Raw genomic sequence first — 144179 nt, 5'->3', positions numbered from 1 at the left:
AGAGAAGTATGTTTAATGATGATCATATAGTGGTGATATGTACACATATTTGAAGTATGTTATGTAGCAGGAAAATGACCCTGGAAAGCAGAGTCTTTTTTCTTTCTTTCTTTTTTTTTTTTTTTTTTTTTTAATTTATAAAGGAGGTTTTTTTTTAAATGTTTGTATTTATTTTTGAGACAGAGACAGAGCATGAGCAGGGGAGGGGCAGAGAGAGAGGGAGACACAGAATCTGAAGCAGGCTCCGGGCTCTGAGCTGTCAGCACAGAGCCCGACGTGGGGCTCGAACTCACAGACTGTGAGATCATGACCTGAGCTGAAGTTGGACACCCAACCAACTGAGCCACCCAGGAGACCCATGGAAAGCAGAGTCTTGATGCTATTCTGGGAATTGACACTAACAGATCATGGACACATCACTTCTATTATCTCTGCCAGATTTCTTTCATGAACATGATAATGTTGGTATAGATGTGTTGCCCAAATAGTGCTTTTTGAAATATTCCTCTAGAAATTTTAACAGATAGGTCATTGAAAAGGGTTGATTGATCACATATGTTTGGGAAATAGTGTTTTTTATATCCTGTCTTGAAAATTCACAGTGCATATTTGAAAATGAAAGACTCTAAATAAATTAAGGTTGTGATTTACTTTTTTGGAGGGAACAATTGTTTAACAAGGTTAATTGAATTTGGATCACATTTTTATGTTACCTTTATACACATTTAGAAGCTAGATACCTTCTAAAGTCTTTCCATTTTTTAAAAACCATAATTATATCTCAGAAATCATTGAAGTAACATGCCAGATAAAAAGAAATAAGTCTTTATCAATCTCATCTAAGCTAGTGAGCAATGGCAGAAATAAAGATTTTGATGCATTTTGTCTTTACCAGACATTCATGGTTACAGAAGTATGGACTCTCTATTTCACTGGTAAAATGTATTTTTCTGAGCACAGCATTACAATGCCTTCATTCCTTTACTCCACATTCATTGAGATCAAGGGTCAGTGATAAGGATTTTCTGGGTGAGAGGAGGAAGGCAATTTGAAGTATAACATTAGATTAATATCTACTGATGAAATCTTTCCTTAGGAACAGGTCAGCAGGCTTGTAAGTTGGCTAAATGGTCATATCTTAGCTATGCCTATTTGAAATGCTGGGCTCTGTTTCAGGAGAACACCTGAGGCTTTCCCTTACCAAAGGGTATCGACAATATCTTTAAGTCTATTTACTACACAGTCTGTTTCCCTCTCATTTGGAAAGAAAATGTCTGAGAGTTTGGGCTTGATAAAAGTTTGCAGAAATTACAACCATTTACATGTAAAAAAAATTAAATACACATTATGGAAAATGTACCTTTTCTCTTTGAGTCTTTAGAAATCACATACGTTTCTCCATCTTAAGATAGTGAAATGACTACTCTCTAAACCAACTGGCCTTCCCTCCCTGCTGTTCCCATGGAAATTATTAACAAGATATACAAATAGGAGAAAGCTACATCAGTGCAGAAAACTAATAAAATCTATCACTGAAGACCACTAGAAAACGAGTCTTTGTTATATCTAGACAGATGGGATAAGTTTAAAGGATAGCATGGAAAAAACTCTTGGGATTATCCCTTATATTATTGTACTTGGAGATAAATGGCACAAAAGGGCAGTAATATCGCTGAGACAAAATGGAAACTGTGAAGAGGAAGTTAAAGTTCATGGGATCATCAGTCCAAAAAGGAGATACTTGGGGGCTATCCTGTGAATTGTGTGGCCAAACCAGGCAGAGTGCAGATCCCTACAACACGCATTTATGCTACAGGAGAGCTTCATAGGAGCAAATCTGCATGGTGTATACAGTAGTCAGTGACCATTAGATTGGAGGGTAAATAAAATTAGTTGAATAAAAGGGCAATAAAACACAGAGTAGATATACAGTTGCCCCATGAACAACATGGATTTGAATTGTATGGGTCCCCTTATATGTGTTTTTTTACAGTAGAGTACTGTAAATATATTTTGTCTTCCTTATGATTTCCTTAATAACATTTTCTTTTGTCTACTTTGTTGTAAGAATATATTATATAATACAAAATATATAATTAATTGACTATTATTGGTAAGGCTTCTAGTCAGTGGTAGGCCATTAGTTGTTAAGTTTGGGAGGAGTCAGAAGTTATACATGGATTTTCAACTGTACAAGAGATTGGTATCCCTAACCCCTGTTTTGTTTAAGTGTCAACTATATTTTATAAGGGTGCCTGGTAGATGAGGGAGCAGGAGGTGAATCCAGCCCACATACTTAGTGCCAAGATGTAGGTCTTACCAAGTGGGTGCTGCATCTACCTAGAGGAAGGGTAACATTTTTACCTCACAAAACTGCTATCTGTCCAGAAGATACAAAAGTCAGGGTAGGCTAATATCAGACCTCAAGAAAAGCATATTTCAAGTGAAGTTTTCATAGACAATATTGGTGCTTCCCATGCAGTGGGCCACAGCACACGCAGATGTTCAAAAACTCAACTGCATATCCTTTCAGCATCCCTTAAGACCTAGGGTAGGCTGGAACCCTAGGGGTCATTCCTTTCCAGCTCAAGAAACCATATCTGTTTATCCCTGCTTGCCATACATTTCCTAAGCCTGCTGTGCCATGAAAAAGGTGTGAAAGCACTGGCCATGAACAATTTACATATTCAATCAACTACTAATTATCATTTTCCCATGATGTGCTTTGTTCTGGAGAATAGCTGGACAAAAGAGCCAAGAGCCCTCCATGCATTCTTTATTCCCCTACATGACAATATCTTTTGCAACGTGTTCCTAATGTTACTCTTCATCCTACTAACATGTAGCTCTTCTTCATAACCCCTAGCATCTTAATCCATAGGATCACAAAGTTCCAGATGTCATCATCATTAACCTGAAGAGTGATAATTAATTCGTTAACTGTGCAGTGTGAGTGCATGTGTGTGAGTGAATATGCATTATGAATATGTGTGTTGGGTAAGATAAGGATTAATACTAAAAAAAATAATGCATCTCAAAAGTGTAGCTCAGGTCAGTACAATTTGAGTGTTGAGTATCTCTAGAAAGTTTCCAGACAGAAACCAGTAGAGGAGGAGCAGAGACAGAGGGAGACACAGAGGCCGAAGCAGGCTCCAGGCTCTGAGCTGTCAGCACAGAGCCTGGCTTGGGGCTCGAACTCTTGAACCATGAGATTGTGACCTGAGCTGAAGTTGGCCGCTTAACCGACTGAACCACCCAAGCACCGCCCCCCACTTAAATTTTCATACGTGAATGTAGAGCTCCACTTAGCCCTATTTTGGGATTTTTTTAAAATAGAAGTTATGTTCAGATGTTTTTAGCAAATTCTGAATATAAACTCATTATTTCATTACTGTTCTTTCCCTACTAGTCTGCTGTCTTTGTTCTGCTCCTTTTTGTGGACTACTATTCAGTTTTCCTGTTTATCGTAATGTACCCAGCACAGTGCTTGACACATCATGGATGTTGAATTAATGTAATTCTCACTTTTCTTACAGTTTCTATTTGAGTTCATCTTTTCTTAAGTTTTCTCTCTCCTATATAGTCTACCAAAAATTTTTTTTCTCCACACAACATTCTGTATATAAACTGAGCTGACATTTTTCACAATTCTAGGCTTCATCATATTTGCAAATTAAAGACTATGTCAACTTCAATTGTACTTTCAATATACTAAAGGCCTAGTGACTGTCACTCAAAACAAATATATTAGGCCAATTTTTTTGGAAAAACTATCAAATCCATAATACTTCTTTCTGAGTGTGGTTCTGTTCTAATATTTACTCCTGAAGTGAGAAGCCGCAATTAATTGGACCTGGGTCTTTTCCTCTCACACATCTCTTTACTTACCACTTGTCCAAATTCTATATTAGGAAGGGAGACAGGGAGCAGAGGTAAAGGCCTCTTTCCAAGTTTTCAAACCTTCCCCCTGCGTGCCCTTGAGAACTAAGGCTCAAAATTATGTAGATGCTGTTCCCTTTGAGATAAAAGGAGATACTGTTACCCCACGTGGTGAATAAATCATAATAAATCTAAGACACAGAACAAGATGAGCATTAGCAAGAGACCAGTGAGCAAGTTTGAAAAATGAGGATTAGCCAATTGCTCCCTAATGTCAAACCAGGATCCAGTAGAAATAATCATTCCGGCATCTGACAGAGGAAGGTCAAAGGTCAGGATTTGATGTCACCATAGTCTGATTTCCCAACTTCATTGAGCAGGTGCTTAATAAAGCATGATTATTTGTTATGTTTAAAGAGTGCAGAACAAAGCATGATGTAGAATGATTCCAGCTCTGTTATTCTGGTGAGAACACTGTAACCTTTCTGTGAATGACAGTTACCTAGGGTCATTACTTTGTCAGAGTTGATCTCTTTGCCTCAAAGTATGGAACGCAAAACTATTATATTACATGAAACTACTAATGTCACTGATGCATCTTCAGTGATTATAAAGAAGAAAGAATTTAAGGTCAGCAGAAAGAGCCCAGAATGACTGGGTGATTAGATAAAAACGTGTTTTACTGAGACATGTAAGTGCAAAGGTTGTGTACAACTGGCAGAATTTTTCACACAGTTTATTCATAGAAAGAAAGAGAATGAGAGCAAGAAGGAGATTGAGAGCAAGAAAGAGAAAGAGAGAGAAAGAGAGAAAGGATCTTTTCACAACACAATCAATGCTGACTGTTCTAAGAAGTTTCAGTTAGTGAAGACATCATTAAACATAACAAACCTAATATCACGAGTTTAAAACATTGCTTACTAGGCCCATTTCCTTATCCTTCTTTCTCCTTCTCTTTTTGTTCTTAGAAGTCATTTAAGTTAACAAATTTAATACTTAAACAATTAGAAAGGTCAGAAGCTCAGGAATCAGAACTGTCTACATTTGAATCCCATGTTCCCCACTTAATGCACCAATCTTTTTAAGCATGTTTGTTAACCTCTTTGTATCTCTGTTACTTTGAAAAAAATTTTTTTGATGTTTATTTATTTTTGAGAGAGACAGAGACAGAGCGTAAACCGGGGAGGGGCAGAGAGAGGGAGACAGAGAGTCCGAAACAAGCTCCAGGCTCTGAGCTGTCAGCACAGAGCCTGATGCAGGGCTCGAACCCACGAACCGTGAGATCATGAACTGAGCCTAAGTCAGATGCTTAACCGACTGAGCCACCTAGGCATCCCTGTATCTCTGTTACTTTGAAATAACAATACACAATTATGAGAATTAACAAGTGACAATCTTTGTAAAATAAATACTTGTTGAAAACTTAACCGACACTCAAGCACACTGGTCTCTATGCCTCCTGGTATTTATGCCCTTGTGTATTTCCCTTGCACCTTGAATCTGTGCTGGCTCTGAGACTCACTTTAAACAACAGCATGCAGCAGACATAACACTGTACAAGTCTCAGATCTAAGCCTTGCAAAGGCCTGGAAGTTTCTACCTTTGAGTCTTTGGGGGACCTGAAATATCATGCACTAAATGTGACCACTGTGCTGGAGAGACCATCTGGAGAGACCACATAGAGAGGAAATGTGGAGGGAGAGCCCTGAGGCCATACAAAAGGAGAGAGAGGCCTGGCTGGCCATCCCAGTATCCCAGCTCAGCTCTGCCTTTCAGCTCTTCCAGCCTGGGAGCCAGACCTGTGATGGGGCCACGTTTTACGTTCCAGCCTCAGTGGTTCTCTAACACTGTCAGCATGAGAGACATAAAGAAAGACCAGGAAATGACTACAAGGGCAACTCAAAGAATTATGAGATAAAGTAAACTGTTGTTATGTTGAGGCACTGATTTGGGAGAAGAAAGTTTCTTATATATAGATAGCAGAAAGAGGCAATAAGGAAAAGGTGGGTGTTCTGTTCAGTGTGGTAGCATACTACCAAAAAATATTATAATATATGTTATCAATTGTATATCAATTACTTATTGAAATGATAATATTTTGTTTATATTGGGCTACATGAAATAAAATGTACTATTAATATCAATCTCACCTATTTCTTTGTACTGTGTGAAATTTGTCTTCTAGAAAAATTAAAATTACACAAGTGTTTGGCATTGTATTTCTATTTGACAGAATAGTTATAAAGAGTTAAACCAAGAACTGGTTTTAGAATAGACTTTGCTTTTGAGAAGAGGTTTAGATCCCATATACCCTGCACCCAGTTTCTACTATGAACATTTTATATTAGTGTGGCTCATTTATTACAATGAATAGATTAATACTAATATATTATCATTAACTAAGTTCCATTCTTTATTCAGATTTCCTTAGTTGTCATATAATGGCCTTCATCTATTCTAGGATCTTATCCAGGATACGATATTACATTTAGTCATTTTGTCTTCTTAGACTCTTCTTGGCTGTCACAGTTTCTCAAACATTCTTTGTTTTTAATGACTCAGGTGGATTGATTAATGGCCCTTGGGATATAGTCCCATGTCCCAATCCCTAATGCCTGAGAATGTGACTTTATTTGGAAATAGGTTGTTTTTGTTTTTATATGTAATTAATATATAAGTAAGCTGAGGATCCTTCAGATGAGATTGTCCTGGGTTATGGGGGTGGACTCTCAATCCAATGATGAGTGTTCTTACAAGAGACGAATAAAGTGGAGATAAACAGACAGAAGAGGAAGAAGCAATGCAAACACAGAGGTGGGAGTGATGCATCCACAAGCACAGGAATGCCAACAACTACCAGAAGCTGGAAGAGTCAAGGGACAGAATTTCTCCCAGAACCTCTGAAGGGAACACAGCCCTCCCAACACATTTGGAAAACAATGACTTTGACAGTTGTGATAGTACTGGTCAGGTATTTTCTCCCATGCCCCTTATAAAATTCATCTGGTGTTTTTCTCATAGTTAGCATTCTTGGAAGGAAGATTGGAGAGATGAAGTGCCATTTTCTCATATTGCATCAAATGTACATGCTGTCAACATGATTTGTTGATATCACTGTTGGTTTTGACCTTGAACCTCTAGGTCAGAAAATGTTTCTCTTTCATGAAGATACTATTTCCCCCCAACCTCCTTCTCCATATTGTAACCTTTGGGAGGAATTTTGACAAGCCTGTTTAAAACTGATAATCAACTGGGGTGCCTGGGTGTCTCAGTCAGTTGAGAGTCCTGTTTTGGCTCAGGTCATGATCTTACGGTTTGTGAGTTTGAGCCCTGCATCGGGCTCCCTGCTGTCAGTGCAGAGCCTACTTTGGATTCTCTGTTCCCCTCGCTCTCTGCTCCTCCCCCATTAGCATTCTCTCTCTCAAAAATAGATAAAACATTTATAAAAAAAAAAAAAAACGACAACAACTTATAATCAATTGGAGGGAAGAAATAGCCATGAAAGCTCCTGAGAGGGAGCATAGATACTGGTGACTACTGGTCAAGGACAAAAACAGAACAATAGCAACCACAGTGCAAAATTGGTAAAGCCACATTCAAAAATTAGGAGACCTTTATTCTTCTGAAATAAGAAGAAATAAATAAAGGAGAGGTAAGGAGATAGAAATATTGACTAGGTAATGCAAAGGAAAGTTAAAGACCTCATAGATAAAGGCCCCTTCTCAAGAAAGTACAATTCAATTCAATGCAAAAAACATTGAGACATATTATATACCAGACACTGAACTTGTACCCTGAAGAATCCAAATTTAGCGAGATTGAAATTTAGCAAGATTGAATTTCTGTCTTAAGATATTTATCATTTGAAAATGAAGGATATCATATGAATAAGGTATAAAAATAAACACAGCAATGTAGGATATTTTTAAAAGGCAATAGCATTCACATCCATCTAAAACTCAGGAAAGTTTCCAAAGATCAGCTGGTATTTGAGAGAAAACCCACTAAACCACAAAACCTGACATGGTAGCATGACCTAAAAATAATTGTCAAAATAGTTCTCAACTTTGCAGGTTCTGACATGCTGTTTGTCACTGACCCAGAATTGATTAGACTTGGGAATGGAACTTAAGCCAAGAAAAATCATAAAAATATAAACCAGGATGAAAAGTATTAATTATTATGGGAGCTAAAACTATCAGACAGGTTGAATGTGGAAAAAATTGTATGAAAAATTTAAGTGATAAAAGATTGCTTGATGAGCCTTGAACGGGAGGATAGAGTATTCGTTATTTACATGGGTTCAGATATAAAGGCATTAACCTGGCAAGCTTCAGTTCCACGGTCTATAAAAAAATGAGACTAGAAATAGCTCCTGTATCAAAGGATCAAATGAAGTAAGTCATGCTTAGCACAGGGTCTGGAACATAATCAACTCCCAGGAATTATTACCATTCCTATGACCATTATTATTTGCTTAGCCATTGTGTTCCTTCCCCATCCTGGTTTCCTTCAATATGGCAGCAGCTCATACCCATTCATGTTCCTCTAGTAGCTCGCAAAGTGTTTGGCACCAAGAAAACATTAAATATGTGAGCTTAGTCTACTTAATTATGGAAAAGTTGGTTGTATCAAGGAACAAGAAGTAGAAGTGATTTAGAGGGCTGATAGAAACAATGTGTTTCAAACCAATCTGATCTTTTAAAAAAAAAGTTAAAAATGAAGACATTATCCATTACAAATGTCTTGTGAAAGGCCATTTTAATGTTCATGAATATGTACATTTAAAAAATATACACGTGACAAAGCTACAGTTCCCTTTGCAGCAGCACTGGGTCCTGCTCTTGATCACATGAAAAGAATTAAAGACAAGCATGAGGGAGTGGGGGGTGGGGTGGTTTGTGGTTTGGAGACTTGGTTGTTATTTATAAGTAGAAAATGGAAGAAAAGGTGTCATAAACTGAAACTAGGGAGGTCTAATACTAACTAAGTCACAGGGTTGTCTCTGTGGACTGAGTTAAGCCCCTTAACAACTTCTCTGTTTTATTTTCTCCATCTGTTTTACCAGGCTATTGGGAGGATTATTTAGTTAATGTTGAAGACTATATTTATCAATTCCACAAAATGTCTGTTATTTAATGATGAGAGAACACTAAGCGACGCTGTGGGAGTATCACAGGGGCGAGCAACAGTGCTATTGTCAGCTGAGTCCTTCAGAGACCCACAGGACAAAATATGATATGCAGTTCTCAAGCATTTGGAATTGTGTTTCAATAATTATTTCTCCTTCTTGCTCCCCCAAGTCAATTGGGTTTTCCACTTTGTGGGCTTGACAAGCAATTTGTTTTTTATGGTGGTAGAATTTTTGAGTGGTCTCAACATTATCCCCAAAGTGATTTCTCGAAACAGAAATTACAGTGACACAATGCACTACAAAGTGATAACCTTTTTTTTTCCCCTGCATATTCTGAATGTGAATGCTTCACTGTAACTTTGAATCTCATCAAAGAGTTTTGTTCTTCCTTTAGTGACAGAAACAGTCTCATTTTTAGTAATCCAATCCTAAACTACAGACTGGGAAGTCCTCAATGTATCACATTTAAATATAATTTTTCTATAGGATATACAATATGGAGAAATTCTGAATGAGAAATAATCATATATGCTGACTGCTTCAAGGAGAAAAGAATTTCCTTTGTGAATCAGCGTTTGCAAACAGTCTGCATTTTAACAATTCCATAATAGATCTCATTCTGAGTCAGCTTCAGCATACTTTGATTTCTAGTTGTGGAATACTATCTCAGTACCTCGTAATGTGCAACTATACACAAATCTTCTTACTTGAGAAGAGGACCATAGGGAAGAAAAATATGCCAAGGCACTCTTAATCAGCATACAATATGTCAGTCTTACAATAAGGCCTAGTAAATAAAATCCCCTCTAAAATGAAACCTCCGTATGAGGTAAATCAGTTCTTTCAGGTCAGTAGGGTAACATTTGGTAAATTACCTCTGTTCCTTCCTACCACAAGAGATTGATATTACTTCACATATGTGGGCTAGTAATGTTCACCACGCATCAAACTCTTCTGAATTGCTCTAAGGATCATGCCCGGTTTGAATAAGACTGAAAATATTATTAATGGATAATTTAGACTTTAGGCCTCAGGCTGGATTCATGCTGTTACTCGGTCAGGATGCTGGCACTCTCCCTCCTTTAATTTATGTTTGCACAACAGTGACATGAGCTAAGCTCAAATATCCTTCCAGAAATCTGGCCTGCATCCCTCTTTGTGTGGGTTTAATTTGCACCCTTCTTAGTATTTTTGTGTGTTATAGTTGCTTTCATACCAGGTTGAATGGAATTTCAGACACGAGTGAAAGGAGTTCCATTTTCATAACTCAAAATTAATCATGCCCCAGCATCATGAATGTAGCTCTCTGGGCGGTAATCCTGGAGTTAATGTTCTCCCTTGAAAATGAAAACACTCATTTAGGATCTTTATTGAAGGTTATCATGTCTACAGAGCGCGTGTTTGGCGTGACTTTAGAATGTGGCTCCAGTAATTTCTACTGTGCTGCATGTTAATCATGTTAATTCAGGGGCTCAATTTCATATCAGAATCATAAACAGAGCTGGAGTCCCGGATGTATTTTAACATGGAGGAAGGTGGTGGTAAATGAGATGTCCAGGAAGGGTCAGCAGATGCTCAAAGCAAGTATTATAGAAGGTGGAAGCTAAGAGACAGATTCGGTGAGCCGACTGCTTAAAATCTCTTGCCTTTTTTGCCCCTCTGTACTACCAAAGGGGCTTGTAGTCGATAAACATTTGTTTGAATTGACAATCACTCCTGGAAAAATTAGGAAAACTCCGCCTATGCACTCCAACATAAATTTCACATTTCGGCGGCCTCCATTCCTGCTGCCTTCTCCAATCAACCAATTCTCCTTCCTACCTAAACCCTCAAAGTCCCACCAGGTGGATCCTGCCTCCTGTCCAGCCACCCAAAGCAGCCATGGATCGTAGCACAAAAGTCAGCTCTGCCTCATCGCTCGTGTCAGTGATTATTTGAATGAGTTGGAAGTTGACTAAAAAGCTTAACAATCATTTGAATATTTGTGTGTGAGGGGGTGGTTTTCTAGGTAACATTCACATTTTAATACTGTCTTTTAATTATGTGAACTAAAAGTAGCAGTAGGTGAGTAAGGAGGTGGCTGTCTGCCTCACCTCCACCTCTAAGAAAACCAGCTTCATCTGTGACTTTGCATATGATAAGCTCCTTCCCCCGCCCCTCCCTTTGCTTTGCTTGATGGACACCTAACCTGTGGCAGATCAAATTAACTCTTTAGGGAATTAAAACTTGAGAATCAAAGAGGGAATTAATTAGCTTGTGGAGCAACACTGAAGAAACAACAACAACAAAAAAGCCAAGTGGAACCATGTATTACAGGCAACATTTCTCGATGTCCTTTTGCGAGTGAATGAATAAAGGGAAGTCAGTCTGTAAAAAGCAAAAGAAAATAAAGCAAGTTGGTTGAAGAAGTTAAAGATGAGTTTCTTTTGTGAATATAGGAAGTAGAATGAGCTCTTAATTACTTTTCTATTCTTCTGAGGCCTGACTTTCATCTTGTGTGTGGGTTTTACAAGATACTCACAAAGTTTCCATTCTCTTCCTGCCACAGAGCAAGTTCTTTTCCCAGCGCTCTTCTGTATTTTCTTGTTCTCTCCCTCCCTCCATCTGTTTCTCATCCTCTCCGCCTTTCTCTTTTTCTGTCTCTCAAGCTTGTTACCCCTCACACTCACTCATTCTTCAGCAATCTCTCTCTCTCTCTCTCTCTAGTTTTCCCTCGGTCTCTGTTTCTTCCTCTCCGTCTCTCTTTAAACTTGCATTACTCTAGATTTATCTCCCTTGCAATTTGATAGGATGATGAAGTGTTGAATCACCTTCGTATGACCAGGGGGCAATCCAAGTTTATTTATAAGTGAATATTGTGTTTTGGGGGATTTCCTCTGTGCCCCTTAAATCACACCCACTTTTACCTGAGTGCTTATGAGAATAGCATTGGTGGTAATGCTCTCTAAAATGCTGGCTATTAAAGGCTCTGCTGGCCTAATTTGAAAAATAGCATGAACTGTTAGCACAGCTATGATCTATTTTCAGACGTGAGAATGGAAATTGTGAGGTCTGGGGCCTGGAGGTATTACTGTTATCTCATTGGTATACTATTTAATGACACACTGATGGGGGTGCTAGTCCATTAACTAATACTCTCTTGATATTTCCAACTCTTCAAGCCTTCTCCCAACTGCCGCTTCTGAAATCATGGAGTAGAAGAAAGATGTAAATGTAGAAATTTGAAATTAAATCTTATGGGAGTTCATTGAACATAAAGGCCTGGGGGCTCTTCCAACTATTTTGAAGTCTAAGAATGATATAGGAGAAAGGGATCCTCACCTTCTGTATGGAGCTACCGTTTCACATGTGGTCATTTTAATGAGACGCACTTATCACCTGACTAAAAAAGTCATTGTCCTAAATGACCTAAGGTTATTCCCTTATCTTTTCCCAAATTAAGTACTCTGTTAAATTATTCCCCTTGGATTATACATTATCTCAAAAATACACATTACTTTGAAAGAGTTTGTAATGTTACATTCACATGTTAAACTATAATCAAAACAACCTCATGTACCCACCAACTAGTTTAAGAAATAGAACACTCAGATATAATGTAAGCCCCTTCTGTACCTTTGATATAAATTTTACTCTTTCCTTTCAATGCATTTTCTTCTTCTCCTTCATCCAAACTCCACCCATATTTCCTTCCTAGGACGCCAGAACAAGGAAGAATATAAGAGAGTATTTATCCCTGCCTTGTTCTTATCTTATTCTTTTCAGTATTTCACCATTAAATACGTTTATTCTAAGTTTTTTGTTGTCTTTTCTATGCCCTTTTCTATGTCTTTTCTATGTCTTTAAGCAGAATGGGAAAGTTTACTTACAGTCCTGGTTTACTGAAAGCTTTTTTTCAGGAATAGAGATTGAATTTTGACCAGTTTTTTTCCTACATCTATTGAATGAACATATTATTTTTTCTTTATTCTGTATCAGATACTGACTATAAATTCTACCTTCTGACCCATAATTCTCATGGGGGATAATCCAATCGGTCCAGTGTCAGGTGTGAATGTGGGTCCAGCTAAGTACAACTCAGGGGAGGAGACAGGTTAAGTAAGTCCATGTAGATAGATCATTGCCCATTGAGTAAAACTGTGGTTAAAGATCCAGTGATCAAGGATATGGCATGTCCAAATCATATGTGATCAGAGGACAATTGTTACTTCTAATATACCTTCTTTGTTGGTATTTTAACTTGATTTATTTAATAGTTCCTCCTCCAACTAAAGGCAGTTGTTCACTTAATAAAAGATAAATGCAAAATGTCATTAGCCTTCATTAAATGCTTATATCAAAAAACAAAAGAAAACAACTTCAAAAATAGAATCAATAAGCCATCAGAAAGCCATTCTTTTTAAAGTATTTTTTATTTATTTCTGTATATTTTATTATTGAAAGAACATATAAGATTCTTCAAGTTAGATTAAGGCTACATTTTTTTTTTAATGTCTATTTGTTTTTGAGAAACAGGGAGACAGACATGAGTGGGGGAGGGTAGAGAGAAAGAGACACACAGAATCTGAGGCAGGCTCCAGGCTCTGAGCTGTCAGCACAGAGCCTGAGGCAGGGCTTGAACTCATGAACACGTGATCATGACTGAAGCTGAAGTTGAACACTTAACCAAATGAGCCACCCAGGTGCCCCAAAGCCAAACTTTTAAACTAATTTATATTTAATACATTTGGCATACTTAGGAGATGATTCTCATAAATTGTTAATACTTTATTTTTATTTTTTACATATTTTGGCATGTTGCTAGATTTGACGTTAATTGACAGTTATTCTATTAAGTAAATCAGTATTTTAAAAAAAATATTCAGTGACAATGTAACAAACCTGAATGGCTCTGTGTCAGGATGATAAATACATTATTGATGTAATATATAGCAAATGAGGGGGCATCATGCAGGTTTTGGCAAGGTGATTAACAAGGAATAGTGAAAAGAAGTGTGTGAAATATGAAAGTCAATGATTTGACCTTCTTTATCTGCTTAAGGGATTGGGGAGATTTTCTGTCAATCAAACATTTCCAAAATAAAGCCGTCTATCAATTACCAATCCAAAATGCTAAAGATTTTTAATTTAATGAAGTAACTTACTGGGAACTTAGCCTTAACTGTCAATATTGGAATTTTTATTAGCTTCATTTACTTTAGTTTAGAAAGCAACTTTCTAATAAGATTGCATTAGGGAAAGGTGGAAAGTGGGAATTCATGCAATCTTGTATTGCACAATTCACTTGCCTCCTGTTATAAGATATGGAGGAAAGTAATATTTTGGCCAAATTGTTACTAAACAGACACCGACTAGTGAATGTCAAATGTGCTCCTCAAACCAATCACACAGGATGCCCTACTTCTAGTTAACCTCCCTCTAGCTTCCCCATGCCAACAACCTTCAATTAAAGTTTATATGAATCCTTCCCTCTTTTTTTCTTTTCCCACAGTAAAGCTTCCTGCTCTCACGACTGCCTTTGAGTCTGCCAAACCCAAGAGGTGGCGGCCAACTCCCTTGTTATAGCAAGCTCTGAATAAATAGCCTCTGTTTGTTCTCATTTGGTGGTCTTATTTGGTGGTCTTCACTTATTCCACAACATATTTTTCTATATCAAGGTACATTAAGTATTCAGTTTAAAACTTAATAACAGAACAGTTCATTCTAATTTTTAAAATATGTAAAATATTCCATGATCTTTGAAAAGACGTCTAAGTGTAGTTGTATACTGATTGCATGCATTATCTATTTTCAATGACACTCATTCAAATAAACCTCTATCAGTGAAGAGAATGGCAACTGAGTATTAGTGAAGAGGATATCTCAGCATATTTCTAAAAGACAGGCAAGTCACCTGATGTTCAATGTGGAAGAGGCCACAGCCTGGTATATAGCACAAAAGAAGCCTATTTCCTCTGAAGAATCACAAAGAGGTTTAGTGAGGAGTTTTAGAATCAGATACTTTTTTTTCCCTACAGAAATTAAATGAATTTTGCTAAAAGAAATATAGGATCTAATGCCCTCCAAATAGAGATCCTAGAGATGCCTTTATTTTGGGTTTCCAGATTTTCAGTAGCACATAACCAGCTCTCTGCCCTCCTACTGTAAAATGTCACCAGTCAAGGAGCTCCATCTAAACACAGTTTCTAACTGTTATAGCCAAATGGGGAATTCTGCTTCTTAGTAAGATGTAACAGTTTTAGGTAAGACCAGAGTTTCCATTACCACAAATAGCAAAAGGTGGTTAAATCACAAAGTTCTTATTTGTATGGCATCAGAGAGCTATGGAGGGATAGAAGTCCTACCTGACTAAAATTCCACAAATAGGGTCATCATTTAGACATGAGCTAACAACAGGCAGCTCACTTCCTTTGGGAGTTTTGTGATTCTGAGGATGGACCTAAGACCCAGGTTTGACCCAAGCAAAGGGCCTCTACAAGGGGAAAGAGAAACCCAGCAAAGATTTGATCAGCTGCACAGAGAGAAAGTAACAAAACTGGCTATTTGAAGGGCTGCAACAGAAGGCTGAGTTTGTCAAGAATTTGCAAAAGTCTAATGTGGCCAAAGAGACCAAAAGGCACAGTGTGATAGGCAGAGTGAAATCTCCTTTAGTCTCACTGTATTCAGAAAGCAACCTCCTGGAGAGGGTCTCAAGAGAAGTAAAAACTGAAAAGCCTTCGAGGGAATGGTGTATTGACATTGTGTGTCTGTAATCACTTTTCTTCTTGAGATACTTTCTGAATTCAGACAATGTCTAGTGGCTGAGGAGGCTGAGGGTTTAGGCTTGGCATTTGGCAGAATGCTGCTTTTCAAGACAGAGATTTGGACAGTCACATTACTAACTACATAGGAGGTATGAAGAGCCCCAGGTCCAGTAGGTTACAGAAGTAAGGTAAAAATATGACTCAGTAGGAGGTGCTATAAACGTTTTAAAACATTGTAACCTTTTGTCAATATATACGGTCAGAAACTAAAGGGACATGTATAGGTTAGGGTGGAAGGAATATAATGTTGGAGGAACCTAAGTGTTTTGATTTCAGTGCATTAAGCAGAGATTCTGAATTCAGTGTGTTAATTCAAACCATGGGAATAGCTTTAACAGTTTGCTTGGTTGGTCTATACCAGATTAAACTGAAATTGCAGAACTTCCTTAGTGTACTATAAAGGAAAGTATGCAAAAGCTCATGAAGATTGGAATCCTAGAATAGATTTCTCGTTTAAGACCTACTCAACCATCCCCATAACCTGTCCCTGGGAGATAGATTCTAGAGGATACTATCATTACAAAGCCTTTCAGAAATGCCTTGTTGAGGAGAGTCCTGGAGTCCTTGAAGATGTCTGGAGGCTGTACTCCAGAGGCTAAAAATACAATCAGAGTGCCATTGAATTGGACTCTGAATGCATTGAAGATGATGTGCACCTGAGATGGCAGGAACCAACTAGTTGCACTTAATCACCAGAGAAAAGTGAGTGTGGTTACTGCACTGGGCATCGCAGTCAATGCCGTAATTAAAATTGTTTGACCCACAGAGATTTTTGCCATTGGCTAATTGATCAGGATCCCCCTTGATCTAAAATTGATGGCAGTATACAAAAATCTTATTTGATTTATGTATTTAAAAGAGTTCTAAATCTGGTTAATGTTAATAGAAGTCTGACTTGAATTACCAAAATAGAGAATTATAATCCCTTCACCAATTCCCATACTTGATTCAGTTCACAGACTCAGAACTCCTGGAGTGTATGGGAGGCCAGGGCCCTTTGAGGAAGGACTCTGCTACTCTGCCAAAAACACACTATAAATCTTCCTTCCTCAAAGAACTTGTGGCCATTTTTCAGAGTGACTATGAATTTGGGAAGGGGAATAAAGAAATTTTTCATGGATTACTGGGTACTAGCTCTAATTCCTAAGCACACCAAACACTACTCTGGCCTGTATATTGAGTATGGGCTTATGGAAGTTAGGTGACCAATGGAGGTTTGGCTCCAGTCCATGTCAGAGGGGGTCAAGTGGGTCCATAAACTCTCCCTATTTTTTCCAAATCCAGATCTGCAATTCTTAGTTAGCATAGCAACTGACAGGATCCTCACATGGGTACCTTGATCCATGGGATAGGTGGATGTTGTCATATTTCAGCAAACAACAAACACAACGGGTGAAGGATGGGTGTACTGGCCAGTAAGTGGGACCTGGGAGAGATATCAAGAGCATCCACTCCTGCCGATATCACTGTGAGGCTGGGGAGGGGAATGGACTTTGACATTTTAAATTTTTACTTAAATTTCATTTTCATTTGATTCCTTTTAAATTTTCATATTGTCCCTTTCCATGTCTGAGTTACATTTCCATGTGATTTGTTATTTTACAATAATTTTAAGCAATTCAAATAAAAGAAACTAAATTCTCCTTTGATTTTGCTGTTAAAAAGTTAACACAGTAATGGTTTAAGAGCATCTAACAATTCCTTTAGTAAAAATTGGGGACGCCAACCTTTCAACTGCAAACAGAAGCCTCACTCTTTAGAAAATGTGGGAGGAAGGGATAGTTGTTGGTTTTAAAGTTCCCTAGACTTATGCAAATTCTCATCATTTCTCCATGTTTCTGTTGACATTTGCATTGTGGAATGATAGCGAAAAGTCCGGTGTAGACATAAAATAGGTACATCATATTAGTGCTGAGGAACATAGAAACTGTTTAACTCATCTGCGTTACTTTAGAGATAATGTTGTGGACACATAGAGGAGGAAGATGACTGGCTTAGGTGGCAGACATTTAGAAGAATCAAGATTCACAGTCACTATGTTCCAGGGCCCTATCAACATGCTTCCCAAATATTTTATGAAGTCCTAATTCTCAGATTGAAATGTTTATTTACTTTTCTTTTTCTGAAAACCTGCAAAATCATTACGTGTCAGGGAAGAGAGAAATAAAACTAGAACAGGCTCATTTTGTTGTGAATGAATATTCACTGTTAAGTATAAAAAATGATAGAATGGTTTAATTTCTAAATTTGTCCTTAGATTAGGTTTTTATTCCAGAGAAGGGAAAAGAAGAGTGTGGGAAATTTTAAGACAGGAATAAAAATTCCCATTGTTGAAATGAAAGCAAGCATCATCTCTTGGGACCTCAAGATAAAAAGCTTCTGCACAGTGAAGGAAAAAATCAACAAAACTAAAAGACAGCCTATGGATGGGAGAAGATATTTGCAAATGACATATCCAATAAAGGGTTAGTATCCAGAATCTATAGTGTACTTGTCAACCTCAACACCCAAAAAACAAACAACCCAGTTAAGAAGTGGGCAGAAGACATGAATAGACATTTTTCCAAAGAAGACATCCAGATGGCTAACAGACACATGAAAAGATGCTCAACCTCGCTCATCATCAGGGAAATACTAGTCAGAACCACAATGAGATACCACCTCACACCTGTCAGAATGGCTAAAATTAGCAACACAAGAAACAATAGGTGTTAGCAAGGATGCAGAGAAAAGGGAACCCTCTTGCACTCCCGGTGGAAGTGCAAACTGGTGCAGCCCCTCTGGAGAACCATATGAAGTTTCCTCAAAAACTGAAAAATAGAACTACCCTATAATCTAGGGATGTTACTATTAGGTATGTATGCAAAGGATACAAAAATACAGAATCAAAGGGGTACATGCACCCCAATGTTTACAGCAGCATTATCAGCAACAGCCAAACTGTAGAGAAAGCCCAAATGTCTATTGACTGATGAATGGATAAAGAAGTGGATAATATAACGGAATATTACTCAGCCAGCAAAAAGAATAAAATCTTGACATTTGCAATGATGTGGATGGAACTAGTATGTATTATGCTAAGTGAAATAAGTCAGTCAGAGAAAGACAAATATATGATTTCACTCATATGTGGAATTTGAGAAGCAAAACGGATGAACATATGAGAAGGGGAGGGAAGAGAAGAAAGGGAAACAAAACACAAGAGACTCTTAACAATAGGGAAAAACTTAGGTTTGATGGAGGGAGGGGGTAGGTGGGATGTGGGCTAGATGGGTTCTGGGTAGTAAGAAGGGCACTTGTGATGATCACTGGATGTTGACATAAGTGATGAATCACTGAATTCTACTTCTGAAACCAATATTGCACTGTATATTAGCTGACTAAAATTTAAATTACAAAAAAAATTCCCATCGTTGGATGTCAAAAGGGAGGGTAAGATAGATGCTTCATTTGACTCAGAGACAGCAAGTAAGCACTGACTATTATGTAAACCAGTGGTCAGTTCCAAGAACATCAAATTTAGAGAGAACTTAACCAGTAACAACAGTCTAATAGTAACCAAGTATAGAAATGTGTTAAGCATACTATGTGGCACCATGTATAAAAGTGAATAACATTTAATAATTTGCATACATGCAAAATATTTCTGGAAAGCTACACAGGAATTGATCATGAATAACCTCTTGGCAGGGAACCAATTGGTTAGGAATAGGGTAAGAATGAAGAATTTTCAATATCTATTTTTTTGTTAGTCTTCAATTTTGGCTAATAAAGCTACCCACAGCTGTAAACCTAGAATCACTCCACCCACGGTGTTTTTTCTGTCTGCCACTGCAAATAATCTTGAAAGCAGAGGACTGGATTGTGGTTTGCTTAATGCCATGTGGAAAGCATTTTCCTCACTGCCTATCAGATTGAGTGTGAGCTTAAGTTCACCTTTTCCAAAATCTTTATATCATTTAGTAGATTGTCCACCATCACACTTTGCACACAGAGATGCCCATGCAAATTGTACACACAATTCTAACATTTTATGTTGGTAAGAGAAGCAAACCAAGAAACTATGTGAGATCAAACCAGACTCTAACTACTGTTATATTTCTAGAATCCTGGTTTATATTTTGTTGAGTATTTGAAAGAAGAGCAACAAATAACTGCTTTTCAAAAGTTGTAAATAACTTCCAAAATATCAAAATGTATACTATCTTCACATAGGTCATGTATTTATGACTCTGAGTGCTTCATATTTAGTAAATTTTCCTCAATTATTCCACACAGCCCTGAAAAGAAGCTCCCACATATAAGAGTGTTATTTTTATCATTTTAATTTCCTGATTCTCAGCCTATAATTTCAGAATAGATCTCCTTACTCTAGGCTAATTACTAATTATTTTAGTAAAAATATGAGACTTCTTGAAATGACTCTTTTTGCATATTCAGATCATTCATTTGCTTCAATAACAGTGTTTATCCTACTTTAAAAGAATTTCAGAGCCAGGACTCACCAAATAAGTGCTGTGTACTGCCGTAAGTGCCTTCTTTTGCATTTTTAACTCAATAAATTGAATTGCATAAATTGTTTTTAGTGACTTATCAGTATAAATCTAGAGCGATTCAAATTCAGGATTATGCATTTCACATGTCAACTATAGCATTCTAATACTGGGTTTTAATTTCCTGTAAATATTTTTATTTTAAAAGGAAACTATAATTTTCAGGAGTAATATCAAATGCCTTTGGCACTGAACTTCATTTGAAACACTATATTTTGTGGAATGATGATATAACATATTTAACAAATTCTCTTACTAGATTTATTTATTTTTAATTTTTTCTAGCAAAAGAACAAATAGCTTGCAAATTCCACTCTGATGCTTCTCAATGCACTAAAACCCCACCACCTGAAAATAATCCAGCACAAGGTCACACCTTACAATGGAAACATTTAAGTGTCTCTTTGGCAGGAAAGAAATGCTATCTTTAATGTACTTCTCTATATACTGTGTCAACCTCATAGTTAAATTATACTGTGGACTCAAACCAAGCTCTACTCATGGTTGCACCTCTTATCCCTTTATTAACCTTTAGGTTTTTATGATCTGTTAGGCATAGATAAACATCTGTTGAACAGACCAAAATCATACCTAGCCACCTGTCTAACTATTTCAAAGGCTACCAATAAAAATACCGGGAGTGTATAAACAGTGACTGGCTTCACGTTGAGATGAACATATTTTCTATGCACCACAATTCTCATGACCCTGTTTTCAGCAACTCACATGGTAGACACCTGTGGCTAGTTGGTCCTAGATTTGGGTGAAGCATAACATCTTGAGCTCAAAGTATGTTGCATCCTTTAATAGGAGGAGGGTGCAAATTAACCTTGGGAATATAACCAAACATGTAAAAATACACTTGTGCCCACGTGGAAATTTAATTTGGATTAACTTTTCTGGATCAAGATGATATTAGAATAGAAGAATATCAAAATTGTTAAAAGCAGGGGCGCCTTCGTGGCTTGGTCGGTTGGGCATCTGACTTCGGCTCAGGGCATGATCTCATGGTTTATCGGTTCGAGCCCCACGTCCAGCTACGTGCTGACAGCTCAGAGCCTGGAGCCTCCTTCGGATTCCGTGTCTCCCTCTCTCTCTGGCCCTCCTCACTTACACTCTGTGTCTCAAAAACAACTAACCATTAACAATTTTTTTTTAATTGTTAAAAGCGATTTATTTATTTTAATTATTTTTTACCTTTTTATTAATTTTTGAGAGACAGAGGGAGACAGAGTATGAGCGGGGCAGGGGCAGAGAGAGAAGACGACACAGAATCTGAAGTAGGCTCCAGGCTCCGAGCTGTCAGCACAGAGCCCGTCGGGGGGTGCTTGAACTGATGAACCTAGATATCATGACCTGAGTTGATGTTGTATGCCACCAAGGTGCCCCTAAAAGCAACTTAAAGTATTTAAAAATACCTTTAATTTGTTCCATTTATTTCAAAGTCTTGTGTAAAAGGAATTTATTAGTAGAAGCTGGACATGTTATCATTTAAGTATTTTTTCATTAAAATTTTCTATTTTTTTCTTAAAGACTGTACCTCAACAATTTAAGTTATGTTAACAATAAGCAATTCACTCAATAATCTGGGATGAATTGAAGACAACAGAGGTAACAGAAGTTCACCCTTAACTAGAAAGAATCGGAATGTCTATCAAATAGTTCATTGAAATAAGAAATAAAGCTATAGCTTAGAGTCATTTTTTTTTTCACTAAGGCAAGCTACTAGATTTAGAAACAGTTATAAGCAAGAATATAAACTCATCATATAATTGATGAGTCACATTATTATAAAATAGAGACAAACAGTATTTAAATCACACCAGGAAACTGAATTGAGTTATACTTAAAGAAAATATGAACTGAGAGCTAGAAGGTAAGCTTGGGATTGTATTGTAGTTGGGAAAGATGTAGTCTGAATAGCCTCTGTTAATCTTTTGGCAACCTTATAAGGGGGGCAAAAAAAAAAAAGACATTAGGGAATCATTTTGAATAGGGGCAAGGGAAATAGAAATAGAAGTGCCACTGCCCATTGTTACTATAAATGTTCTTTTATTCAGGTCTTAATAGATCATTCTTCAGGCAGTATTCTTTGTAGGCTATGAAGTTTAGAAATCAGAAAAAAATAAAAATTTCATGACATGCCATTTCCTCTAGTTTTATGCTATGTTAATAATCAGTGATAGAAATTTAATTTGAAAATGCACTTTGTTATTGATAGAGAAATACCTCTTTCCATTTCTTCCTTTTTTAAATTTTTTTTTCACTTGGAGAAAGAATGCCAATGGAAATTCTACTAAAGTAGATTTGTTATTAGTTTTCAATGATATATGATATATGCTTAGTTTTCAAGTGTCTGAAGAATCTGAGTAGATTTTGAGTATGGCTGCAGTAACCAGGAAAGTATTTGTTCAATGAGCACACTACAAACCATTTTTCGTATTTTTAATTTACAGGGCTTTTTTGTGTTCTGTTTTTTCCATGATTCAAGAGAAATCAAGAAGTTGTTTCACAGGACCTATTTGATGCTTATGAAAACTGGCCATGAGCAATTTAACACTCATCACATTGTGTATATTTACAGTAAAATTAACATCAGATTTGTAGCTAAAGATAACCTACTTATTGCCCAAAGGTATCTAAAGAATATACGATTTCTCTTACATTGAATGTCATATGTCTTTGGCAGATTAAATTTTATTTCATTATTTTTAAGATGATACTAAAGAGAACAGTAACTTAGTAAACGGTTTTAAAATAAGATGGAAGCAAAAAATATATAAGCTGCCGTACATCCTTTTTGGCTCTTACATCTTTCTCTAAAAAACATGATATATATAATATATACATTAATATATATTATATAATATATAATATATTATAATATATAAATATAATATATAAATATAATATATAAATATATAATTATAATATATAAATATATATATAAATATATATTTAACCTATATTCCATTATAGGTAAAAGACATATGGACACATATGGACACAGATTTCTTCACGATTCTTTTCGGCTTACCTGGGTGTTCTCTAGCACTATGATTAAAATATCAGCAAGGAAGACAATTATGTTGTCAAGGAATCAGCAGTGAACATGAGATTTGTTACTGCTTCATTACTTCCATAATTCTTGGTGGCCAGTCGTTTAATACAGGTGTTTGTGGTTATCAATCACTGAGAGAATCTCTAGCTTTTCTCCTCTTTCAAACAACTTTCACTGACTTGTTGAGGCAAGGAGTGAGTTTGCCTCCAGCAATTGGTTTAACAGCACTTGTAATTCAGAGAGGAACATTTCATGTTGTTGTCGTTAAAATATCACAATTATAACTTTCTGCCAAATTTATGGATGGAGAGAGGAACCAACTTACGGGCTCCTGGTTGAAATTACTGGTGTCAGGAGCAAATGGAGCAGGTAATTTTGCAGTTATCAGCACTCTCAGGAAGGTTCATTTCCATTCTTGTTTACCCCTACATTTGAAATTTGAAGCTACTGTGCTACTGATGACAACTATTATACAAGCTGGAATGTGAACAGCTTGTGTAACTAGCATTTCCTCAGACCACACTAAGCGGAGGATTCAATAGTATCACAATAATAATGAAAAAAAAAAAAGTTCAACTCCAAGTGTAGAACTGTGAGAATTACAGGTTCCTTCAGATCCCTCCCAGCTATTTTAAGCATTTCCTGTTAGGAAGGGGTTTCAGAATACTCCTGAGAATAACTCCTTGGGATTTCGTAAGAGATATAGTTGCACTTTAAGTGTGTTTCTCCCCTGCCGAAACTAGATACAAGCCCATGTTTCCTACATTGGGAAAAAAATTGTTTTTAATTTTTTAATTTTTTTTTGAGAGAGAGAGAGAAAGAGAGAGAGAGTGGGGGAGGGGCAAAGAGAGAGAGAGAGGGAGACACAGAATCTGAAGTGGGTTCCAGGCTCTGAGCTGTCAGCACAGAGCCTAATGTGGGGCTCGCACCCACAAACCGTGAGATCATGACCTGAGCCCAAGTCAGACGCTTAACCGACTCAGCCACCCAGGTGCCCTATTTTGAAATTTTTAATTGTGTTAAATATATCATAAAATCTACCATTTCAACCATGTTTAGGTGTGCAGTTCAGTGACATTAAATACATTCATAGTGTTGCACAAACATTACCACCATCCATTTCTGAAACTTTTCAACATTCCAAGCTGATACTCTGTCCCCATTAAACAATAACTCCATGTTCCTTCTGCCCCTCAACCCCTGAAAAGCACCCTTCTACTTTCTGTCTCTATGAATTTGACTATTTTAGAAACCTCATATAAACAGATTCATGCTATGTTTATCTTGTTGGATCTGGCTATTTCACTTAGCATAATGTCTTCGAAGTTCATCTATATTGTTACATATATCAGAATTTCATCCCTTTTTAATGCTGTATCATATTTCCTTGTATGTATAACCACATTTTGTTGATCCATTCATCTGTCAGTGGACATTTGGGTTGTTTCCACCACTTGGCTATTTTGTGAATAATGCTGTTCTGAACACTGGTATACAAATATCTGTTTAAGTCCCTGCTTTCAATTCTTCTGGGTAGCTACCCAGACGTGAAGGTGCTGGATCAGGCTGTAATGTTATATTTAACTCTTTGAGGAAATAGCATAGTGTTTTCTAGAGTGGTTGTACCATGTTACCTTCCTACCAGCCATGGACAAGGCTTCTCGTTTCTCCACATCCTCATCAATACTTGGTACTTTCTGATTTTTAATTATAGTTATACTGATAGTATGAAGTGGTATACCATTGTGGTTTTGATTTGTGTTTTCCTAATGATTAGTGAGGCATTTTTTTCACATGCTTTTCAGTTTTCTGATATTTTAAGTTCATGTTATCACATCTAAATTTAGAATAGTTCTATGCTAGTGCATAATAATGTATGCTATGTAGAAAAAGCAGTAGATTTATCCTTTGAACTGAGGACCGAGATGAAAGTTCCTGGTTCTTAAGTTAAAATTCATTTGTAACAAGTTCCAGGAATCTTTTTAGGCATGTAGTCCTACCCTAATGTAACAGAAATTGGTACCTCGAAGAAGGTGTAACCATAAAAAATCTAATGTCTGGTGCAAAGTCTTAGTGGTCCAGTGACACAGGGCACACAAAACTAAAAACTGTCCTAGATTGGAAAACTGGAGATTCATCATATGCAAAGGCAAAGTTTTATAAGATTGTTTCCCGGGGCACCTGGGCGGCTCAGTCGGTTATGTGTCAGACTTCAGCTTAGGTCATGATCTCATGGTTGTGAGTTCTAGCCCCGCATCAGAGGCTCTCTGCTATCAGCATGAAGCCTGCTTTGGATCCTCTCTCCCCTCTCTCTCTGCCCCTCTCCCTCTCCGGTGCATGTGCGCTCGCTCACTCTCTCTCTCTCTCTCTCTCTCTCAAAAAATAAACATTTAAAAAAAATGATTGGTTCCTGTAATAGTGGGAATAGAACTAGCATATTTTGAGCCTATTGAGAATAAGTCTATGTGAATTGGCAAACACCTTGATCTTGGACTTCCCAGCCTCCAAAATTGTGAGAAATAAATTTCTGTTGTTTAAGCCACCCAGTCTATGTTACTTTGTTAGGGTAGCTTGAGCCAACACAAACCTCCCTCTATGAGCAGATTTTCATGCATAAAAAATATCTAATGGAATATTTAACTATTAATCTTCAAAATATGTCAGCCTTATACTATAGGAAGATGATTTATGACTTTCCAGTACCTGTCTTGAATGCTAGCATTCCTCCTCAATCCTAAATATAACATTGAGGGAATATTCTCACTTCTCTCTAGTGTTATGGAAGGGCAGCTATATTTTTTGCCTTTTAGCAGTACCTTCACCATTTTATAGCCTAATGAAATAACTATAAACTAAATTAGAATACTTTACCTAAGTACAGATTTTTAAATGTAAGCATATTAACTATTAGTAGTACGTATTATTGCCATACAGAAATAAAATATTTCGGGCCATTCAATCTGCTTTCACACCCTCAACAACTTGAAAAGTAGATTCCATAACTCAGTGTGCTTAATTCTAAATTTATAGACAAATTCAGTATAGAAGCTTAAGTGATATTTTAAATTCTTAATAATATATTATTTCTCTTTCTACATAGACATACAGGGAGAGGATGGGAATTATATTCAAATCAGGAAGAAAATAAAAATAACTTCCTTAAAAGGAGAGAGGGTATTTTCCCACCTATTTTCTATTTTGAAACTCAAACCAGTGGAAGATTCGTAATTATAGACTATAAACATTGTTAGCAAATCCAACTGACAAATGTGAGACCACACAGCTAGAGAAGATAGTTTGTTTCAAGGGTTATCACAGTTGTCATTGGTTGTTTCATTGCCATGTACACAGTGTCAATTTGGTGAAGGCTGTATTGAATACCACTGGATAAAAATGACATCAATAGCTGGGTAAGCACGAACATTTGCAAACTGAGAATAAAATATCCTTCCAATCATTTTTAAGGAAAATCTTGCACATGGTGTGTTTTAAATTCCAGGACCAATAGAACAGTTTAACAGGGAATATACATCTCTAGACATATTCCAATGAGAAAAAAAATATATATATGGATTTGATGACATGTTACAGATAACAGATTTATCTCTCAATATATTTCAGTGAACTATTTTAGAATATCTCAAAGCATATGACTTTTCAGAAAATAAAAAAATACATTAAATAATAAGAAACTATAATACTATAAACATTTTGTCTTTTGTTGATATGTTTCTTCTCTAGTTACAGATTTCCAAGTCTTCTTACCGTAACATGGGTTTTTAGCACAAAATTTCAGTGACCTTTATGATAGCTTACTTACCTGAGAGTTCAATATATCCCAGGGGAGAACAAGAAAGTAATATATAAGTAGCTTCTCAGTAATAGAAAATATTCTCTCTCTCTCTTTCTTTTTTTTTTCCATTACTGACATGTGTGCTCTACTTAGTGAAATCAGACCCAAATGTAGTGTCCTTCTTTGGAGCAAAAAGTACCTTGTACTTAGCACTCTATTACCAGTGTAGAAATTCACATCCACTTTGCCTGATGAAAGCATTTGAGGAAGGAATCTTTAAGTTATCCAAATAAGTGCCTTTTCTTTTCTTTTCCTTTCTTTTTTTTTTTTTTTTAAAATAGCAACCATCCACTCATATGAGTTGTGCTTGGCCTGGGGTGGGGGGAGGGGGAGGACACAGAATAGAATATTTGTTTGTTTGTTTATATTTTTAAAAATTTCCATCCTCCCTTTCTTTTCTGGAGGTGCCAAGCATTGGGCCTCCTCAGTCAACCCAGGCTACCCACCCCAGAAGCTGAAAATAGGACATTTAGGTACCACCCCCCCCCCAAAAAAGTAAAAACAAATGAGAGTTAAAACAAGATTTCATGGACTTTAATTCCCACAGTATTTAGCAAGCTTTGAATTTAATCAAAATTATAAAATAGTCTATGTAAATGTCTTGGTCACTGAGAAAGGAGAGATAAGATTTAATTTAAGGTATAGAGAATCAATTTAGTTGAATACAGTTTGAGAAAGACTGGACTTCATTCAAATCAATTTTCTCTGGGCTAAAATAAAAACACCCTTTCTCTTATGGTCTATTATGCAAAATTCTTTGACTTTTATATCTATTGTGAGACTATTTTTGAGATAAGTAGGTGCAAAAACAATATCATTTGAATCTATTTAGTGTAACAAAAACAACTATAGAAATTCTAGAAGAAAAAAGCTATTGAGATACAAATTAGTTTGTAAGAAAACATCAAAAGAAGGACATTCAATTCATTCTGTTGAATACATTTTAAGTCTCTATAATAATTAATAAATTAACCAACTGCTTTTTAAAAAGAATTATAAATGAAATCTATTAACTTTTTATTCTGAAGTCACATATAAATATTTGAGACAGTCCATCTTGCCAGCAAACCCAAGTTAATTCTTAAAGTAGTATATGTAATATTCTTGTGCATTTATGACAGTGTCAGAATCTCTCTACAATATAATATCTTTAGTTACCAGAAAATCATTAGATATTGAATTCTTTTATCTCCCTTAGTAATAAGAGTTTACTTAGACTTTCCACTTATCCACTTAGTAAATAACATTTTTTTTCTTTTTATGCTTAGATTGGACTGAAAGTTATAGTTATGTGGGAGATGATGTTAAACATAGAGAGTTCCAGGGTTGCCTGAGTGACTCAGTCAGTTAAGCATCTGACTCTTGATTTCAGTTCAGGTCATGACCTTACGCTAGTCAGATCTAGTAAGATCAGGACCTGAGGGCCTCGCCCTGGGCATGGAGACTGCTTGGGATTTCCTCTCTCCCTCTCCCTATGCCCCTTTCTCCCACTCTCTCTCAAAAAAAAAAGAAAAAATATATATATATATATAAATAAGTAAATAAATAAGTAAAAAAATAGAGTTCCACATAAATAAAATTTTTTTTTGTAATATCTGAAAGTAACCTCTACCTTTCTATTTACATGACAATGTAAAGGGAAAAGATAATATGTATATACATACATATATTTTATATAAACATATACATATATTTCATATATAATATGTGATATAGAAATAAAATAAATTTATATAATATGTAATATATATTTTAGTATGTAAATAAAATATATATTATATATGCATAATCTTTATGCAATCATTTACTGGTCACTTTCAGATAAAACAAAGATTTTAATTGAAATCCTTGGACACTTGCCTAAATAGTTGTTTATTCACCCATTTCTTCATAAAATGTTTGAGATCTTACTTCATGCTAAGCCATGTGATAGTAACTATAGAAATTCACAGCCACCTTCCACTTTTTCTTTTGGTATATATGTATGAATGTATGTATTTAGATTCTTTATATAGGGAAGAAATTGCCTCTTTATGATGTGTCACAAGTAAATTTTTCCTTAGTTTATCATGTGCATTTGCTTAGGTATGTTTTTGATTTACATATAGTTAGTTGAATTATCAAGTATTTGATTTATATTTAATTGAATTTGTCAATTATAATTTATCAAATATGGATTCTATTTTAGCTGTAAGAGAGATATATTTTTGAAAATTTGAATAAAGGGTACATCTAAAAAAGTTAATGTAAGATCTTAGATACATCATTTTATGAGTCTCTAAGGAAGATGACCATTTATGCCATAGAAGACACATAAAACAAACAAAAACAGAAACAAACCTAGCCTTTTGAATTTGTGACCCATAGAAGTGAAGAAGAAAAAAAAACTAGGACAAGGAAACATGGACTTGTAAAATGATTCGTTATTTTTATACCAGAAGCATCAGTCTTCTATAGAAACCTAAGGCCAGAAATATGTTTCTCAGTTTCTAAGCATAGGCATTTTAAAAAGGGATAAGACTAATCTTTAACTGCCAATTGTAAAAAGACTAGGTTTTTATGAATAAGGAGAGTATGGTGTCTAGTCACTCACTTTCGTGGAACACATAGAAAGCCTGTTCTTGAATATGATTTGCCACAGTAAAGCAGTTTTGAACCTGAAATCTGTAACAGGAATCACAGCTTTGCCTGACTCTGCCTCCAGCTTCATCAGAGGTCCAGGTGCTGAGCATTCTTCCCAGTATACACTGGTTGACAAGAGGAAGATAACCAGAACTTTTGTGGAAGTCAAAAATATGGTTTCTAGCCAAGAAAATAGAGCAACGTCCATGTGAGTGACAACCCAAGACACCAGGGTTGGATAGTCAAAATGAGCAATCACCATTGGAGTGTTCTACAGTGACAGATAATGTTTGCTTTTTATTAGTGGTGTGTGTGTGTGTGTGTGTGTGTGTACGCACACTTGTGCATAGGGGGTAGAGATGCTCATGTGTTTCAGTAAGGAGGAATACATCATTTTTATCTGAAGGTTTGCTAAAAATAGGACACTGGTATAAGCACATTTTTGTTCCTGACAGTAGCTCGCTTTGCTCTATTCAGTGCACATTCCTACTATTCATTAGGAAGCCATAAATAGATCAGTTTATATAAAGAATAACGCAAAGTTATTTTACTTCAAACATCTTTAAAAAATATTTACTTTAAGTGTCTCACTAGGCTTGTTGTAGTGTTGAAGGTGTTTGAAGATCCAGTGTTAATATAGAAAAGATTCTGTGCCAGTTACGCCATTAAGATATTCAAGACCCTGTGTTATAATATAGTTGGCAAGTGGAGAGCCTGGGGAATTTGGGAAAATCATTTTGGTAACCAAACATTTACGATTTTAAATGGAGAAGCTACAGATTGTTTAATGTCAAGAACTGCAAGACAGAACATCTGAGCAAGATCAGGCATATTATTATTGAATTCCACCCTTAATTCATATTATTAAACTCTTCAGATCACTTTAATCTTATAAATCATTAAATCACTTCCAGTCCATCCCTGAATGCCCTCTCCAAACATTTCTAAACACACTTATTGCTCCCTAGCTATCATTTGCATGCTTTTGAGAAATGTAATGTCGGTTCTTCTTGGATCCAATATGTCCATATTGTTGATATTTAGAGAAAAAGATGAAAAGTAAGAAGAAAAATATCTGTGTAATAAATCCTTTGATATTCTGACAATTTCCCATGTATGAAAAAAGTCACATGCTGAAGTTATCACACATTTAAGAGCTAAAGTACAGTATTATGGGTGGATTTGAAATTCAGATATAGAACTTCATCTTAATTTGATTGAACATCTTATTAAAATAGAATAAACACATTTTATATACAAAGCAGTACATATATTATTGGCCTCCAAGATTTAGATATGAGGTCTGCTGCACAGCCCTTGACTTTATTATTAAAGCATACCATTGGACTATTACTGAAAAAATAATGTCTATGCACATTGTGAACATTTTAATCAATCATTTTGTACCAAAACAGTAGGGGTCACAGTTAAGAAAATACATTATTGGTATCTTTTTTTTTTTTTTTTTTTTTTTTACTAGTACCGGTAACCACTTTAAAATGAAACAATTAGAGTAAAATAATTTGGGGTTAATGTTATTTGACCACAATTCAGCAAGCCAAAAGATTACTTATGTTACATTCTCTTTTCCTCACACATTTGTGATGATCCGTTAGAAAGATAATGTAAGTCAAAGTGTGGTTTACATATTTATACATCTTATTGGATATTTTGAGTTCATAATGGCTAAAAAATTCATTATAGATAGTTTATTTTATTTTTAACGTTTATTTATTTTTGAGACAGAGAGGGACAGAGCATGAACAGGAGAGGGTCAGAGAGAGGGAGACACAGAATCTGAAACAGGCTCCAGGCTCTGAGTTGTCAGCACAGAGCCCGACGCGGGGCTCGAACTCACGGACTGCGATCATGACCTGAGCCAAAGTTGGCCGCTTAACCAACTGAGCCACCCAGGTGCCCCTCATTATAGATAGTTTAAACATATTTCCCATAGAAACTAAAGAGGATATGTGTGCTCTGTTTCTAGGAAAGAGAAGAGATCATTGAGGTAGACTCGGGAGTATCCTTTTAAATATGACTGTATGACTGTCACTGGATGACTATGTAGTGACTTGATAAAATGGGCTAAGGGCAAGTCTTTGAGGTAATATCTCTAATTGTGGGGTCAATGCCCTGTAATTGAAGTGAGTCTATTTTTTCTTCTAGTAATAATCTGTTCACTCTTGGGGTAGTATAAAAAAATAACTATTAGAAATTATTGTAACTATATTCAGTTCAGTAATCTCTTTGTCAAAGACATCACAGCTCAAAAAGACATTTGTGGCTGTTCTGTCGAATGAATGGTGAGACTAAATGATGAAATATAAAGCTTTCATTTATCTGAAGCACTCGAATTATCGCTGTGATTCTTATTTTTATTTTTTTATTAAAACATGTTTTTTTTAATGTTTATTTAGTTTTGAGAGAGAGAGAGAGAGACAGTGTGAGCCGGGGAGGGGCAGAGAGAGAGGGAGACAGAATCCGAAGCAGGCTCCAGGCTCTGAGATGTCAGTACAGAGCCCAATGTGGGGCTCCAACCCACAAACTGTGAGATCATGACCTGAGCTGGAGTTGGACGCCTAACTGACAGAGCCACCCAGGCACCCCGAGTGATTCTTATTAAAAAAAAAAAAAAAGAGTTTGCTTAAAACCCACTGTATGTCAAATTTAAAAGATACAGTGTTGTTATATGAGAATATTACTTCTGCCTAAAAGGACAACTACACATAGTTTTTGAAAGATCAAGTTGTACCTGTGGGCAATGCTCTGGAGGCAGGAAGTCAATAGTGTCTTTCCTCCATTTTGGCCACAAAATGGCATTTTCCCAGCATCAGCAAATTATTTAACCATAAGTCTTATTATAGGGGAAAATGCGGTTAAAACTCATGTTTTAAGGGGCTATGGTTGTTAGGGACAAACATAAACCCCAGAAATTACTGCATATTAGTATCTCAAATTCTTATTCTAGAGTAGCTATTGCTATAGGAGAAATTTGAGGGCGCTTGGTCAACAAACCCACTAGTGCTCTGAATGGACTTGTACTTCTTCATTCTTAAACTGGATATTTAAATTCATAGTGTTCTGCCAGAATCTGTTGTGCTAGCAACATACAGAGACTGGGATGACTAAATATTTGTGCTGGCTGTTACGGGACTATAAAACAAGTGGATAGAATCTTGGTATTGACAGAATTTCCATTTTAATAGAGGAGAATGTTGTGTTCTGAGTAAATATAACAAAGTTCTATCAAACCGTAGAGTCAGGAGTAATTTATTTTAATTAGGATTGCAGAGAACTTCACAGAGAAAGTGACATTTGAGCTGACCTTGGAGAATCAATAGAATTTGATAGATGGTGGTGGGTGGCAAATGGGGGAAAGCATTCTGAGAAGAAGAAAAAGTACAAGAAAAATCCATGAGATACAGCAGAATGAGCCAGCTATCTGCATGAATTTGAAATTGTGGCAACACTTTGTTATATTTTTTTGAGTGATATATACCATAATTTATCTTTATGGATTAAAAACTAAAATTTGATAGTTTGTCACTTAATAAAGTAATACTCTAGTATGATAATTAAGATAGTTTTGGTTTAAAATTAATTTCACATATTATCTATTATTGAACAGCCTGGTGTCATTCTTCATTTTATAAAAAGATATTGGAGAAGCTTGAATGCTCAAAATTAGCTTTTTCTCCTAGTATATTTGACCTTTATTAGAAGTCTTTCACAATTTTATTTAATATTAAATTTCTACTTCTCTGCAATGTTTTTCTTTTTATATTATCAGGAGAAGCAAATTGGCTAATATGGAGTAACAGAAAAAAGAATATAATTAGCTTCTAAAATACACATAGTTTGATTCCTGTATGCTAAAACGAGTGGTAATGATCAAAGTCTGATTTTGAAAATACAACGGTAGCAAATAGTTTATATATGAAGAGAAAAAGCAGTTCGGCCTGTTTGATGTCACGTTTACTCTTTGGTTGATGAGCTCATTGAAGGTGGATGAAAATCTACTGATGAAAGCTGGATAGGGCCATGTGTAAAATGCTGATGCCTATTCTTGTTAGTGTCAACAAATTGTGAGGAATGTGTCCAAGAGCCATGGGAATGACTGAGAGGCTGACCATTCAATTCATGACAATATCACAAGAGAATATGGAGAGATTGAGTAAACAACATTAACTGCCTATATGAATATTAAGAACACAGTACTGGTAAAGAAGTGAAATTATTTGGCCAGCTCAAAAGTAAATTCTTAGAAATGGTAAACTAAACATGATCTAAGGAAGCACTTTTGTCTTGCTTTTTATATAACGTGTTAAACTGAAATTAATAGCACATTTGCTATGTCTACTGACATGTGATAGAGTTGGAAATGACAAATACTTGGTCATGCTAAACCCTTAGTACCGTGTCCAAAAATTTGAGAATCGCGCTAATATTTCTGGATACTTAATGTTTCTGGAGCTTCAAAAATGAGCCATAATCAATTAGAAAGAAGCAATTTGGTTGGTTTAAAATTTAGTTCATGTGCATGGGTTATTTTGCTCAGTGTTTCAAATATGTAAATGTTGTTCTTAATATAATACCTTTTCTTGTGGACATAACCTTATTAGAATACTAATCTGGATTAATATAATTTAATTTCCTGTAATTAATGTTTATTTCAACTGGGAGTTTTCTTAAGGGCAAGGTAATGTGTAAACTTAATATTCACAATCATTGTCACTTTGTGGTACCTGATTTTGTGAAACTATCTATGTTTTGGACACCCTTGCTTTTCTCTATCTTATAACAAATAATTATTGTAGAGTAATAAAAAATAATTGTCTTCAAGGCATTACAATGTTATAGTCATTAAAAAGAGTTACTTAAGAAAACAACGTGATATTTGAACATTCTTCTTTCCTTTGTTAAGTTCTGTCACAAAGTAAATGAGAGGGTGGGAAATACAATTACAATCTAGACACTTTTCAACACTTTTGTGATTAAGAACTTTACTGACAGTTTATTGACTTGCACTTGATGAGTTGTTTTCTCATGTGAATGATATAAAGTCATGTGTCTGATATGCATGGGAGATGTGGAATGAGAATAGATTGACTTAGGTAGTAGTTGGAAGAGATAACATAAAAAATGAGAAATGAATAAAGATACGAGTACAGGTAAAACAGAGTGAGTAAAAGTGAAGGGAAGAGGTATAATGCAGCTATTTTTTTCTCCATCCATTTTTTAAAGTGTATTTATTTTTTAGAGAGAGAGAGAGAGCACATGTGTATACATGAGCAGGGGAGGGGCAGAGAGAGAAGGGGACAAAGGATCTGACAAAGCAGTCTCTGTGATGACAGTAGACAGCCCCATGCGGGGCTCAAACTCACAAACCATGAACTCATCACCTGAGCTGAAGTTGGATGCTTAATGAACTGAGCAACCCAGGTGCCCCTCTCCATATTATTCATATGGTAGCTTGATCTTCTAGACTATAATTTTAGCATTATAACATTTTTATACCTTTAAGGCAACTTCTAATCCATCTTTTCAACTTTAGGCACTACAAAAATACAATATGAATTTTATCAAAGCTCCCAAACTTCCTGGTTTTAAAATGGGAAGGGTAAATATTTTTTTAAATTTTTTTCATGTTTATTCATTTTTGAGAGAAAGACAGAGTGTGAGCAGGGGAGCGGCACAGAGAGAGAGACACACACACAGACTCCGAAGCAGGCTCCAGGCTCTGAGCAGTTAGCACAGAGCCCGACACGGGGCTTGAACTCGTGAACCATGAGATCATGACCTGAGTCGACCTGAGTTGGATGCTTAATTGACTAAGCCACCCAGGCGCCCCAGGAAGGGTAAATATTCTTAATCAGGGATCCCTGATCTTTGCGAGGGTAATTTATATAGAGTAGGTTATTACTTTCATATATGAAGCTGTTTAACTCAAATTGTTTTGAGTAGAGCAGGGGAGGTATGGTGGGGACAAGGTCTAGAGCCTAGCAGGAGCCCCCCAAATGATGGGATTCAGGTACAATGCAATTGGTAAGACATCACTGAGTACAAGTTTACCTAACAGTGCCTCAAAGCCTCTTCCAACTCTTAAGATTTTGTGACAATTTGGGAATTTCTAAATGAGCTATTTGGTTTGGAATGGGCAGAAAACAAATAAAAATAAACAGAAAACATTTACTTGGACTCAAAATAAATATGCATCAAATAGAGCATTTTATAACAAATATAACTATATTCAAGATGTTGCTACTCTTCCTAATTCAATCTCGGGTCAGAGGAAAGGGATATCACAAGTTACTAAGTTTGATTTAGATAATTATTAAAGATAAACTTAATTTTTGTTTTGCATTTTATAGAATTTACTGTCTTTTTCCACTTCAAGAAACAGTTCAGAGGTTTTCATCATGAAGTTCATAACCCCAAATACTCAATAAATATTTAAAGAGAACTAGCTAATGCTAAATAATAAAGTTCTTCTGGTTATAAAACTAGCAGTTTGGCTTCCAAACTGAACTATCAAATGTATTTTAGGTATTTACAATCTATCAAATTGTTTATGAGTATCTGCAAAATAAGCATGACTGAAAAAAAAAAAAAGAAAGTATCTTTGAAAGAGTCTGGAAAGAACCTTTAAGACTAGGAAAATAAAATCTTATAATGTACTCCAGAGAAATTTTTAATCTGTGTTAGGATATACTGGGCTCTGAGATTGGTTTCATTTGAGAAATAAATTTACTGTATAAAAATTTATAAAACACTCTATATATTTTGCACTTAAAATTTCACATGTAGCCAGCTAACATGACTTTTATTCTGTTAACACTTAAGTTCTATACAGACTTTTTTTAGTTTTCTAATATATGTACTGGCAGTTTTGCCTTTATTTTTTTCTCTGGTTTTTAAGGTGAATTTTAGAACTAGATGAAAATAAACAGGCTAAAATTCTCAACTCAAGTTCCGAAGACTTTTCAACTTAAGATGAAATTAAAGTAGATTGTATATAGAGAAAAGGGAGTTGAAATTTATGTGGCAAAATTAGAAATTTTGGTGTTCTGGGGCACCTGCGTGGCTCAGTCAATTAAGCATCCAACTTTGGCTCAGGTCATGATCTCACTATTCGTGAGTTCAAGCCCTGCATAGGGCTGGCTACTGTCAGCACAGAGCCCACTTTGTATCCTCTGTCCTCTTCTCTCTCTCTTCCACCCCCCAACCCCGATCGCCCTTTCTCTCTCAAAAATAAATTTCAAAAAATTTCAAAAAAATTTTTTTTGATGTTCCAACTTTAGAGATCATATGGCTGATACTCTTTTGGATTAGCTCATTTGATATGAGTAGCTATGATTTTTGGAATTATGTAAATTACTTAAAGGTATGAAAAGTTACTTTGTAGAGAATCAAAAACAGGGAAAACACAGTCAAGTTAAACATTACTGCACCATATCAGTCAACCTGGAAAAGCCTATTTAATGCCTTCAAGAGATAGGAGTCAGGCAGACACTATGTATTGAAGTTTGGTTTCTGAGGATGACAGGCTCAGCTGGGTGATTCCCACTTTGGATCTGTCATACCATTAAGTAGTAGTTAGATGGAGACTGAGGCTAGTAATCTCACCTCTGTGGAACCTGAGCTGGCATGGCTGCAATTCCTGGGGTCTCTCTCTAGAGGAAGTAACATGTATTTTGTGATGGCTCTGTGACTTTTTTTTTTGTTTTGTTTAAATTTAATGTTTATTTTTGAGAGACACAAAGTGTGAGTTGGGGGGCAGGCGGGTAGAGAGAGAGGGGGACACAGAATCCGAAGCAGGCTCCAGGCTCTGAGCTGTCAGCACAGAGCCTGATGCAGGACATGAACTCACAGATCGTGAGATCATGACCTGAGCTGAAGTTGGCTGCTTAACTGACGGAGCCACCCAGCCGCCCCTGGCTCTGTGACTTTTAATCAAACAGGCAATGTCTTTTCCAATATCATTCCATTAAATCTTTGAGCTTCCTATAAATAGTATTGGAGTTTACTACATGAAACAAAAGTCACAACCAGTGTCTTCAGAAAGGTTACTCTATCTTGGGCCTTATGTTAGGATCTGGTGAAGTATTTCCCTTAAAATCATTAGAACCCCTATTATTTAACAACAACAAAAAAAATCAGTAAGATATGTCCTTAAGACCTTCAAGGTCTTATGAACAGCAGAATATTTCTATGAGGCCACACCTTTGATCTTTTTCTAAAAAAAATATTATTCTTGTTTTTGAGAGGAAGAGAGAAAGCACATGAGTGGGGAAGGGGTGGAGAGAGAGAAAAGGGGACAGAGGATCCGAAGCAGGCTCTGTGCTGACAGCAGAGAGCCCAATGTGGGGCTCAAACTCATGACTGTGAGGTCATGACCTGAGCTGGAGCCAGACGCTTAAACCAACTGAGCCACTGAGGAACCCCCACACCGTTAATCTTAAAGAAGAACTTAAGTGCCTCATTTAGGATTTTTTATCTTTGCTGATCTCTTACTTTGAGAATATTTTGCCGGGGATAAGAAAGATTTTTTCTGAACCTAGCAACCCTTGGTGTGTGTGTGTGTGTGTGTGTGTGTGTGTGTGTGTGTATGTGTATGCTCTAATTGATGTTTAAAATGGGACTACCTTTTCTTGAATGCATCTTTCTCTTTCGTATTATGAATGCCTAGAAAAAACAAGGTAGAACTTTCAATATTAAGTGCTGCAGTCTCCTTAATTATCCACAAGATCATTAAAACCCCTTTCTGTTTTTCACATTCCCACAGATAAGTTTCTGCAACACTTCTGTCGGGATATAATAGGTGTCTTTTCTTCACGGTCCCTCAAATCCTCATCAACCATCTCCTTGAGTCCCTTTCAGTTTATAATAACCATTCCTTCAATGTCCTTCCAGATTTTGCCCATGGCCTGGTATGAAAGCTAATGTCACATATTTTATTTTTTTCATGCAACTACTCCACATCTAGAAACCAAATTCTGTTCAAGTATTTATTGCTGCATCATAAATTGCTCCAACATTTAATAGCACACAATGACAACCATTAAATTTTGATAAAAATTCTGTGGGTTAGGAATTCAGGCAGGCCACAGCAGGGATGGCTCATCTGTGGGGCCTTAACTAGAGTAGGTCAATGGCTGGAGATGGCTAGGACAGTATAAATAGGGTGGTAAGTTTACAGCTCCCCCCACCTGCTCTGCTTTGAGATCTGTTGGGGTTGGACTATCCAAGATGATTCCTCTACTCACATGTCTGGCAGCTGGGCTGGGATGGCTATTTTCCAAATGGCCTCCTTACCTGGTCAGCCTGAGTATTCTCATAGCATGGTGGTCTCAGTTTGTTAGATTTTTCTACATGGCTATTGTGATAAGTGAGCATTGCAAGAGTCTAGTATAAAAGTTTTGGGGCTTAAAAGCTAGCCTAGAATTCATGCATCATTGTTGCCATAATCTTTTGGTTCCATAGGGTCAGAGCAGATTAATTGTTGGAGGACACGATACAAGGATGCAAATATGAGGAGGCATGGTTCATTAGGGGGCTATGTAGAAACTTAATTATCATATGCCTATTTCCCAAGTAAAATAAGTGGCCATAGGCCAAGGAGACCACAGAAATTATAAGAGCATTTCTTGTAAGTTGGAATTTCAAATTAGAGTAGAATCTATAAATCTTAATTTATTTCCACCATTGTGTAACGTTCATATTCTCTCCTCCAGATGACAACATACCAATATTCATTCTATTTGGATTTTTGTGAAAGTTTAATAAAGATCTATGGCAATTTTATATATATTTTGCAGATATCAAGTTAAAAAATGTTAGATTTTTTTCCCACTGAGGCTGTCTTACAATTTTTTTCTTATTGTTGTTCCAAAAAATAATGATTTGTAACATGAAAAGAATTTTCATTCAATCCCAGGACTTAATTATGATAACTTCTTCCTTCCCACAATTTTTTATACCATGTTATTCCATGGATGACATATATGATTAAAACTGAATTGGTTTGAAATGTATTTGAATATTTTAGCCTGTTTAAATTTTTTTTTTATTGTTAACCTCAAGCTTTAAAAAAAATTGACTTTTCTCTTTGTTGACTCTGAAAAACTGTCATTGACCAATGGGAATTCTAAAGAGATAAATGTTTTCTGTATGCTAAGACTTACGCTTTGGAAAGAGTGGAATCACAAGGGACAAATTGTGTGGGATACTGATACTCTGTTAGTAAAATAGAGACTCAAAATGCTCTTTCAGTATGTCATTATCAGCTGAGACATTCTGGGCACAGCATGGAACACATACTGTGACTAATGATCCCAAGGATAAGAAGTGTGGAACAGTGCATAAAATGGTATTTGAATACACAAACCTTATGTCACCCATCAAATCTGAGCACGAATATTGTGTCTAGGAACATGAAACAGACCACCCGTTCATAGGGTCAGGGAACCGGAAAAAAGAAGATAAGATAATGAATTAAGAGGGGAAAAAAGGAGGCAAAACACAAAGCACAGATGGCAAATGAAGTATGAGATAAGGGGAAAGAGGGTGGCAGTGATGCTCCAGTTACATGGGTTTGTTTTTCACATTTTTAAGTGAGTAAACTAGGATAGAGTATTTTAATAGCCTGGTCATGGTTTGTTTTCCTTTCCTTTTTTCCCTCTGTGTACATCAGTTCAAATTATTTCCATATTGGAATAAATGGCACTGATATAGATACAGGTGGGGGAAATGGTCCTCAGCTAGTGTTTCTATAATTCAAAACAGAAACAATCCTTCTCCATCCACCTTCTCCTTTTCTTCTTTGGGTTCTTTAATATCTTCTTCCAGGTTTCTCCAGATTGTTGCAGCTACAGCTGCAAAACACACTGAATAGGGCATATCCATAGGGAGAAAGAGAGAGAAGTGGACAATTATCATGTGTTGGACTGTGAATCCTTTTATTTTAATATGGGCAAAGCCCTTCCTTCCTTCCTTCCTTCCTTCCTTCCTTCCTTCCTTCCTTCCCTTCCTTCCATCTTTTTATTGGTCAGTTAATTTTTTATTCTTGGTTACCAACAGGGCACATTTCTGGGAGGTATGGGAAATCACCCATAAATGTTTTCTCAGGGAAAGTTCTATTTAGACCGAGGTTACATTTAACAAATGAAAATAATCCTAATAATTCTGTTCTGTAAATTTTATTTCCATTAGGATTGAAGCTTAAAATCACATCCTGTAATCTCTCTATTCTTAGAGCAGAAGGCATGATTAAAGAGAATTTCCTTTTGATCCTTGATGTTTGACAGATAGTGACTGGTCAGGACCACACAAGATTAGCTGGAGTTGTCGGAAGTAAACTTTTAGAAGGGAAATGATTAAACTATGCTCCTGCAAATATGAATTTTTGGAACTATTTCCTCCAAAAGTTCTACACACCTCTACAGTAGTCTTCTCATAAGACCACACCTGGAAATCTGCGTGTTTTGCCCAAGGCTTTTTGCTAGGAAGGTATTTGAAAGGTATCAGGGAGATAAATGAAACCACCTGGAGCCTGTCGCTCCAGTGGCAATCACTGGCCTTCCCGGGGATGGAGTTATGTTCGCTCCACTGCAGCTGTCAGCCAGCTACTTTGTTCTTTACAGCTCCTCTCAAAACAATATCCATCAAAAGGTGTCAATTAGGTTTTATAGGTGGCAGCAGCTCTGCTTTTATGAAGGGTTGTTATTAAATATATGTGAATAATACTGATAATACCTATTTAAATATTTATGAGAGCAAACTATATGACCCAAGTCCTGGAGGAAGATAAAACTGCTGACAAAATCGGGAGGCCGTGGGCAGAACAAAAGTACCTCAAAGGTGTTACAATTTATTTCCTTACTGCAAAATATTAAAGTCTAAGAGAAAACCTAGGAGAATAATCAATCTGAAGAATAGAATCAAAAAAAAAGAAGCTTGAGGAGCTCCGTTGAAATTGATGTCATTATGCAGATTCCATAAAATGTGCATAATGTTTTGAGTCTACTTTTTTTTTTTAATTTTTATTTATTTTTGAGAGAGAGACAGAGCACGAGTTGGGGAGGGGTAGAGACAGAGAGGGAGACACAAAATCCGAAACAGGCTCCAGGCTCTGAGCTGTCAGCACAGAGCCCAATGCAGGGCTCGAACCCACAGGCTGTGAGATCATGACCTGAGCCAAAGTCAGACTCCCAACCGACTGAGCCACCCAGGTGCCCCTTGAATCTACTTTTATCGCTGCTTAAGATTTCGAAAACTTATAATAACATATTCAAGTACAGTATGTGAAACAGAATTTGGACAATCACATGTGAAAGATGCTCATCTATATCTTGAGGTGGCTGACCAAGAGAGATAGCAGTATGTTTAAAAGAGGTGTTTTTCACGCTTCAGAACCAATCATTTTTCAAAGATTAAAAAGAGCCTTTTATTACTGTAACATTTGTGCATATTTATTGCAGAAAGATAGAAAATAAGCAAAAGTAGAAAAGTAAACTCTGTATGATGACCACACAGATATTTTCACTTGCAAAACCTTATGTATAGACTCAATGAATTTTATCTATATTTAATTTACATATGTATATGCATAAATGTATATGCATAAAATGAGATCAGACTGCCTGTTACTTTCCAACTGTTACTTTTTGTTAACAGTCACTACTTTTGCATTTTCATAGGTATTCACCTTCTGAGGAGATTTAGATTTCTCAGTTCAAAGCCTGGTTTTCCTGATGAATGATCTGTCTTTATGATTTGTCTGTTTGTTTCCTTGAAGTACCTTATGACTTATTTCTCTACCCCCTATACTGCAAATGCGAATGTGAATCTGAAAGCTAGATAGATGGATTCAAGGTTTTTTCCTCCATTCTAGATGATATTGTGGACTTCATATTTCATCACCAGGAGGCTCAGAATATATACCTGAAACACCATAATGGATGCTGAGTCTGACCACTAAATTATAGTGGTGATTGATGCCCCCTAGCACTGTTTGGTGCTTTCTTGTATAACTTGAAAGTAACACATGCGATTATACTTGGGTACTACATAAATGTTCAATTCCTCATCTACTGTCTACCTAATGGTTTTAGCATTGCCTTTGGTCTTTTGACCTTGCTGATACTATTTTCCAATCTAGATCTTTTTGGCTTTGATACAATCAAACTTACCCATCTTTCTTACAGTTTTTGGATTTCAATTATTTACAGAGGCCACCTCTACTACAACATTAATAATAACTTTATAGTTTAAAACACTTTTAAAGTATTTAGATCTTTGTTCCTTTTGTATTAATGCAGGTCAGACAGAAGTCTAACCTGATCTTTTTTTAAGTTGTACCCATTTGGCCCAAAACAATTTACTAAAAAGTCTCTTTTTAGCTTAGTGATTTGAAAGGCTGCCTTTAATGTATATTAAAGTTTCAAATGTGCGTGGTTATATTTCTGGCTTTTTTGTTTCATTTCTGTCCTTTCATATGTCAATACTATTAATTTTTGAGACTTTATGATAATAGTATGTTATCTGGTAAGGTTAGTCCTAACTCTTATTTTTCAGACTTTCTGCTACTCTTATTTATGTGTGTTTTTTCTATATGAACATCAGAATCTATTTGTCTACTTCCATAAAATACCTCTTTGTATTTTGTAATTCATTTTGAATTCATGTTATTAAAGATCATCGATAAGATTTTGTTTTCTTCTATCAAACAGTATGACAAATCTTTATATCCAAGTCTACTTTTGTGCCCTTCAAGAGTGTGTTAGAGTTTTCTTCATGTAAGAATCATTCCTTTCAAAAGGACTAATGTCTTTTTTATGTTTTATTACTCCCAAACCTGTAATTTGGAAAGCGTGTACATATATATAACCTGACATTAATACTTCCTCCTCTTTCCAATGGGCTAGCATACCTTTATAAAATGTCTTGATTTCTTCATTTCCTGCTGTCTTCTTTCTTTTTCATGCTTGCTTTGTCCTAACATATCATTGCCATTTGCTTTTAATTTATTGTATGTTTGAAGCAAGACCTTCCATCATTACCTATGTTAACTCCCCTCTGTGTTCCTTCTTCTTTTTTGAAAGACATCTTTATTTTATTTTTTTATTAATTTTTTAAAGACAGCTTTATTTTAAAATGAGGCTAAGCCATGTTTTAAGTCATATAAACTCCATTTTGGTGTTCTTAAGATACATACTCAACAGGTTAACTTGAAAAATTAGTATCTTAAAAAACATATAAATTGATTTTGTCCTCAAACAAAAATGTCTACATATTTTTCAGCCTACAAATAATACTTTTAAAAGTTAGGAAATGTGCAGTGGAAAATAAATTATGCTCACCTATTTTGTCTGTTTTTATTAGAGAATTTGGTTCTATTACTAAAAACTAGCAAATGTATTATAAAGTAAAAATATGGGATATAAGTAAAATTAAATTCTATTACATGGTTTTTTTTTTTTGAAAACAAATAGTACAAATCGTGAAATTAACTTGTATGTTTTCAGTATTGATTCCTTTTAGTTGTTCTGAGAAAATAAATATTGTTCTGGAGGCAAATCGTAGACAGAGGCAGTGCTTAAATCTTAATTGTTAAAGTAATTCATGAATATCTACATTTCCTAGTTCTCTGTAACAATGTATATGATATAATATTTCTGAGTCCTAGAGAACCTAAGGTATTCTAAAGCGACTGAGAATATGTATGTATGTATATATAGAAAATCCATCTTCTTATTTCAGAGTAAGGATTGTAACTCAAATCTCAATATTAGTTTAAAACATTTTTTCCTAAAACATACTTTCTGATTTGAATGTACTGCCTATTAATAGTGCTAATAGTTAATAGTGTCATGAGAAAACTTATGCACAAATAACAAATTATATAATAGTTTTTTGATGGGAAAATTTATATTTAGTCTTTCTAAAATCAGCTTAATTTCTTTATTTTAGCCAAACATGATTAATACAGTATTGTTTTCACTTTTTCATTAAAATTGAGATTTGAGGAAAGGCTGCCTTATACATTCATCACATTGTGGTGAATAAGGTAGGCAAATGACAACACTGAATGTTTAGAACTCGTATTAGTGAATATGATATTCTAGGCAGAAGGTGGGATTAACGTATAGAAACATTAATTTCTATTTTCCTAGAGGAGAGAAAGGAGCATATATGTTCAGGTGCCAGGTTTGTGAAGGCATGGTATTTAATATACTTTGGCAATATTTTTTTGGCCCAGGCAGTATTTCATATCTACCAAATCACTTTTTGTAAAAATCCCTTATATTGACTTAAAAAAAAAAAACTTTACTAATATATAACCATCATAGAATATAACTAAGAAATATAAAATTTAAAGAAAGCTCATAATTTACTCAGGGATCATCAATTTTTAACATTATTGTGTTCATCTTTTTAGACAAAGACATACATGCTTTTTGTCCCCTAAATAGGTTCATTTCATAAATACTGCTTTGTAGCTGTGTTTTAAACTTCTTTTCATCTATTCTTTCATCTGTGCTGTAGTTTCTATTTGTAGACCATTTAGATTATTCTTTCAATTGTCTCACATTATAAATATTGACATGAACAGAGGCACCTGAGTGACTCAGCTGGTTGAGCACTGGACTTCAGCTCAGGTCGTGATCTCACAGTTCATGAGTTCGAGCCCCACATCGGGCTCACTGCTGTCAGCCTGTCAGCGCAAAGCCAGCTTCCAATCCTCTGTCCCCCTCTCTCTGCCCCTCCCTAACTTGTGTTCTTCCCCAAATAAATAAGTATAACAAATAAATAAATATTGACAAGAACACCCTGTAGCTAAATCTTTATCAACTGTGCTATAGTTATAGTTGTCAAGGTTGCTAATATATCTCTATAGGCTTTATAGTATTGCTATTGTTAGTAGATTTCAAGAGGTGAAACGCTAGAGTCTAAAGTGTCAGTATTTGAGAATCCCTGGGATGCTTAACTGGGAGGCTTTCCTCCATTAATCTATTAATATATTAACTTAGTAAGGATAACTTATTAATGAAAGGCATCATATATTGAATTATATCATATAAGGCATAATGGCATATATGTCAGGGAAGCATCATATACACTATTTCCCACAAAAAACTATTCTGAAGGTGACACATGAGGTTCATTTTACTCAAATAACTAAGATGGCTTACCATATTTTTCACATGCAGATGTCTGAAGAAAAATTAAGGAAAATTTTTACTGATATTTAAATATTCTTTCTCATATTGTAGAAAAGTGAATGGAAAAGAAATAGTCAAAGCAACGGGTCAGTTTTCTACAATCTTAACCAAGGCTGCTGGGTTTTTAAAGTAGTAGGTTAACAATAAAGCTCCTTCCCAAATGTGCTGTAGGAATTAAAACACAGTGAATGAATGGGTAAGCAGTTGTTGTGTTAATCTATGATCCTCTGAAATTTAATCTTTTAGTATATTTTTTTTAACTTTTGTGAAGTACTAAAGCATTCTCATTAGTGTCATTATTGTTATAGCTATACATCAGAAACTAAAATCATATGCTGATTGTGAATTGGTTTAAAAGATTCAGATCTAAAATCAAATTTATAATACAACAATAATTGAACAAAAAAAAAGAATCTGGTATCTTCAGATTATGAAAATAAAATCATTTATACTGGAATAAACTGAATTCTGTCACACTGTGGGCAGTTCTTTGATGAATGACACATTTGCATTTTTAGATTAGTTTATCTGACGTGATTTTGGAGTTCTTTGAATTGACTTATAATGAGGAATTGGTTTAAACAATTGGAAATACAATCTTAACCACAAGTTACAACAACTTCCTACAGCTTTGAATAATGAGGAACGCTCTTGTTATTGATTAGCATGAGGGTTTGTTAACATTAGGGAAAGAAAAAGGTATAATTGGATTCACTTTAAAAAGAAAATTGCAAGGAGCTGGGAGGTACGTAGATTGTAATTGCTCTAATTCTGAAGAAATCTAAATTCTTCCAAATGCTTAGTAAAATGAAAGGTGGCTTCAATTTAATATGGAAAAATCCTATTATAACTATGTCTATTAATGCATAATAGACATATGGAAATAGCTTGTGACTCAACTGAACTTCTATATATAATACATTTATGGTGTTCCTGTAAAATGCCAAGACCAAAAGCAGTCATCTACTACATAACTTGGGGACTCTTTTGTTATGCTCAATGTATGTAGGCATTATCATTTAGGATTACAATTTATTCAGAGTGGCTTATATTAGAATTAATTTTGATATCCAAATAAGCTATCCTCCACCTACCTTTTTGTTGGCCACAGGGATTATCTTATGCTATTTCAGCTGATGTTAGTCAACTTTTAAAGAACAATAGATTTTCTTTAACTTATCTCACAGGGCTTAAGTGATTTACCTACATCCTTTTAAGGGATACCAAGAATCCTAGTAATTTCATGGACAATTATGCCCTGTGACTAAGTCTTACTAAATTAGAATGAGTGAGTTTTCCAAAATTTAGTTGATATTGATAGGGATATTGAAACAACATTACATTTTTAAACTAATATGGTTAGTCATTAAAGATATAAGGCTGTCACTGCTCTAGGAACATGATTCTGAGAAAAGTTTTAAATATGGTTATTAAAAATGCAAAGGTAAAATAAAATTTTATATGGCAATTGGACTTACTGGAGTAATTACAAAACTATAATTAGACTTACTATCCTCTAAGAAGCCATCAAATAAGCTTTTGTGAATATTTTTAAAAAATATTTAAACAAAGGCACTTAAATCAAGATACCATTACATGATTTCCCTGTGAAAACAAGTAACCACATGAGAAATTCCACTCTAAAATTTCCTCCTAAGCCTTGAGAGTTATCCACTGAAGCAACAGCACAGTGTATGCTATGAAGGTCTGTGGTGACGAGCAGCTGAATCCATTTTCCTCTCGGGTATTGAAACCACATCCAAACCTCCAAACTCTTGGACCCAGGGACTTGGATGCACACTAAGGCTCCCCACTCACTGGGGCCAGGAGAAATTAAAAATAGTACAAAAATAAAGAAAAAAAAGATGTTCTTCACATAGAAGAGTTGCAACAATTTGTGTTTATCTGGATAACATTTTAACTGATGTTATTTTGAGAAATAAAATTGCAACATAATGTATGTATAATAAATATATTAGTATATGATAGATGGGCTTAGTTCAATTAATCATCTTTTGCTCTAAGACCTGTCATATTGCTGATATTCACTGTCCTAAATGACATGAAACCAATATCCTCTCCCTGCTTCCCCTCTATACAGCTCACAATAGCCTCTCCCACAGGAGCCTCCTACCTGAGCTGTTCTTTTAGCCTCTAACAAATTCTTCCCATGTCAACTCAACATTTAAAGGAAGTCAGGTCATTTATCTGTCCATTTATCATTCTGGTTTAAAACCTTTTAATGGTTTCCTATCATCCTTAATTTGGGGTTGCCAGATAAAATATAGGATAAGTGCTACATGGTAAGTAGAGGTATTTTATTATCGTAGTACTTGTACTTGGTGAGATATTTTACAATAAAAGTTATTTGTTGCTTACCTGAAATTCCAATCTGCATATTTACTTGTAATATATCTGTATCTGACAGATTTGCTACCTCTGTCACCTTAGTTTAACTCATAAAGCAAATCCTTTTTGGTTTTGTTTTTTTTTTTTTTTTAATTTTTTTTTTCAACGTTTTTTATTTATTTTTGGGACAGAGAGAGACAGAGCATGAACGGGGGAGGGGCAGAGAGAGAGGGAGACACAGAATCGGAAACAGGCTCCAGGCTCCGAGCCATCAGCCCAGAGCCTGACGCGGGGCTCGAACTCACGGACCGCGAGATCGTGACCTGGCTGAAGTCGGACGCTTAACCGACTGCGCCACCCAGGCGCCCCAGCAAATCCTTTTTGACTGAACTACAAACCTTGGTCACTCTGGGCCCTGCCTACCTTGGTTGCCATCATCATCCTGTATCAGTCACTGCCACACTCTTCTCTACCCCTTGTTTCACAAACTGCAGGGTGACCCATTGGAAGATTGTGAAATACCAACTTATGGTCTCTACCTGCATTAAAGACAGAAAAAAGAAAGTACAGTAGTCTTCCCGTTATTGGCAGTTTTGATTTTTGCAGTTTTAGTTACCTGAGGTTTCAGTTACCAGCAGTTAGTCACCATCCAGAAGCAGATAATCTCTCTGTCATATGGTCAGAAGGTCAGCAATAGCCAAAGTCTACATCACCATGACTATGTCATTTACCTCACGTTATCTCATTGCATAGGTGTCTTATCATGTGATGTCATCCCAAGAAGGGTGAGTACAGTACAGTAAAATATTTTGAGAAAGAAAGATATTTTGAGAAAGACCACTTTCACATAAGTTTTGTTTCAGTATATTGTTATAATTGTCCTATTTTATTATTAGTTATTGTTAGTTTCCTACTGTGCCTAATTTATAAATAAGATTAATATATACACACATAATTATATGTGTGTATATATATGTGTATATATATATAATTATATATGTATATATATGTGTATACATATACATATATATGTGTATATATATGTGTATACATATATATATGTATACACATATATATACACATACACACACACACACACACACACACACACACACACACACACATAGTATACGTTAAGATTCGGTACTGTCTGGCTCTTCAGACATCCACTGCGGGCCTTGGAATATATCCCCCCAGGATAAGTGCATGTGTGTGTGTGGGGAGGAGACTACTGTAACTGAAACAGAGATCAGTAAGGGAAAATGTTGCACAAAACTCTTAAGTTACATACGTATGCATGTTTGTCCCTGTCTGGCTGTGTACTAGATGGCCATATAAAATTAGTTTCACTATGGGTCAGAGTCAAGTATTTTGAAAGCCACTTCCTAGCCACATTGCCATTCATTCATTTCCTCAAACCTGAAAGTGCAACCACTTTCCTGCCTCATGGCCTTTGCAAGTGCTACTTCCTGTGCCTAGTATAATTATCTTCACAATACCTTATTCCTTTTATGTATCTGGCTTCTTGTCATTCTTTGGTTCTAAACCTAGGTGGCGCTTTATAAAGAGGCTTATAGCAGTGGCATCTGTTGGATATGGAGAGCCTGCCTGGCCTTCCTCTAATGATCTGGGGCAGACTAATATGAATGGTAACTCTGTCTCTATCTTTCTCCACTACCCCACCTCTCCACCTTTCTCTGCCCCCATCTCTGTCTCTGTCTCTGTCTCTCTCTCTCCCTCCCTCCCCCTCTGTCTCTCTCTCTCTCTCTCTCTCTCTCACACACACACACACACACACACACACACACACACAATTTTATTTGAATTTACTATTAAAGTTGGTACTTTTCTGAGCTGGTTCTATATAATATGTATAGCATGTAATGCCCCTTTTTTTGAGGTATATTTCAGTATCTCTGTTAAACACAGTCACAAATAATGAAATCTAAGAATTGAAACCAGCTTCCTTAATTATTTTGGTGGATCTATTTACCTATTTATTGCAGTGTATAAGTACCTGATTATTGGAAAGTGACCTTCTGTGGAGTGTTCTGTTTTTAATCCACAAGAGGGATTCACATCTCTTAAAGTGAAATAATTTGTAGAAATCTGTTTTGAGGATCAGAGAAAAACTCCTCTTGAATATGCTTACGTGGACTAACAGCACTGATTTGATTCTAAGTGATACTTATAAAAGCCTTTGCATAATGTCACTCTTCTCCATTTATACAGATTTCTAAAAAATGAGCATGCTTGTCTTCCAGCTACTAACAACAGATGTGCTTAGCATAAAATATCAGAAGTAGATTTTGCAGACTGTAGCTAAGATCTAGTAAAATTGGAATGAAAATTGGCCTTCAAGGGAGCTGTCTGCTATTTTCTTCTGCAAACCTGTTTCTTATTTTCCTTAGAAGTGAGGGGGGAAAGGATGAGCTCTCAGTCAGGCTTCTGCCTGAGCACTGCCTCTGCTCAGCGTCTTTTTCAAGAATTTGTACACAAAAGTTCAAATTGGTCCTTGTCTTAGAGACCTTCAACAAAAGGTTTTTAAAAAGAGTAATCTCTTATGTCACTTTTATCTGAAGAAGTTTTAAAATTGAATTGCCTTTGTCATAGAGACTTATCAATCACTAAGCATCCCTTTTAAACTTTTTTTCTAAAAATTGCTCTGAATTTAAGTAGGAACAATAAGGTAAACTGAAAAGCATATGAGATTGCCTCTTTTAATTTATGACAAAGAAAGCAACTGCACATGCTTCTTTAATATTTATAAGCATTTTTTCTAAAATATTATATTCTATAGCACATCAATTTTCCTTTTCATTGTGAGAGATTTTCAAGTTCCTAAGAGCAATATTTGAATTTACCCCAATGTTCTGGTATATTATATTTGTGTTAATAATTTTGGAAATACACCAGTTATTAGCTTATATTTCTATAGCATTTAGCTATAGAATGCTTAAACTTATTCTACTAAATCCTGAGATATTATTTTTCTCAAAGCTTGGTTATATGTCTTGTTTGTGAAATTTTAACAAATTAAACTCAATTTTTAAACTAGGTTTTCTTTAAATCTCTCCAAGATTTGGTATCTTTTCCATTCACTTTTTTAGTTGACTTTATTCAACCGTGATTTGATTCAATAAGTTATTAAATCTATTAATCATCAGAAAGCATTGTGTAGACATTTTACAAGCAGATAAAAATAATCTTAAGGTCTTTTCTTATAGAATTACAAGTCTTTATTTCAAGTAAGAATAATGACATTTTGTCTACTTATTTAGATTCATCATACCATACATTTCTGGAAATACTATGCAGCTGAAATACCATGCAAAGAAATTGACCATACCAGTGTGTACCCCATTTTTGTGGAACTGATTAGTTTTGTAATACTTGCATGATGACAAACCATAAGTTTGTTCCGCATTAATGCACAAATAAAATTTATTCTTTGATTTGCTACTGCAGAATGCATTTCCAAAACTAGTCACTATTTGAGAAATTGTTTCTGACTTGTGGTTGGCCAGAAGTCTTGATTGCAGAACAACCCCATTCCTGAACGTAGGGCACCAGGCAGCTGTTGTTTTTTCTCAGAACCTGACAGTTGCTGTAGTTTAAAGCCAAGTCTTGATGCTTCACTAAATTAGTTTTCCCCTTCTCCCATGTATAGTCACTGCTGTTTTAAAACAATTGAGCATCTAGCTCACTCTTTTCTTGCAGGAGCACACCAGTGAAATTGCGATAGTGACTGAAAGTTCAAAAGACTGTAAAACTTTTGGTGATCCTGAATTCACATTTTAATATAAAAATTCTTAAAAAAGGAAAGTTGTAAAGAAACTGATATCGAAGCCATACAGTATGTTTCGGTTATGTTTAAATTGTAAGAGTTCATCTATAATTTTTATAGTCCCCAGTACTTGATCCAGGCTGTGTGCCATGCAACACTTTGAGAGTCTTCTAGATGTGATGTTCATCATGTTGGCTTTTCTCTAGCTCTTCTTCATGTGCTATGTAAGTAACAAAGTTCAGTAGTAAGTAGCTGTAGTGATAAATTTGCATGGCAGGGCTTTCCTGGAATGTACTGAAATGTGTTCCTCAGTATGTCCAGTGTTACAATTCAAAACACTGGGAATTCTGCAAAGCCTCCAGAAGGGTCATGCACACTGGGATTTTAATTCTAATATTTTGGCTTATGCCTGTAATAAGATGAATTGGGACTGTATCAAGATGTCAGGAAGCATATGCAACCAGCATCTGTAGATCAATTGTCATTTCATGCTTATGGTTGAATGGAACAAATTTAAATGTATGGAATTTGGCTTCGCTCTACTAGCTTTGCAAAGGACACTGGCTGGTTGATGTAACCACGGTGGCCATGAGAATGTGCCTCTCCAATCTCCAGCTGCTTAAGACACTTAAGGGAGCTTAAGTGTCCAAGGGCCTGGAAGTTGCACTCTGAAATTCATATTGCTGCTTATGCCAACGGGCTTCCCTTCTGCTGCTCTCTGGCCATGACTGAGCAAGGCAGGGGTCCTGAAGTGAGCATGTTCCTGGGAGATGCAGGACTCCTCTGATGAGTAATTTTGGCTTAAGGATTCACAGGCTGCCTTGCCTAACTTTTCTGAGAACTGCACAGCAGTCTGAGATGCCACCACAGTAACTCCCTCCCTCCCTCACTTACTCAAACCTTCCTTCCTTCCAAATTTTCCACTCTTTTTCCAGCAGCCAGACTTTTATCATGGCCTAGTGACTCTGCACGTTTCCCCTACTGCCTTCTCTATTTTCTCTCACAGGCTTTTGCCGTTGGAGATTTCTTTCTCATGTCATCCTGATTTGGTGTCTGCTCTTCAGAGGACCTGGGCCAACACGAAAACCAATCTTACACTGTGAAGTCTCAAAGAATTCTCTCCATGAACATGTAGATCTATTAATTTGCTGTTATAATTGAGTGCAAGCTTGCTACAAAATATCCAAGGAAATCAGAAATAATTTCACAAGCAAATTCAAATAATGTGGTGAGTAGACAAGCTACAAATTATAAGCCAAAAGAAGTGCTTTCTACACTTCCATATCTAAAGATATAGCAAAAAAAAAAAAATACAGGGCTTACTTTCATATCACATAAATTAACAATAGCAAAAAATGAATTAATGCTTTAAAAGATATACTTGCAGAGTGATTGGAATTTGCATGTAATCCATAAGGGTTAAATATTAGCTTACTTTATTAATGAGGCTTTATATGTACTTCTAATTCTAAATCAGGGTTTTAATGTGAAGACATGTTTTTATTTTCATACTAGAAATCTAGACTATCATTCGACTATAAATCCCTCATTAGTCTAGATCCCCTTGAGGAGACTATGATCATTTTGTATTTCAAGTACCAATGAAGGCCAAATTCAGAGGGAGTGCACGATGACTGTTCTCAGACCTTCTTACTCCTATTTTTGTCAAGGCCAGCATTATTGGCATCACCTGGGAACTTGTTACAACTGCAGGATTTGAGGTCCCCTACAGACTACTGATTCCAAACCCACACTTCTCAAGATCTCTTTGTGGTGCACGTGCACACTAAAGTGTGAGATGCAGTGATCCAGAAGACTTGTCTATTGAGTGTTCATTCTTTCTACATCCTCCTTCCTAAAATAACCCTCATTGTAATCAGGTAGTCTTCTCTGCCTCATGGCCATTTGATTCAGAGAAAGCTAGTAGCATCTTCAGCATCAGGGGAGAAGCTATATTTATCTAACCTAGTGGTGGCCTGATTCTCTTTGCAAGTGATTTGTTTATCCATAGGCCAGAGTTGGGAGGAATAATTTCCTGGGGAGAGTACTTCTGGGCAAAGTGTTATTTAGTTCAAAAAGAGAAAACGGCCTTTTCTCTGGATGTTGTTATGTCGTTGGGACTCCTAGTACTATCTTTGCTTCCTTTCTACTTGCCTGATAATGTAGTTAACAGAAGACGGGACCATAAGACAAAGAGAGCCCTAACCTATCTTCAGAAACAGTTTTCATCTTTGAAAACCAAAACCTTGCTGACCTTTTAACGTCCATTTACTCTGCTACCTTTTTGAGTATTTGATAAGGGTGGCCAAACTTCTTGAAACTCTGGTCTTCCATGATTTATGGGACTCTAGCCTCTCCTTTTTTGCTCTAACTCATCCTAACACTTTTTAAAACCGCCCTTTCTTGGGGCAGCTGGGCAGCTCAGTCAGTTAAGCGTTCGACTGCAGCTCAGGTCACGATCTCTCAGTTCGTGGGTTTGAACCTTGCATCGAGCTCTTTGCTGACACCTCAGAGCCTGGAGCCTGCTTCAGATTCTGTGTCTTCCTTGCTCTCTGACTCTCCCCCACTCACACTCTGTCTCTCTCTGACAAACGAATAAACTTCAAAAAGAATTTTAAAAAAATCAACTTTTTTCAACTTTGTGTCTTCTTTGCATGTAAGGTGTTACCTATGGATACCTTGCATTTCCATGCCAGAAATTTAAACAGATTCAGAAAATCAAAATTATTTCTGGGGAGTCCCCCCCAAAACTCCTTTCACCACCACCCCTTGCTAGGGAAATAAAAGATTCCTTTCAATTCATTCCATCATTAAAGTTGGGATATGTTTTGCAATATTGTGATTTAAAAATAAGAAATATATATTTGGCCATTCAAAATACCAAAATATATCTCTCATATATATTTAGCCTTCATCCATGGGTTGCCAAACCTTTGGAATTTCCTGAGTGATGAGAGCAATGGGAGCATCTTTTGTTATCATATTTGGTCTCTTGTCTTCAGTTCCTAAAACAGCTTTGGAGCCATAAAGGTAAAATGGATGTCCTGTTATTCCTAACAAGCCCCAAGCCACCACAACTAGGTTTATGTTAATAAGGTGACTTTTTGAAAGCACAGAAGGTGGGGGCTGGTTTCCAGGGAAACCAACCACAAATAGATGGTTAGAAATTTTGTCTCACCCCTGATTTCCAGGGAGGGGAGAGAGGCTAAAGGTTTGAAACAATTACCAATGACCAATGAGTTAATCAATTATGCTTATTTAATAAAGCCTCCATAAAAGCTCCAAATGCCAGGGTTCAGAGAGCTTCTGGGTTGGTGAACAGGTGAAGATGCAGGGATGATGGTGTACTTGGAGAGAGCAGGGAAGCTCCATGCCCTTTCCCCATATCTTGCCCTAAGCATCTCTATCTGGCTGTTCTTGAGTTAAATCCTTTCATAATAAACCAGTGAGGCAATTACTAGTAAGTAAAGTGTTTCCCTGAGTTCTGTGAGCGTCTTTAGCAAATTAATGGAGGCTGAAGAGGAGACTGTGCAAGCCTATGATTTATAGCCAGCTGGTTAGAAGTACAGGTGACAACTTGGACTACGACTGGCACCTGAAGTTAGGGTGGGGAGCATCTCGTAGGACTGAACCTTAACCTGTGGAATCTGATGCCAGGTAGATAGTGTCAGAATTGAGTTGAATACTAAGACGCCCAACTGCTGTCACAGCATTGCTTGGTTGTGTGGGGGAAAAATGTTCCCTAAAACATTGGAATTGTGATCAGAACACATTTATGTTTTTATAATAGCATATATCAGTTCTCTATTGAGGTGTGTAATCTTCAATCTTTTATCCTAGTACTTTACATAGTTTTTTTTTTTTTTTAAGGTTTATTCATTTCTCAGAGACAGACAGAGAGTGAGTGGGGGAGGGGCAGAGAGAGAGAGAGAGAGAGAGAGGGAGACACAGAATCTGAAACAGGCTTCCGGCTTTGAGCTGTCAGCACAGATCCCGATGCGGGGCTCGAACTCATGGACCGCAAGATCATGACCTGAGCTGAAGTCGGACGCTTAACCGACTGAGCCACCCAGGTGCCCCTAGACAGTTTTTAATCTAGCATGTTTTAGCATGAAAGAAATATTCAATTAAATATCATTTCAAGTGAATTTAAATCAAATGATTCTCTTAAGGCAAACTCCTATTTCTATGTGCCTTGTTCGATATGTAAATATTCTACCTCTTCCAGTGTGTAATCTGATTTATCAGTATCCAGTAGTTAAACATAGTCCCTATAGAATAAATATAAAAGCAAATGACTCACATCACTTCCATTGTATAAAGTGTTAATTTTATTACTCAATTATTTTTTCTCTTTCCATGTTTAATTATTAGATTAGCTGGAGGTGGAGTAGGAAACAAGAATCCAGGGATACAAGCCTAAATGCGTTAAAGGCTTATTTAAACATTTGTCCTACTATTTCTTGATTGAAGGATTTAAAATTACCAGGGAAGAGCAGAAATAGTCATTACCATGTGAACTAGGACTAGAGTCAAGATACTATAAAATTCAGCCTTTATTTAATAGGGTTGACCCTTTACATGGCAAAATTCCTGCTTTTGATTAAGAACTAATTCAAGGGTTATTCAGAGATAATTATGTAAGACCTGGAGATTTCTCATGTGTATGTCCTCCTGGGATGCAGGTGCTTGAAGCAAAATCTTGAAAGAAATAATAGAAATACAATTCTCATAAGATACCTCAGAATCATAAAAGACAGAATTCTATTAAGAAGGAATTAGAAAATGTGTAAATTTCTTTACATCTGTATGTACTTTAAAAATCCTCCTTTAGTCATAAAATAAAAAGCTGACTCTCTAGAAAGGCAAAAGATATATTATAGAATATTTTGAGTCTATAACAGTCTATAATGCAATGAGACCTATGAAATTTATCAAGATTTTGCAAAATGAGAAAACATACTTTCTTGGAAGTTTACAATTATTTATAGTATAGTACCATGTGGTTTATAGATGTGATCTTGAAGATGTTGTAAACAAGTTCCTAATTTGTCAAAGACAGACACTGTTTGCAAAGGGACAATTTACAATGCTTATTCAGTCCTGGTGTAGGATATGATGACCTGGTCTTCTGCATCATTAGGACAAATTCTTGGCACAGTTCAATAATACCAAGTTGATCAAACTTGAGAAGGCTACTTCATGTTGATTAAAATCAAAAGCGACATATATAAGCTACAATGCCAATATATTTTCTTATGATAGAAATATAACTGTCATAGCACATTTCCTTTAGGCAAACTACATGAGGAGACCATTATCAGAAGATTGCTGGTTGACAATAGAAACGGAACTGGTGTCTGAGAGGTGGGAATAGAACAGAGGGGTAGTTATATGATTTGAATATTCTATGCCCACAGGCTAAAATAGACAGATGTATCCATTTTCTCAATAGATTCACGTGCTCATTCCAAAGAGGGGCTAAACTTTTGATTCAGGGCAATCTCTTCCTTGTATAATGATGAATGGCTGCTGCCAAAACTCATCTTTTTTTTTTTTTTTTCTTTACATTTCTGACAAAATCCATTTCATGGGGCACATTTTTTCTTCAGCCATGTTAATTTTTTAATCTCTTTGCCATCAGATTCTTCTTGCTTGCAAGTGATTCTATGTTCATATAATAATATCTCTGGCCTTACTATAGTGTGTCGAATTTAGAGTTGAAATCTTGTTTTCTTATTTCCTATTTCTCGGTGGGCCTTTTCTTGCCCTTCCACACACTGGCTAAAATACCCACTGAAAGCATAAAATTAGATTTACAGAAACACACATAATATTTTCTTCTCATTAAAGTCATTTTGCACATTCCCACTATTGTAAACTATTTTTACTACCATCGTTTATAGAACAATGATGATTAATGAGATAGCATTTCAAAAATATCCCCAGTATCTGTTTTAAATAGCGACATTTATATGGAGATGTGGAAAATCTGTATATTATCTGAGGCTTGCATAACATTCAAACTGCTACTGCCTACATAACAAAAGTACTCAGTGACATTTATAAGCTGATTCTGTATGCGGCAGTTATGGGGTTGATTAAAAATAACTTTTTAATCTTTAACGAAAGATTAAAGAAAATTTTAAAGTGAAGATTTTATGTGAATTAAAAAATAAATTGTATTGGATTACCTTGTATTTGAATGAATTGATAAGCAGTTTAATAATTTTGAAGCACATTTCTGAATACAAATCAAGCAAGGTAAAACAGTAAAAAGTACAAGGTGGTTGATGAGAGAGATAAGATGCTATTTTAGATATAATTATGAGGGCAGCCTGGCATTGAGGCAGAACATAAATGAAGTAAGAGAGGTATCCTCTGTCCTCCTGAAAAACTGACAGCAGTGTGTCTCAGATAGAGGTAATTACAAGAGTAAGACTCTAAGACCACCTACACTTGAGCTTTTTATAAAGACCTTTAAGTCTGGCCATGACTACATTATTCTACATATCGAAGATCTCAGATTGCGATGCAATCTAAAAATAAATGACTCAGAAAATTTTTGGGGAAAAGCCTTTTAGTGCTAAAATGCAAGAGAACGTAGAATCCAGTCTCATTGTCCTATCACTTAAGGAACATGCATGTAACATATCTAGTATTAGTTATGCCAATTCTAAGTGGTATATTTGAAGAGAATGCCAACCCGGATGTGGGAAGGTGGTAATGCTATATAAGGACACAAGAGTATCCTTATATAGTATTATAAAACATTAAAATGAGTATAAACCAGCCTAGGGCTTGGTGTAAATTCTTTTACTTATTATTAAGAGACTGTTATTTTTGCTTGAACAATTGAGATGCATGAGAAAATAGAACTATCAATAGGGTGAAAAAATGATGGTTGACCAACTGCTAATCCTTAACCAAACATGGTTTGTAGGTCTTAAAAATCTGTCAAGAAAGATATTTTCCTGATATTTCCCACCTTTATGGAATCTTCTCCTGTGCTATAGCCTACGTGAACTCAATAAGTACCTGTAGCCTACTAAAACATGCCAAAGCAAGCCCTCTCTGACTTCCTGTCTTCTAAAGTTACAGAGATTTAGCCAGTTAGGCCTTCATGGAGTGAAGTGTGGAGGGTAGAGTGGAGTGTTTGTCTACTTCCATTATGTAACATAGTGTGTTTTAATGCTGTTTTGATTCAGTTTTGGGCCTTCTTGAGCAGCTAAATGAGCACTGAACCCTTCTCTAATGTGGCTTTCACACTTCAGGCCACTATGCACAGGCCCTCATTGATTCAAGGCTAGTACCAGAAAACTAGAGGCAATCCCCTGTCTCTCCCCCCTCCCCCCCTTGAATATGCAAAATAATTCAAATTAGCCACTCCACAGAAAGCCCAGGAAACACAGTTAACCCCACCCTTCTTGCCATACATATACTGATCCCTGTGGCTCCAGCTTGCTGTTATCCAGTCCCCAGGAGCAACCCCCATTGTGACTCCATGCTGCAGCCTTCTTTCAGAGCTGTAAGTAACAAAGACTTCTGCCTTTCATCTATCTGAGTGTCACTGCATTGTGTATTTCCATGAGAACAATTTTTAAATGTTATAAAACACATAGCCAGTAGATCACTCTCTAGTCCCTATCAAGAAAACAGGACGAATCCCTAGCTTCTAAGCACACTAGGTGACATCTTTCAACCAGATGGAGTCTTTCTAGGGAGTTTCCCACTTCCTGTTTTTACATTTCATTAATCGTTCTTACAAACAGAACCAACTTGCGATCACTTGAGACTGCATCCCATGAAAATGCCAATATTCAATATTACTTGATTTACCAAAATGGCAATTTCATCAACCTGATTATATATACCTTCTTATATAACACACACCACGTGAAGCATCTAGAGGTAGCAGGCTTCATTCCTCATCTCCCCATGCATCTATACTCGTCCCTACCCTTCTTCAGTCAAATAGGACTTGGTGAACTGATTGATTATAGTGGTAACCATAGATTGGTTAGACTCTTCTGTAACCAGCAATCTCGCCATAGCTCAAAAATAACAGCTGTGTGCTGCTGGCTCTTTGCAGTAAGCAAGCACAAGAGGATGTGCACTGCTAGTTGGACCTGGTAACCAGGCCTCTGCCCATATTAGCCTATTTCTTTAAACCATCTACTGCAAAGGATAATTTAGGATAAAATCTTCTCTCTTCACACATGTCTGTTACTGGTTTTCACCCAGAGACTTGAATTTCATTCCTGATAAAACAACCACACTGGAGGTTAACCAAGGTTTAGTGAATTAAAAAACAAAAACTAAAACCAAAAACCAGCAAGATTTAGGAAGGAATTTATATGGCAGAGGTCATGTATTCTCATTGAATCTCTAAGACAGAAACATAGGACAGGTTAACATGAGCAGTAGCATGGGGCTAAGAACATCTTGAGTTTTTGGAAAAATTAGCAAAGGCAAATTTAATCTTTTGATATGAAATCTGGACTGTGATGGTTGGATAGGGAAGGGAGGCAGTTTAGGACTCTATTTAAGCTGTAAGCCAAAACAAATGAACCAGCAATTCATGTGTTATCAAAGAACATTGCGTCACAGATAATCACATGCTAGCTTTCATTTTATTATTTTACGATTTTTATTTTTAAAGTTTATTTATTTTGAGAGAGGGAGAAAGAAAGAGAGACAGAATGAAGGAGGGGCAAAGAGAGAGGGAGAGAGAATCCCAAGCAGGCTCCGGACTGTCAGCGCAGAGCCCAACATGGGGCTCGATTCCACGAACCCAGAGATATGACCTGAGCTGAAATCAAGAGTCTGCAGCTTAACCGAATGAGCCACCCAGACACCCCGCTGGCTTTCATTTTAATAAAGAAGTACCTTGATTCCAAGTTTTCTCTGTATTTGTATTCCTTAATTCCCTTGGGAAGTTTAGATGATTTGAAGGGCAAGATTTAGGAAGCTTGGGGAACCGGATAAAATCTTATTATTATAGCTCCAAAACCGTTCCTGTTATCTCTAAGAAAATCTTAATGAAACAATAAGAAAACATAATGGACTAAGGAAATTGATTGACTTCAAGGACAAAGAAAGGACCTTCAGAAAATTCAGAAACTATAATATATGAATGAGTGGGAGCAGAAGAAGAGAAGGAGAAAAGATGTTTAATGTGAATAGAGACTATAAACGCATACACACACACACCCCCTTCTGTATTCCAGAGAAACGCATATGATCGCATTCAATTATTTCTAACAAATCAATTTCAATGATCATCTATCTAGCAAGTAATTTTATCTCTGAAAATTCTGCTCCTATTCCTTTTCTTTAGCCAAAATGCACAGGAGACGGAGTACTCAAGTTTTCCTTAGGTAATCACTTAGGTAACCCATTTCTTCTGGAACATCCTATTCTCACCAAGGTCCCTGTCTGACACTCTGAGAAATTATAGGGGTGACTTTGATAAATTCCTTACAACAGCAATCAGAGTCTATCATAAGAGACTAGCTCGGAAGGTATATTCCCTATGTAATCAATTGCAAGAAAGGCAAATGAAAAAGTCACAGGTGATTTCACATGTGCAAATATGAGCATTATATATGACAGAAAGGTAAAGAAGGATTACTCCTTTTTCAGCTACAGGTTTTCACTCTTTCCTCTGTAATGAATAATGGGGATAAAAGTCAGATTGTAAGAGATTAAAACTGTAAAGCATGACTATGGGAAATGTGGCACTAAGTGAAAAGAAATATTTTTGGATTTTATTTATTTGCATACATGTGTGTGCATGTACACATACAGACACAATCATTTTGTTATTCATGACATAAGGGGTTTATTTGTTAATGGGATAGTATAAGAATCAGAGGGTATGGGGGTGCCTGGGTGGCTCAGTTGATTAAGCTTCTGACTCTTGCTTTCAGCTCAGGCCATGATTTCACAGTTTCCATGCTGATAGCATGGAGTCTGCTTGGGATTCTCTCTGTCTGCCCCTCCCCTGCATTTGCTCACTCTCTCTCTCGCTCTGAAAATAATCTTAAAAAATTAAAAAAAAAAAAAGAAAGAAGAAGAGGGCATGAACATGCTACATTGCAAAAAGGTTAAATTAGGGAAGAAGATGAGACCAACTGTGGGACCACGGGTGGGAAGCTCATCCTGGGAAATGAGGTTAAAAACTTCTAGTTCAGAGCCATGGAATGAAAAGGAGAAAGGATCTCTTCAGAAACCTATACTGATTGTAAGTTAAACGATTGTTCTTGTAATTCTTTTCCCAGGTATCCTGTTCATGAGTTTCCTGGCCTATAGATGATTTGCCCTGTGCTTCCCATGTCCCATTGTCTTGTGCAGAGCTGAAGTGCTAAAAACGTTGCAGGATTCTTAAACCAACCGAATGTGGGTCACTAGGACTTGAAATCCCTAAACTTTTATACTGTGGCCAAGTTTTCACTCTATGGATCAAACTACATTCTTAAAAAAACCTTACTGAGTTGGATGTGGTTTCAACAAATAAACAGTGCAGTCTTCACACATAATTCCCTTACTTGAAACAACCCAGTGATTCTTCATGGTCTTCAAGAGAACTTGGTGAGCTTGGTATAATTGTGAGTTTGGTGTAGAAGCTTTCTTCCCCTCCAAGTTTACATGCTATGCTTCCCCTCTTGAACTTCATTTTTCAGCCCTCACGTACAATTTGTGTTTCCTTAACAGAACACCTCTTGCATATGCACTTATCATGGCCTTTTCTTTCCCTTTCCCTCCACTTCTATATTCCAAATAAGCCTAGTTTTCTAGGCCTCCACCCGGCACAACACTTTTGAAGGATTCATTACCCGCTAATCCAAGTCTCAGGCAAGGTATTTATTTCTTTCAGGAAACCTCACCTAAATTTCATTCCCATGACTTTCTCTGATTCATGCTTTCTCAGCACAGATTATAGTCTATTTTAATGTTATAGTTCCTTGTCTGTTAACTTGCTAACCAGAGAGTATGCTCCTTGAGAACACATTCTGGTTCATTTGTTTTTTTATAACAAGGCCTTAACTATGTCTGGCACATAATGAACAGTCAATAAATACTTCTTATGTATGAGATCTAAGCTTTTATTTTTGAAATGGTAATTCAAGGAGGGAGGACTGTATTTCTTAGTTCCTGTTTTTAATAAGTTTATATAAAGTAGGTTGGATACGAGTGATGGATGTTTGTATTTAGAGAAATATTTGGTAGACTTCAGAATGCAAATAAAAAACACCAGTGATTTAAATTAAAATACAATAATTAAGGCAGTAAAAGTTCATTTTTCTGGTATAAGCAAACAAATTTCTCAAGATGAATTTTTTAACCTCATAGATAACATTAAATTACATGATAACCAGTTAGATATTAATCTTTAGAAAATTAGTGCCTAATATGAAATGCTTGTTTATTTAAAAAAACCTGTTAATTAATGTGAAATGATTAGAAAATCTTCATACAGAGGTATAAAGATATAGAATATGTGTAGATGGTAAGTTTATAATGAGCCATATTAGTAAACTGATATTTTACAGGACCATATTTATTTCAAAGCAGTACTAAATAATGTATCCACTTTTTATCTTTATTTATTCACATGCCTTCCACATCTTTAAAAAACTGGGGGTTCTATGTCTCAATTCAAGAGAAATTATTGGGACCCTGTACTTGGAAATCACATCTTGAGTAAGGCATTTTCCAAGGAACATAACAATTCCCACCCCCCCCACCCCCAGGACAACTTTGCATTTTCTTTGGGCATCAGTTTACTTTCAACCCTTCAACTGCAATATAAGGTCATTTTGCAGAAAGGCAAATATCAGTAATTTTTTTTTTTCTTACCAGCTTTTTACCTATTAATCAAAAGCAGTGAACTAGTTCACCTCTCATGAAGGAAAGAAAACCAGAACTTTTAAAATAATAATTAAAACAAAAAATTCTATGTTTAGCTACAGATATACAACACATTATTTGTAATCATGAAAATATTATACTTTCATGTTAGCCTAAAGCAACATCTGTCTTCTGTAACTATTTGAAAACTTATATGATAAAATGCCTAAATATGTTTTTAATTACATATATTGTATTTGGCAAAGATTAACGTTTTTACCTTTTGGAGACTGAGATATAAAATCTCCAAATAATATAAATGTATTTATAATTAAGTTATAATCTTCAAAATAACGCACATGCATATACACAAAATACATCATAAGTTTTGGTACAGAGAAGATGTACTGTTTTTCTGAATTTGTAAAAATTTTCTATTTAATATCTATTTAAAACAATTTTAAAATAATTGAAACTAGTCAGAAGGATATTACTTCTTTATTAATTAAAAGAATAAAACACATTCTACCCTGTTGTTAATTAAGATTCACCATTCAAATTATACCTAAATAGGAATTGCTTCTGCTAAGTTGATGCAAGTTTAGAAAAATGCAATCAATAACCCATTATTTGAATTAAATCACTTAAATTTATTTAGAAGTAAAATTGAGAGATAAATTAATTCAGGCTATTTATAAAACAGTGAGATTTTCTTTGTATTTTTTCTCAAATGCTGTCATAAAAGTTAAATGCTTCTTCCAACATATTTCTATAGAGTTTACTCATAGATTAATTGATTCTAATTTGGATAAGTTCCATTTAATTGAAGTTCATTCAAAGTTGAAATTGCATTTGAGAATCCAAAAGTTGTTCTTAATTTAAAAAATTTAACCTTTTTATTTTGAAAAATTTCAAAAGCAGGTTAAAATAAAAAATACAGTGTAACGAACCCTTAATTACCGCATTCACACGTTATCACAAATAGCAATTCATGACCAATTCAAATATATCCTTCCCTACTCCTCCTTGTTCTTGATTTTGATAAATTCCAGACATTATATCATTTTACTTCATTTCAAGAAGTATCTGAAAAGATACTCTTATTTTTCCAAAACAAAATCATAATACTGTTATCATACCCAAAATAAGAGTATCAGTATTCTATAAATATCACTAAATATCCACCAAGTTTTCCTGAATTTCTAATTACTTTTTATAGTTTGCATGAGTCAGAATACAATTAATATCCCCTCTTAAAAACAAGACAACAGGCCCTAAATGGAGTCACATGTTAAGTCCCACATTACCCAATGAAGACTTAATTACAGTTTCAGCTCTCCCAGAAATGGAATCTTTTTTTTTTTTTTTTTTTTGAGAGAGTGAGGGAGCAAGAGCGAGAGAGCAAGCGGGGGAGGGGCAGAAAGAGAAGAGGACAGAGGATCTGAAGCAGGTTCGATGCTGACAGCAGAGTCCTATGAGGGGCTCACCAACCCTGAGGTCATGACCTGAGTCGAAGACCAAAGTTTAATACCCAGAATGGAATCTTAATCCAGTCATAAAATGATCAGCATTAAATAGGTGATCTGCCTGATGACTGCCATCCTCTAAACAAAAGTGGCCTTGCAATAATCAACCTGCTTTTTTTGCCTTGCTTAACTTTCTTGTTCCCGCTCCGTCCCGCCTATTAAATTCTTTTATTTTGTACTGCTCCTTGGAACTCTCTTCTATCTGCTGGATTGGCTGCCTCCTGAGCCAAATAGATTTTTGCACAGATAAAATGTTAAGCGCTTTAGTATGCCTCAATTTACCTTTCCACAGTCCTGGTGTCAGAAAAGGGAACGGAAGGAGACCTCTGATAGCTCCCAGGAGCGATGAGCAACCAGGTGTAGGTACCTGTCCATCTGGGCCTCACCACTTTCTCGCGGCCTCTGAACGTGGTGGAAAAGTCCTTTTCAGATCCTGGCTCCACAGCTTTTGCTATGAACTTTCAGACTTTCTTTTTCCAGACCGGTTCTGGAAAACTGCTGGAGTTGTAGTGGTTCCAACTGAGAATCCAGACTGGCTCAGGGAACAGACTGGTTACGACTCGGAGCCTGGTCTGGGTCCAGGACTGAGTCCGAAGTCGGACTGGGTCTGGGGTCCGACTGGGTCTGACTCGGACGCCAGACTGGTTCTGAGGACGGAGCGCTTCCTGCTTAGATCCCGGACTACGTCCGGGAATGGACTGGTTCCCAATTAGAACCCGGACTGGTTCCAGAGACGGACTGGGTCCGAGGACCAAGTGGTTCCCTCTTAGATTCCGGACTGCGTCCGGGAACGGCCTGGGTCCTCCTTAGAGCCCGGAGTGGATCCGGGGACGGACTGGGTCCAACTTGGAACTTAACCGGTTCACAGAAGGGACTGGGTCTGGCTTAAAACCCAGATTGCCTCTGGGGATTGAATGGGTCCAAGTTGGAGCCTGGACTGAGTTGGGGAAGCGACTGGGTCTGACTAATCTGGACTGGGTCCAGTGTGAGGCCTCAGGTAAGTAAAATTTGTTTTTCGTCTGAAAAAATAGGTCAAACTTAGAAAGACAATCTTGAATTATAGTGGCCACAGTGGTGAACTTTGAACCTAGATACGCTTATCCATTTACAAGACGCCTTAAAAGGGGTGTCAGCCAAGCATCCATTACAGAGGAAAAATTATTTTACCTTTTCCACAGTTTCTGGTGACCCGGAAGAGGCCTGCTGGGACACCGCAGCACTCCAGAGCCTGCGCACAGGGTCCTGGGAAACTGGTGGAAAACAGCAAAGGGTGAGACTTGCTTTCAAAGTCTTTTCCATCTATGGTATCTGGTTGAGAGAGGACGTTAAAATTTCAAGAATTGCCTTTTTTAAAGAATTGCCTTTTCTAAAATTTTGTCTTATTTTATAATTATGCAAAAGTATTTATATGGTTCTAAAGTCAGTTACAAAACAAAATATATGCAGAGAAATCTGGGTGTCATCCCAATATGCTACACCTGGTTTCCTCCCTTTCCCTCCCACACCCATTGGTAAATATTTTAAAATGTGTAGTTTTTCCTTCCACGCTTAAATATAAGAAAATATATTTATACATATATTCATAGTATGTGTGCGTGCATTAGTGTGTATGTGTGTGCCTGTGCATGTATATATATATGTGTGTATATCTATCTATATATTCAAATCAGCCCTCCACTCCTTTTCTTTGATAAGCAGTGAAAACACATGTTTCACTACAGTGTTATCTTCACTCAATATATTCTGGAGATCACTCCTTGGCAGTATATAGAGATTTTTTTCATTCTGCTTACAGCTTAATATACTCTGTAGTATGAATGTTCCATAGTTTATATTAGCAGCTACCTTCAGGTTTCTTTTTTCTCTCTTGTTTTTAAATAAACTTTCACAATTAATGCTGAAATGAATAAACTTGTCATAGATCAGTCCATAATTATTCCAGCAGAAAATATGAAAATAGGAAGTCAAAAGCTCAGATCAAAGCTCAGATACATATACATTTTTTTTTTTTCTGTTTGTAACCAAATTCTTTCCATAGTGGTTTTGTTTTGGCATACTTTTGCTGGTTTTTATAAAATATAGTAAATATGAAAGTACAATATAGTTTCTTAAACTATTGTCCTCATCGTATGATTCCTTTAAGGATTAAATGTGCTCATATTTGAAATCATAGATGTAGAATGAATCAAACAAAGTAGAATTCCTCTTGAAAAGTTGGTCTAAATAAAAAAGGGCTCAAACTACAAAATTATATGTATACAGGTGGCAGAGAATACATGTCTGGAAATGATGCAACTGGATAAGTTATTATACCATAAATATTTTCTTATATTTATACTTCCATGGAATTCCAAATACCATTGTCTCGAATGTATTAAAATGCTTCCCAAATATTCCCTTTCCATTTTGCATTCAACTTTGTATTGTTCTTTCTATATTTGCATATTCTCTGGTGTTATTGTTTGTGTGTGTGTGTGTGTGTGTGTGTGTGTGTGCGATAACTCTCAAAAAGGCTTTAACCTGAAAATAATGGAAGTATGAGGGAAGCTTTTGAAAGTGGAATATTTGGAACCACTTCTTAAATATTTTGAAGTCCTCTAGATAACAAAACTTCAGTGTTAGGAAAAGTGGTTCTTTCTTTTTGTTTGTTCACTGGCTAAAAGTTCCCTTAAATTCCAAATGGATAACTTTTTCCTAGAAGACTTCAAGACCGAATAATTTTGAGAATGTTTCATGTTCAGGGGCACATGGCTGGCTCATTTGGTTAAGTTCAGGTCATGATCTCGCAGTTTGTGGGTTCAAGTCCTGCATCCGGCTCTGTGCTGACAGCTCAGAGCCTGGAGCCTGCTTTGGATTCTGTATTTTTCTCTCTCTCTGCCCTACCCCTGCTCACGCTCGCTCGCTCTCTCTCTCTCTTTCTCTCTCTCTCTCTCTCTCAAAAATAAACATTAGAAAAAAATGTTTCATGTTCAACACTAATTGGTTATGACCAACAGAGCAGAGTCTCAGAACATTTGTCACAAGATAGGAAGAAGGAGAAACAGGCAGACCAAAACAAAATAAACAACAAAAACACAACAGGGGAATTTCTTTCTCAGTTTTGAACTACTTCTTCTTGTTACTCTTCCTTTCCAGCCAAGCTCTATTTTAGTACATACTTACTATCTTTCCCTCACTATCTTCTACCCATACCTCAGCTCACTTTTGTCTGGCTTCTCCTTTTCTCTGAAATGCTCTCAAAGTCAGAAACTACCTGAGTTCTTCACTCATAACCTACTGACATTTTTCAGTTCTTACCTTACTAGATATCACAGCTGCATTGTACACTGTTGACATCTTCCTCCTTTTTTTTTTTTTTTTTTTTTTTTTAATTTTGAGAAAGAGAGAGAGAGAGGCAGAGAGAAAGAGGGAGAGGGAGAGGGGGAGGGAAAGAGAATCTTAAGCAGACTCCACGTTCAGGAAGGATCCTGATGACCCTGGGATCTTGACTTGAGCCGAAATCAAGATTCGGGTGCTCAACTGACTGAGCCACCCAGGTGCCCCTCTTCCTCCTTTTTGAAACTTACTACTCTAGAACTAGGGGAACAATTCTGTCCTGTTCTCTTTTTCAGACATACAAAGGTGGAACTACCCATGGCTCTTTGCACTCTCTTCTTTTATGTAGGTAATATTTCTGTTATTCTTCCAGTCCTCTATCTCATATATATGCATGATTCCACATAAACATGACCACAAAGTTTCTGAATCATATACTGTATTGTTGTATATTGTATTGTATTGAGTACCTCTAATTGGATATCCCATAAGCTGCAGAAACTCAAAATACCCATCTTGCTTTACAGTCTTCCCTATCAATATTTCTTATCTCAGTTGATCTCATTTTCACTAACATAATCTCAAAACTTGAGCTCTTATTTCAGAATTTCTTTTTCTAACATGTACCTCTAACAATCCTAGATTCTTGATATATCTCCAGGAAACCTCTTTGCCTCCATGTGTTTATCTAGGGACCAAATTTAAGCTCTCATCGTTTCATACCTGTCTATCCCTTTCACTAACTCCCTAACTTGTCACCTTGCCTGAAGTCTTACTTAAATCAAACCTATCACATATACTGGGGCAGGATTCGTTTAAAATGCAAACTATGTCCTGTCACTGGCCTACTTAAAATAGCCATTGTGTTCCCCTCTCATATAGATATAACCCAAATCAACAAGAAATGCCTATCTCCCTAAGCTTATCCTCTGAGACTCTGCCTCAAATATCATGTATTTGTTTTATCAGAGGTGTTTCATAGCTCTGTGCCTTCACAAATGTTCCCTCTGGTCAAAAAACTCATCTACAGTCCTCTCTTATCCTGATAGTTTTTACTTATGCTTCAATATTCAACTTACTAACTTCCTCAGAACTATTTTCTCATCATTTTCAGTACATCTTTATTATAGTAATGACTGCAAAAAATTTGAGCTTCTAGATTGCCTCTTTCCACAGCTATACTACAATTGATTCAGTAATGGAGGTGACATTCTTATGCTTTCAAATCCTCAGAAATCTTAATGACATAAATAATGTTCTGTAAATGCTGGTTGACTTGGACTGAGGAAGATGTGTTAAAAATTTTGCATCAACTATGAAATTGGATCAGATAAGTTGGTAGAAAGAAACTCATACAAAGAGAATTAAGTCAATGGCATTGAAAGAATGAGAAAGAACTAATAATAAGTAATATTTGGATGAATTAATTTATATCTTTATATTATACTTTTCCTCCTACAGCATTACTTAGTAACTGATTGGCTATCACTGTATTTATGTCAGGTAATTCCAAACTCTGGGGTGACACAGTTGTTCCGTGAAATGCTAAATTTTTTTTAAAAGAATTAGCTTGAATATTTACTTTTGCCCTATCTATGTTATACTACCTATTAATATCTGCTGGCTAGGTAAGAGACACCTAAATAATGTTTATGGGCTTTATGTTCCCTAATTTATGTTCATAAATATAGCATTTGAAATTAAATGTTTCTACTTAATATTATGCAATTCAAATTTTATTTATAATATGGAAACTTAGGTTTGTAAGGTGTAAGTATTTAAGTGAACCTAACACTTACATTTAATTTTGATGTATTGCTGTAGAAATATGATTCCTACTTCAAAGAGATAGGTTTCATAGTATTTCTGGATACTTGTAAGTAAAAAACACGATACAGATTAAGTTTTCTTACTTTCATGAATTATTTTTCATTTATTTTCCTTTTATAAACTACATATAACTCAGTCTCTTAAAAGCTGTACAAGAGGAAAATATGACCACTTTTTTTTTTGTATATGGTGAAAGCCTCATATTTTGGAAGTTTCTTCTCTCTTTGTAACCTCCTCTTTCACCTTTAACCACCTTTTATAGACTAATGTTTTGAAATACTTTATCTTAAAAGTAGAATATAAGTAGACAGTAGATTGGAACTTGGGAAACTAAAATTGAGCCTGTGTTTAATTAAGGATAGGTAAAATATAGGCAGTAGAAAATGCTGCCTAAACTAAGTGTTTTCAGCCTGTGAACTTCTTACTAAGGTGCCCAGGGAGCGCCTGGGTGGCTCAGTCGGTTAAACGTCTGACTTCGGTTCAGGTCATGATCTCACGGTCCGTGAGTTCGAGCCCCGCATCGGGCTCTGTGGTGACAGCTCAGAGCCTGGAGCCTGTTTCGGATTCTGTGTCTCCCTCTCTCTCTGCCCCTCCCCTGTTCATGCTCTGTCTCTCTCTGTCTCAAAAATAAATAAACGTTAAAAAAAATTAAAAAAAAGGTGCTTAGTAGCCACAGAGAGTTGAATAATCAGGTATGCAAACATAACCTGCACGATAATCTATGTAGTGAGTTCATAGACAGCTATGGAATTGCAGACCTTGTTACTAGCACTATATTTCCAATCCAGATTTTTTGGTTTATATTTCCTATTTCATGTTCATATTTACTAGACCTCTTTCTCTCTACCTATCATAGTGGACACAGTTTAGAGAAAAATTGTTAGCAAGTTGTATTCAAATATGCCTGTATGCAAAGCATTTGGAAATAACTTGAGGCATTTTGTGGCAGTCAGAACACTGTCAGGTTTTCCCATCTTCCAACTCTGCATTTGGTAGATCCTAAGTATGACAAATGCAAACAATCCTTATAAAATCAAAGATTGGAATTCTATGACAAACAACAGAAACAGATGACTTCTTCAGAGCAAAACTTTAAAAAATATTTTTTTAAGATTTATTATTCTTGAGAGAGAGAGAGAGAGAGAGAGAGAGAGAGGATAAGCAGGGAAGTGGCAGAGAGAGAGGGAGACACAGAATCTGAAGCAGGCTTCAGGTTCCAAGCTGTCAGCACAGAGCCAGATGTGGGGCTTGAACTCATGACCTGCGCTGATCATGCCTTGATCATGACCTGCGCTGAAGTCAGATGCTTAATCGACTGAGCCACTCAGGTGCCCCGAAGCAAAACTTTTTAAGTTCTTAAAAAACAGAAATTTAAATTTAAAAAATTATATATGTACATTCTGCCTGAAAGATTGTAAGGTCCTTGCTTGGGGGATTGCAAAAAACAACCTAACAAGACTCATCTTAAATTTGGAAATTGCCTTTAGAAATAATATGGATGACAAAGAAATATTTCTGGAGAGTCTTCTAAGTAACAAATGTGTACACTAAAAATGTATCGACTATACAAATAATTGCTTTGTATAAATTACATACGTTATTTTATATATATTATTGTATTTCAGAAGTTTCTCTACATTTCTTGTCATACATACTTTTATGGGTTTCAATAAGTTTAAGACCCATTTTATTAAATTTAGGTATTTGTCATTTGTGTTACAGCATTTTTCACACTGTGTTATAAGTTGTTAAACATTAATTTCTTCCATGAGATGACTTCTATTTGAATAAAAATACTAGGTCATCACTATATCCTTTCAGTCTAAATAGTTCATGTTGCAAACAACTATATTTTTTGAAAAAAATAAATGAGTAGATGAAATAATCCAACACAAACTATTTATAAAGTCTGCTTTAAAGTTTATAAAGATGAACAAAACAAACAATAAACAAATGAATAGAAATATTAAATGAGACATTCATCAATTTTGAGTATTAGTTTTCAACATTGTCTCAAAGTTTTCAATATTGGATGTATAATCCAAAAAATATAGTGCCAGTGACAAATAGGCTTACAACTAAGCTATCAACTCTACTATTTCTGTTAGGTTAAGCTTGTATAATGTTTCCCTGTATATAAAACAAAGGAGTACTGAGAATGTCATCGGTAACAAATTTAAGCAAAATTTCTCTCTTTATATTCCAAACATAAAATATAAGCAAATATCAACTTTATATATATATATATATACACACACATATATATACATATACATGCATATGTACATATATATACATACATATATACATTACATATATACACACGTCTATACATATACATATACACATATAGATGTATATATGTATACATATACATATGTATACGTATACATATGTATATACACATATGTATACGTATACATATGTATATACACATATGTATACGTATACATATGTATATACACATATGTATACGTATACACATATACACATCTATATGTGTATATATATACACATATATATTTGTGTACATGTACATATATTTATGTACATGTATTTGTGTACATATACACATATACACATATGCATATACATATACACATATACACATATACACACATATACATATGTGTATATATACACATACATATACACATGTATACACATACATATTCATATACATATATGCGTATATGTATACACATATACACATATATGTATATATACATGTACATATATACATATATGTATATATACATGTACATATATACATGTATACATGTATATGTATATATATGTATATGTATATGTATATATGTATGTATATGTATACATATATATGTATGTGTGTATGTATATGTATATGTGTGTACATGTACATATATGTACATATATATGTATATGTATGTATATGTATATATGTATGTATATGTATGCATATATATACGTATGTATATACATACGTATATATATGCATATATATGTATATATATAGGCTCTCAAAGCTAAGATATGCTTGCTTTTAAAATCTAAAGCAGTTTTGGTAGTTTATATGTCTCTAGGAATTTGTCCGTATCTTCCACATTGCTCAATTTGTTGGCATATAATTGCTCATAATATTCTCTTATTATTGTTTGTATTTCTGAGGTGTTGGTTGTCATCTCTAAAAAATAAATAAATACAATTAAGTAAAATAAAATGAAATAAAATCTAAAAACAAACTGAGTATATGTTATTAGAGGACTATTGGATTACTCTAATTTAATCTACCATGAATAGTACTTTATTAAGGACAAAAATCTCAAGGACTTTGGTCAGAGTTTTACATTGCATAACTTTTAATGTTAGAAAATAACTGGTTTTGATATTTACTGACATTATGCTCTACTTGAGTATACAAATTTGACAAAGGTTTAAATCAGAGAGGCACAGGGGCGGGTGGGAAGCTCGGTTGGTTCAGTTTCAGACTTTGGCCTAGATCATGATCTCGCAGTGTGTGTTCGAGCCCCTCGTAGGGCTCTGTGCTGACAGCTCAGAGCCTGGAGTGTGCTTCAGATTCTGTATGTGTCTCTCTCTCTGCTCCTCTCCCGCTCACACTCCATGTCTCTCTCTCTCAAAAATAAATAAAATGTTAAAAAAAACAAGTGGAAAAAAATAAATAAGAGAGACAGAGGATGGTAAACTAGCTCTACCACTTTAATTACTATAGACTGATGGATTGGTAGCTACAGAGAAATTGAGGGAGTTACGTAAGTAGATTATCAGTACAGAGATATACAATGAACTTATCCATTATGGTTAATAAACACATTTCAGAAAATAATAATCACTTTTCAAATTAATGTTAGTTATCTAATCTCATTTGTCTTTTAAAAAAATAACCTAAAATGTTTCTTTTAGTTTCAAATGCAAAGCTCTAATTTTAGCTATAATAAAAAACTACATGCACACATTCCAAAAATGTACATCTTTAAATATCACAAACAAGTTCAGTGCGAAAGAAGTAAAAAGAATAAATATAAAGATTGCTACTATTGCCAAGGTATCTTATCTAATATCTTTGCTTTAAAATTAATTTCTTAATTGCTTATATTGATTTGGACCTAATCCTTCTTACTGGCAGTGAGATGAACTAGATAGTTCTGTAATTCCAATGTCAGGTTTAATTTTGATATTAGGAACATGATATTCTACATACTATAAGTCTTTGGTTATATTATGCATTTTTGTAGAACGTAACTTATTTTAAATATTCATTTTACATTATAACAAGTTTAAGATATAGATCACTGTGTCAGAAAATAAAAACCTTGTTATATGACACACTTGGGAAGAAATCCAAAATACAACAATGTTCAGTGTCCATCAATTAGAGATTAAATATAAATATTCAATAAGTTTAATTTAACTTAAACTGTTTAACTATTAAGTAATTTAAATAAACTTAATCTGTATCATGTTTCCCATTTAAGTAAAGCAAAATAGGCATTTAAAAATACTAATGGAAAATATTTTGTTTAGATATTAATTTCATTATAATATACAAATGAAGATAGTCCCAGTCATAGGGATATTTAATATGTTTACATAAATTCATTATTATAAATATACACTATGAAAAGGAAAATTCATGAAAGTTTAAAAATATTACCTTATCTAAATGTAGAACTACATGTTTTAAATAGAAATGTGTCTAGCCATCTATTATCAGGTGTTGATCATCTGGGAGATAATAATTCCAGTGTTATCTGCTGAAAATATTTCATCTGTTAGAAGATTCAGAATATATGGAATAAATTAGCTATTTCTTTAGCACCCCTAAGTCACCTTCTATCTTTGTGAGACATGTAAGTTCTTAAAATATTTGGCATTTGAAGAAAAAAATACAGATTTAGAGATGTGGAAATATATACTTTAACACATTTTTCCATCTGGGACAGTTATAATTTTCACAGAGCAACAATGTAAGCCAAAGTTTATATATTACTTGAAGAATCTCCAGACGTGAATATCCATTTTGGCATCATATAAACCACCAAATATACATGTGAACATCATGTCTTAATATCTCAAACCATGACAAATTTTTTACTACTTTAGTTTTGCCTTAATTTCAAAACATCATTATATGTACTTTAAGCTATATCAGAATCTGTACTCTGTCAACGGATCTAGCTCTCAATTTTAACATTTTAAAAATGTATTTGTTTGATTGTTAAAGGGGACTCTGAGTGGAAAAGAAAGACCATAAAGAGGAGAAAGAAAAGCACAAAAGGAGTGAAATTAAGTATATCTATAAAAAATCAAAGGGTTCACAAAATAAAAAGATGTAAAGTATGATACCATATTTCTAAAATGTGGTGGGGAGAGGACTAAAGTTTAGTGCTTTTAAAATAGGTTCAAACTTAAGCAACCATCAACTTAATATAGACTGCTATATGCATTAGTTGTTATATATAAACTTAATGGTAACCACAAAATAAATACATAACATATATGCAAAAAATAAAGAGAAAGGAATCCAAGTATATCACTAAAGAAAGAAGTATATCACTGTGACAGAAGAGAGCAAGAAAGGAATAGAGAAGAACTAAAAACAAAGAAACAAACAAAAACACATAAAACAAGTAATAAAATGGCAATAAATACATACCTATTGATATTTACTTTGAATGTAAATGGACTAAACACTATGAGACTAGAAATCAACCCCAGGAAACAAATGTGGAAAAAACACAAAACATGGTTGTGTAATAACATGGTTCAATGAATGAGTCAACCAAGAAACCAAAGAGAAAATTAAAAAAAAAAAATACATGGAGATAAATGAAAATGAAAACACAAGTGTCCAAAATCATTGAGATGCAGCAAAAGCTGTTCTAAGAGGGAAATTTATACAATACAGGCCTACTTCAGGAAGCAAGAAAAGTCTCAAATGACCTAACCTTTACTCCTGAAGGAGCTAGAGGAAGAACAAAGCCCCAAACTAGTAGAAGCAAAGAAATAATAAATATTAGAGCTGAAATAAACAAAATAGAACCTTAAAAAACAATAGAACAGGTCAGTGAAACCAGGAGCTGGTTCTTTGAAAAGATCATCAAAATTGATAAACCTTTAGCTAGATTCACCAAAGAGAGAGAGAAAGAGTGAGACTCGAATAAAATCAGAAATTAGGGGCACCTGGGTGGCTCAGTTGGTTGAGTGTCCGACTTCGGTTCAGGTCATGATCTTACAGTCTGTGAGTTCGAGCCCCGTCTGTGCTGATAGCTCAGAGCCTGGAGCCTGCTTCGGATTCTGTGTCTCTCTTTCTGTCTACACCTCCCCCACTCATGCTCTGTCTCTCTCTCTCTCTCAGAAATAAACATTATTTTTTTTTTTAAATCAGGAATGAAATAACCACTAACATCGCAGAAATGGAAAGGATTATAAAAGAATATGAAAAATAATATGTCAACTAATTGGATAACGTAGAATAAATGGACAAATTCCTAGAAACATAATCTCCCAAAACTGAATCAGAAAAAAATAGAAAATTTGAACAGATTACCAGCAATGAGATTGAAGCAGTAATCAAAACAACTCTCAACAAATAAAAATCTGGGACCAGATGGCTTCACAGGTGATTTCTTCCAAATATTTAAAGAAGAGTTGATACTGATTCTTCTCAAACTATGTCAGAATAGAATGAAGAGGAAGGAAAACTTCCAAATTCATTCTATGGGGCCAGTATCAGTCTGATACCAAACCAGACAAAGACACTATAAAAAAGGGAGCTATAGGCCAGTATCTCTAAGGAACATAAATGCAAAAATTCTCAGCAAAGTATTAGCTAACAAATCTAACAGTACATTAAAAAGTCATTCACTATTATCAATTGGGATTTATTCCTTGGGTGCAGGGATGGTACAGTGTTTACAAATCAATTATTGTGATATATCACATCAACAAGGAAAAGGATAAAAGCATATGATAATTTCAATAGATGCAGAAAAAGCATTTGACAAAGTACAACATCCATTCGTGATAAAAACCCTCAACAAAGTAGGTTTAGAGGGAACATACATACCTTAACATAATAAAGGCCATATATGAAAAACTCACAGCTAGCATCATACTTAATGATGAAAAATTGAGAACTTACCTCCTAAGGTCAAGAAGAAGACGAGGTTGTCCACTCTCACCATTTTTATTCAACATAGTATTGGAGTCCTACCCACAGCAAGCAGACAAGAAAAATAAACAGAATCCAAATTGGTAATGAAGAAGTAAAACTTGCACTATTTGCAGATAACATGGTACTATATATAGAAAACCCTAAAGACTCCACCAAAAAAACTACTAGAACTGATAAATGAATTTAATAAGGCTTCAGGATACAAAATCAACATACAGAAATCTGTTGCATTTCTATACACTAATAATGAAGTAGCAGGAAGATAAATTAAGAAAACAATTTAATTTATAATTGTACCAAAAACAATAAAACACAGAGGAAATGCACTTGACCAAAGAGGTGAAAGATCTGTACTCTGAAAACTGTAAAGCATTGCTGAAATAAATTTAAGGTGCCACAAACAATTGGAAAGATATTCCATGCCCATTGGGAGAGCAATCTACCCAATCAATCTACAGATTTAATGCAATCCCTATCAAAATACCAACAGCATTTCTCGCATAACTAGAACAAATAATCCTAAAATTTGTGTGGAACCACAAAGGACTGAATAGCCAAAGCAAGCTTGAAAAAGAACAAAGGTATTACAATCCTAGATTTTAAGATATACTACAAAGCTTGGATATCAAAAAACTATGGTATGGCACACATAGATCAATAGAACAAAATAGCCCAGGAATAAACCCATGAGTATAAGGTCAATTAATCTTTGACAAAGGAGTCAAGAATATGCAATGGGAAAAAGTCTCTTCAACAAATGATGTTGGGAAAACTGGACAGCTGTGTATGAAATAATGAAACTGGACAACTTCTACCATACACTAAAAGAAACTCAAAATGGATTAAAAATATAGATACGAGACCTGAAACTGTAACAATCCTAGAAGACAACAAAAGCAGTAATTTCTCTGTCATTGCTGTAGCAACATTTTTTCTATGTATGTCTCTTGCAAGGGAAACAACAGCAAAAATAAACTATTGGGACTGCATCAAAATAAAAAGCTTCTGCATAGCAAAAGAAACAATCAACAAATCAAAAAGACAACCTACTGAATGGGAGAAATATTTGCAAATGACATATCCAATAAGGGGTTAGTATCCAAAATACATAAACTCAACATTAATAACCCAAATAATCCAATTGAAGAATGGACTGAAGACGTGAACAGACATTTTTCCAAAGAAGAAATACAGATAGACAATAGACATATGAAAAATGCTCAACATCACTCATATTCTGGGAAACACATATCAAAAGTAAAACGAGATATCACCTTATACCTGTTAGAATGACTAAAATCAAAAACACAAGAAACAGCAAGTGTTGGTGAGGATGTGGAGAAAAAGGAACCCTCATGTGCTGATGGTGGGAATGCAAACTCGTGCAGTCATCATGTAAAACAGTATGGAGATTCCTCAAAATTTTAAAATAGAATTATCATACAATCCACTACGGAGTGGAAATACTAGTTTGAAAAGATATATACACCCCTGGTGTTTATTGTAGCATTATTTACAATAGCTAAAGTATGGTAGCAACCCAAGTGTCCACTGATAGGTGAATGGATAAAGATGTGATACATATATACAATGGAATATTAGTCAGCCATAATAAATAAAATCTTGCCATTTGCAACAACATGGATAGATCTATAGAGTATAATACTAAGTGAAATAAGTCAGAGAAAGACAGATACCATATAATTTAACTCAGGTGGAATTTAAGAAACAAATGAATAAAGAGACAAAAAATAGTCTTAAATATAGAGAAAAAAGTTGTGGTTCTCAGAGGGGATGTGGGTGGGGGATGGATGAAATAGGTGAATGGCATTTAGAGTTCACTTATGATGAGCACTGAGTAATGTATAGAATTGTTGAATCAGTATATTGTATATCTGAAACTAATAAAACACTATATGTTAATCATACTGGAAATTAACAATAAATCCATTTTTAAAAATATAGTTGTTTTTAGTGGTTTTTCTTTTCTTAAAGGTTATTTATTAATTTTGAGAGAGAGAGAGTAGGGGAGGGGCAGAGAGAGAGGGAGAGAGAGAATCCCAAGCAGGCTCTGCGGCATCAGCGTGGATCCTGATGAAGGGCTCGATCTCATGAACTGTGAGATCATGACCTGAGTCTAAATCAAGAGTGGGACACTTAATGGACTGAGCCACCCAGGTGCCCCTTTAGTGTTTTTTAAAATATGACAAAGCAACCTTTGAAGGGAGGAATGGGAGGAAAAAAGACAGCAATAACATTTTGGGTTAATAATTTAAAATACGTTCTTATGATTTTAGTAAGTATGCCTGCCCATATGTAGAGAGATAGGTTTTGTATAATGATACATTCATATACAATTTTAATAACAGTAAATACATGGATACAGAATCATTGTTGAACTATATATTATTTATTGATTGTGTGTTTCATTCTTAATCCTGTTCCGTAAGTTAAAAGTTTAGCCAAGTTTAGCAAATAACCCATTTCTCCCATGGCATTATTTTATCAAAGAGACTGCTTTAATAAATTTACCAAATGAGAATCATATGTGACCTATCAAGATCTACCTGGTGTTTTATTATGAAGTCTTGAAATCTAGGATCTTACAAATACATTCAGTTGTGTTTTCCTCTCTTGAACGATCTGCTTATTAGACCAATATATACAATGTGACTGGTTATTTCAGGAAATACCTGTCATCTCGAAATACTCTAGAACTTGTGCATACATGAACTTGGAGTGTTGCAAATGTATGGCCCAGAAATGTTTGGGTTCCTTTGAGTGAATACCAGAGTGGGTCTAGGTGCGAAGATGAAAGAAAATGTATGCGCCAGGTTCATCTAAGGAAAAGGCATGGTTTTAAGTCTCCTAAAAACTACACATGTATACTCATAAAGGAAGCAGAGCTTAAGCTGATATATCTTTTTGGCTTAATGCAAAATCTGGTGTCACATTTTAACTAAGAATGATGAAACTAGCTGTGTCAAAAGTTTTTAGAGAGGACTTAATATATAAATAAGTGTCAAATATTTAGAATCATGTTTGGCACCTATGAAGTGCTTAATCAGTGTTACTTACACAGATGATGATGATGACAATGGTGTTAACCATAACAAGAATGAAGTCTTAATTCGAGTACCCCAAAGGCAGACACTAAAACAGGCTTGACTGCAAATGGATTAGTGGGAGGAGGGTGCTCCTGGGAAGTAGTACAGAGGAGTAAGGGAAGGTGAGCTCTACCAGAGAAAGAAGACTAGAAAGCATGTATTATGAATGCGTTACTACTAATGGCAGCTGGAGCCCGTTCATGCTGGGGACTTGGTAGGAAGCCATGTGAAACATGTCTTAGAATCCTCCCAGTGTGGGTGTCCCTGGGTAGCTCAGTCAGTTAAGCATCTGACTTCAGCTCAGGTCACGATCTCATGGGGGCATGAGTTCGAGCCTCGGGTTGGGCTCTGTCCTGACAGCTCAGAGCCTGGAGCCTCCTTTGGATTCTGTGTCTCCCTCTCTCTCTCTCTGCCCCTCCCCCATTCACACTCTGTCTCTCTCTTTCTCTGTCAAAAATAAATAAACATTAAAAATTGAAAAAAAAAAGAATCTTCCCACTGAGGTATGAAAGTAGGGAGGGAAGGGAAGAAGGAAGAAGTCTGGGCATTTGTTCACTAACACCACAGCCCTGTTGGCTTAAGGTTGCTTTTGGAAGTGTTTTTAAGGTTTCCTGGTGCTGAGGAAAGCCCTCAGGTAGAGAAAAGACACAAAGATACTTAAGGGAGAAGCTTTCAGCCTCCTGGAAATCATCTATAGCAACTAAAGGTGGACTAGGTGGGTCAAGTTGTTTAGTGTTATTTTTCCAAAGGCAAAATGAGACTCTGAGAGCACTAAGTACAGCATTGTAATCTGTTTTGGTTAGTTGTAGAATTTTCTTTTTTTTTTTAATTGTATTTTCTCTTTCTCTCTCTCTCTCTTTTACTGTTTATTTACCTATTTTGAGAAAAAGGGAGAGCGCCCTGAGTGAGCACAGGGAGGGGGGAGGGAGAGAATCCCAAGCAGGCTCTGCTGTGCTGTCCTCATGGAGCCCAACAGGGGGCTGGATCCCATGAACTCTTGAGATAATGACCTGGGCCAAAATCAGGCTTTGGATGCTTAGCCAACTGAGCCACCCAGGTGTCCCTGGAATTTTCTGATTTATGAATACATACAGTGTTTTGGAAAGATGCATCTCCTATATGAAGTAGAATTTGATATCCCAGTTTGGACTTTACTATAAAGAGACTGTCTTCTCAAAGGATTGCTGCATTATATTGTCACAATAACTTAAAACTAAGGGATTAGACTTTAGAGTCATATTTCCAAATTGAGGGTCAAGAACTTTGGTGGGGGGAGCTTTGCATTTATGGGAAGAGATGATTAAATTCAGATACATGACAAACATCGCTCATATTCTGAATAAAATAAAATATTTAGCACATATATATATGCACACACACACACACACACATATATATCTTACTATTTTGTGTTTAATAATGTAAAGATTTATTTTAGAACACAACTGAATTTATAGCAATATTTTGTCAAGTATTTATTTACTAAAAATAACTCCTATCCCTTCATGGAATCATTGGAAAGGGCCATAGATTTAGAAATAAAGGTCTGGGTTGAGTTCTCTTTTAATTTTAGATGCATAAAGTTAAGTTAATTTGTTTAACCTCTCTGAATTTATTTCCTAATTTTTAAATAATATCAATGTTTGTAAATAATTGTTATTGTATGTGTATATGTATTATTTTGTATTTATGTAAATAGCAAGTAGATATTATTTAAAATTATACACACATATACCTATACACATATATGTGACATGGTACATACTACATTAAAAATTGCTAAGGCTATTGTGTATAAAGAAAAGAGGGAATGATGAAGAATGCAGTGTCAGTGTAGAGATTGGGAGGGGGTGAAAGACATACTTAGGAAGGAATATCTGCGGCTTTAAATCATAGCAATTTTATTTCTTAAACTCTCTGATGGAAACATGGATGAGTGTTTCATTATGTAAACACTATGCATGCATCTTTTTTATAGAGATATATTTCAAAAAAAACTGAGAAGGAAAAGAGTGCTTGTAAACTGCCATGAAAGAGTTAAGCACTAGGGAAGCTACTCTGAGTGCTGCAAGTTTCTCTGGGAAATACTCTCTAAATTTGGAAGCTATGTGTTCCTTTTTTTAAAAAAAATAAATTAAAATTTGCTGATCAGATTGTTGAAAATCAAAGTCCACTTGTTCACTGAATGCTAAAGTACTGCTCATAGTTTGATTAAACCCTTCATATGATTTCTGATTAAGACAGGATAAGTAATATTTTGCATATATACCATTGGAAAAGACTGTGAGTATTTTCTTTCTTAATGCTCTCAGGGAACCATTTTCCAGGCTACTTTGGAAATCTAAACAATAAAAGTACAGTAAATTTAATTTTTAATTTATATTCAATGCATGTCAAATGACCTATACTGAAATTTTTTATCTTCCTCTAACATAGTACAGAAAAGTTCTTAACAGCATGGTCCTAGCAAAATAAAATATTCTTATTATTGTGTAGTTAATTTATTACCAGCTTTATGTTTTTAATAACCAACATCATCAAAATGTCTAACATATATAGACTATCAAATCCAAGTCTGGAAGGAAAATAAATTTCTGACTAAAACTATTAGATTTTAACAGGGGCTCATTAACAACATCAAAATTTATCATTACCACATACTTTTGAAGCAAGGGTCACTGACTTTTATTTATTTCTAGTCTGAAATAAAATGCTGTGCTTTTGAAGAAGTTACTTTAGAAGGGTACTTTTTCCCCATGTGTAATAAAAGATAAAGAATTAAATTTGCTGACCCATCATCATGTGAGAACTCCAAAATTTGGAGATACAAAACTATATTATGGAACTGAGCTTGAATGTTCATGATTGTGGCTAAGAAAAGTGCAGTCACATAAGTTTCACTGTTTCACAAAAATAAATCTTCCTCTGGATGATGACTTGAAGGAATCCAGGGTTTTTTAACCTCAGAAGAGGCCCTATAATATGTTAGGGAACTTGTGTTCTATGGTGACACACTGCATTGCCATAGATTAACCCAGCATACTTTAGTCTTGAAGGATTTACTACATTCTGGTCTACTGATCTAAAAGGCAGCAAGGGGACAGATGTGCTGGTGGTCAGGCTGTTTAGAAATATTCCACAAGAATATTTCTTTTCAGAACACGCAAGTTTTCTTTTTTCAGAACCAAGTCCAGCCTTGAAAAGACACATTTTGTAATATAATCATGTTATCCTAGACTCTGATCTGTATATATAAAAATACCATCTTATAACCCTTCTCACAACTCCAGATGGTCCCACTTAAATTCCCTTATGAGCAGTGCTATACCAACCACTGGACATTGAACTGTCATTGCTCCTTCAAACCCTGGTTACCTCTGCCTACACTTTTTGTTTTCCTCCCATATTCCTGTCTTTCCATCCACTTAAATTTGGATGCTCAACTCATCCTGTGAGCCAAGAAAAATATTTAAGTCTGCAAAAAGCAACACACACACACACACACACACACACACACACACACACATTAGTGTCCTGTTTAGCATATGTTTCATTTTATGAATTCATCAATTGTTACCACTTGCCAAGTTTCAATTTAATATTTGCTTTTTTTGTGAAGTGAGCAGATAGATCCTATAGCTAAGTCATAACCTCCCACTAGTAAGTTCCCAGTGGCACAAAATTTGATATAAACACAAAGAAATTCTAGGCAGAAAGGGAAGCTTTGAGTTAGGAAGGAAATAATTATAGTTGATGGAAAGATCAAAGGCAGTAAAGCCATGAAAGCTGTGATAAGGAGTTTAAACTTTAATTACTAAGAGAAGACAACGAAACATTTTAAGCAAGGGACTTGCACAAATTGACTTATATTTTAAAAACATCATTCCGATTGCAGTCGACGAATGTGTTGTAAGGGTGTCAGTAGAAGCTGAGGAATCTTTAAGAAGCTATTGGAAAAATTTAGGCAAGAAAGAGCGGTTACTGCATCAGGCTGGTGTTAGTAGGAGATATGAAGAGAAGTCATTTGATTTGAGATAGAGTTTTGAGGTTTGTCCTGAAAAATTCAACCATGGGATAGCTATGGAAGGAAATGGAAGGAGGGTAATCAAAGATGACCTCTACTTTTCACTTGGGCAGCTGCGTGGTAACATTTACTGAGTGTGGGAGCTAGAGTAACTACAGGTTTGAGATCAGAGTGAGGACTGGAGAGCTTATTGAGAAATATCAATGGCGAGATGGCTTCCTCATATTAAGTGCCCAGTCCTTTTCAATATTAAAACAACCTAAAAGTCTGTTTCCGGTTTTGGCCTGAAATTCCACTAATATACTCCTATGCTTGGAGTTATTAGTGCAGCACATTTGTTCTCAATGTGTGGTTCCTGGAACAGCAATATCAGCATCAGCATCACCTGGGACATGGTGAAAATTAAAATTCTCAGGTCTGACCTTAATTCTGATTCTGAATCAGAATAGGCCCAGAAATTTTTGTTTTAAAAACCCCTCTAGGTGATTCTGATGGATGGCAAAATTTGCAAAAAACATTGCTGTGGTAGGATACGCTGGGGCATGATCCAGATCTCCTGTTCAGATCTGAGGTACTCATTTTCCCAGCTTCTGGGAGAGTTGGCAGCAGAGAACCCTTAGGTAGGTCCCTCTCACCAAAGGAAATTGCTTTCATTCAAAGAGAGCTAAGAGCTATTTGACCTCAACATCATACTTTCTCTCCAGAGTCATCCTGTCTCCCATGAACTATAGATGGAGAGGCTGATATAAAGACCAGTCTTCTTGCTTCAAGAAGCAAGGCAACTATGAAAGGACATCCCAGTTTTAGGATTCCTGAAAATACTGGCTGCAGTCACATTGTGATTCAACACCTCTTTCTGTTTAATCCCTGATACGTAACAGGTATTTTTTTTTTCCTGTAATACTCTCTAATAATCCTTTTGCCTGCAAATCTCAGACTTTTGATTTCTGTTCCTAAGGAATTCGCACTACTAAAATTGCCAGTGACATCTTCAGTGCCAGATATAATAAAATATTCAATATGTATCTCATTTAGCTGCTATAATATTTTTCTTATATGACTACCATTCTTGCTTTGAAGTCTCTATTAGCTATGTGTATATATATGTAAATAACCTGAACATCATTCTTTCCTGGATTATCTCTAACCTCATGATTTTACCTTGTCGGTATTCTTTTGATAATTCTTCCACTCCATTCCTTCCTTCAATTTTGGTATTATTCTGTTCCTTCTTGTCTTTCCATCTAACTTTCCCTTAAAAATGCCTTGCCCTGGGGCGCCTGGGTGGCTCAGTCGGTTAAGCGTCTGACTTCGGCTCAGGTCATGATCTCACAGTCCGTGAGTTCGAGCCCCGCATTGGGCTCTGTGCTGACAGCTCAGAGCCTGGAGCCTGCTTCAGATTCTGTGTCTCCCTCTCTCTCTGACCCTCCCCCGTTCATGCTCTGTCTCTCTCTGTCTCAAAAATAAACATTAAAAAAATTTTTTAAAAATGCCTTGCATCGTGCTTTACAGTTCATCTTCAGAACTTATTTATAATGACTAGGTAATAATACTTTATTGTGTGCTTGAAATTTGCTAAGAGTAGAACTTAAGTGTTTTCATCATAAAAGAAAAGAAAAGTACTAAGAGGTGATGGATGTGTGCATTAACAGGACTGTGATAATCATTTCACATTATATATATATATATATACATATATATATATATATATACACACACACACACACACACACACATTAACTTATCATGTATAACATAACTATATACAATTTTTGTTTGTTAATCATACCTCAGTAAAGCTGGAAACAAAAGGCATTTCATATCCGTGGAATCAAAAAAGATGCTAAGTTTATACTCTAGAACTCCAGAAGTATGTACCCATTTGTTTACTAGATGTTTCCAACAGTATGTTCTAATAGTACCTCATGGAATGAATTATTTGATTTATATTGATTGGGTATGTCTTATTTATCAGATACCCAAATTTGTCAAAAATTCAAAATTGAACATTGTCTACTCCCTCAAACTCTGACTTGGTGTGAGCAAGGTCATAAAATTGAAGGAATAAAATCATCTGATTTTGAGTGGCAACTTTTCAGGATATTTAGAACACCTTATTGCTGTAAGTCTACATTGATTGGATCTATAGATTTTAAAAGAAGTTAAAAAAAAAGGGCAGCTCCTCCCACTGAAGGAAAGGGGGCCAGCAATTCCAGGCAAAATTGCTCTATTGTCCAATAGACTATATCCCTTTGGTTTTTCTATCAATTATCTCATTAAGATGGAGTCCAAACTCCTTAGGATCCTTCAAATAATACTTTGAGAGTCTGGCCCCTCAGTCTAATTTTCTAGTCTCACATCCTGACATTCTGGTCTGACAAAACAACTTGGGATTTGCTTAATATAATGTTCTTATATGTGTATGTTTCTATCTGCACAAATTGTTTATTTTACCTAGAATTCTTTTCTTCTTTTCTACTTTGATGAAACCTACTTAACCTTAAAGATTTGGTTACTGATGGGGCACCTGGGTGGCTCAGTCGGTTGAGCATCTGATTCTTGATTTCAGCTCAGGTCATGATCCCAGTTTTGTGGGATCAAGCCCTGTGTCAGGCTCTGTGCTGAGCATGGAGCCTGCTTAAGATTCATTCTCTCTCTCTCTCTCTCTCTCTCTCTCTCTCTCTCTCTCTCCCTCTTTCAAAGAAAAAAAAATGGTAATTGATGATTATTCCACATTTATTTACTAGCTACCTATTGTGTGCCTAGAAACATTCCAGAGACTTATAGCTTTGTAAACATATGTATATAAATCTGTGCTGTATAGTGTTTGTATTCAAATGCGAAGAACAGGCAATAAATATTAAATGTAATAAATAAATATGCATGCCCATATGTAATAACTGGTATGAGGTAACAAAACAGAAAAGGTTAAAGGAGACTGAGCAGTGCCAGAGGGTGCAAGGAGACCTGTTGTTTTAAAAATGGTTGTCCAGGTGTATGAAAATTATCTTTGAGCAAGACTTGAAGGACACAGGGTAATTTGCCATGTGGCTCCCTACTACGAGGGTCTTTTGCTCTTCTGAGTAACCGATCAGGGTCAAGACCCTATGATAAATTGTACACCTGACTTGTATGAGGAACATCAAGAAGGCATTGTGGCAAGGTAGAGTAAGCAAGTGGAAGAGCACAGGAGGATGGGGTCATAGAGCTACCATGGGAACAGATCTTGGAGAATATTATGAGCCACTGTAAGGACTTTGGGTTTTGGAAAAATTTGGAACTGTTGAAAGTTTGAGAATAGGAGTGGTGCAATTTAATTCTTTTTGAAAGGATTACTCCAGATGTTGTTTCAAAAATAGACTGTGGCGTGGACCAGGGAAGAGCAGGAACCCAATTAGGAAGCTGATACAATCATTAATGGGGTCACAGTGGAGATGATGAGAAATAGAGTCGGGATATATTTTCAGTGTGGAGCTAATAAGGTTTGCCGATGTGCTAGATTTGGATCAGATAGGAATCAAAGATGACTCTGAAGCTTCCTACTTGAGCACCTGGAAAAATGAACCTACTGTAAGGTAGGCATGATTATGGGTAGAGCAGATTATGGCAAAAAGATGCTGAGTGTGTTTGCTTATGTTGTTTGAGATATCTTTTAGGAGGTGCTTAGACATAAGACTGGAGATGAAATGTATAGAGGTTTTTTGCTGCTGCTTTTCAAATGAGGCTCAGTGTAATTACTCAAAATGGGTTGATATAATGAAGAGAAATAGATACTAAGCCTAGGATATGCCAATATTAAATGTCATAAAAGAAAGGAAAGATTCAGTCAGTAGATTGAGAAGAAATAGCCAAGGAGAGGTGGAAGAAAGCCAAGAGAATTTGGTGACACACAAACCAAGTTAAAATAAAACAAAAACAAAAAACAAAAAATGAAAAAAGAAAACAAAGTTTATTGTAAGGGAATAATCAACTGTGTCAAATTGGGCTGCTTTGTGAAATAAGATTCCTTTTTCTATTTTCTATTGCCACATAACCAAATACCATAAACTTAGTTGTGAGATAATTTATTAAAAGTTCATACAAGAGTCTAGAATGTTTTAACTGAGTTCTCTACTCAGGATCTCGCAAGGCCCAAATCAAGGTGCCAGCTGGCTGCTCTCTCATTTTGAGGCTCCATTCCAATCTTCCAAGTTAACTCAGGCAGAATCAAAAGTATAAAAACATATTTGTGGGTTTTTTTTAGTCTTTTAAGAAAATATTCATCAAGTATCTAACAATGTGTCAGTTACTCTTCTAGGTGCTATAAAAATGAAATTATTAATTACATTGAGTTTTTTTTTTTTTTTTCTACAGAGGATACATAATATTGTAGGTTGGATAAAATCTATGAATAAACTGCTATGGAGGTTATTCTGAGAATACAAGTTCATTTAAATTTGAAGCATGAGGAGCAGACTTCAAGCAGAATGTAATTTTTAATTTGGATCTCAGATGACACTGGAATTTATCCGTGTAAAAGTAAACAGGTTCCTGTCACAGAGCAGTATCTCAGTTTGGCTGGAATACAGAGATAATTGTAGCGATGACTGGAAACCAGAAGTGAAATCCAGATTTTGTAGAGCCATAGTCTTAGGCAGTTTTGGAAGCCCTTTTTAAAAGGATGTAATATCACTCACAAGAAAATCCCTTTGGCCACTCAACAACCAACCAACGTGATGAGAAATGGGATGGAAAAATCTGAGTGGAAAGACACGCTGTCTTAACTAACTGTCATTAAAATATCTTAATTTTGCACATTGTTAAATAACACGTGACCATACGGGGACAAAACTAGAGCTTCTCCCTTCAGCCATAGAAGTGAGTCACATCCGAGGGTCCCTGAAACCAGGCTTCATTTGCTTTGTGGTAACCCAATTTCTACTGGAAGTCTAGGATGAACAAATCAAAGCAGTGTTGAAAGCATGACTTACCAGTTAGTTTTTAGTAGTTAATAGGGAACTATTGAATACAGTGTAAGGAATTACCTGAATGATTTGAGCCATAAACAATTTTATCTAAAATATCCAGATCATTGAGGGGGAGAAAGGAATTTATTTAGTTTTAATTTTGACATGACTTGTCCATAACATTTATTTCATTTTTCATGTTATAGTACCAAAGTGCAATTAAGAGAAAAAAAATGGAGCCACTATTCATGTGGATTTTATTAAATAATTTTCAATTCTATACCTTTCTGGAAAACAGAGTTTTTTAAAAATTTATTTAAAGATATAAGACATTTAAATAGAGTTCTGGGATTTATCTTTAAATGGACATGTTAAATTTTGTAGAAACACTATGTTTTCAAATTAAAGAAGGGAAATTTACAATTTTTGTTTCTATTTTCTGTCTTACATAGTCTACTTCTTTGATTCCTTTGTAAGCTATAGTTGGGTGACTTATTTCTGTAGCTAATGTGGATTTTAACTGAATTAGCATGCCTTTTCTAATCTGTTACCTGTAACCTTGTTAGTAAAAGTGTAGTCTGTTGATCTCACAAAAGTTTAAGACAACCTTGCCTATAAGACCTAGAAAAAGAACCTCAGGAAGTTCATTGAAATGCTTTAAAAATCTTTGTCAAAAACAGACCAGTGTCTTATGTAGATACATCCAATTAATGTGCCTTTATTTGTTCTTAATTGGTGACATCATTATAGTGACATAATACCCACAGTAATAAAACTTGCACCAAAACTGATACTCCTATGCCTCCTAAACCCTACTAATTTCCCAAAATTCCATCCATGAGGAACATGGGAAAAGAAAGTCCATTCATCTGTATGAAAAATGAAACACACACACACACACACAAAAATGAAACACAATTTATACTGACTCTTTTGAGGCTTTCACAAGATTGTGACTGGCTGTAAAAAATAATTATTTGAAATCTAAGAGATCCACTCATATATTTCATTTGCTTATTAGCTTATGATTTATATACACACTAGTGCCAAAATGAACTGAGGTCCATTTTTCACTTTATTATAAATAGTTGTTTTACTCTTATACATAAGTTACCATCGGCATTTTTGCTAAGAAAAATAACCTATTATTTGTGAAAGTTCTCTAAGTTGTTTATTTCCTTGTAAATACATTACAGTAGTAGATTTGTGGAAGTAGAATCACTGAGGTCAGTCAAACCAACCCCTAACCCAACAGAGGAATCTACTCTGCTTTGGAAGTTTTTGTTAGGTTATATGACGGTAACAATCAGTCCTAAAATTTTAGAGGCCTATTCATGTTATATTTGATCATATAACTTGGAGGTGTTATGTGAGGCTCTGTTTCTTGTGCCTTCATTTCAGAATCCATGCTAAGAGATTAGGTTCTTTTGGGGACATAATATTCTCATAACAGAAGGAAAACAACAACAACAAAAACAAGTAGTCTGGTAGAAACACCAATCAGTGTTTTTTAGAACCTCTACTCAACCCAGACACATGTCAGTTATGTTCAAATTTCACTGACCAAGGTGAAATGCAGAGCCTTTCCATGGTATCTGAAAGAATACTCCTTCTAAAATAAGGCAGTACAAGTACATGGATTTTGTGGAAATGAATGAAACTCTCACAGGGAAATGGAAAACAAATAATTAGGAATGATAACTTTTTATATACAGTTCAAGACTTACATAAGTTACTTAAGCTACTTCCTTTACATTGCACAGGCTGAAACCAGTCCAGCATGGGGACACATAGTCTGTACTAAGTAGCCATTATTTCCCTCCAGTAATAGAATCTCAGACATCAGGCAGCCCTATCAGTTATAAATTCACTGTTACCTCATACAGTAAAATGCAAACTAAAGCCATTATAAAGGAGGAGAAGTTTACCACTGGAGGTGCATTTTATCTTTTTTTTTCACACCTTGGTGTGAATTTTCTCCTTTCTGTCACCTTCAGTGCCCAGTTTTCTTATTCTGTCTTTAAAGGGCCAAAAGCTTCCTGTGAGCTCATCCTTCCCTTTGTCTCTCTCTTTCCCCATCATAGCTTACTTCTCCAGTTTTTAAAGCTTTACTTTCTAATATATAAATACTGTGACAAAATTTCTATCAAGATTTTATTTCACTTGGAAAACTTAACTCTTTATCAGTTAAATGGGACATGTCTCAACAATAGGGTCAGGAGAGAGGCTGATGGTGTATACATTGCAGGTCCTGTGTTAGGCAGACAGATGATTGAGTGAGGAAGGTTTAGCCATTCCCTGTGGTAGAGGAGGGTCTTCTGCAACACTCCATTTGTTTGCTTGATCCTTCCATGGAGGAACAATCTCAGACTTGTTAATGGATGACTATAAACCAGTGAGAAGTTAAAATAAAACAAGGGAAAATCATAACTCTCAATCTCCAGTATCAAACATTTTATTATAATAGCAACATTAAGTGAACACGTAAGTTTTGTTTATATTTTATAATGAGAAATAGCTCTAAATTTAGCTGTACCTCCTTATTTCTTACAAAAATATCTCAAACTGGTAAGAAGAACACATCTTTTTTTCTCATTTTTCTTCCTTGCACAGGTATAAACAAAGTAAAATAAATAATTTGTTAGGCAATTAAAAAATATTTCTCCCCGAGGATGATATATGAACTAACTGGATAATTTCCTGAATTTTAATTTCTCTTTGTATATGGAGACATGCCCTGACATCTTTAGCCTAGCCAAAAGTTTTTCTGTGGTACACTTTACATTTTCTGTTAGCAGATCATTTGGGTTCTGTTGGAAAACCTCTTCAAAGAACAAGGATTTATGCTGTCAATCACTTATATTAAAAACAATAAATTTATAAATATTTAGACTCAAATATTATGGTGTGTTTGAATGAACTTTAAGTCTTTTGTTGAAAACTTCTGGGAAGAAACTATTTTTAAAAAGCTTTAGAAGAAATAAAATATTCACATATACCTTAAACTCTATGGATTACCAAATTCCCTTTCATAGTACCATCAGCTACTACTTCAAGACTAATGGAGTTTCCGTTTGTTTGAGGGACTAAAGCAGGGCTCTGCACTAGAGAACATTGTGTGGCTGATTTATCACTACTGTTCTAATCAGGGAGCTGTTTCTTCAGATAAACTCTCTTGCCTGAAATATCTTCCCTGCTGTGCCATTTCGTTTGATTGGAAAAGCAGTGAGTGATCCCTCCTCCATGTTTGTAGCAGAACCAGAAAACTTCCTTTTTGCCCTTCAACAGTCCTTTAAAATATAATTCAAAAATTCAGAAGTTATAAACTTATGGCAATATGACTTTTTGTTTTTGCAGAAATATGATCTCATGTATGAGTTGAAGAATAGAGTCAATCCTTCCAGACTAGTATTTTTGTAGAATTAGATATTATAGAAATCTGATCTGACTTTTAAGTCACTATTTTACCTTACAGATGGTAATAAAATTCTAATTGCATTCAGAGTTATGCTATTGTATTTCTTTAAAAAGCATTGTGTACCCGCAACAGAAATCTTACTGAAATTGAAGCTCTAAGAGTACGGGTTTTTCATATTTGGGGCTTTAACATTTTTGTAGGGTATAATCATTTAATCATATAATTAGACTTTATACTGTGAACAAAATAATCACTCTCGTACTTCTATTTCTAAATGGGAAAATGGTTAGATGCAAATTGAAACCACTTAGAAATGCCTAAATAGCTACAGGGGATTTGTCCTGAGAATGAGAGTTAGACCAAGGGTAATAAATCTTACTTATTTGTAAATGTTAAATAGGACCCCCAAAGCACAGTTCAGACACAGCAACTAAGTTACCTTTGCCTGCAATACCATGAGGTGCTTTTTTTTTTTTTTTCTATAAATTCTTTAACAGCTATTGTTAGGAAAAAAATGTTTAAATGGAAACTAAGCTAAATACAGATATACGATTTGTCTAGCTAATCTTACTCCACAGATTTCTAGAAAATTGCTTTAAATATATTCTTTTCAATAATTTATACCTCTCGAATTGAAATTTGTTTTAAATAATTGTATGAATTTCATGTGGGGCTGGGAGCTGTGAAGAATGGAAGTTGGGTAAAACTTGGAATTATGTATAGGAGACTTTCTTTTAAGATTTTATTTTTTTAATACAATCTGATGTGATACTTCCTTCTGAGATAGAAATACTGAAGCTCAGGCTATATTCAAAGAACATAGAGATTTGAAACAGTTTTTTAGGAAATTAAGCTTTTTATAAGAAGCTTCATATTTAATGATTTCCAGTTTTTTATGTTGTGTCACAAATACACACATGTATGTATGTATATACATGTCAAAAATCAACTAGCATATCTTTTAGATGGCTCCTGTGTCCCTTTGAGATACTCCATCATGGTGTATATGTTTTTGTTTGTAGCATTTTCTTTCTGGCAGTTCAAGGTGGTTCATCTTGTATATTTCCTGTCGCACTCCTAGAATTAGCCATTTCTTTCTTTCTTTTTTAGTTTTTTATTTATTTTGAGGGAGAGATGGCACATACAAGGGAGGGACAGAGAAAGGGAGAGAGAGAATCCCAAGCAGGCTCCACACTGTAAGCACAGAACCTGACTAAGGGCTCGAACTCATGAACTGTGAGATCATGACCTGAACTGAAATAAAGTGTCAGATGCTTAACTGACTGAGCCACCCACGCGACCCTAGAATTAGCCATTTCTTTAAGGATCCCTTGTTCCTTTTATTGGAGAATGAATTACAAAACAAGAGACAGGTGCTAAGTGTACTCACTGCTGCTGAGGTGATATTACTTCTAGGCCCTCTCATATGCAAGAATAAGGAATTACATATGTGTATACTAACATATATCTATAAATATTTCTGTTTGTAATCATCTGGATCCATATTAAGCTAAACATGAGCTAATACTGATGTTTCCAACTCTAATCTATTACCACACAGAACATTCTAGCCTATTCTTGTTTATATATAACCTCCCAACTCCAATGGTGAAAAATCTAGGTCCCACCAAATGCTGTCCATTTATTAAAAAAAAAAAAAAAAAAACTAGGTTAATATAAAAAATTACATAATTGTGCTCTTTGTTTTTGCATACTGAATTTGGAGGATTTAAAAGACATTTTGAAGCTCTATAAAACTTGAGTGCTTCATAGTTATATGGTAGTAATTTTTAATTCCCTATTATCCTGGCCTCAGACCATGACCCTCTCTTTCTTTGTTTTATCCCTAAATATACATTAAACCTCTAGGCACAGACAACACAAAAGAGCAATATAGTGTTATAAAAACTGAATCAGAAGCATGTGCAGATGATACTGGGGTACACAAACATATGCCCACATAGAAAAGGAGTAAGAAGGCTTCCTGAGAAGTGCTGTCTCAGGAGAGTCCTGGATGAGAACGAGGGTCCAGCAGCTGAAGGATATCTTCCTAGGCAGAGTGCAGCATTGCCCTGGACACAAAGGGAAGATGAAATGTAGCGGGTTTAGGGGGCAGCAACAAGCTCGCTATGGCTAGCTTTGAAGATGCATGTTGCGGGAGAGGTAGGATATGAATCTGAAGAGATGCTCAGAAGATAAATCATGAATAGCCTAAGAAACCATATAAACACGCTTTTCTTTTGCTGAAGTCAGTTAACGTTTCCCAGATAATCATAAAGTGGCACATAGTGCGACTCACATCGCCTTTCTAAATGATTACTTTGGTGTCAGTATGAAGGAAAGCCTGGCAGCATAAAACGAAGACTGCAGGTAGTAAAATGGTAACTCAGAAGATAATTAAGATGATGATGATGATGATGATGATGATGAAAAGGATAAAAACAATAGTAAATAGCATATAGTCCTTAAATGTGCAAGTCCAAGTTCTAAGTGTTTTATATGTATCAACACATGTAATTCTTATAATAATCCTAGGATGGCTGAACTGTTATTAGTATATGCATTTTTAATTCTCACAAGGAATCTATGATAGATTTATCAATATTTTTGCCTTTTTTCCATTCACAGATGATGAAACTTAGAATGAAGCAAGTTTTTGAACACAGTTGTTTGGATACAAAGTCCAAATATATTCAAAATATTATAGTGCCACTCAGAACCTGAGGAATCTATTAAGGATACAATAAATTTAGACAAAAAATAATGTAGAAATTATCTTAACTACTCTATTTTGTTAAATTGTTGCCACCACTGTGGTTTTTAATAGACGCATGTAGTACAAGCCCTATATTTTCCATGTGTCCTGTTGTTCCTTCATTGCCACCATCTCCGGGATCCCTAGCATCTTGCTTTACTCTAACAGGTGTTATGCCTAACTTCTAACCTTATGGTTCTGCCTCTTGGGGCAGACAGTGGCTTGTTCTAGAGAAATTTCCATAGCATAGTCAGCTCAGCCATGGTTTGAGTTTCTGGTTCCTTCTGTCACATGTGTACTTTAATCTTTCACCAGTCCATAGATATGTAGTCACATGCTATGAAGTCTCATCTCATTCCAAAGTAGAGAGAAAGAGGCATCCTTGCTCTCCTTCCCTTGCTCTTTTCTTCCTCTCCTTCAAGAGACAGAGCCCTTTATTTAATGAGTAGCCTTTCCCTTCTCCCCTGTTTCTATCCATGAGGAGCTAATACCATTTTCCTAGCTTTACTTAATTGTTCAGTTGCAGTGTGTGTGTGCATGCGTGTGTATGACAGAAAAATAATTTCTAATGCATATTGCTGTGGGAAACACCCGTATCAATTAGAGTGCAGTGCTTTTTTTTTTCTTTTAGTCATAAAGACTCCATTCCTTTCCAGAGTTACTTAGGTCAGTACCTGTCTACCACATTTCTTCAGTGAGGTTTTTCATAAGACAGATGGTTTTGTCATTCTCTGCATCCATTTTGAGAGACACCCAGCCTCCTAATTGTTTTTACTTGCATATATTAAGGTTCACTCTGTGTGCTGCAAAGTTCAATTGATTTTGACAAATGCATAATGTCATATCTCCACAATTACAGTATTATAGGGAATAGTTTCATCATCTTTAAAAAAATCCATTGTGTTTCACCTTGTTAGTGCTTCCTCTTATCCAGAACCTCTGGCCTATCCTGATGTTTTTAGTGCCTTTCTAGTATGCCTTCTCAGAAATTTTCATAAAGGGAACCATAGGATATGTAATCTTTTTGAGTCTGACTTCTTCCAATTAACAATAGGCATTTAAGATTCATCTAATGTATGTTCATTACTTGATGATTATTTTTTTTTTTTTAAAGAATATTCCACTATAAAGATGTAGCACAGTTTGCTTGTCCATTCTTCTGTCGAAGGGCATCTTGGTTACTTTCCGTTTTGGGAAATTGTAAATAAGCTGTTATAAACATTCATGCACAATTTTTGTGTCATTTGATTACATACCCAGGAGTACCATTACTGAATCTTATGATAAGACTCTGTATAGCTTTGTAGGAAACTGCCAAACTATTTTTGAGAGCGGCTGTGTCATTTTTCATTCTCACTAGTACCGAATGAGAGTTCCTGTTGCTCCATGTCCTTGTTAGCATTTGAAATTGCCAGTTTCCTAGCTTTTAGCCTTTTTAAATAGCGTGTAGTGGTATCTCACTGTTTTTTTTAAATTTACAATTCCCTATGACAAATCATATTGATAATCTTTTCGTGTGTTTATGTGTTATCTGTGTATCTTTGTTGGTACTCAGATATCTTGAAAATATTTTAGTCAGGTTATCAGCTTTCATATTGTTGAATTTTAAGAGTTGTTTGCATATTTTGGATACGAGTCCTTTATCAGAAATGTGTCTCCCAAATATTTTTTCTCAATATGGGGCTTGTTTCTGTGTGGATTCCGTATGTGAAGAAATTAGTTTTTTTTTATCACTGCCTAAATTTTTCAAATCAAATGAAGGAATGTGTTTGAAATGCATACAACTGAGGTCTTATTCTATTCTAAGGTATAGTGTTTAAAAATATAAGCAGTTATACTCATGGCTTGTGCTCTCTTTTTGTCTCTCTCTCTCTCTGTCTCTTTCAACTCAACAGTTTCCAATTGTGTGTAAGTGCATGTTTGTGTGTACTTGTGTATTTTACCTCTATTGTGAATGAGTTCAGTTGCCATGATAAAAGTCAGCCAATTCATTGGCCTTTCTATTGTGGTTATTCAAGAAAAACAAATGAATCACCATTAAAGTCCAAAATGAGTAACATAGTCTTTGTTGCATCAAAATGGAATGTCAGCACTAACATGGTAAAAGTGATTTTTAACTGTCTTACTACCCAGTATGGAAAACCTTGTGTATCAGTTTTAGTATATCTTTCAGCCCTGATGTTTCTGTCTGGAAATTGTTATTGTCTGTTAATTAATTTCAATTATGGAAGTAGAAGAATTATAATCACATTAAATGCTGGTATTTTGATAGTTTTCTAAAAAAAAAAAATGAGTCCAAGATGTTTTTGTACTTCTTGGATTGCATCATTCTTCATTAAGGTTTACTGAAAGAGCTCATTTGAGGTAGTTTTGATTGTAAATTCCATATGTCAACTAGTAAAGCTTAGTTGCCAAACTATGAAGAATAGAAACAGAAGGGAATGCTTAACCAAGCACAACACATACCAGCTAGTCTGTTGGCAAACCATTGCTGAGTGAAATATATGTGGAATTCTTTTTGTGGCTGGAGAATTCTAGAGAGTGATCCCTAATAGGGCAATGTAAATTTGTTATAGATAAGTAATTAAGGATACATGTGTACTTACCATTGTGTAGCATTTGCACATAATGGTTTCTGCATAATGGTTTAATGAGTTCTGCCATTTAGAATTGGTGAGAAAACAAGCTGTTCTACCTCCTTCAAAGAGTGATTGGTTCCTTACAAGACCCCAGCATTAAGAAATTGTAGTAGTTTTTCTATGGGAAAGAGAGTAATAACAAAGAAATGAAATGGTGTACATTTTCAGGTTCTTATCTCTATTTTCTAAAATACATATAGAATCTTTGAGCGTAATGTAGGCTAGACAGGACACTTGGAAAGGTGACTTTATCATCCCTCTTCTAATAGAATTGTCCCTTATTAGTGCTGGAATTAATTACTTGAAGTAATTGAATTAGTTTTATCCTCTTCACATGTTCTAAAATAATCACAAATTTTAGCCTTATTTTTCTATTATTTGTGTATTTTAGTGGCTTTAATGCCTCCCCCTATATTTTTCTCCTATTAAACACTACTGTTGGGGGTTCATGAGATCTGTGATCAAATTCCTTTGTTGTCACTCAACATATGATCTTGCCATACATACCCTCTCTGAATCTCAGTTTTCTTATATGTGAAATAGAGTTTTCTCATGTAAAACATGCTTATTAGGAGTTGTATGCATTAAATGAGATGATCCTAATGAGCAATTAACATGGTGATCAGCAGGTAAAAAAGACAAGTGGTAGCTATTACCAGTAAGTAGTATTATGAATTGAGACATATGTAGACAGTTTTCATAGAATGCCCTCACATACATGAACATTTCTTCTACTTTCACCTCAAATCCAAACTTAAGCAGCTTCCTAGCAAGCAAGTACCCTGTCCCATTCTCAAAGGATGTAAACATCAATTTGAAGAGCATTGAACTTTTTCCAGTCTTTTTCCAGTCGGTCTAATTGTTAAGATACATCTGCTGAATAACCAAATGAAGAAACTTAATTGCTTGGAATTAACGTTTTCTTCTTTAAAAAATGTTTTCACAAACATTTGGTTTTTACATGTAGAATTAATCCTACACTGTGCTGATAAAAGAAACTATTATGTTATTTTATTAAGGCAAGGGGTTATTGAATATCCATGATAAGTATCTTGTACTCCACATTGTAAAATGCTCAAATAAATGTATACAGCAATGAAACTTTCTTGAATCTATGTACAAAATCGCATAGTTTTGTAAATTGCAATAAGTCTCTATTGAAATATTTTGTGGGCTAGTGGCATAGATTTTATTACTATTAAATCAGAAAACGATACCTGAGTGTCTGCATGAGGTTACAGTATATATTTAATTTATCATCTTCCATATTTTCTTTTTCTGGAAAATATTTCTTAGCACAGTTTTCTGTGAACTCAAAACCTATACTTTGCTAATGTGTAATTTAAGTCATTTTAATTTTTTAAAGCATTCAAAAAAACCAAATTCTGGTTTTTAGTGGCCCTTACTAGTACTCATGTGCATGCTGTGATTTAAAACGTAGAGGGCAAGTTCAAAACCATTGCTGAGAAAGTATAAAGCATTGAGGGTGTTAACAGGAAAGGACAAAACAGCCTAGCAGAAGGAAACGGTGGTTTTGCTAAGCTATAAGTCTACTGTCTAGGTCTGCTACCACTAATGATATACATATACACACATATACACATGTGCATATGAATATGTATGTGTATGTGTAAAATTTCAATAAGAACTTGGTGCCTACTTTAAAATTTTGGAAGGAGAAGCAACCCTTTTTAAGATTTTAAAGTTAGAATCAAGTTCTTACTGAAATTTTACAACTAATTTGTTATTAAGTTTTATAGTTCTAAACAGTTCTCTGCTATAACATCCCCTTCTTCCTAAGAAGCCAAGAGCTGTGTTAAATATTCTAGTAAACTTAGATAATTTAACAGTAGAGGTCACGGAAGGAAATAAGTGTATTTATGTCATGCTATTGGGAAAAATATTTAGAATAAAATCTTTGACATAATCGTCAGTAAAGTAACACACAGTTTACTTTACTGTGTGTGTGTGTGTGTGTGTGTGTGTGTATGTGTGTGTGTGTGGTTCTTTCCATTGCAGCCTATGAGGGATGTGTCTAAAATATCTTATTACTTTCCTTCATGTTTAATAAGAACTATTATTATTTTATTGGCATAATTTAGAAACTATGATAAACAAGTATTTGCCTGGCAGTATTGAAGTTATTAAATATCTGGTTATTATTTTACAAAATATAAAGTTATGAATATCATAGATTGTGTTTTTTTCTTATTAGAGACACATACAGCCGAACTATTACCTTTTAATAAAATGTATTATTTTATTTTTATAACAAACATCTAATATTAATATCAACTTAAGTCATGGTACCAAATTAAATGAATGTGGAAAAATACTGGATTTATTTGAAAGATAATGAAGTGTAGTGGATAAAACACAGACTGAATGTCAGTAGACATATCTGTAGTTCAGGATCTGCTCAAACTAACTATATAACTGTCGATAAGATATTTGGCATTTTGGGGTCTCAATTTCCTCAGTTATAAAATGAAATTTTAGGGAAAAAAATAATTAAATCTCTTTATGTTCTGGGGCACCTGGGTGGCTCAGTCAGTTAAATATCGGACTCTTGATTTTGGCTCAGGTCGTGATCTCACAGTTTGTGGGTGAGTTTGAGCCCCACACTGAGCTCTGCATTGACAGCACAGAGCCTGCTTAAGATTCTCTGTCTCCTTCTCTCTGCCCCTTCCCCAACTGCACTCTCTCTCTTTCTGTCTCTCAAAAATAAATAAATAAGCATTAAAAAAAACCCTCTATTGCCACCTTTAGTTGCATTACAAAGGCACAAATATATATAAAAAGAAAGAGGAAATGATAGACATGTCTGTTATGTTATGAAACATGAGTATTAGGTAATTGTTTAACTTATTTTTGATATGACAGTATTTCTGTTACTTTTAAAAATCTTGCACATATTTGGGGAGGAATTTAAAAAAAGTAGAAAGCAAAATGGGTAGAAAGCAGAATGGAGCACTGTAGAATATAAAAAATGGTAAAAGACAACATAGATTTAAAGAAAAGAAATCTAAATATGAGAGTATAATCATAGGGAAAAATGGGAAGACTGAACATAAACTGAAAATAAATATCTTTCAAGCGTGTGTATTTCTGCTTGCGTGAGAAAATGTGTCTTGTGTTATACGACCACCACTACCACCATTGATCTGCAGTTTCTACTTGCTGTTTCTTCTTCCCACTTGTTATTTTAAACTTTGTGTCAAATATAAATATTTATAAAGTTCTTCCTGATGTAATTTCCAAGTAAAATTCAAACATTGATTACAAATTATATGGCTTTAAATGGAACTAACATGGCTTCATTAGAAATATTTTAAGCAATGACCATCATCAAAGGAGGAAAATAAATATCAAAATACCATGGACTTCATAATCTGTAAAGGAAGCTAAGGCAGGATGGATGTGGAGTGAAATTCAATCATTCATTTCAACAAATATTTCTTTGGTACTTACAGTGTACAACATGTCATTTGTTAAGGGGAACATGGTAAAGCATTGTCCCTTCCTGTGGTGAATGAGTTAGTAAGCTGTGCTTCACTAAATAAAGTATTCCTTAAGTAGAACCACCTTTGAAAAAAATTGAAGATGGACGAAGAGTGAACTTCAGAGTAGAGACAATGCTTCTGCCTCTAGGTAAACATGTGTTTGCATATACGTGAGAAATAGAAAAAGAAAGAAAGAGAAACAGGGTTATGGGGGAGCGGGAGAGAACCTAATCAGACTTGTTTCAGTTTTGCAAGTTGTTATTGTGTAAAATGGCATTCTTTGAAGTGAAGAAATTATAATCCTATTTGATCTCCTGCTTGACTGAAGAGCTGCAAAGTGGGGCAAAAATACGTCACATTCAGTGTTTAGCTAAGGAGGAAGAAAGTCATCAAACGTTAGCTACCCTCTAGGAATGCTAGTTCTGACATGTTTCAGACTTTAGTTCATAATTGGAAAAGGAAGAGAAAAGCAAAATCTAAAAAAGAAGGCTGCATAATCATGTTGGAATCTCAATATCAAAAAAAAAAAAAAAAAAGCAGTGCATTCCAAATACACTCCTAACACATTAAAAGCAAATATGTGGGGATAGATGCCAAATTGATAATTGGTCACTTTAGAAGGTAGAATTAAATATGTATAGGAGACATGTTTCTGTACATATCTCTGAACTATTTTGATTACTAATAAAACTGTAATGTTTGCAAAAGAAGAATAAGGCCCTGATGAAAAGGACCAGTAATAACATACTTTGTCATTATTTACCCACAGCTTGCAACAGTCTCAAAAAGAAAGCCCCCTCTCTTTTTGTCTTTTATTGTAGGTTTCTGGTTTTTAGTAATAGCTTACTTTTTTTGTTGCTGTTTGCTTGGTTGTTGTCATTAGGATGGTGTTACAGAGGGATGTGGACAGTGGAACGAGGAGATGCTTTGAAGCAGTTCTTAGCTGAGCTTTCCAATTTTGCTTAGGAGCTAAGTCAACCAAAATGCATGACCATCTTCTGCTTTAAGCCCCGATCAAAGTGCAGGATTGGGGCAGGCTGTAGGCTGAGAGACAGCGCCTATGGATGGTTGGTACCAAGTCATAAAAAAATTTAGTCATTGAGACATTGTTTTTCATAAATATAAGAAATATTTACTTAATGTCTACTGTATAGCAAGCGATCAATATGAGATCCTAGGAAATAGATTTTCAGGAACACTTGTCTTCAAAGAACTTAAAATTCACTGAAGAGAGATACACTCATAAACAATCCATTTGAATACTCTGTGATAGGACTATTATAAAAGTATGTAAAAAGATAGGACTAGTATAAAAGTATGTAAAACATTAAGGGATGATACAGAATTTCTGCATGAAATTGCTCAAGAAAAGCTTACTTACAGTGAAATTTGAGCTGGATCTTTAAAAATGAGCAGACATTTGCTAGGTGGATTGAAGTTTGCAGAGTCATTTTTTACCGGCAGAGAACATTGCATCTGATGAACCACAGAGGAATAAAAAAACGACAATTATGAAAAACTGAAAGGTTACTTTTTCAAATTATAGGGGGAAAAGCAGGGAGCAGTGGAGATGTGACTGAAGATGAGATGTGGGAATGAGGGCTTTTAAGCACTGAAAAGGTTTGAGCTTTCTCCTATGGGTCATGGAGAACCACGGAATCCCTTCAAGCAAGTATATAACAAACCAAAGATCCGACCTTCTCTTTTCAGCATTGTTCATTTTCCATTTTTATATTGAGGCATGTGGTTCTTTCCAAAGAGAGACAAGTCTTCTTTAAAAAGACATTTTATTAATTAAAATAGAGCCAAATTTTATATTCCTAAATAGTAACGGAGGAGGAAAAAATGAATGTTCAAAGGAAAGGCTAACCATATAATGGAGAATGGGTCAGGCACACCCATGGACTGCCATCAACTGAAACAGTCATTGTTCCTATAATTTTACTTCTAAACATATTTTCAGAGGGGAAAAAGTCAAAAATATTTTATGAGCAATTTAGATAATAAAATGGGCAGCTATTTAAACAACTTAGAGACCAGTGAACATTTTTGAAGTCATTTTTCCAAAAAGACTCTTAGTGGTACTGCTCTATTTATAATTGTTTCACGAATGGTATATTCCTTTAGGGGATTAGCTCAGAATTTTACAAACATCATGGCACACAAATGCTGTACTTTGGGTTTTTGTTTGAATTGAGTTGTGTGTGGTCCTACACACAACTGGGACCATTGGCAGCTAATCCTCCTGTCTCTGAGAGAACAGAATTCCCATTGTTGCAGATCTTCACTGGAAACAGCTGGGCTACCTTTTCTGGGCTAGCTGGCAGGATGGGCAGCTGCAGTCCCCAAATCACACAAATCACCAGCGAAGCTTATTTTGATTGCTAACTTCTGCTACCTCAAGATACTTACTTTAAAACTTTTTTCTCTGTGTTGCAGTAGCTTCTTTCCATCCACTGCTTCATCCAGCAAAATGTTTGGGCTACGGGTCCTCTCCACTGTAAAGATTCAAGCCTTTCCCAACTCTGGAAAAAAATTACTCTCAGATCTGTGGTCACATTTTGAAAGGGATAAAATCCTTTGTACCTTCCAGTTTTAGTTGCATTCATAGTTGCCCCTACAGTAGTTTTGGCATTTCAGCATACATTTCAGCAAATGCTGAAATTATATAGGATGAGTTTGGGACAGTTTGGGCGTAGGGGATTGTGTGTTTCCTTTGCTATGGAGGAAGATCCTCCATAAATGAACTTTCTTCTGTGAGATGAGAGAATTGCCTTTTTAGTATCAGCACAAGGCAGGAAGGGATGGAGAGAGAATATGGTCATGACAGGAGTTGATCCAAAATTGCTAAGGTAGTTTATACTCAACATGATGCCCTAAATCAACTCACTGATTGATTTGATGAGGAAACAGTATATTCATTCACCTATAATATGGCCCATATGTTACTAATATATCCATTATAAAAAGACCTGAACTTGAAAGAGTACAATTAGGAAACACTGTTTTTATTCTTTTCAGTGAACTCCCACAGAAAAAAAAAAAAAAAACAAAAAAACTCTAGAATCTCTTCTCATCTATTAGATCTCCCAGGTTTTCATATACTTTCATGTATTAACAGCCTTTCACAGCATTAATTTTTTTATTTATGAAAAATTCTAGTACCATCTTAAATAAAAACTTCCATTTTACATCAAATTTGGAGTAGCTCAGGCCCGACTCCTTCCCATTTCAGTTATAGGGGATGGTACACCTTGAATGTACTTTTGCTCTTCTTTACCCACTTTCTCATTTCTCACAACTCATTCTTCTGATCTTGGTTTCCCAAGGGTGCTGAGATGGGCAGGGTGAGAAGGATTGGAGGGAGAGACAGCTCCACCTCCTTGTATTCTTTGATTCTGACTGTTGCTTCCCTCTCCCTGGTGCATGTTACATACACTCCCTGTCTGGCCTCTTCTAGCCTCCCCCCTGCTTTCTCCTGCCTCCAGGTCTTTACACATATTCTGTTGGGGCCGCCCATACAGTCCAGGAGGCAGCCATTCCTCTCAGATTATATTCATTCAAGATGCTTTCTACCAGGCCATGGTCGGCGGTTCCTAACTGGCCCACAAGAAATGTTGCACATGTTTGCCTATCCTCTCCTTTCTAACCTTGTCACACTGACAAGCTTCAGTCTTCTCTAGGAAAGGCTATCCAAGCTAAAGGGACATGTTGTTCTTTGCTACTCTGCTGCAGCCTCTCAGCAGCTCTGGGCCTTTTGATTTTTGTAGTTCTGGATACGTTCAGCTAAGGTAAGTTTTCCTTTTTGGCAGTTAACTTTCCCACTTCTTTCATTGTTTTCGTTCCACTTACTTCATCTGGCCATGGGAGCAAAAATATGTCAGAGAGGTTTTCCTCCAAATGATGTCTAAAGATTCTCTACAGGCCTCTAAGCATCAATCATGCCATGCCGGCCAGCAGGGAGATGTGATGTAAACAAGATGAGGCTGGTTTCGTGTCCTTGTTTCAAGCCTGGCAATGGGTACTTGTCATCATTGTTCTCAGCATCGCCCTTTCACCCTAATTCTGAGAAAACATTTATTGCTCATTTAATATCTTGATAAATTAATAACAATTCTAACATATTTTATCTATGTGTTTCGTCTGTTAGATTAATTCATCTGTTAGATTAATAACACATCTAACATATTTTATCTATGTGTTTCATCTGTTGTAGTAGGCTGATAATAGCTTGCAAAGATCAGCCCAATGTCCTAAACCCTGGACACTGTCAATGTTACTTTATGTGGTAAAGTTTATAGACATATGAACTAATTTAAGGATATTGAGATGAGGAAAATATTTTGAATATTTTGCATTATGCAGTTGGGACAGAAATGCCATCACCTGTGTCTTTATAAGAGAGAGGAAGAAAGATTATACACCGAGGAGCAGGCTAGGTTAAAATGGAGGCAAATATTGGAGTTACAAGGCCATAAGCCAAAGATAGCTAGCATACATCCCAGCCAGCTCCTCAGCAGAAGAGGTGAGGTATGGGCTCTCCCCTAGAATCTCCGAAGGGGGTGCATCCCTATTTTATTTCAGACTTCTGGCTTCTGGTTCCTTTATTTTAACAGTATATCTATCTCATCATCTTCAAAGTTACTGTGCTCATTTAAGCCCCCTAAATTATGGCAATAGCCTCCTGACTACTTGCCCTGATTCTATACTTGCCTCTTATTTGTCCCCAACTGTCAGAATAATGGTTAACCTATATGAGGATTTCTGCTTCTGGGAAAATGGAGAAGACTTAGTTTTTCCTATTGCTCTCACTAAGTACAACTAAAATTTCTGGATATTTTATGTAAAACAAATGTAAGGAGACTCTTAAAAGTGGAGAGAAGAAGGGAAACTACCTAGAGATCTTGCAGGACCCAAGAAACAATATAGTGGTAACTTCCTTGTTTTCTTTCTGCCCCATATATTTGAGACTGCATCTTTGGAAGTAAGAAATCCAGAAACACCAACAGGAACATAAAAACAAACAGCCAACTAAAACCTGCTTTTTCAAGCCATTAGACCAGGGAACAGGCAGACAACATTGAATCTACTCCAGCCAAACATCAAAATTAAAAATCTGTGGACCCAACCATACCCATGCCAGCCAAGGTCACATGGGGATACCAAGGTGGTATCAGAGAGAGAAGGCAAGCGGGGATACCAGAGTGGCATCAGAAGGCTAAGTGGAAAGCCAGGACTTTTATCCCTGCCATAAGTAATGAGCCCTCTACCCCCACCTTCCACATCACCATCCCCACACACATTCCATGATATCAGTGAGAACTATATGGGGACTGTGGACTTTTATCACCATCCAGTGGTAATAAAGCATCCTCCCCATTTCTCACTGGAATGCTGTCAGAAGAGGCCTAATGGAAAATCAAGGCATTCAATTCAGCAGTAATAAAATCATCCCTCCTTTCCCAATACACATACAAACACAGGGTCAATGGAGAACACTCAGAAAGTCAAAACTCCAACCCTTATCCAGCAGCAATGAGGATCCTCTCCCACCTCAAAGGTCAATGGAGGCTGAATTTGGAAGCTGGACTTCCACTCCATCTGGCAGTAATGAAGCAGGGGCCTCTTTCACATACCATACTGGCTTCAGAGAGTACTAACACACAGATTTAAGTAATATCCAGAGTCTTATAATACCTAAAATGCCTAGGTTTCAATAGAAAATCAGTTGCTATACCAAGAACCAGGAAAATCTCAAACTGAATGAGAAAAGACAGCTAACAGATGCCACTGAGATAGGACAGATGTTAGAGTCATCTGACAAAGATTTTAAAGCACTCATCATACAAATGGTTAAATGAGCCTTGATAGCAGTCTTGAAGTAATTGAAAATACAGTAAGCAAGTTCCAGCCAAAACAAACAAACAAACAAACAAACAAGCAATAAAAACCTCAATGGATGGGCTCACAAGAGGAATGGATAGAAAGAAAAAGGGAATCCGTGAACTTGAAAGTAGAACAATAGAAATACCTTGATTTGAACAATAGAGAAAGAAATGAACAGAACCTCAAGGACATGTAACATTATGACCAAATATCTAACATTTGTGTCACTTTTATCATAGAAATAAAGGATATAACATATCAGGGTGATAAAGTATTTAAAAAAATAACAGCTGAAATTTCCAAAATTTTCCAAAAATCATAGAACTTCAGATTCAAGAAGCTGGGCAAATCCCAAACAAGATAAGCCAAATGGAATGCATGTCAAGAAACATTATAGTAAATCTTTGAAGACTTATCAAGAACAATAAAGCAGCCAGAGAGAAGCTAAATCCCACCTGTAGTAGAAAAATACTTAAAATGACTGTAGATAACTCATCAGAAACCATAGAAGATAGAAAGCAGCGATACTATATTTTTTTAAGTGGTGAAAGAAAATTTTTAACCCAAAATTCTGTATCTAGTGAAATATTCCTCAGGAATGAAGGGGAAATCAAGACATTATCATATAAAATAAAATAAAATAAAGAGAATCTATTTCTAGCAGAGCTACTCTAAAAGTATAACTAAAAGATGTTCTCCAGACAATTAAAATGACAAAAGAAATCTGGGAAGATCGGGAAAGAAGGAAAAATACATACAGAGCAAAAATATGACTTAATGTAATAAATAACTCATCTTGAGCTTCCCCATTTACATTTGATGGCTGAAACAGTAATTATAACCATCTAATGTGTTTCTCAATGTGTACAGAGAAAATATTTATGACAGATATAAACAGGGAGGTGTATACAGGGAGGCAAGAATTCTATACTTGAACTAGTGAAACGTGTCACTAATAGACTTTGATAAGTTATGTACATATAGAATAGTAGAGCAACCACTTAAAAAGATTATGAGGAGATACACTCCAAAACACTGTATACACATCAAAATGGACTTCTAAAATGTGTTCATGTAACCTACAGTAAGGAAAGAAAAACAGATAAATGAAAAATGGAACAAAATACAAAACCAAAGAAAATAAAAAGACAGAATTGAGCATTACTTTGAATCAAACGGTCTAAATATACTAGGTGAAAGACAGATTTGTAGAGTGAATTAAAAAAATCCTGATGAAACTAGATGCTGTCTACAAGAAATTCACTTCAAATATATGCATAGTTGAAAGTAAAAGGCTGGAAAAAGTAAACTATTAAAACCTTAATGAAAAGGAAGCAAGAGTAGCTATATTAATGTCATATAAAGTTAATGTTAGAGCAAACAGAGTCACTAGGAACAGAGGGGAAAATTACATGATGATAAAAGGATCAATCCAACAGAAGTCTATAACAATCCTAAAGTGTATGCATCAGACAACAGAGCTGAAAAATAATGTGAAGCACAAACTGATAGAACTGAAAAAAATGGACAAATTCACAATTGTTGGACCCTGAAAAATATAGAAGAACCTAACACCACCATTAACCAACATGATGTAATCAATATTTATAGAGGACTCCAACCAAGAACAGCAGAACACACACATTCCTTTCAAATGTCCATGGAGTACGTATTGAGATATACCGTATCCTGGGCCATAAAACAAACTTCAAAAAGGAGTCATAAAACAAACTTGAAAAGAAAATAAATCATACAGAGTATGTGATCTGACCACCATGTAATCAATCTAAAAATTGATAACAGAAGATGAGGAAACTTTCTAAACCCTTGAAATTAAACACTTCTAGTTAATCCATGGATCAAAAAGGAAGTCTCAAGGGAAACTTAATATATTGAACATACATTTGTCCAAACTCATCTAATGTATAACATCAAGAGTGAACCGTAAGGTAAATTACGGACTTTGGGTGACTGGGATGTGTCAATGCAGCTTTATTCATGGTAAAATGAGCACCATTTTTGTGTGTCATGTTGATAATGGGGAAGGTTATACAAGTTTGTGGGCTTGAGATATATGGGAAATCTTTGTACCTTCCTTTCAATTTTGTTGTAAACCTGAAACTGCCTCCCCCCAATAAAGTCTTTAAAGAATATATTGAACAGAATACAAATAAAAATACAATATATCAAAATCTGTGGGATGCCGCTAAAATAGTGTTGAGAGGGAAATTTATAGCATTAAATGCTAACAATAGAAAAAGAGACAAAGTCCCAAACAATAATTTTACCTCCCCAGAAACTAGAAAAGAAGAGCAAAATAAACTCAACACCAGCAGAAGGAAGAATGAAGAACAGAAATTAATGAAATTGAAATCAAAAAAGAAAAGAGAGAGAGAGAAGAAGAGAAAATCAATCAATCAAAAAGCTGGCTCATTGAAAAGAGTGCTACCATTGATAGAATACTATGAAGATGAATAGAGGAAAAAAGAGAATGCATAATTACTCATCTCAGGAATGAAATAGGGGGTATCATTACAGACACACTGCAGACAATAAAGGATAAGTGAATACTCTGAATAACTCTACCTGCATAAATTGGATAACTTAGATTAAATAAACCAATTCCTCAAAAAGTATAAACTACCACAACTCATCTACTATGAAATGAGTAGTTTGAATAGCCCTGTAATTATTGAAAAATTTTAATTTACATGTGAAAATCAGCCAAAATATAAATCTTCATGCCAGGTAGTTCCATGAGAATTCTACTTAATATTTTAACAACACACCATTCTGGTCAAAACCCTCCTTGATGTCCCATTTCACTCAGAGTAATAGCCAAATTCTTTCTGTGACCCTCAAGGGTCCACACGATAAGGCCCCATTACCTCTGTGAACTCACCCCCTACCACTCTCCTTTTTGTTCCTGCACATCTAAGTACACATCTAATCGATTTGGCCTCCTTGTTCTACAAGCACAGGCACACAAAAGCCACTCTCAGCGCGAGGGATGATGTACTACACCGCGTGCTATGCTTCATATCAATAGTAGTCAGTACGGGCTGTCATAACAAAATGTCACAGAAGGGGTGGCCTAAGAAACAAATTTATTTCTCAGTTTGGAGGCTGGGGAGTCCACAATCAAGGTGCCAGTTGACATGGTTTCTGGTAAGAGCTCTGTTCCTGGCTTGCAGATGACCACCTCCTCTCTGTGCCCTACACTGCAGAGAGAGAGCAAGTAAACTTTCTGTTATATCTTCGTATATAGGCGCTGATTTAATGGGACCAGAGCCTCAAACTCATAACTCTGTCTAATTTACTCTCAAAGGCCTCATTTGCAAACACTGTTACATTGGGGTTTTGGACTTCAGCAGTTGAATTTGTGGGGTCAAAATTTCAGTCCATAATAATATCCATATAATTATTTCTTCACGTTTAGGTCTTGACTCAAATGTCACCTTCTCAGGCCTTGCCACATAATTTTTCAGTACCCACCCCTCTCTGAACACTTTATATTTCCCTCATATGCTTAACTTTTTCTTTTATACTTGTCACACTTTATATACCTATCCTCACTGCCTAGAAGAGCCACTGGCATATAGTAGGCACTCAGTAAAAATGTGTTAAATAGGGGTGTCTGGGTGGGTCTGTCAGTTAGGCAGCCAACTCTTGATTTTGGCTCAGGTTATGATCTCATGGTTCATGGGTTTGAGCCTGCTTGGGATTCTCTCCCTCCTCCCCTGCTCTTGCTAGGTCATTCTCAAAATAAATAAATAAACTTTTAAAAAATGTGTTAAATAAATAGGGGGCACCTAAGCATCTGACTTTGGCTCAGGTCATGATGTCATGGTTTGTGAATTTGAGCCCCACATCAGACTCTGTGCTGTCAGCGTGGGGCCTACTTGGAATTCTCTGTCTTTCTCTCTCTCTGCCCCTCTCCCTCTTGTTCTCTCTCTCTTTCAAAAATAAATAAATAAACATTTAAAAAAATAAATGTTAAAAATGTGTTAAATAAATGAACACCATTAATAAACATATTTCCAGATTCATCACTTAATGAGCCTAATTATAAAATTTTGGAATAGTACAAAGTTGATAAGTAGTTGAATTTAGATTTTAAAAATTATAAACAGTTTCTGAAAACTCTTTCTATGAAATGCTAGAATGTATGAGAATCTATTTCTACCATACTCTGCTGCCCTGACTAGTTTTCTCTCTTTTTTTTTTTTGTCTTCAACTTCATCACTTTAGAGTTTCATTTCCATCTTGTAATACATTTTATTTTTCTTATTGTATTTAATTACCATTTTCTACTCTATTATAGAGTCCTTACACACTGTTTAGTCACCTTAACACTTGTTAACATTTTAAAACTTTGATTAAGAACACAGAGAAGTCTGTTTTTAATTGAATATTCAGGGATATAACTTATGAATATATTGTGTTCTTATTAAGTTCAAAATAGATTAATTATGTTTGAAGTTTTAAAAATTATAGAATAGATAAGTATAATTTAAGGTAATTAATTTTAAAACGTTAAGTTTATGGGATTCTTATATCATTGACCTATCAATTACCAGAGCCAACATTTAAAATTAATTTTTTTTTTCTTTTCCTAACTCAAAAGATAATTTTAATTTAAGATTATCACTGGAAATATATACCTAGATATATTAACTATGGGAAGATCTCCTTATGTGGTATATAATTAAACTTACATCACAGCAATAACTATAATTTTTCTAGACCTGTATGAAGCCTAGATTAAATCAACTGAAATAATTGTATGATGTCTTTAGGTTGGGAACATGGAATCTACCAGTTTAGTGGACACTGTATCCTGATGATTCGTACATTTGCATCATCTTTAAACCATGTTTGTGGAATTTATAACTGTCAAAATTATCTGTAATTTTCTTATTTAGACTCATGTACTAAAACAGTTTGAAAGCTGCCAATTTTGCACATTATTAAACAGCATGTGTGTCAAACTCTGATTTTTTATTTTCCTGATTATTTCTACTTTGGGAATTCCATTATAACAGTCAATCATCAGTCATTCGGGGTCTATTTTAAACTGCATATGGTATCAGCTATAATTAGTATTTGGAAAGAATCATAAAATAGTTCCACAGGGCTTTTTTCCTTTTTTATGGATTTTCTGAATATATTTTACTGGTAGCCAGAAAGGCAAATTAATTTTATTGAACTTCCTTTTATGTTATTGAGTATTTAGTGTTAACACTTTGATATTGCAACAGTTCATAATTTTTGCATATTCTAATGTTATTCTATTTCTGTATTTAGAACGATGTACCTACATAATATAAATTATATATCACGATATATAACAGATGAATGCGAACGTCTATTAAATACAACTGTGCTGGGCACCTGGGTGGCTCAGTTGAGCATCCGATTTCGGCTCGGGTCATGATCTCGTGGTTCATCAGTTCGAGCACCACGTGAGCTGTCAGCACAGAGCCTGGAGCCTGCTTCAGATTCTGTGTCCCCCTCTCTCTCTGCCCAACCCCTGCTTGTGCTCTGTCTTTCAAAAATGAATAAACATAATTTTTTTTTTAAATACAACTGTGCATACTCTATAAAGGCACTGCAGTCTACTTTCATGGTACCAGGATGCCAAACTTTGTTCACCTGCATTTAAGGGAGGCTATTTTTACTCCTAGCTCTTGCGTAAAGCATAGGATTTAGGCCTGAATCAAGCAGCATAATTTCATGGTTTTGACCACAGTGATTGACTTAGGGAAGGCAATATGACTTAAATGAAAAACAGTATTTTCTTCAATACCTGGGGAGAAAAGATTTCCTCTTTTTATTGAATATGAATGTAGAGGAATGCGGCTCCACCCACAGAGTGGCCTGCAGTCATTTTGTGATCATGGGGTTACATTGAGAATGGTACCCACACTGAGCTAGGAGATCAGAGAGGTGAGGCTTGGACACATCATTTGAGTTCTTGGTCAAGTTGAACCCAAATCTGAATTATTCAGATGCATAAGATGTCACATTCCCTTTCTTTTTTTAATTTGACAACTCTTGGTGTCATTGTATATTTACAACCAAAATATTTATAAAACTATACACACTGCATTGTACACACCAAATTCACCGGTTCTCCGTCCTGGCAGTTCATTAAAATCACCTATGAGCTTTTTAAACAATAATCATGCTCAAGTCCCACTCAATCAAATTAAACCAGAATTCTTGGGGTTATGTTTTGGGCATGAGTGTTTTGTATTTTGTTTCGTTTGTTTTTTAAAGGCTCCTTCAAGGGGCACCTGGGTGGCTCAGTCAGTTAAGCCACCGACTTCGGTTCAGGTCATGATCTCACAGTTGGTGAATTAGAGCCCTGTGTTGGGTTCTGTGCTGACAGCTCAGAGCCTGGAGCCTGCTTCACATTCTGTGTCTCCCTCTCTCTCTGCCCCTCCCCCACTTATACTCTGACTCTCTCACTCTCAAAATAAGTAAACTTAAAAAAAAAACAAAAACAAACATTAAAAGCTCCTCAGGTAAATCTAATATGTAACGGGGATTCAGAAGCACTGATTTTGGTAGAAATTATGGGTCTGTAAATCCAGGAAAAAAAAGAATTGGAAGCAAGACATTACTGTTTCAAAACTAAGAAGGGATAAAGGAAATATGAGTTAGTTTTATTTTAATAGAAGGGGAGTTAAGAAACCATAAATTATAATTTTTACCTAGTCAAGTGATAAATGCTTAGCTTTTATTGAGGCAATAATTTCTAAGATAGACTCCTGAAAAGCTGTATGTGAAAGATGATTAAAATGAGACATACATCTTTATTCTTTTTATTTTGTAATACTCTATCATACCAAATATGCTCCAATCTTTCATCTTTTATAATGGCTTTACTTTCAAATTTCAGGGAATATTTTTAATACAGAGAACCTTTATATTTTGATAAATCTGTTCATAATGTCTGTGTCTTTATGATCAAGAAGAGATATCCTCAAAGTTATAACTTAATTTAAATGTAAGTTTAGTCAGCGTGCTCCAATATTACGTTGGTAAATTGCATTATTGTGTATCCATGCTCCTTGTTGTATAACCTCCCATTTGTCTTAGTAAAAGTGGAGTGTACTTTTCTGCTCCTTCACTTTAGGCTCAGCCACGTGTTTTGCTTTAGCCAATGGGATGTGAGTAGTTATGCAACTGGGGCCTTTAAAAGCCCTTGTACAGGGGCACCTGGTGGGTCAGTCGGTTAAGCGACCAACTCTGGCTCAGGTCCTGAACTCAAGGCGTGTGGGTCGGAGTTCTGGCTCTGTGCTCACAACTCAGAGCCTGGAGCCTCCTCCTTCCTAATCTGTGTCTCCCTTCTGCCCCTCCCCCTGTCACACTGTCTCTGTCTGTCTGTCTCTCTCAAAAAAAAAAAAAAAAAACAACCCACAAAAAACAACAAAAAAAACCACCTTGTACAGTAGGCCGTGTTCTCTCTTGTACTCCTGTTACCTTGAGGAGTAGCAGGTATGAGGAAGAGGACAAGAGACAGATTCACAGTGACAAGAACTGCCTCATTACTGCAGCCTGGAGCAGAGATTCTCTGCTGAGGATTGGGCAAACCCGAGGTGATAGACTCTCAGATCTGAGAGAATAAATGATCAATGAGTCATCGATATTTGTAGGGGGGTTGTTATACAAAATTATTATGGCAATAGCTATAAATTTAGGCTGCCGAGCAAATCTTTCCCAAACTAATCTTTTATTTCATTTATAAGAAGCAGCAATATTTAAGTACACACTTAAGGCAAAACAAAATGACTATTCTTTGGGGAACGTTTGGCCTAAATAATATCTACAATATTCCTTTAGAGCAAATACTTGATTTGGAGGAGAGACACCGAGATCAGTGTTTTTTCTATTGGTACTTCTATGTTGAAAGATACAGAAAATACGGAAAAAGGCAACTAAAAACAAGCCTGAGATTGCATAATTTTGTAAAGGAAATAACAGTTTTGAAGGGCTTTTATTCTAGGATTTTTCACTGATAATTACTCACCAATACTTTTGAGTGTATTCAGTTTTTTATGTTTCCAAATATAAAACCATAATTTTTCACAAAGCAGTAAGATGCTTAATTTAAATTATCTCATACACTTTTTAGTTTGAATAGTAATTGTTGAGTTTGAGAGTTTTAGAAAACGAATTATATTCATGATAATTATTATAAATAAGTGTCACAAAGTTGTAATTTATGGTTTGGAAGAGAATGCCCAAATTGCAAATGTGTTTCATAAGTTGTTCACTTTGTGTTGCATCACTAAGAAGGTGACGTTTTTAACTTAGCTTAATATTATTTCTGAGATAAAAAAGTTATTGCATACTTTATACAAAAATCACAAAATGATGACATTTCAGTGGAAAATATAAGAGGATATGAATTCTGAGAATTAGCATAAAAAGTAGTTTGTCACATCATTGTCCACATTCCAAAAATACATGGAGGACACAGTGAAGTGAATCATCTCATTTCAAACATATTGTTTCCATTTGTATATAGCAGTTCTCCAATCTGAAAAAAACAAAAAAACACTTTTATTAGGAATTGAGTCAGAAATAAAGTCATAGTTTTTCAATACCAGATTTTTGAAATCAATTTTATAAAAACACAAAAGAGATTCTATTGAAACACAAATGAAGAAGTATCTTCTTCTACTTCATAGAAGTATCATAGTTTGTGCATTTAAAGGCATAATTTTTTTTAAAAAGCCTTACAAATTTGAAAAACAAACCCTAGCATTGGACATGAAGGTGTAGAAATACTTTAATATGTAGTAATGTTTCTTAATGTGTCTCTCTCTTACAAAACTTAAAAACACTTTTGTACCTAACTAAAGGATTTGTTGGTTTCTTGGAAAGATTCTAGGCAGAGCTTTTCATAGAGAAGAAAAATATTTTGATGAAGTGCATAAAACTAGGTCCTGGATTTTCAGCAAATTAAAAAGAGGAAATTTAAAGATAAAGCCAATATTAACCATTGCATCTGATATAATTCTTGAAACATGTTTTACTATCAATCCCCACCCTTGCTAATCACAGCCATCCCTGTATCTCAGTGCAGACTAATAGGAGACACAGTGCGATGTTTCTGGAAGCCTGCCATTTTGGTTAAGTCTGAGATGGCACTATTGAACAGAACAAATTTGTTCTGTTTCAAATAAAGCAAACTTTGAGAGCTTAGTGTTTGGGAGTACTAGTTCAAGGTCATACTTATAGAATTCCATTCATTGGTGGGTATGTGCTATGTGGAATAGTACATATACATTAAGGCCAATTTTTCCTTTTTTTTTTTTTTTTCTGCAAGTAGAGGCATGAGTGAGAAGTCAATTTCCATAATAGAAATTATTTATATGATAGACACATAAAAAACACGTGTCAGACTTCCCTCCCGCTGCCAGCTAAGTTTCAGTCACTCACTCACTACACCCAAGTGAAGAATAAGCAGTGAAAAAATAGCTTGTATCAGAAAATGTAAGGTGTTTTTTTTTAATCAGATATCTGATTTATCCCCAACAACTGTCACTTTTTGTAGGTTAAGAGGGTTTTTTCCTTAAGAGCATCATAACTTTTTTTCATAAAATTAATTTATATGTTACTTACTATAAACTGGATAAAGTATTCTCTCATTCTTTTCTGAAACAATTTATGTAATACTGATAGAAATATGTTAGCATGCAAATACATTATATAATCAACCTCTTGAGTTTTGCTGCATTTCAGTGTTGGCGGAATAAATCTCTTAGACTCTCTACATGTTAATGTCCTATATCAAAATGAATTTTGTTACAGGAGATTCGAACTAAAAATACCTAATTTAATGTCTTTATTTAAGTCTTCATTGAAAAGTGAACTTTAATAAGTTTTTTGTTTGTTTGTTTTTAATTTATTTTGCAAAAGAGAGAGAGAACCCGCACACAAGCATGAGAGGGGCAGAGAGAGAGGGAGAGAGAGAATCCCAGTCTTCACACTTGGCGTGGAGCCCAATATGGGATTCAGCCTCACAGCCCATGAGATCATCACCTAATCATAAACCAACAGTTGGACGCTAAATGGACTGAGCCACCCAGGCGCCCAATGGGTCACTTAACTGACTGAGCCATCCTGGTGACCCTGTGCTCTTTTCTTAATACTAATATATTTACTGGAAAAGCCTTTCACCTTTTCATTACTAGAAAAGCAAAATATCGGAACAGCTAAAAAAAATTATCCAGGCAATATAAGGTTTCTTAATAGTCAATATATTAATCCTGATACTTCTAAACTTCAATTTTTCTTTCATTCCTCCTTTTTTTATGTAGGAAAATATCTTACAATTTTTAAAGATTATTCTAAAGCATCCTTTTCTCTCTAAAGTTTGTATTTGCTGTGTAGGTAAATTTACCAATAACATTCCTTATGCCTACAATGTCTTTCTTGCATACTTCTATTAAAGTAAACCTTATTCTTGTGCTTTACATGCCTTTCTCCCCATACCTGGACAGTAGGATATTTAAATATTTCTCTACAGATCCTAGCAAACAAAATAGCAGGTACTGTTCAAATAATTAACAAATGACAGCACAAGTACATGGGAATGATTAGTCAAGGCAGCTTCTTCATCAGACAGGGGCCATGTTGAGCTTCTATGAACCCACTGATGTGGAGATATGAAAACTGACTTAATATCTCCATAATGAAGCTGCTAGGTAATATGTATTTGACAATAGCAAAGAGAGCAATTCATGATAAAATGTAAAATGTGTTTATTTTATCATTTAGATAGATGTTTTGTGTAAGTAAGCCTATGCGGAGCATAAACTGACAGATTTTGTGTAGTAGGAGCTAGGGATGTACTTAAGTGCATCTGCTAAGCACTGCTATGCAGTACTTAAGTGCATGACTACAATTTTCCCCCCTTTATCACCAGTACTTCTTTAGTGCCTCAACATCCTCCTTTTTAATTCCTCTGTAAAAGAACTGCTCTAATTGCAGAATAGTTTGCAGGCATAGAAATCCCCTCAGATTATTTCCTGTTTCCCTTAGTAATGCTCTAACTGATCCACGGTAGCTACCTCCTGGGGTTTCAGTAGAATGCTAAACCAGTAGTTCCAAACACTAAACTGTGGTTAACTGGTCATTTTTTAACTAGCAATAAGATTAATGTCTCCAACTGATAGACCTAAAGACAGAGCTCAATGATTAGAAAATGTTTCAAAGGCAAAAATAGCAAATTTCATATATGTATTTTAATATGCAGTTTACATTTATATATGTATACATCAAAATAATATGATTTACTGTAATAAATGTGACATATTACATATCATACATTATTTATTTTTGTGTTCTATAAGTTGACTCTCATAATTGCAGACATGTACTTCTTGGCTTTTTTAAAATTTCAGTTAAGACATGGTCACTCTTTCATACTTCTTTATGGCATTCTTTAATATACCAGGATGACGTGATTTCGTTCATATTAATTTTTTTTTCTAGATGGATTCCTACTGTGCTTTCTCAGCAGCTTCCTTCTGCTTCATTACCCAAACAATTCTGCAGAATTGGTACGTAGGCAATAAAGTCAATTGGTCTTGAAATGGTTCTAGTACATTCTTCCCCCCCCCCCCCCCCCCCACCTCCCTAGGATAGAAGATTGATAATCACTACTAAAGCTTCCAGGAAAAAGTAAAGACAGTCTTTTAGGAAAAAAATATCCTATTTCAAGCTCAGTGATTCTTAAAATATATGAATGGATACCATACACACACAGACAGACATACACACACACACAAATATCATATGATCACTTTCTCAAAAATCTTTCAAAGAATAATAACAAAAGCAACAAAAAAAAAGATCACTAAGCAATTTTTAACTGGCCTAGCCAGAACATTATAAATAGAATATTATCAACCACATATACTATGTTTATATTGTATCAGTATAGTGTAATTTAATCTATCCCAAATAATGGAAGCTTGTATTTTAAAAGATACATATTTTGAGGTATGAGGAATGTTTCCAACATAAAAATAGAAGTCATTATGCATGTTTTTTAAAACTAAAACTATGCATGTTTTTGGGTATGGATTGATGAACAAATAATTGCATAGTATGTTACTGAATATTGTCTTCATTCAAGTATATGTAATATTTGCATTTATTTTTCTCTTCTGTGGGTGACACTTCATTACTAGAAGTCTGTGCCTTTTTATCCCTTGCCTCATAATTCAGATTCCTAGCACATAATATTGAATTTTATGGCTAAAACTAAAGTAAATCATGCACAGCTGTCTCTATTTTAGGTGTTCTATATGCTTATTCTGGCAGTGTTACTATTGTGTTATACAGTATTATACAATGTTAGTGAATTGTTGGGTTTCCACAATTCTGGACTAATTATGCAGACTTGTAACCATTTTCAATTCTTGGTCACTTTCAAGAATGTTCTCTGAATGTGGTTGAAGATTTGCAGATGGTATTACTCAAATCTTGGTTCAAAAACCACAGTGGTATTAATGGTAATATACTCTAAAAGCATTTTAGGTCACAGGTCAACCAGCTATAGTCCATGAGCCAAAATCCAGCATGGCTTCCAAGCCAAGAAAGGTTTTTAATGTTTGTAAATCTTTGTTGAAGAAGAAAAAGAATATGACAGAGACTATAAATGCCTTACAAAGCCTAAAAAGTGTAGTATCTGGCCCTTTACAGTAAAAGTCTGATAACCAATTTTTAGGTTATCTCACCATAATTATTCACTACTTTTATAGTATCTTGTTTATAGTAGCAATTCAGCAAAATATATTGAATATTAATGTTATTCATTTTAGTGTTTTCTAAATTTTTATTTTATAAGTTTCTAACACAAAAATATAACATTACTATAAAAGGGCAATTAATAAATATTGTTGGAGCAATAACGCTTATAATATATGTATGAATTGCTTGCTTAAAAATAAAGGAAATTATCATTAATATTATCCCAAGTAAGGAAATTATTTGTAACAGATGACACTTGAACATTTAAAAAAAATTTTTTTAACATTTACTTACCTGTGAGAGACAGAGAGAGACAGAGCATGAGCAGGGGAGGGAGTAGAGAGAGAGAGAGACAAAGAATCCGAAGCAGGCTCCAGGCTCTAGGCTGTCAGCATGGAGCCCGATGTGGAGCTCAAACTCGTGAACCACAAGATCATGACCTGAGCCACAGTCAGACGCTCAACTGACAGAGTCACTGAGGCGCCCCTTCATTTGAACATTTTATTTATTTATTTATTTATTTAAATTTATTTTTGGGACAGAGAGAGACAGAGCATGAACGGGGGAGGGGCAGAGAGAGAGGGAGACACAGAATCGGAAACAGGCTCCAGGCTCCGAGCCATCAGCCCAGAGCCTGACGCGGGGCTCGAACTCACGGACCGTGAGATCGTGACCTGGCTGAAGTCGGACGCTTAACCGACTGCGCCACCCAGGCGCCCCAATTTGAACATTTTAAAAATACATTCTCAACTCTGAGTGAACAATTGAATAACACAACTAGGAAGGTTTTGTGAATAAATTACTTGATGATGTAGAAGTTTCTCAGTATGATCAACCAAATTATTTTATTATGACATAACTATTTGTGATATGCAAAAATGTTCACTTAATTAGAAAGCTGCACATAGAAATAATAAATATAAATTTAAAAAATTACAGAGTGAAGAGTGTATCAAAAGTTGCATGCTTGAATTTAGTGACATCTAGCTTAACGAATAGAGATATAAGATATAAACAATTACTATGTTGAAATATGTTTATTAATGAGAGCCAAAAGAAGTCTGAGAACTTAATTTTAGAAAATTTCTTACGTACTCTTCAGGAAACTTCACTTTATGTCTCTATGACTGAATTTACTTTATAAACTGACTCTAGTCTCCCTTAGCCAAAGTCATCCCCATTTTACTTACCATATTCATTTAATTTCTGTTAAAGGCAGCAGCATGAGTTTTTGTCTGTAATTGTTAAACAAAACTCAATGCAGATGCAACAGAAATAATCTATTCATAGATTTCAGATAATACTGTGGAAAAGGTTGTTTCTTTTTTAACTAGGGTAAATGGCAAACCAGTTTGAAAAAAGAAAATATAATAGAACAGCTGATGTTCAAGTCCTTCCTATATATTAATTACCTCCAGACATTATTTCATTTAATGTACACAGTGATCGTAGTAAGCAAGTGCTGTCATTACGTTCTTTTTACAGAACAAAAGTTGGAAGACCTTACTCAAGGTTACACAACTAACGAGTCTGAATCCAAATTTGAACCCCTAATGCCAGACACTAGATTCTATATGTTCAAAAATTATGTACCACTTTCCAACTTAGTCATGGTACCATACTGGCATATAGAACACAATCTGTAGTTCTAGGCTATATTTGGAGATCTAAGAAACATTTAAAAGTAGAGAGACAGGGAGAGACAGAGATCAAGAGAGAAATCATAATTTTATTATAAATATATTTACATTTATAAAAGTTAAAACACTTTGGTATTGATTTTACAGTTATAAATAACTATAAAATTTTATATATTTAATACAAAAACAATATATAGTGAACTGACCTGAGACTGACAATCTTCATGTCCTTAAGCTCTGCAATATGTAGGCTTGCCACCACTTGGTGTGGACATTGCTGGATTTTCTCACTATCGATTATTTTCAAACTTGGCTGCACCCTGAAATCACTTGGGGTGCTTTAGAATTACTAGTGCCTGAGTTCCACACCCAGAGGTGTTGTTTTATTTGGTATTGGATGGGGCCTGAGCAATGCCTGGCTTTATTAGAAACCAGGTAATGTATTGGGATTCTTAGAAAACAACTTTGTTTAAACTACTTGCTGCTGGTGATAATCCTCACTTATTCACATCCTTCCAGAGCATTGGATACCTAGAGGTTTGGTCTACCTGATGAAGGTAAAGGGAGAGGGTAAGGACGGATATTATACCTTTAAGTTCCTGAAGAGTATTTCTCAAATTATGGCCCCTTAGCCAGCACCATGAGCATCATGGAGAAACAGATTAGACATGCAAATTCTCAGACCCAATCCAGATCTATGAATCAGAAACTCAAAGGGTAGGGTCTGCAATCTGTAGTTTAACAGGATATCCAGGTGGTTCTGATGGATGCTGCAGTTTGAGAGCTATTAAGCCAAAAGAACCCAGTTGGGATTTATAGCCTTTGCCTGCTTTTCACTTGGGAGTTAAAAGTAATACAAAAGGAAACTATATTGTATATTCATTTTATAATTCATATTTCAAAGGAATATATAATTTATGTCTTCACAGTACATACCAGTTCCTGTAGACTTAATTTCATGGTAAATTTTGATCCTTTTATTTAATTCATCAGTAATGTTAATAGAGGAGCTATATGGGAGACATATATTTGTGTATGTATGTGTGCATATATGTATTATGATATAATTTAAGTCTGCTTTGGTTTTTCTGGTGTAAGTATTTGAGGTATTAAGCTTTTATTTTGTAGCAGTGACTGCTTAGATTTATATGAAATAAGTAGGCATCTAGTATGATCTGAATATCTAAAAATCTATAGAGAAATTCATGGTTTCAAATCCATCTATAAGCGTGTCTATAAATAAGGTATGAGTGTCTATAATTTATATATGCTTATTTTTATATGGGAATAGATAATATAATGTATGTTATACAAACATATTACATATTATATTTATTTTTATTGGCAGTGAACAGCATGTGAGAAACTTTATATGGATATGCACTCTCATTCAGTTGGAGTTTTAGAGGCAGGATATTTTAAGAGTGTGAGCCGGGAGTTCTCTACTGAGAGTGCTCCAGATTTTGAACAATTACTTAAACATTTCAGTTTTGGCTACATTTTGTTTCCTTTATGTTCATTTCTTCATGTATGAAACAGATAGTATCTATTTCACAGGGCTATCATGAAGTTAATACATGAGATAATACGTGGAAGGCCCTAAATTCAGTCACTATTAGCACCGAACAGATAGCAACTGTATTTATTTCTGTTATATGTACAAATATGCATTTATAAAACAGTAAACATTTTTAAAGAATATATGCTTTCAGCATATTTTTGAAGTTTTATGAAAATAATCTTATTTTGCTTTTCTAACATATTAATATTTTCAACATTTATGTTAAGAGTGTTGTGGTGGAAAGTTTCCAGGCTTACAGCACTACTATGAGATCTAATAAAAATACCTACATAGTGGGCTATTGTTCATGGTAAATGTAGTAAAACCTTGATAAAATATGACCTGCTACAGCTTGAAATTTATCATAATCCTATTGATTGGTGCTTGTTACTAAAAGAACCAGAAGGTTCTTGTTATACTATTTTATCTCTATCTCAGTTGCTTGGCTAAGATCCAAAGAATCATGTTCTAATGAAGTCCATCTTGGAGAGAATAATGGAACAAAATACAATTCTTCACTTTTATAGAACTCTTTAAGTATTTATGTTAAATCAGTGGAGTTTAGACATTGATAGAGATGTATCAACATGTTTAGGAGGCAAAAAAAAAAATCCAGACTATTATAAAGACAATAAAGTTTTGGTCTTGAAAGAATTAAGAATATAAGACATCCGATAAGAATTGAATTATTGAAGTTGATTGAAGTTAGTCTATTGTTTCTCAAAATTATAGTTTGTCTATAAAATGATATAGAGTTTATCTTGATGATAATTTAAATCAAATTCAAAGATTCTAATAATCTTTTATTCAGGGAGTCTAATAATCTAATGCCAATCTTTAATTTGTGCTGAATACAGCAAATTATTTTTTAAATTCTTTTTAATACTTTGCATAGTTATAGAAAGTAAACTATAAGAAGTGAGATGCTATGTTTCTTATGCTTTGCATTTCAGATGTGAACTTAGTCCTTGCCATAAAGTAGATATTCAGTAAATGGTTTCTTCATAAGTAGAATGATTAGCATTTTTCATGCTTTGATTCATCACTATGTCTGTGATTGACTACTATTCATGTGGCTTTAGTTTGAGGAGTTACTAATTCCTAGTCCTGGTATTTTCTTCCCTTTGGAGAAATACCCAGTAGGTTAACCCTCCTCATGTCCCCCTACCCTCATTTATGCCTTCCTGGTGACTTTGGAAGTTGGAACTGGGCTTGTTTTGCCAGCCCCTTTCTTGGCACATTTTGGGACCCACCTGTCAGTATAGAGCAGGTGCTCAGGTCTGCTCCTGGCCATGTGGTAAGCTTGGAAATAAAAGCCTACAGGGCAGAACCTGTGGTTGTGCAGCTCTGCCTGGGACATTGTGGGTGAGTCTGTCTAATACTGGGGTGCAGACAAGATCAATACTTAAGCCTTGGGATGCTGCACCAGAAGCTATGATCTGTATCAGTAATAAAGCTAGCTTTATATATATATATATATACACACACACACACACACACATATATATATATATATATATATATATATGTACACACACACACACACTACCTTATTTGATTATTTGATTTAAATCCTAGACAGGGAGAAGTGGATGTTATGAACTCTCTTGAATCATAACAGACTATACATATATAAATTTTATGTTAGAAATGTCAGTGAACAAGTTTGGGATGGGGACAGAGGGCATGCAGGTAATTACCATTCACTCACCTAGAAATCCTATCTCAATCAGTTTAGAGAGGAATGACTAAAGTTATAGTTTTAATCTCTCTGAACATCAGTTTCCTCCTCTGTACTTCTGGGATAATAAATTTTCCTTTTCAGATTTCGTAGGATGAAAAGTAAGGCAAGTTAAGTGTTTGGTATGTGTAGGTGCCCAACAAAATGTAGCCAGTTTGTTAATAAAAGTTTGTACATAATTAATAATTAAATTTAATAATTAAGGATATTAGTTATTGATGTTAATCACTGATATTTTATTGATAATTTGTAATTATTATTAATACTTAATATATCATCCAAGGTAAGGCCACATAGGAAAAAGAACTCCAACGAGTCATACAGTACTGTAAAGATTTGGGAGGTAGAGGGAATGCAGATACCATTATCATGTGGATGACTTTTTCCCGGTACAGGCTCGGACTCTCCTGAGTTTAACTTTCTTTCATTTTGGGTGAGAGCCATTACCCAGAAAACAGGTGTGTGTGGGAACTGGGCCTGAGACAATGACCTTCCCAGTAAGCATTGGCCTTCACAATAGATATTTCTGACATAAAGTCCCATTCTGATGCCAGCAACAGTTTATAGGGTATGGTATTCTTTTTTCAGGTGTGACTTTCCACTATTTCCTACAGTGACAGTGTAAGAAACCTCAGAGCGCTGTGTGTTGAGCCGTAGTGGCAAAGGAGAAGGTTGTAGGTTGCATCACATTTTAGATCCATTTGGGGCATAGCAGGTTTGTGTGATCATGTTCTGAAACCTAGCCTTCAAGACATCATGGATAATACAGCTTCTGTGGGGAAATGCCTTCTGAGTTCTAAACAAATGATTTACAAAGAAATTTTAGAAACAAACCCCTTTACCATTACAGATTACCTATATTTCCAAAGTTTCAAATGGCTCAGCATACCATTTACAACCTCTTCAGAGTTTCTGTTCATTTTTATTTCATGAAACATAATGATCATTTCTCGGTGAACGACTTTGATTTGGTGATAACTGGGCACACTGTTACCTACTTATTTTTTCGCATGTGTTTTTCCCACACATCTTTTCCCTTAACGTGTACCTTACCATCGTTACCACCGTTCTCATATCGCTGTTTAAGAGTCCACGTTTGAAAACCATGGTGCCTTTTATTAAAGACTGGTTTGTTTTTGGCTTTCTAGAAAAGTAAACTTAAGAGAAACTTTACTGAAACCTGAATACTAACCCACAACAGACATTGCATTGGAGTGGGTGTAACTTTGCACCACTTCTGAGCAGTTGAGATTGCAGAGTTGTTTAGCCTCTGCATCAGGCCTTGAGGGAGACACTCTGAAATAGAGAAAGCCCATCTCCACCTCCTTTCTCTTTTCTTTATGATGGATAATACTACCATGTCTTTCTTAAAACATTTGAAGTTTCTGAGATGAAAGATTTTAACAGTAAAGAAGAAAGGTATTGCTTTGTGATTTAAATGAAAACAGATAAATTTTTACTGAATAGTGAATGGCTTTATCTCTGGCAAGACTGCAATAGAGTGTTTTAGAATGTCATGGGATTTAGTGTGGTTCAATAATCTCACAATCTGAATAGGGATGAAGGACTGACTTAATTTCAAACCTATTGAAGTTTTCTTAGCACTTTCATGGTTATGATAAGATAAGAAGTTACAGCCACTTAGGCCTCTTTGAAGTTTAGAGAATGTGACCTATTTATAATGTTGTATATAAACAAGTTATATATCCTCATAGGAAAGAACAAATTAACTTAAGCAACAACTCAAATACTAAGGACTGGTAAAATAATCAGTCTCTCCATGAACACAGCATTTAATTGTTAAGGTTACTTAACAAACTTAGCTATATTATTAAATATTTCTATTAATAATTTTATTTTTAATATTGAAGTCTTTCACATAAATATTGAATAGAGTAATTGATAGATCATCCTTTCCTAAGCAACTAAATTGAACACAAGTTAATATGTTTCATATTTATCTCAGAAAATTTTCTCCAGATTTTTATTTTGAAAACTTTAAAGCTACAGAGAAGTTGAAAAAAGGAAGCAATGACTAATTCTTATACCTTCACCTGGATTCACTAATTTGAACATTTTGATATGTTTGTTTCATCTCATTTTACAGGTTAGTTTTTGTGGTGACATTAAGAAAGGGACATGTTAATTCTTCCATATGGCTGTCCACTTGTTTTAATACCATTTGCTGGGGAAAAAAAATTTGTACCCAATTGAATTACCTTTATACTTTTGTCAAAAGCAAACTGGCCACATATGTGTAGGTTCATTTCTGGATTTTTCCATTTTGTTACTTTTATCTATATGTTTATTTTTATGTTCATACCATGCTGTTTTGATTACTGTAGTTAGAGTAAATCTACAAATCAGATAGTGATAGTTCTCTATTCTTTTTCAAAGTTGTTTTGGTTATTCTACATTCTTTATTTTAACATTTATATTATATTTTATTTTTTTAAAGTTTATTTTCAGAGAGAGAGAGAATGTGACATGCATGCTCAAGGGAGGGACAGAGAGAAAGGGAGAGAGAGAATCCCAAGCAGGGTCTGCACTGTCAGTGCAGAACCCAGCTTGGGACTTGATCTCAAATACCCTGAGATCATAACCTGAGCCAAAATCAAGAGTCAGACACTTAACCAACTGAGCCACCCAGGCACCCCTCCACATAAATTTTAGATTTATTTTGTCAATTTCCTTAAACACATGGAGATTATGTTTGGAATCTGTTAAGTTAATTTAGAGAGAATTGATACCCTAATAGTATTTAGTCTTCCAATCTTTGAACAGTTATGTATATCTTCAAATAATTAAGCCGTGTTTAATGTTCCCTGAAGTGTTTTGTAGTTTTCACAGCATAGATATTAGATATATTTTGTTGTAATTAAAATTGTTTTTCATGATTTTAATAGTATTATAAATATAATTGTTTTTAAATTTCATTTAATTGTTCATTCTCACATTATCTTGGGAACATGCTAAATTAATTTATTATTTTTAGTAGCTTTTTGTTGGTCACTTAGATTTTACTATGTAATTAATCATATCATCTTCAAAAATACAGTTTTAATTATTTTTTCCCTAGGCCTTATTGCAGCTCCTAGGAATCCAGGACAATGTTGAATATATGTGATAAGAATGGCATCCTTACCTTGTTTCAGATCTTAGGCAAAAAGCATTTAGTGATTCATTCACCATTAATTATAGTAGATCTAGGTCTTTCACAAAGATGCTTTTTATCAGGTTAAGAAAGTCCCCTCTATTCCTGTTTTCAATGGACTTATCATAAATTTACATTCTTGGGATTAACATACTTGGTCAATTTACATACTTGGGATTAACATACTTGGTCAATTTGCATACTTGGTCAAGATAAATAGAGGACTGGATTCAGTTTACTGATATTTTGTTACAGAGTGGGTTTTACTCAAAAAGTATACAATAGAGTCATAATATTTCCAGGTAGACAAAGCTTCTTTTATTTTTATATTTGAATATTATTTTTATTTTACTATACTTTGATCAGGTAATCTTGCTTTTATGAGTTTTACTTCACAGAATTTTCTGAGTCTTCAGAGTTTTAATATTTCCTGTGAAGTGGAGAATAAAGCTTATCTTTTATTATTACAGTTAAAATAGGTTTTATTAATTGTGCCATTTAGGACTTCTATCTTCTTATTCAGCTATTAACCACTTGACTTGAATTGGGCTGTAAATGAAGTGTTAAATACCTATGTTTCCTGTGCTGCCATTTCTTCACACATTTCCTGTAGTTTCTAGTCTACAAAAGTGTTGGATGCATTATTTGATGGATACAACATCTTCATTCTGAATCCTAACCTTCAGCATTTGAAGCTTTTGTTGTTGTAGTTAATGCTTTGGGGTGTGAATTATGCTTTGTCTAATATGATCTTCATCCATGCTTTTGCTTTATTATTGTTTTCAATGAATGAGTTAAGCTTACGCATTTGACTAGTACAACGCAAGCTTATATTATTTAATTTTGGCTTCCCGAATAACAAATCCTTGAGAATGAAATTCACTTTATAAAATCATGTGAAGTCAATCTGTATGTATTTTAATCACACATTGCCAAAATCTTACTGTATAACTTAGTACGTAACTTCTCTGTTTCCCAAAAGTTGAAGAGCTATCTCAAATGTATGTCTTAAATGTATAGATACAGGTGTGTGTGTGTGTGTGTGTGTTTTCCCTTACTGCTAACAAAGCAGAAAATTAAGTTATTTTTGGAAATACTTTATCCCAGTTTGCCTGGAAGAATCATGCTTTATACATGTTGATGTACCATGATTATTAGTAGTATTCTCGTTTGCCCAAAAGTGTTCTTATTTAAAAGAAATATTAAAGTTCATTCTTATTTTTTACTATTGATAATTGAATGGTTGTTGCTTTGTAGTTAATGTGCATTCATTTCAGTGAAAAACATCATCCAAGTTCTTCTATTTAAGATTTTACCTCTGTGAAATAAGACTTAATCTCTGTGATAAAGGAATTCTAGGCATCCATAAGGAAATAGGGAGTGTATAAGGCTTGTTAAGGAATGTTCTTCTTAGTTTTCCAGGGGCAAGCTTCCTAGAGCTGTCAGGGGAAAAGGGAAGCTCGTGCCCCTTTTTCATTTTCTGTTCTTGGTATAATTTCAAAGCTAAATCTTCCTTTTAGTATCTTGTCTTTATCTGCTCTATCACTTCCCTGGCCAGGAATAGATTATACTTGTCATGTGCTACTCTTTAGATCCATAAAGGAATTTTTAATAGAATACATTATTGGAACCTATTTTCTCTCTCGTTACCTCCAGAAGTTCAAGATAATAGAAATTTTGTTTTATTAACTGAAATATCCACAGTATTTAGAACAACAAAACATATTTATTGGTGAGTAAAGAGGCATTTAAAATTTTTATAATGTGTCTAGTCTTAACACTGCTAAATGTAAGGGACAGAGGAAACAAAAGATCTGGTCCTGTTATGCCCAGAATTCGTGATCCCCAAAGACCACCAGGGAGCCAAGTCCGATGCAAAAGCAAAGAGCCTTTATTCCAGCTAGCTCGAGCTCAATCCCCTACCTGCACCGATGCAGCGGTGAGCCAGAGAGAGAGCGAGTTTCAAAAGCACAAAGGTTTTATAGGGATCTAGGGGCGGTTGGGGGGGGGAGGGTGATGGTCGTGGCCTTAGCCGATTGGCTGGGGAAGGGTCTGAGGTCCGTTGCACAGGTTGCCGGGTGTGGTTTGAACGGGAAGTTTGAACGGGTAAGCAGGAAGTTACTCAATGGGAGGAAGCTTGGTCTGAGGTTTGAGTGGGAATTTCTTTCTGCGGTTTTCCTGGAAAGGGGGCCATGTCAGGGAAATAGCCACTCATGATGGAGGACACAGAACTAAATGGAGTCGGCCAGCCTACGTCCGCTCTTTCAGTCCCACTCATCAGAGGTCTTGTAGAGGACAAAAGAGGTAATGATAAAAAAAAAACAAAAAAACAAAAAACAATTGTATTAACACTTAAATTAGGTGGTATATAGTCTATTAGTGTCATACAAGTTTAAGGTAAAGAAATGTCATTAAAAACCAGGGTCATGGAAGTCATGGAGGAGATTGGGCTTGACCTTGACTTTACTGGATAGATAAATTTGCTTATTTAGAGAATGGGGAAAAAGAACATACACCAATTAAAAGAAAAAAAATCAGCAAATTCTTTCAGATGAGAAAGCATAGGTTATTTTGTGATACAGTAAGTTTCAAAGTGAGTAAAACAAAATGCAATGTGAAAATAACTCATTTGGGAATTTTTCTCAATTTGATAGGAAACTGCATTTACCCAAACATAAGGAAAAACAAAATTTATAATATATTTTGTAATAAGTGAATTGATAGAACACTATTATGCCTATATAGTACTATAAATAGAATTCTATACTTGATAGTCCGAAGTGTCATATTTTATTCTTTTTCTTTAATTCTTGACTTATCCATTTTAGTGTTAAGCACTGATGTTGCCCCCAAACTTTCTGTTGATACAAACAGTAGCTCAGCAACCATTTTTGTACTCACTACTGTAGGAATCTTGTACAAATTTTCTGGGATAAGTATTCAGATGTAAGATCACTGGTCATATCATATATTTAATTTCACCCAGAGCTTCTGGAAATAGAGCATTTTCCAGATTGACCTATGGTTTAAAATCCTACCCATAGTTACTGTAGTCCCCATATTTTCTCATTCTTTCTAACAGTTGTATTATCCACCTTTTTTATTTTGTTTTTCTAATGGACGTAAATTCGTCTCTCCTTGTTTGAAGTAAAAATTTCTGAAGAGATATATAATGTTTATTGTAAAAAAAACTTTATTACATTAAACTATTTATTATTTTCTACTGCTTGACAATTACCTGCATTACTTTCCCTTAATCACTGATACTTATTTTTGCATAAAAAAATGTAATGTAAATGATTTAGGTATCAAGGCACAGTAGTAGAATTGGAAATATATTGGTAAAGACAAAGCAATTTAATTGAGCTAAGAAAAAGAGGCAATTTGATATATCATTTTTTGTATAAACAGTGACATCTAGAGCAACCATTAGAATTCCCTAATATGTGAATAAGTTAAAGGTTATCATCTGTTGCCGATTTAATGAATTGCAATAGAATTACAGCAAATGACCCTTGTAGGTTCTTTAAACTTGATTGATCACAATGTAATTGTCAAGACAGAATAGCAATTAATTTTCATTAAGCTAGGAGGTAATTAATTTTTGTTAGGGGAAATGACTATTAAGTTATGATTTAATAGTTTTTTACAATTAAAAGCCTTTGCTTAATTCACTGATTTCATATGGGCAAGGGAGCTATTATAAAGCTATTGGTCTTAATGTAAAATTGACACAATGATATATATACAACTAAGAGTAAAAATAAGTTTGTATGATCATGTGTTGTGTGCATTTGTGTGTGTGATTGGTAGCTAAAATGTAGCCTGTACAAAAAAAAATATATATATATTAATTATTATATAATTAATATATATATAATATATATATATATTAGAGTTAAAAAGAAGACTGAGTTGATACAAATATTTGTTAGATTGGTTTCTAATGCAGGTTAACGAATTTGTATATTTGCCAGTTTTTTAAAATTCACTTTTCATCTGTGGACTTCTTAAAAATATAATTTCAAAAAAATCTTACCTAAATTTTAAAAATTGACTAAAACATTCGTGTCCTCAGTATTGTTGCTATCACACATATATTTAATAAGAAATATATATATATATGTACATACTGTCTACAAATCTATGATCTTCATTGTCTAAATCAGTGGCTTTCAAATTATAGCGAGTATAAAATACAGAAAACTTGTTAAAATGAAAGTTGGTGGGCTTCAGCCCAGAGATAATTATTTAGCAAGTACGGGTCAGGATTCAGGGCTACATTTTGAATAAGAGTTGTGGCAGGTGATTCTGTGGACTTGTTTCTGAATGCACTGTTACTCTATGCATTCATTTATGCATTTTGTGTAAATAAACATAGTAATTGAATTTGTTCAGTATAAAATAAGTAAAATAACTTTTTGTGGTTTTTAAATATCTTTGAAGGAAAGGGAGGGAGTACATTAAATTGTAAATGTACCTTGGCTTCATTACACTCCCTTAAAGACAGCTGTACATTGTTTCTTTACTTCCTCCTTTTGTTATTTAGATGAACTAAAGGAACAGTATTCTTCACATTTCATTAGTAAAAGTGAACGGATTTGAAGGTCAAGAGGAAAAGTGAACTTTTTGCCCATCATTTTTCTTTCCCAATATTATGCCTACCTTACTTTTTTTAACTTTATAAAATACCTATATGATATCTATATAATGCCCACTTTAAAAACGAATGAACAGAACATAGATAATGGATAATTGACATAGTTGAAATTTTCATGAGTCACTGGTTTACTTCTGTATAGCAAAGGAAACCATCAACATATGGAAGAGTCAACCTATAGAATAGGAGAAAATATTTGTAAACCACAGGTTCAGTGAGGAGTTAATGTCCAAAACATACAGGGTACTCATATAACTCATGGCATATAACTCATATAGCTCATGGCAAACAAACCAAAACAAAACAACACAGAGACAAACTTAATTGAAAAATGAGCAAAGGACCTGAATAACTTTTTTTTTTTTCCAAAGAAGACATACAAATGGCCAACAGATATGATGAATTTTTGGGGTGTTGGTGGGGTGGTCTGGAGTTGATGGCCAAGAAAGAATTCTTGAAGATGTCTTTGATGTAAAAAGGTGATTTTATTAAAGCACAGGGACAGAACCCTTGGGCAGGAAGAGCTACACTGGGGTCATAATGGGTAACTCATTATGTACTCTCAGGTTGGGAGGGGGTCAGGGATAGAGTAAGTCTCTAAGGTATTTTGGAAGCAGGGTTTCCAGGACCTTGAAGGGCTGTTACTAGGCAAACACCATTTATTACCATTTAATAAAACCTCAGTCATGAGACCCTTCAGATATATATTGGGGGGCCATAAGCTTGGAGTATAATTGCCAGGATATATCTTGGGGCAATTGAGATAAAGGAAGTAGATTTACAGGATCCTTGAGATTGGGATAATGTTAAACTAAGATCCTCTTTTGCCTCTAGCAAAGTTTCATCATCCAGGCATCTGAGCTCCTAGTGGGAGGTCACTCTGACTGTTTCAAGGACTTGTCAATGGGCTGTAGGCAGTAAGGGAATTTAATTTTTCATTGCCTTAGTTTACCACATTACCATGGCAAGCACTTAAACCCCTTTCCTTTGTTCTTGGGTAGCCAGGAGTGTCCCAGGAATATATCCACCTCTGGGGGGGGGGGGCGGGGCTGGGGTGGTGGTGGTGCTGTTAGCCTGTATATTGCCCTCAGCTTGCCCCAGACTTCCTCATCAGATATGTGAAAAAACTATCAGGCAAATTCAAATGCAAATCAAAACCTCAATGAGATATCACTTCACGTCTGGAAATTATTAAGCCTTAAAAAAGAGAATCCTACTATTTGTGACAACATGGATGAATCCAGAGGTGTTAGGCTAAGTGAAATAAATAAGACAGAGAAAGACCAGTACCTCATGGTATGGCTTTTATGTGAGATCTAGAAAGAAATGTCAAATACAGAAATAGTAGAATGATGGTTGCTAGGGACTGGGAGTATGGGGAATGGGGAAAGGTTGGTAAAAGGATACACATATTTTCCATTATAAGATGACTAAGGTCTGAGGATCTAATATATAATATGGTGACTGCAGTTGATTATACTGTATTATATAATTGACATTTTCTCAGACAGTAGAATTCTTTTAAAAAGGGGGGACTGCCTAAAATTTGCTCCAATATTTTTTTGGTTTTGTTTTTTCTGGAGGCTGGTTGACTGTGTGAAATTGGAAACAGTATAATGATTACATTGATATGTGAATCTGATCTGTGATAATAAGCTATCCTTAATATCTGGGACATTTATCTGAAGTTAGTTTACAAAGTTCTTTTAAATGAAAGATGTCCTACATCAGTAAAAACTATAAGACAAGGTTGAAGGTACCATTTTGAGCTAATATCAAATGAAGAGTTTGTTTAAAACAGAACCTAAAAAAATTTTTAACTGATATGCAAATTGTGTCTTGTTACATTTGTAATTAATTAGAACCCCTCATTTCAATTTACATGTGTGTTAGAATGAGCAATTTATAATATTTAAAATCAAAGTTGTGAATAAATTTTAGGCATCCATTTATTTTCACTTGTGGTGAGTACTGGGTGTTGTATAGAAGTGTTGAATCACTACATGGTACAACTGAAACTACTATTATAGTGTATGTTAGCTAACTGGAATTTAAATGAAAGCCTAAAAAAATCCATTTATTTTTATTTTTTATGGTTAAGAAATGATATGATTAATCATATATATAATAAGGCTATATAAAATATATGGGAAATGTATATGAAGAGGAATTTAAATTCATTATCCTGAGGCTAATAAATACATTGGATTTGTGATTAAATTCTATTCTCTGATAACTGATTTCTGGCAGAGAGCATAATTTTCTCATTATTAAATGAAAGGGAGAATATTCATTAATTTAACACATTTATTTGATGTAGTAAATTATTAATAAAGCTTATTTAGCATATAAACTATCATTGAAGGGAGATTGTATAATATACCTATTTGTTTAAATACCTTTGCTCTTCTCCTTTATCCCACCCACCCTCTCCCTACTACTTTTCTGGCTGTTAATGCCTTACAGGTAAATAATTAACTTTAACTATTTTGTATCACTGATGCCTAAATAGTATCTGGTTCCTGCTAGATGTCTAGTAATTGTTAATTTAAATAAATCAGGAATGCTTTTTTTTTTAATATTTATTTATTTTTGAGACAGAGAGAGCCAGAGCATGAACGGGGGAGGGTCAGAAAGAGAGGGAGACACAGAATCCGAAACAGGCTCTAGGCTCTGAGCTCTGAGCTGTCAGCACAGAGCCTGACGCGGGGCTCAAACTCACAGACCACGAGATCATGACCTGAGCCGAAGTCGGACACCCAACCAACTAAGCCACCCAGGCGCCCCTAATCAGGAATGCTTTTAAAGCAGATACAAAACATTATTTTGGGGACTATTTTCTATATTGACTTTCAATAAAACCTGAGAATATAACACTGAAATCTGGATTGTTGAAGGTGTTTTATATCTCAAGGAAAGTTAATGAGTTCCAGGTATACAGCTTTCTGGTCATATAAACTGCTTGCAAAATAGAATTTAGCATACCTAGACAAATGAGATGATAGAATGTTCTTAGATAATGTATATTTTTTTAGATGTTAATTCTCTAAATTGGAGTTTAAAAGAGTCCTGACAGCAAGCTGTGCCAAGTTAATGTTGGTGATGAAAACATCAAGTGCATATTATTAGTTATAATGCTTAAGATAATCCATATGCTTTGAATATGAGAAAGTGAAAACAAAACTAAGTGTTTATGAAGAAAAGTAAAGAAGGCAGTGAAATGATTACAGGTGTTTTGAGTAGAATCAACATTATATTTATAAAAGGACTTCACATTAACCTCTAACACTAAAAGAACTTTGCCTAAGGCCATAGAGTACAACAAAATGAACATTGTAGAAATGATTTCTATCATAGTTCAAAGCATGATGGAGCTTCCAGAACTTATACTCATGAATTGGGGAATGGATCAAAGTAGATATGCAAAAAGTTGGTAAGATGTCTCTTGCCTCAGAACCAGTTCTATTTCCAGGAAAAAGAATTGGCCAAGTAGGCCATACAAGGGGCGCCAAGGATTCAAATATTGGTGGGATCTGAGAAAAGGATTTTAGGTATACAGGTAGAAGAGAACCTCTGTGATACTATGGACAAAAAAATGTAAACAGAAACTCAACTCTGGGTTTTGGACAAAAATGTAAAGTGTATTCAAGGCCCGTTTAAGGACTATGCAGTCATCTAAGGCTTATTCAATCCTGAGGAGAATTGTGTGGCACCATTATAGAAATTGTGGCAGGGATTGATGGATCCCAACAAGGCAGAGACAATTGCCATACATTTGCTTCTGTCAGAGACTGTAGGAGAAATTTGGAGAGCCTGAGCCCTTGGGGGCACTGAAGAATGTAGGTCTAAGAAGCCAGAGCCAAAGATATAAGATAAACAAAAAATACATTGTCAGTTTTATATTGAAAATGGAAGAAAGAGTTCCCTGTTGTCCCATTGGACTACAAGAGAACACCTTGTAGTTTCTGTGAATTATCTGATCTGACCTACATTCTTCTTGACAGGTCTATCATGGTGAGGTCCTTGAAATGTACTCCCAGGTAACTAGATGAATTGACTTACTGCATGGTACAATTTAGTGTTGTAAGGTCAAACTGATCTTTAGAATGAACTGCTGATGTTATCATTGGAATATTATATACTGATTCATGATAGCAAAATTATGTTCTAGTTATTTAAGGGAGATAATTGACTTCCTTGAAGAATGTAATAAGTTGAAAAAATAAAACATTGTTTTTAGAGGGAAAAACATTATAAATATGCAATGGAGTCAAAAAATACACAGCGTATTATTTTTTCCTTTCTGCTCCTTCCTAGCCCAAGAATTGGAAGAAATAAAAATGGGAAAGTAGTATTATTTTTTATTGGAAAATAATTACTGGATGAGGCTAAGGTGTAAAAGACACATAAGTCAAAGGACGGGATGGGGAGGAGGAAAAAGAAGCTTCTCTATGACTGGAAAGAACAAGGGTTTTTTTTTAAGGTAAAAATCTTTGGGGGTAGATTTAAGAAATACAGAAGAATAAGAAATTGATGGATGAGGGGCACCTGGGTGGCTCGGTCGGTTAAGCGACCGACTTTAGCTCAGGTCGTGGATCTCGCAGTTTGTGAGTTTGAGCCCCCTGTTGAGCTCTGTGCTGACAGCTCAGAGGTTGGAACCCATTTTGGATTTTGTGTCTCCCTCTCCATCTGCTTCTCCCTTGCTCACACTCTGTCTCTCTCTCCTTCAAAAATAAACATACATTAAAAAAAATTAAAAAAAAAAGAAATTGATGGATGAAAGCTGGATTTATGGACTTTTGCTTTGCTATAAGATGTTACTTGTATCTCTGTTGATATTCATCAAGTGGCTCCAGCTGAAATTTAAAATAATGTTTTAAAAATACTATTAATTTGCTCTTGGCTGCTAGAGTGAAATAAATGCAAAGACTTTTTTACTTCAGGCATACTTTATTGTAGTTCTTTCTACTTATGAAGGCTATATAGGTCACTTATCCAGATTACATAAACATTTCTCAAAATAATTTTATGTATTTGAAAGGGCAAGAAAAGACTCCTGTTTTGAAACTTAAAACTCTATTAGTGGCAGTTAGGAAATGATCCTGATTTTTATATTCTAAAAATGTTTACATTTGGGAGAACAAAGAATTTCGTGAATCTAGGAAGACTGAGTAGATAGGGTCAATTATTGACAACTTGGTCAATTTACTTGTCTTTAAAAATAAATCAATTCTGGGGCACCTGGGTGGCTCAGTCGGTTAAGTGTTGGATTTTGGCTTAGGTCATGAACTTGCTTTCATGAGTTCAAGCCCTGTGTTGGGCTCTGTGCTGACAGCTCAGAGCCTGGAGCCTGCTTTGGATTCTCTGCCCCCTCTCTCTCTGCCCCTCCCCTGCTTGCACTCTGTCTCTATCTCTTTCAAAAATAAATAAAATTTTAAAAAATTAAAAAAAAAATAGATCAGTTCTGCTTTCAGCTTCATAATGTAAAAGCTTAGAAATAACACTTCCTTTCTTAGAATAAGAAAAAGCTAAACAAACTGAACATAAATGACTTTTCTTGGACCTGTCAGAGAACTGTTTGCAGGGCAAACTGCCACCCTCAAATCTGAAGAGACAAGTGAACAGAGACTCAACAAAGTTCTGATTACTTGAATCACTGAACTTAAAGTTAGGTCAATAGGAATTTTCCAAAATGAAATGTAAAGAGGAAAAAAATGAAATATAAAAACAGAACAGAACATCAAAGAACTGTGTGACAATTTTCAAAGATGTAACATGGATAATTGGGATATCAGCAGAGGAAATAAAAAAACAGAATAAATATTTGAAAAAATAATAGCAGAAAATTTCCAAACTTGATGAAATACACCAAATTCCAGATCCTGAAATTTAAGAGAGCACAAAGCAGGATAAGTAGCAAAGGAATCTATACCTCGGCACATCATATCCAAACTGCAGAAAACCAAAACTGAAGGGAAAATTTTTAAAGAAGTCTGAGGAATAACACACCTTACACATAAGAGAAAAACAATAAGAATTACAGTGAACTTCTTTTCAGAAGCCATGCAAACAAGAAAAGAGTGAAATATTTCCCCTTTAACTCAGTGTTGAAAGAAAAAAAAAAAACATCACCAACCTAGAATTCTATACCCAGCAACAGTATCCTTTTAAAAGTAAAGGAGAAGAAGACTTTCTCAGACAAACGAAAACTGAGAATTATAGGTCACATCTACATAATGAAAGGAATAATCTCAAATAAGTAATGATTGAAGAGAAAATATTTGATTTTGTTATTAATCTAAAATATAACAGTTTAAAGTAATATGACATTACATTATTACAGAATATGGATAAGTGAGGATAATAAGGGAGAAGAGGAAAAACCTGGCAATACTTTGTTAAAAAGTACATGTACCACACTTGAAGTGACATAATGTTTATTGAAAGAGGACTTAGATTAGTTAAAAATTAGTTTAATTAGATTAGTTAAAAATATCGATTACCTTTTCTAGGGATACTACAGAATTTTTTTAAAAGAAGTGTAATTGACATTTTAAGAGGAGGGGTAAAATGGAATCACATAAATTTATCAATTAAAATTAAAATGCCAGAAAAAGAAAGCAAAGAAAAAAAGAAAAATAAATAAAAATTAGAAATGAATAGAAAATTGTTGCAAACATAAAATATATTAATTCAGTGTATCAATACTTTACATGTGAATTAATGTTAATACATAAATTCATTGGAAGATTTGTTAGAGTGAATTTTAGAAAAGCAAACAAGTTCCAACTATTTATTTTCTATAAGAAACCCACTTTAAATAAAGTCTCAGATAAGTTAAAAAGATGGAGAAATATATACCATGATAACTCTAGTCTAAAGAAAGCTGGAGTAGTTATGTTAATTTCAGATAAAACCAACTTCATATCAAACTAAACTAATGAGAAGAATTCCACTCCATACTTATGAGAATGACTGAATTCTAAAAAGCTAACAATACAAATGCTGGAGAAGATGCAGAGCAATAATAATTCTCATTGCTGGTGGGAATGCAAAATGACAGAGTCACTTTGAAAGACTTAAATAGCTAAACCTACTTTTACCACATAATCCAGCAGTTGCATTCCTTGGTATTTACCCAAATGGATTGAAAACTTACATCCATACCAAAACCGGTACAAGAATGTTTATGGCAGCATTATTCATAATCACCAAAAAATTAGAAGTAACTAAGATGTCCTTCAATAAGTTAATAGATAAAAAGAGTGTTTAAAAACAAATGAACATAGCGGAAGAAAAGAGAGAGAGGCAAACCACAAAATCGACTTTTTTTAAAAAAAATATTTTTAAGAGAGAGAGACAGAGTGAGAGTAGGGGAGGGGCAGACAGAGGGGGAGATACAGAATCGGAAGCAGGCTCTAGGCTCTGAGTTGTCAGCACAGAGCCCGTGTGGGGCTTGAACTCACAAACCCATGAGATCATAACCTGAACCAAAGTCAGACACTTAACTGACTGAGCCACCCAGGCACCCGCACAAAATAGACTCTTAACTGTAGAGAACAAACTACGTATTGCTGCAGGAGAGGTGGGCAGGGGGATGGGCTAACTGGATGAGGGTATTAAGGAGGGCACTGGTTGTGATGAGCACTGGGTGTCATATGTAAGTGATGAGTCACTAAGTTCTACACCTGAAACTAATACTACACTGTATGTTAACTAACTGGAATTTACATAAAAAGTTGAAACTTAAAAAAAAGTGTTCAGTTGGATCTTGAACAGCACAAGTTTGAACTCTATGGGTCTACTTATATGCAGATTTTTAAAAACACAGTACAGTGTTATAAGTGTATTTTCTCTTTATGAATTTCTTAAGAACATTTTCTGTTGTCTAGCTTACTTTATTGTAAGAATACAGTACATAAAAATATCACATACAAAATATGTGTTCATCGACTATGTTTGTTACTGATAAGGCTTTTGGTCAACAGCAGGCTGTTAGTTAAGTTTTTGGGCAGTCAAAATTTAAACATGAATTTTTGACTGTGTAAATGTTGGCATCCCTAACTCGCATGTTGTTCAAGGCTCAGCCGTATAGCCATACCATGGAATATTATTCAGCTGTGATGTTACACTCTTTACATAGATTTGAGTATTTAATTCTGTGTCTACATCTATATTTGCTGCCATATTAAACACCTTTTTCTCTCTACATTTTCCTCTGCTGTCCTCACACTATTTCATAAATTGTCATTCGTATAGTATACCCATATTAAGAATGAATACCAAGTTTTAAGAGTGACCGTTTGTGTGGCCTGAATGAGTGGTCATATGTTTTTAGGATGAAGATGGTAAAAAAAAAAAAAAGAAAGAAAAAAATCACAGTAAAGACATGAATTTTATGTCCCAATTAGTTTAACAAAATACCAAGCCAAGAGCCATACAGCTGATGAGAGGTAGATTCTATGCTGTTTACCTGACCCATCTGATTTAGATTTAAATTGACTACAATTATAATCCATTGTGTGAAATAATGGCAGCAATGAGCTAACATTAGGCTTAAATTAGTTTCTATTATAATTAATTTTTTATCCTTTCTTGCTGTGAGCATTTAATAAAATATTCATTTTTACTTTATGCATTACCATGTTATTTGAAAATGTTCACAATTATTACTTTATGCAGTGTGTACTTATTTTACCGATATATTTGTCTACATATGTTGTTTATGTTCTATAAAGAAGTCCATTCAAGTTTAATTTATTTTATTGCTTTTGACCACTTTTACTGATATATTCACTGTTTCTTTCTATTCTTCTTTAGTTTTCATATTTAGTTGCTTTATAGTTTGTTTTTTTTTTTTTTGCTGCATGTATTTACTGTAAATAATGCCAATAATTGTTTTGAATACTATAGGTACGAGGAGAATTCCATTGTCAGCATGCTTTTTCTGGTATTTGTTATATATATGCATTAACAATGTTTGCTTCTATGCATATGATGTTATACTTTTGATTAGGATTATTAGATGATATCACATATCTGGAAATTATTTCTTGCAGAGGTATAGCATAGAATGAATTAACACACAAAAAAATGGTACACGTTAAAAAAAATGCAAAAAACCTCAAAATTGCTTTCAGTAATTCGGTGATGAGATAATCTCCCTCCCCCCTGCCAAATTTGTATGCAAAACGGGATTCTCTAGTACTGTGGCATGTTCTACATGTAGGCAAATACAATAAATTATGGAATACACTCATTGGTACTAACAATGTATTTTTATTTATTTTAATTTAAAATAATAGTTTTAGATTTCTCTCTGTACAGCTTGATTGTATAGATGTGATATAGTAGTCTATCTTGACCACTTTTTTTTTTATCCAATACAATCACAATCCTATTTGCCTATGGTTCAGTTGGTATAAATGCTCATAAGCCTTTTATTTTTTTTTTTTAATTTTTTTTTCAACGTTTTTTATTTATTTTTGGGACAGAGAGAGACAGAGCATGAACGGGGGAGGGGCAGAGAGAGAGGGAGACACAGAATCGGAAACAGGCTCCAGGCTCCGAGCCATCAGCCCAGAGCCTGACGCGGGGCTCGAACTCACGGACCGCGAGATCGTGACCTGGCTGAAGTCGGACGCTTAACCGACTGCGCCACCCAGGCGCCCCTCATAAGCCTTTTAAAAAAAAAAAAGAGGATGAAAAGAATCATTAGCCTCCTATTGAAACAGATGACTGACAAACATTGGAATCAGGTGAATGTGAAGGTGACAGTACACACATGATTCCTCTTTTTGTAGATTCCTGTTGGATACACAGGTAGCCCTAGGAAATACAGTTAAGATGCTCCATTGATACCATTAGCTTTGTAAGTTTGCCTTATTCTAGACTTTTTGATAAATCACAACAGCAGATTTTCTATCAGTTCATACATTTTGACTCTAAATGCTTGTGGTTTCCAAATAAAAGTTAGAGGATGAAAGTTGACAGTTCTGTGCCAAGTATTATATGGTATCCATTATTTCTACGGTAGTATATCATTGTAATCAAAAGGAGCTGTGGATTCTGTTCTGACCAAAGAAAATTTCTATTAAAATAAGTGATTTTTATTTTTGCAAGATGACCTACTGCCATAACTCATATTTTATACTAGAAGAGCAACATGAGGCTATAGTGTTTATTTTCTAACTGGAATATTTTCTAACTAATGTAGTTCTTTTATATTTTTCCCATTAATTTCACATATTTGATTTCTGTTTATTTTCCTACATATAATTTTATCTGCAAAAGCTAAATCATGTCACATTTTAAATCCTTTTAACAGTAGTTTTCTTTTCTACTGCTTTTTTTTATGTGAGTGCAAGGTATTCTATAGAAAATCTGAGGTACTTTCATAATATAAT

This window comes from Panthera uncia, chromosome A2 (assembly GCF_023721935.1).
Source record: "Panthera uncia isolate 11264 chromosome A2, Puncia_PCG_1.0, whole genome shotgun sequence".
NCBI classification, from domain to species: domain Eukaryota; kingdom Metazoa; phylum Chordata; class Mammalia; order Carnivora; family Felidae; genus Panthera; species Panthera uncia.
The sequence above is the reverse complement of the archived record's forward strand: the minus strand, read 5'-3'. Positions refer to the sequence as shown.